The following is a 142,777-nucleotide window of genomic DNA, read 5'->3' on the forward strand; positions in this document are numbered from 1 at the left end:
GCGCGAGCGAGAAACTAGAGGACAACCTGCGCAAACATTACTCCAACACCGTGTCCACTTCCCGGACTCCGCCGAGAAGAGGCCATCACGGTAACCCACTCAGTTGATTCATTTTAATTTAATTAAGGTTCAAGTTATCTACAACCGGACATTAACAAATTCCCATCTGCCCATAACCGCGGGCACAGCTTTCGAAAGTTCAATCCCTGCAGGGGAGTCCCAACTTAGCCCATGACAAGCTCTCACGGTCAACGAAGGAATATACCTCCTCCCAAGACGTTCCGATCAGACTCGGTATCTCGGTAACTCAAGACACTTCGACAGGTTAAAACAAGACCAGCAACACCGCCCGAATGTGCCGACAAATCCCGATAGGAGCTACACATATCTCTTTCTCAGGGCACACTCAGATGAGCGCTCCATACAACTAAAATCAAACCTCGAGTTTCCCCGAGGGGGCGCTGCACAGGACTCTAGTTTGGACCAACACTCAGAGGAGCACTGGCCCGGGGGGGTTAAAATAAGATGACCCGCAGGCTTCGGAAACCCGAGGGAAAAAAGAGGCTAGGTGGCAAATGGTAAGACCAAGGTTGGGCATTGCTGGAAAAGCTTTAATCAAGGCGAACTATCAAGGGGTTCCCATTATAACCCAACCACGTAAGGAACACAAAATCCGGGAACATAACACCGATATGAGGGAAACTAGGGCGGCAAGAGTGGAACAAAACACTAGGCGAGAGGCCGAGCCTTCCACCCTTTACCCAGTATATAGATGCATTAAGACATAAAGATAATATAATGATATCCCAACAAGAAAATAAATGTTCCAATGAGGAACGGCCTCCAAACTTCACCTGCAACTAGCAACGCTATAAGAGAGGCTAAGCAAAGCGATAACATAGCCAATCAACGGTTTGCTAGGACAATGGTAGGTTAGAGGTTTGACATGGCAATTTGGGAGGCTTGCAAGCAAGTGGTAGGCATCGTAGCAATGGCATAGCAAAAGAGCGAGCAAACTAGCATAGCAAAGATAGTAGTGATTTCGAGGGTATGATCATCTTGCCTGCACAACTGGATCCTCAAAAGCAAACTCAACGGGCTCCTCGTTAGCGAACTCGTCTCCCGGCTCTACCCAAACAAGACAAACAAGTAACAAGGATACAATCAACCACGTGCAAACTCAACCAACACGATGCAAAGATGATATGCTATGCGGGATGCGATGCGGGATGCAAAAAAGCAAGATATGACAGGAAATGCATGAACCTGGCCTCAACATGGCATTCCAAGTGTGCCACTGGAAAGATGAGATGAAATCTCTTGAAAACGATATAAATAACGCCGGAATCGGAGTTACGGTTTGGAAATGGCAAGCGATTCAAAAATGACGCCGGTCTGCGATTTACAGCAAGTAGGCATCTAAATGCAATGGAATGAACATGCTACAGCACCCAAACATGACAACAAAATACATGGCAGGGATGCACATAAGATGCTTAACAAAAGTCTAGCACTGAGCTACGGCCAATTCATCCATTAACAGGTTCAAACAAGCATGGCAAAAACGCAAATGCAAAACAGATTTCAGACTTAGTGAAATTAACACTTGTCTGAAATTTCAGATCATATAGCCCTCTTCGGAGCAACAAAACAACATACTACAGGGCCTAAAAATGACAAATAAAGACATGGCATGGAGCTACTCAACAAGCTTAACAAAAGTCCCTAAGTGACCTGGGGTCAAAAGGGATCACAAAATATACTAATAAGCACACGAACATAGCAAAAACATAATCAGTTTTCAGACTTAGTGAAAACTGAGACATGCTGAAATAAAACTCACGAAGGCATGTAAACGAGCTCGATGCACTCACCACGGTGCAATTCATGGCAAGGCAAGCATACATACATTAAGAAGGCACAAAATACAAGCTAGACATGGCAAGAACAATGGCATAGCATACACGGATCAACTACAATAACATCGGCAAAATCGCAAACAAGTTGACGATCTGCCCAGATTCACAACGAAGCAAAAGTAGAGCTCGATTGACTCAAGCTAGGGTGCTCCATAATTGCAAACAAAGGCACGGATGGATAGAGAACTACAAGGTTAACAAAACTCCCTTACTGATCATCCTCAAAAGAGGCACGGATCACTAGGAAACAACACGAACATATGGCATCATGAACTAAATAATCCCAGACTTAGTGAAAACTACTAAGTCCCTGAAAACAGATTTACCGGGTGCCTCACTTTGCAAGCTTGCACAAGTCACCACACACATACTAAAAATGCATGGGTTGCACCTCTGGAAATATAACAAAATCCTTAACAAAACATATGAATGACTCATAGGCATAGCATGCACACAATAATCATGGCAAAAATGACAAAAGTCTAAGATGAACTAGCAGATCTGACAATTAACTCATGAAGCCTTCTTCTAACAGAATTTCGGGCATCAAGATGAGCTCAAATGAAAATGATGAAATGGAATGAAATGATGTACTGTCTGAGATGAACATTTTGATATACTATATGTCCAAATCAGAGCTACGGATGCAAAGTTACGGGGCCTCGAACAGAAGCATATGGAGTAAAAAATCTAGGGACTTGGCAAAAAAACTACCCAGATCTGGATCTAGGGTTTCGGATCACTGTAGCAACCGGGTCGGGGCGCGCCTCCCGAGGCGACTCCGGCGACGACGAGGACGGCGGCCGGCGGGGGCGACGTCCGGTGGCCGGGGCGGCGGCGCCGGGGGCCGCGGTGGCCGGAGCCGGGGCCGGCTGCGGGCCGGGCGACGCCGGCGAGCTCTGCGGCGGCTCGGGGCGGCGACGGCGGCTGCGGCGGCCCGGCGACGAGGTGGCGACGGCGGCCGGCGGGGCGGGCCGCGGCGGCGCGGCGCCGGAGTGGAGGGCGACGGCGGCGGGCGAAGGGCGCGGGCGGCGAGGCAGCTTCGGGCCGGGGAGGGCCCGCGGCGGGCTTGCGGGCCTCGGGCGGCGGCGGTTCGCCGGGGTGCCACGTGGCACGTGCTGAGAGGGCGGCGGGGCGGCGGACGTTGTCCGGCCTGGCGCGGACACGTCCAACGGCGGCGGGATCTGTTTTTTTTTCTAGGGTTTCGGAGAGGGAGAGAGATCCGAAAACGGGGGGGGCTATTTATAGGCATAAGTGGAGCTAGGAGAGTCCAAATGAGGTGCGGTTTTCGGCCACGCGATCGTGATCGAACGCTCTAGGACATGGAGCAGAGTTTGGTGGGTTTTGGGCCAAATTGGAGGGGTGTTGGGCTGCAACACACACGAGGCCTTTTCGGTCCCTTGGTTAACCATTGGAGTACCAAACGAAGTCCAAATGGTACGGAACTTGACAGGCGGTCTACCGGTAGTAAACCAAGGCCGCTTGGCAAGTCTCGGTCCAATCCGGAAATGTTTAATCCCCACACATGAAAGAAAGCTAGAAATGACCACCGGAGGAGAACGAAGCGCCGGAATGCAAAACGGACAACGGAGAAAATGCTCGAATGCATGAGACGAACACGTATGCAAATGCAATGCATATGATAACATGATGTGAGATGCATGACAACGACAACAACACATGGAGACAAAGAACCGAACCCGAGAAAATAAATATAACTTAACGCCAGAAACGGCAAGAGTTGGAGTACAAATTGGGAAAGTTACATCCGGGGTGTTACAATCAGGTACTAAGTTTATGATAAATTTAAGTTCAATTAATCATATTAATTAAGAACTTCCACTTAGATAGACATCCCTCTAATCATCTAAGTGATCACGTGATCCAAATTAACTAAACCATGTCTGATCATCACGTGAGATGGAGTAGTTTTCAATGGTGAACATCTCTATGTTGATCATATCTACTATATGATTCATGCTTGACCTTTCGGTCTTAGTGTTCCGAGGCCATATCTGCATATGTTAGGCTCGTCAAGTTTAACCCGAGTATTCTGCGTGTGCAAAACAGGCTTACACCCGTTGTATTTGAACGTAGAGCTTATCACACCCGATCATCACGTGGTGTCTCGGCACGACGAACTTTCGCAACGATGCATACTCAGGGAGAACACTTATACCTTGAAATTTAGTGAGGGATCATCTTATAGTGCCATCGTCAATCAAAGCAGAATAAGATGCATAAAGGATAAACATCACATGCAATCAATATAAGTGATATGATATGGCCATCATCATCTTGTGCCTTTGATCTCCATCTCCAGAGCACCGTCATGATCACCATGGTCACTAGCGCGACACCTTGATCTCCATCGTAGCATCGTTGTCGTCTCGCCAACTATTGCTTATACGACTATCGCTACCGCTTAGTGATAAAGTAAAGCAATTACAGGGCGATTGCATTGCATACAATAAAGCGACAACCATATGGCTCCTGCCAGTTGCCGATAACTCCGTTACAAAACATGATCATCTCATACAAAAATATATCATCATGTCTTGACCATATCACATCACAACATGCCCTGCAAAAACAAGTTAGACGTCCTCTACTTTGTTGTTGCAAGTTTTACGTGGCTGCTACGGGCTGAGCAAGAACCGTTCTTACCTACGCATCAAAACCACAACGATAGTTCGTCAAGTTAGTGTTGTTTTAACCTTCTCAAGGATTGGGCGTAGCCACACTCGGTTCAACTAAAGTTGGAGAAACTGACACCCGCCAGCCACCTATGTGTGAAGCACGTCGATAGAACCAGTCTCGTGTAAGCGTACGCGTAATGTCGGTCCGGGCCGCTTCATCCAACAATACCGCCGAACCAAAGTATGACATGTTGGTAAGCAGTATGACTTGTATCGCCCATAACTCACTTGTGTTCTACTCATGCATATAACATCTACGCATAAACCTGGCTCGTATGCCACTGTTGGGGAATGTAGTAATTTCAAAAAAATTCCTACGCACACGCAAGATCAAGGTGATGCATAGCAATGAGAGGGGAGAGTCGTCCACGTACCCTCGTAGACCGTTAAGCGGAAGCCGTATGACAACGCGGTTGATGTAGTCGTACGTATTCACGATCGACCGATCCTCAGTAGCCAACATACGGCACCTCTGCGTTCAGCACACGTTCAGCTTGGTGACGTCCCGCGAACTCACGATCCAGTAGAGCTTGAGGGAGAGTTTCGTCAGCACAACGGCATGGTGACGATGTTGATGAAGCTACCATCGCAGGGCTTCACCTAAGCACCGCTACAGTATGACCGAGGTGGATTATGATGGAGGGGGGCACCGCACACGGCTGGGAGAGATCAATGATCAACTTGTGTATCTAGAGGTGCCCCCTGTCCCCGTATATAAAGGAGCAAGGGGGGGAGAGGCGGCCGGCCAAGGAGGGCGCGCCAAGGGGGGAGTCCTACTCCCACTAGGAGTAGGACTCCTCCTTTCCTAGTAGGAGTAGGAGAGGGGGAAGGAAAGGGAGAGGAGGAGAAGGAAAGAGGGGGCCGGCCCCCTTGCCCTAAACCAATTCGGTTTGGGCCTTGGGGGGCGCACCCCACACTCTCCTTGTTGCCCTCTATTTCCACTAAGGCCCATGTAGGCCCATTAAGCCCCCCGGGGGGTTCCGGTAACCCCCAGTACTCCGGCATTTATTCGGTAACCCCCGGAACCCTTCCGGTGTCCGAATATAACCTTCCAATATATCAATCTTTATGTCTCGACCATTTTGAGACTCCTCGTCATGTCCGTGATCACATCCGGGACTCCGAACTACCTTCGGTACATCAAAACATATAAACTCATATTACCGATCGTCACAGAACTTTAAGCATGCGGACCCTATGGGTTCGAGAACTATGTAGACATGACCGAGACACGTCTCCGGTCAATAACCAATAGCAGAACCTGGATGTTCATATTGGCTCCTACATATTCTACGAAGATCTTTATCGGTCAAACCGCATAACAACATACGTTGTTCCCTTTGTCATCGGTATGTTACTTGCCCGAGATTCGATCATCGGTATCTCAATACCTAGCTCAATCTCGTTACCGGCAAGTCTCTTTACTCGTTCCATAATGCATCATCCCGCAACTAGCTCATTAGTCACATTGCTTGCAAGGCTTATAGTGATGTGCATTACCGAGAGGGCCCAAAGACACCTCTCCGACAATCGGAGTGACAAATTCTAATCTCGATATATGCCAACTCAACAAGTACCATCGGAGACACCTGTAGAGCACCTTTATAATTACCCAGTTACGTTGTGACATTTGGTAGCACACAAAGTGTTCCTCCGGTAATCAAGAGTTGCATAATCTCATAGTCATAGGAACATGTATAAGTCATGAAGAAAGCAATAGCAGTAAACTTAAACGATCAAGTGCTAAGCTAACAGAATGGGTCAAGTCAATCACATCATTCTCCTAATGATGTGATCCCGTTGATCAAATGACAACTCATGTCTATGGCTAGGAAACTCAACCATCTTTGATCAACGAGCTAGTCAAAGTAGAGGCATACTAGTGACACAATGTTTGTCTATGTATTCACACATGTACTATGTTTCCGGTTAATACAATTCTAGCATGAATAATAAACATTTATCATGATATGAGAAAATAAATAATAACTTTATTATTGCATCTAGGGCATATTTCCTCCAAAAACCACTACAACCACACATCACCACAATCCTCCTATCGTTCGTCATTCCGTATGGGAAGACAACGACCACTAAGGAGATAGATTGAGGTGGGTGCCATCCACTTGGCCCTCGAGTCTTGAGTTTGAACTCTAAGTAAACCAACATCAAAAACGAAAACCTCTTAAGTAAATCAATGAACTACACTTAGAAAGGATCTCAAGAAAAAAATTCCAAAATGAATATCAACAAATGTTGGCTCCTCTCGACACATGTGTGAAAACAAAATTAGCCCATTGCCGAATTAGAATAACACTTTAACGAATGTCACACGATGTGCCAATGCGCAAGACCTATCGGCTGGTTTCAACAGAGGAGAAGAGGTAGATGTACGATAATACACACACCAATTTACTAACTACTACCTCCCTTTTAATTTACAAGGCACACATATATTCATACGTCATCAATTTGGTCAATAAGATATATACTATTAAATTTACATTCAAAAGAAGTTCTAATTATATACTTCATATGGCAAGTACTCCCTCTGTAAAGAAATATAAGAGTCCCCAAAGTAGTGATAAACACTCCTATATTTCTTTACAGAAGAAGTAATACATCGTTTCTCCAATTTATGATAAAGAAATAACCCGCGTGCCTAACAAACTAAAAGAGATGAGTGTGTGGCCAATATCTTGCAAACACCTGAGGATAATGCTAAGTACTCCGTACTACACACATTACCACAAAAATGAATGAGTTGATAGGAGTAAACCAACAATATGTCTTGATGATCATGTACTAATTATGTAGTTCTAAAAAACAATAATGTACTGATAGTCAAGTACTAACCAGATGTGTTGTGCCCCAAAACTCCTTTTCTCTCTTGCGGAAAAAGGGACAAGCCATTAGCTACCATTCCTTGTCGTCCAGGCCCCTCCTCCCCCGCCTGCTACCCTGGTGGTGGGCGCGCGCCGGGGGGGGGGGGGGGGGGGAGGGGGGTAGATCTATGTTATGGTGATGTAATTACGCTTTTAAGGTTAGGATCCTCTTCTCGATGGCGGTGTTGTAGTAGTGATGACTCGTGGTGTTTCTCCTACTCTTGGTCTACTTCGATTGCCGCGAAGGGAAGGGTGGGGTCGTTTGGTCACTACTCGTCTGAAGCGGCGGATCTGGATTTGTCTTTATTTTCGCAGGTAACTTTCAAAGCCAACTTTTGAGTGGAAAACACTTCGTGTCTTAATCCTCCAGTTATTTCTCTCACCCGCGACTCAGGTGCGAAGTTCGGCTAGCTTTGGCTTCATTGGGAAGCTAATGAGGTTAGGCCTCCTCCGATCTGTCTGGCCGGACCCGGGGTGGTCGTCCGGCCCTCTTCGCCACATTCTTATCTTGGCGGCATTGTTGTCACCGGCGTCTCGTGGCTCTGCTCAACACAGGTCGAGATGCGGGATCGAGTTTAGGAAGTGGATGGCGTCATTTTTCTCAAGGACCTATGTTCAATTTTTTCTATTTATGTAAGGATGATGTTGTACGGAGTGGTTTTGCTATTTGGCCTTTTTTTCAGAAAGGGAAAACAAGATTCAGTTTCACGGTGGTGAGGTCAAATTAGGTGGCAACGGCAGATAACAAAGGCGGCGGCCGGCCGGCGGGCGGAGGCGACGCACACGGCACAAACGCTGGGGTGGCGTGCCGGGAGCGGGCAGCGTGCCACGGCCCCCAATTACTCAATTCCTTCTCGCCGCGCCGCAGCCAACGACCAAACCACCGCGCAACAGCACGCCACCCTCCGTCAGTCGGGTCGGGGGGACAGCGACCGGCGCGTGAGCCAGCGAGGAGGCTGGATATAGATGGAGGCGGGCAGTGCCGTGGGGGCGCGATCCACTTGGGCACCAGCCGTCCGGGACCGAGACCGAGACCGCGCCCTGCCCCGCCGTGTCCGCTGCCGCGCCGCCGCCATGCCGCCGTCCGTCCGCACGGTCTCCATCCCCTTCGCCGACCTCAAGGTGCGCGTCCCCCCCTTCCCCTCGCCTCGCCTCGCGCGGCGGCGGCTGGTTTCGTCCTTCCTCTGGTTCTGACAGACTGACTGACGCCGTCGATTCGGGCGGCGGCGGGGGCTGCAGGAGCGGGGCAGGGACCTGAGCGGCAAGATCGAGGAGGGGCTCGGCCCCGACGGGCTCGGCATCATCTCCATTTCCGGCGTGAGTATCCGTCCCTTGAGATTGCGTACGGCGATTCGGGCAGAGCCAAGCCATGGGGTTCATTCCTTCAGCCAAACTGAATTTTAAGCGTGCCTTTTTGCTTTTTGCGCGTTCAGGTGCCGGATTTCCCAGCTCTAAGGAGAACGCTCCTGCACTTGGCGCCGAAGTATGTATACGTGTCTCTCGCCCCTCGTTTCAGTGCTGGGTTCAGTTCAGTGCCCAAATGCGAAATGTATCTGACATCTGTCTCTTATTTGCTGTCTGTCAGAGTTGCAAACCTTCCTGAAGATGTGAAGAAAGGACTTGAGGACCCGGACAGCAGGTAGTAACCAGTAACCAGTTATGTGGTTTTTCCATCAAGAATTCGGTTATGACTGCTGCACTTCAGACTTAAGAGATCCTAGTTTTGGTTGATATACAATATGTGCTTCCGTTCATGTCAAGTTCGATACTTCTCAGTGAGCAGTGAGCACACTGTGAGTATTGATAAATCATGCTTGTGCATAGATCACTAGCTTAAAATGATTTATGTGCTATTGTGGCTACTGCACAGGTATAATTTCGGCTGGAGCCATGGGAAAGAGAAACTTGAATCTGGGAAACTCGGTAAACATTCCCCCTTGTAATAATTAAGTAATTATGCATTCTCCTGTCAGTTTCTGAATGATAATTGGAATGTGAATCAAGACCTTGGGTATTGTTGAACTTCATTCCCAACTTCACTCTGCACCTCCAAGATTGTGAAGTTTGCACTTTGCATTCTTAGTGTAATGTCAGCAAAATGAACTTAGCTATTGCATTAATGAAATTAAATCGATTGCAACACTATTATAGTGAACGCAAAAGAGTTTTTTTTTTTTGAAGAACTTGTATATCTTGGCATAATTTTAACGCATAGGTAATTTCTCATCATCCATGCAGACACATTCAAAGGCTCCTACTATGCCAACCCAATTTTGGATGTCCCTACTGCTGATGATGTCCTTGTAAGTAGGTATGATATTTCTAACATAAAAACATATCATCTCAGTTCTGATAATATTTAGTCTATGAGATTGTCCCAAGTCGATGTCTTTGTAACTAGGTATAATACTTCTAACATAAAAATATATCATCTTGGTTTACTGATAATATTTAGTTCTATGAGATTGCCCCAAGTCTAATATATTTGATGAGATCTCTGTCCATATTAAATCTGAATGCCGGTTATTGTCTTCTATCACTCAATATTGTGTGATGTGTTAGCTACTTATTCTGAATAATTCCTCAAGGAAAAGAAAAGTAAATCCCTTCTATATTTTTTATATTAATATTGCTAAATGCTTCTTGAGCTGCAATATTATGCCTTATGTTTACCTTTTCATGATATCTAATGTTTCTTTAATCTACAGGTATCCATCGTACTGCCGACCAAATATCTGGCCAGCTGATCATCTGCCTGAGCTTGAAATAGGTATGACTTGACTGACTGTCCTGGTGTTGAAAAGCTTCCTGCAATAGTTCATGACTATTTATTCACAGTGCATTAAAAGTTGCCCTTGCATTCTTTCATTTACAGCATTTAAAGCTCTTGGAAAGCTAATGTTGGAAGTTGGCTTGATGTTGGCTCGTCATTGTGATCTCTACGGTATGTACTGTGTAAATAGTACTGTAACTCAGTATGGTTCTCTGGAGATTTGCCACACAGTAAATTTGTTTCTCGCGATGCATATATTGGTTCTAGAATATTCTATGAACAGTGTACAATTGTGGAGGAAATGGCCAGCTGAATACCCAACTTTTTAGAATGTATTATGAATTTGAATAGCAGTTGCAAACTCTGTTATGAATTGCCAGTAATGAAATTTTTTCAACGCAATAATGTGTCTACATAACTCTAGAGGGATACTTGTAACTTTCTTAAGCTTTTAATGGACAAACAACATCCATTTGTCTTTGTAAGATCTCCACTAGTTTTATTGGCTAAACTGTTATTTTTTCCGAGATAACTTGATTGTTCTACTATTTCAACACCGGAGCAATAATTTGAGCATCTAATGAACTACCACATTGTACTATAATATACAGAAGGAAATATATTGGTATAGGAAATATGAATCATGGATATGGTACCCGTAAGTGTCTTTTGGAAATAGTGACCTCCATATTAATTCTCGGCCTTCTAATTGTGCTTTCTTTTGAAGTTTGGTTTACCAGTTAGTCAAATGGATCAACATCTGTCTGTTTTGCAGTAATGCAGCACGGAGTGGGACCATATGATGGTGAAAGTCTTGAGCAGACAATTTCCCGTTCAAGGTGTCACAAGGGGCGTCTCCTGTATTATTTCCCCAGACAATTCAGGTACATCCAGCATATGACATGACTCATGAAAGATACATATATAAAGAATTAATTTGCTCTAGATAGTGAATACCCTTGTAACCTTCAGTTATGTTGGAGTTTTTAGAGTATTTAGAATGGTTTATTGTGGTTTGGTGGTTCTGCACTTCCTCTAAACAGTCCATCAAGAATAATAGCGTTAGCAAACTATACTATCACTTGTGCAAAGGCATATTACACTTGGATCAAATCTTAAATTCTTTCTTGATCATTCAACCAACCTTTCCAGTTTTTAGTTGTAACAAATTGATATTAACTTACTCCATATGACAGCACACAAAAAGAAGATGGTGATTCTGTTTCATCGTGGTGTGGATGGCATACTGACCATGGGTCTTTAACTGGTAATGCGCATCTTATCTGGATTTCTTTTCATGTACATGTTGCTGTAACATTTGCTATGGTTTTGTCTTGAAGAAGTTTTTTTTGTAGCTAATAGTTCGTCTGTTCATGCAGGTCTTACATGTGGCCTGTTTATGAAAAATTCAGTGGAGGTCCCCTGTCCTGATAGTGCAGCTGGGCTGTACATCCGGACTCGTGATGACCGAGTTGTTAAGGTAAGTTCCTGCAAATTCCAGTAGCTTTCTCGTCAAATATAGATAATAAGCTATGTAATGTAAATTATGCAGAGTCATCTTTACATTATTACATCTATAGAAAAAAGGTATACCTGTGCTTCCTGCACAGGGAAATAGACACTAGGACCGGCTGTGTTCCTCGCTGGTTAGATTTTTGCATAGAATCTGTGTTGACACCTGTTGGTTAAATAACTACGTTAAAATTGTCCTCACAGCTCTGCGTTTATTTGCCTTTTGGTTGGATATATTGTAGGTTACATTTGGGGAGGATGAATTAGCTTACCAAATTGGGGAAACTACTGAAATACTATCAAGAGGTCGTCTATGTGCAACTCCACACTGTGTACAGGTATTATGTCAAAGAGCTTAACAGTTGACCTAGTTTTGTAGTGTACAAGGTAATTAGTGTCCCAAATTTCCCACGGTTGTAACTTCTCATACTGATGCTGCTACTTTCAGGCACCCAGCGGTGTGAATGCTTCAAATGTTGAGCGCTCTACTTTTGCAATGTTCATGCAACCAGATTGGTACGTGCAAACTTTCTACTCAAAATTGTGAGGACAGTGTAGTTTTGCTTCCATTTGATCGACTATGTTATCTGTGTTTGTTCCTCTGCGTTAAAAGTAATAGTCAGTACGCTGTGCTGCGCAAACACTAGAATCTACACTCCATAGTGAATGCACTTCTGTTTTCAAGTTGGACCAGTTAAGCTAAACCCAGCAGAATCAGATTTTGTACGGTATTAATTGATCCGGAAGAACTGGGTGATTATTATGGGTTTGTTAAACATCTGCTTACATGTACTAAAAGAATAATCATTTTTTTATAATTATTTTTGCAGGAATGAGACGCTTAACTTTCCAAGTGAAATTCCTTACCACCAAGAGGTTTGTCATTTATCCATCAAAATCTTGCCTCACTTCGTCTCTTCTTTTTTGCAATGAACATAAACCTGCATTTGGTGCTGGTCCGCTCCTTTTTGGTTCTACTAATGTCAGCTTTCTGTAAACTTGTCAGTTGATTCCACCAAACGGAGCGCTTACGTTTGGAGAGTACTCAGAGAGACTGGTGAACAAGTATTACCAAGGAAAGACGTGATTCACGTGGATTGTCACGATGAGGTGCAGAGTAGAAGAGGCGTCGGTGAAGACGCTGTGCTACCAGGAAACTAAAATCTTCAACTAGTCGTGCCTGCAAATACACTTCCAAGTCCCTAGAAAGCATAGACAGATTTATAGATATACATTACATCATTTCCATACCATGTTCGCTTGTAAAAAAGATGCAAAAACGTGACCTCCTGAAAACTGTATAAAATAAGATGAAATTGTGTACATGTAGTTTGTTATATAGTCCTAATTTGTGCATGGAATGCTCTCTTTTTACACACTTGTGGAGTCCAAAAGTGTGCTCTTGCACGAGGGATATCAACGCCAATTTTCGCCCACGTCGCTAACCATGCCATGTGTTGCCATCCTCTTCTCTACCGCCCTAGTTTTGCCTGAATCTCTTGATATTCACCGCAGACCATCTCTGTCGCCACATTACCAACTCTGTATGATATTAGACACTGAAGTTCACATATAAAAAAAGAAGGCCATTCTATCAGTGCAACAAAATACCAACAATGATGTGTAGTGACTGTTCTCATACAGATAAAAGGTAGGAGTAGATATTTCTAAGTGGAAATTCCTTCTATCGGTATTCAGTAACAATAATCCTATGGGGTGAATATAGTGCAAGGAGTTAGCGCCGGTGGGAACTTTGTCCTACATCTACGCTAGGTACATGCTCTGAAGTTTTCTCGAAAACAATGGTAAGTCTTAGAATTACCTCATTTAGTTAAAAAAAATATAGCTCTTGCGGTGTCATGCTTTAGCAACAACGCTGCCGCTGGCACATCGATCCTGCTTCCACCACTCCACCGGTGCAAACACACCCGCATACTACATCTCATGCTCGTCGCTGTCGACACCATTCTCGTTCTTTCTTTTTTTTGAAACCGCACACCGTAGAACAATTGTTCACCGGTATGTTACAAAAAGGGGAGGTGAAAAGAGAATAAAACTAACAAAAGAGACATAGAGAGAACAGTTCTAGGGCTTGGCCAAGTCCAGTTTTGGGGAACATGTTCATCATGGCATTAATTTTTTTAGTAAACCACTGCTGAAATTCTTCTGAATATTTATCCTTCAACTTGATCGTGAGTCGCTTTAGATCTTCCTTCCTTTAGAGTGAATCTCTAATTTGGACAATTGGTTGAATGTTTCTAAATACTTGACCATTCCTCTGAATCCAAATACTCCAGCATCCCAACATGGTTATCTCCATGCAATAATGAGGCGGCAGCTCAGCCTTGGAAAACAAGGTGTCTTCAAAAAAAGAGGTGCCTCTCTTTTTTACAGGGATCAAAGTGGCCCAATATTTCTTGAGATCTCATATTTCTTTGCAAAGTTGCAATCCCAGAGTAGGTGCATGAGTGTTTCTTCAGCCTCTTGGTTACAATTTGGACAGAAGGGATCATCCAACTGCATCCCTCTTCGAATCAAGGATCTTGTGCTAACTCTGTCATGGGCTACTAACCAGAAAAAATAATTATGCTTTAGTCTGCAGAAGTACTCCAAATATGATTGAATAAAGTGTGCCCCTCTTGGTTCCCCAACAAATGCTTGTACATTTTCATTGAAGAGTAATTCTGAGGTTGTCCAAGGCACTGCCACTTGTCTTTCTCTGAAGGTGTCAAAACAGGAATAATGTCATGGAGTTGTAGAAATTGCTCATGTGCTTGGTTTGAAAGAGCCAGATGGAAGTGCTCAACCCAGTCCGAGTGTTCAGCAAAGTCCTTAATTGAAATGACCTCATCTTTAGAAAAGGAGTGAAGTTCAGGGAGCTTTTGTTGCAGTGGCTCATCAGTCCAAGTATCAGTCCAGAACTGGATGGTACTACCAGAATCGACCACACATTTGCAGGCTTGTTTGAAGGTTTGGAGCAAGCTGAGACGTGTTTTCCACCAAAATGATCCAACCTTTTTGTCCAGTGGGACAGAGGAGTAGTGCACTTCCTAGATAAGCTTCACCCAGGGAAGATCCTCTCCATTGTAGAATTTCTGCAGATTTTTCATGAGCAATGCTTTGTTGTTCAACAATGTGTAAAATGCCCAATCCTCCATGCAATTTTGGTTTACTGACCTTGTCCCAGGTCACCAGAGCAACTCCACTTTCCTCCCTACCAAAATTTCCCCATAAAACTGCCTTAGGTATTATTTTTAGCTGGTTGATGACACCAACTGGCGGGGCAAGAGTGCACATGAAGAAGAAAGGCAAGGCTGAGAAGACAGATATAATCAAAAGCAGCCTGCCATAATAAGAAAGTAGGGTAGAGCATCCTGAAAGCCTTCTTTTCACTCTTTTTGCATGATGGACAAAAGTCCTCAAGCTTCAACTGTGTAGTGCTCATTGGAAGCCCCAAATAGGTGAAAGGAAACTTGCCCTGCTGACATCCCAAAATTGCAAGTAAACCAGGTATAGAGTCATTAGGTATGTTGATGGGCACCAGAACAGATTTGTTGTAGTTGACTTTGAGTCCAATATAATCAGCATAATGCAGGATGAGATTCTTGACCTGCAAAAGTTGGGAGGAGACAGCTGGAAGGACTAAAATGCTACCACCAGCATATCGACGGGCAGCGACGGGGAGGGGAGGCGTGGCGCAGGCCCGTTGTGTCATGCCCGTCGATGGCCAATGATGGTGAGGGGAGGAGGGGTGCCGGCTAGACTTGTCTCGCACAAAGGAGGCAAGTGGGGCGTGGAGGAATGTATAGAGAGAGTAAACATTTTTTTTGCGGGGTTAAAGGGAATTTCATTGCTCAGCTTGGAGGAAGATCCTCCATATATAGTTCCGGTACATTAGCAGGTCCAGATTTTAACCATATGACAGTCCTAGCTTCTACTCAGCCAAATTCAGCTAGTCTATGCCCAACGCAGTTTTGTCTCCTACTAATATGAGCAACTGAACTTTCCCTTTCACCAAGAAGTCTCTTAGCTTCAGTAATCATCATCGCATGTTGCGATTTATCTTTCTTCATTGACCGGATAGCCTGCACAGCAATCAGGCTGTCCATCTCCACGTCCACAAGCAAAGGAGACCATTGCATGGCAAAATTGAGGCCTTCGAGACAAGCCGCCAACTCCGCTTGCAAGGGATCTGCACATAAGAGAAGGTTTCTGCACGCCGAGAAAATAATCGCTCCATTGTTGTCCCTCAAGATCATGCCTGCACCCGCAGCACCAGAGGCGGGGCAGTACGAACCGTCGACGTTCAGTTTAACACATCCAGGGGCGGGGGCCTGCCACATGCTATCCGGCACTGGCGCGTACTCCGGATGCCTTGCCGGTGCCCTCCTCGCAGCGGGCGCCAGCACCATCTTTCCCTTCATGTGATCATTGTCCGGGTCTCGCTGGATAGCAGCCAAAGATGCTTCATAGCTGAGCAGAAACCGGCATGAAGCCCCCACTAGGGGTGGCCTCTTCTCATAGACGATTTCATTCCGAATATGCCATGCCCGCCACAACACCATAAGGACCCTCATGCGATCATCAACCTGCATGGGGTACAGCACGTTGAACAGCCACTCGATACCCGTCGGCCTAACAGAATTGAGGTCCGGCAGGCTCCAATGTTTCGCCATGGCTCGCCACAGTTCCACAGCACGGGGGCACCTGCAGAAAACATGGAACGTGTCCTCTCGTTCCATAGCACACAGTGGACATGTATCAGTAACCTCCAATGTTCTCGCTTTTTTGTTTGCCCAAGTGGCTAGACAATTGGATACAAGTTTCGAGGCGAATATGCACACCTTTGGTGGAGCATGGCACCTCCATGTAAGTGCCCAGACGGCACGTCGCCCATCCAGTGCCTTGCTCGCAGCGACTGAAGATGGCAGCATGCGCTCATCAAGAGCGAGACGGTACACACTTCGCACCGAAAAGACTCCCGAGCGCTCAGACGCCCAAGCAATAAATTCGCCCGTGCGGCGAGGTGAAGCTTTAAGCTTCATAATCTCCATGACATCCACGGGGATAAAATGTTGCTGTATAGCAAGTTCACCTTCCAGTTCCCATGCTCGTCGAGCAGCTGGCTTACACGCCGGAGTCGGCAGCGCCCCTGGGGAGAGATAGGCCCTCTCGCTAGCGGGTGGGGGATCCACTGATCCCGCCATATGCGCACCGAGGCTCCATCACCAATGCACCAAATTATGCCCTTCTTGAGTAGTTCGAGGCCATGGACGATGGCCTGCCAAGTAGACGAGGCGTTTCCACAAAAGACTGTGTCCTCCAGACGGCCGTCGGGGTAGTAGCGAGCTTTTAGAACCTGCGCGCACAGACTATCAGGGTTAGATAAGAGTCGCCACGCTTGCCGGGCGAGTAGGGCTTGGTTGAAAAGGCGAAAATCCCGGAAGCCAAGCCCGCCCTTCTCCTTCGACTTTATCAAAGTGTCCCATGCGCGCCGATGTGTCTTCCTCTTCCCTTCCCTCGCTCCCCACCAGAAGTTTCTAACCATGCGTGTGAGATCGTCACAAACACTTCGCGGTAACTGGAAGACCCCCATGATGTAAGTTGGTAGGGATTGGGCCACAGCCTTGATCAGAATCTCTTTTCCACCTTGGGATGCATCTTCTCCCCATGCTAGAATCCTTTTGGTTAGTTGCTCTTGTAGACTTTGGAAGCGCCTTTTTGACATGCAACCCGTTGGCGTGGGCAGTCCCAAGTACCTCTCCTTGAAATGCAGGTTCTGCACTTGGAGCTCTAAGGTGACAGCAGTTTGGTTGTCCAGCCGACACTTGGTACCGAACAAGATGGAGCATTGAGGGGTTGATCACGTTCCCCGTACACCTTGCATATTTGCTCAACGCATCCTTGATCTCCGTGGCCTCTGCTACATTTGCCCGAAAAAACAGCAGTGTGTCGTCCGCGAACAGGAGGTGAGATATACCAGGTGCCCTAGGGCACACTCGCACCGGATTGATTAGGCCTTGCTGCACCTGCTGTCTCAAGATTGCGCCAGGCCGTTTGCAACAAACAGGAAGAGAAATGGTGATAAGGGATCTCCTTGCCATAGCCTGCGGGGCGGTGCGAACGAATTCGAGCTAGCTCCATTAACTCTGATGCTATATGTCATCAAGGTCACGCACGTCATGATCCAGTGCACCCACCGGTGATCGAAGCCTAGCCTTTGCATCATTCGCCGTAGGAAATCCCAGTCCACTCTATCATAAGCCTTAGAGAGGTCGAGCTTGTACGCACAGGCGGTTCTGTTCGGGTCCTTCTCTTGTTTGATGACATGAATACACTCAAAAGCTATGAAAGCATTATCGGTGATTAGTCTGCCTGACACAAAAGCACTTTGTTCTGGGGCAATTATCTCATCCAGGAGTGGCCGCGGCCGGTTCACAAGGCACTTACAGATCACTTTGTAAATTACATTACATAAACTGATGGGTCGAAACTCTGTGAGACTAGTTGGATCATTTACCTTGGGTATCAGGACAATGGACGTGGCATTAACACCATCAGGCATGATACCCGACTCAAAGAACTGTCGCACAACTGGGATGATCTCTTCCTTCAAAGTGCCCCAGTGCCGCTGGAAAAATCTAGCAGGGGAGCCATCGGGTCCGGGTGCTTTTAAGGGCCCTATTTGGAAGAGGGCATCGCTGATTTCCTTGTCCGAGAAAGGGGCACACAATTTAGTGTTCATGTCTGCAGTAATCTTAGGCTCAAAAAGCTGAATAACCTCCTCCGGATCAATGTGTGGGTCGACTGCAAACATGCCTTCAAAGTATTCTTGTGCCATTTTCAACATAGTGTTCTGATCCTGCTGCCATACACCATTGGAGTCTTTCAGACCTTTAATTCTGTTTTTCCTAGCTCGCCACACAACTTTGCGGTGAAAAAACTTTGTATTCCGGTCTCCTTCTTTCAAACATGCAATGCGTGAACGTTGCAGCCATAGCATCTCTTCGCGGTACATCAATTCATTCATAGCATCCATTTCCTTCCGGATCTCCCTCTGTCCATTATCTGACCCAGGAAGAAAAAAAATGTTTCACTCCATTGCGTGAACGGTTGCGACTAGGATCACGAGGCTGGCATTGCGCAAATATTTGTGCACTTCATCCAACGGGCCAACGAGGCGTTCACACGCATGATGTTCGTGGGAAACGTTGGGTGTATAGCTTTTCCGACGACACAATGCTTTTGCGTTTTCAGGATTGCTAAATCTCAGTCGACTGAGAGTTTGAGACTTAAAGGAAGTTTCAGTCGATATTATATTTATAAGATCTTGGGTGAAGATTCATGCAAAAAAAATCTTCTAATTTTTCTTCTTCTTTGTTATATGTTGTGTCACTTGACCGAGACTTGGTTAAATCTCAGTTAGCTGAGATCTAGCCACACCCTTGCGTTTTCTCAAGCGAGGATAGAGAGATAGAGCGTATAATTTGAACGAATCCCCTGCTAACGTGATCGAAGACAAACGGGGAGAGTGTTTACGATATCAACCGTTGATGTCAAATCGGACGCCAGCAAGGGGACGGACGGATGCCGAGAGACTACAGGTATCGGACGCCCCGACAGGCCTCCCCCAGGTAATCAGTCCGTCGCCACTCTGACCAGTTTGTATCCAATTCCAACCTAAATAATCTCCGTCTCTCCCGGCAGAAAAATCGAGTCTTCCTTCCGCCGAGCCGCCGTAATAACCCCAGCTTCGCCTATTCGTCGCCGGCGCCCTCTAGTGGACTCGCTTGGTAAGGAACCCCCTACCTCACTCCGATCTGTTCGATGCATTAATTCATCTTCTTGTCACACGGATCTCTGTCTGCTCTCGTCTTCTGTTAGAATTTTGCTAGTAGGCCTTTGGCCCAAAGCCCAACTAAAATTCTGAAATTCTCTTGGCCCATTCATGCACACATGTGAGTGGAATGAGTGAGGCTAAAGTTTAGTCCCATCCCCGAAGTTGAGAGAGAGTTGCACCTCTTTATAAGGTGAGCTCTTCTACCACTTGTATGAGCATGAGAAGAGGAGACCTACACGCGCGCTCCTCCTCGCTCGCCACGCCACGCCTCGCCTCGCCTCGTCATGACGCGACGCGGGTTGCGGGATTGAGCCGAGCCGAGGACAGAGCTATGCACGTTGTCTATATTTTTGCTGCATGGGAAAATTAATGATTAACGGACGCGTTAATTACTGAACCGTTTCCGATTCTTTTGGATCGTGACAACTCGGACGTGGGGTTTACTCCCACGACCTACCCGGCCCGCACTATATAGTCAGGCAGACGTCTACCTTAGCCGCCGCCGCTTCGTATGGTTTTTCACCACCGTTCCAGATCATTGCGCCGCCAAGTAAGTCTTCTCCATCCCTCCTTCCGGCGTGCACCGCGAGAAGGGACAGCAGGCCTCCGGAACCCCGCCTCTCGTGATCCTGTACGGGAGAGGGGCGATCAGGTTTTTGTGAAGCGCACTCGCGCGACTGCTGGCAGCGACGACTTCGCGAACGACGACTTCTTCCCCGACCTCGGCAGCGACCAAAAACCGTGGATTGTGTTCTTCTGGGCTATGCTTTTCATAGCATCGGCTATAGATTTTTGATAATAAAATCTGAGGTATCCGACATGCATGTTGGTACGATTATGAAATCAAATGATGCAACTTTCTTTGAGGACATATTTCCTATGAAGGATATGTCGAGTTCATCAAATCAGGAGATACCTACTCCATCTAGTGAGGAATTCACTGTAATTCCTGAACCCACCATTGCGATGGAACACGTTGAGAATCCTGTTGAGGGTAACAATGGAACTCCTGTGAGGAGTAAGAGACAAAGGACTGCAAAGTCTTTTGGTGATGATTTCATTGTGTACCTCGTGGATGACACACCCAGGACTATTTCAAAAGCCTATGCATCTCCTGATGCTGACTACTGGAAGGAAGCTGTACGTAGCGAGATGGATTCCATCTTAGCTAACGGTACCTGGGAGATCACTGACCGTCCTTATGGGTGCAAACCTGTAGGATGTAAGTGGGTGTTCAAGAAGAAGCTTAGACCTGATGGTACGATTGAAAAGTACAAGGCACGGCTTGTGGCCAAGGGTTATACCCAGAAAGAAGGTGAAGACTTCTTTGATACTTACTCACGCGTGGCTAGACTGACCAGAATTCGGGTGCTACTATCACTGGCTGCCTCACATGGTCTTCTCGTTCATCAAATGGACGTTAAGACGGCTTTCCTCAATGGAGAGTTGAAGGAGGAAATTTACATGGATCAGCCAGATGGTTTTGTAGTACCTGGTCAAGAAGGAAAGGTGTGCAAGTTATTAAAGTCTTTATATGGCCTTAAACAAGCTCCTAAGGAGTGGCATGAGAAGTTCAAAAGAACATTAACTGCTGCCGGCTTTGTAGTAAACGATGGTGACAAGTGCGTGTACTATCGCTATGGTGGGGGCGAAGGAGTTATTCTTTGTCTGTATGTCGACGACATATTGATCTTTGGAACCAAACTTGATTTAATCAAGGAGGTTAAGGATTTCTTATCTCGCTGTTTTGAGATGAAGGATCTAGGAGTAGCTGATGTTATCTTAAACATCAAGCTGTTGAGAGATGAGAATGGTGGGATCACACTGCTTCAGTCTCATTATGTGGAAAAGGTCTTGAGTCGTTTTGGGTATAGCGACTGCACGCCTTCTCCAACTCCATATGATGCTAGTGTGTTGCTTCGAAAGAATCGACGGATTGCTAGAGATCAACTGAGGTATTCTCAGATTATTGGCTCGCTTATGTATTTGGCGAGTGCCACGAGGCCTGACATCTCTTTTGCTGTGAGCAAGCTGAGTCGGTTTGTGTCAAAACCGGGAGATGATCATTGGCATGCGCTTGAGAGAGTTATGCGCTATTTGAAAGGCACCGCGAGCTATGGGATTCACTACACCGGGTATCCAAGGGTACTGGAGGGTTATAGTGACTCAAACTGGATATCTGATGCTGATGAGATTAAGGCCACAAGTGGTTATGTTTTTTCACTTGGTGGTGACGCTGTTTCCTGGAAGTCTTGCAAGCAGACCATCTTAACGAGGTCAACTATGGAAGCAGAACTCACAGCACTATACACTGCCACTGTTGAAGCAGAGTGGCTTCGTGAACTCTTGATGGACTTACCTATGGTTGAAAAACCAATACCCCCAATCCTGATGAACTGTGATAATCAAACTGTGATAGTCAAGATAAACAGTTCTAAGGACAATATGAAGTCCTCAAGGCATGTGAAGAGGAGACTAAAATCTGTCAGAAAATTGAGGAACTCCGGAGTTATTACGTTGGATTATATCCAAACGTCGAAAAACTTGGCAGATCCCTTCACAAAGGGTCTATCACGTAATGTGATAGATAATGCATCGACGGAGATGGGTTTGAGACCCACCACATGAGTTGTCCATAGTGGTAAACCACTCTATGTGATCGGAGATCCCGTGAAGTAGAAGTGGGAGACAAGCTGTTGGTCAGCTGGGAGGAGAGTATCCCTATATTAATTATCCCACTCCGCGAAGATGCAATACTCTCCTGATCTGCATGGCAGGTTGATACTTATCTTAATGTGTTCCAAGTGGCTTATTCGGGTAAGCAGAGATATTGTCCTGCAGAACATCTTCTGAGGAACACACCTATATGAATTTGACTGTTAACGTCGCAGTCTGTGAGAATTGGGTGTTCTCTAATAAATTCATGAAAGGCCCTGGAGTATGATGTATACGCTCCACCCGCGAGGAAGCCTTGCGGCAGCCCAGTATCGGTCAAGAATTTTTGTGAAACTAGTTTCACAGAAAACTTGTAGTTCAAGGCATAGTCCACTATTCAAGTTGTGATCTAGTGTAGCATAAATTTCTAAGTGGAAGTTCAACTTCAAAGTCTCCACTAAGCACCGATATATAAAACAATGTTTTGGAACTAAATGATGAGATGTGCCAATGAGACTTTGTGGGGATTGTTGGAATTTTGCTAGTAGGCCTTTGGCCCAAAGCCCAACTAAAATTCTGAAATTCTCTTGGCCCATTCATGCACACATGTGAGTGGAGTGAGTGAGGCTAAAGTTTAGTCCCACCCCGGAAGTTGAGAGAGAGTTGCACCTCTTTATAAGGTGAGCTCTTCTACCACTTGTATGAGCATGAGAAGAGGAGACCTACACGCGCGCTCCTCCTCCTCGCTCGCCTTGCCACGCCACGCCACGCCTCGTCGTGACGCGCCGCGGGTTGCGGGATTGAGCCGAGCCGAGGACAGAGTTATGCACGTTGTCTATATTTTTGCTGCACGGGAAAATTAATGAGTCATTAATTAATAATTAACAGGCGCTTTAATTACTGAACCGTTTCCGATTCTTTTGGATCGTGACGACTTGGACGTGGGATTTACTCCCACGACCTACCCGGCCCGCACTATATAGTCAGGCAGACGTCTACCCTAGCCGCCGCCGCTTCGTATGGTTTCTCACCACCGTTCCAGATCATTGCACCGTCAAGCAAGTCTTCTCCATCCCTCCTTCCGGCGTGCACCGCGAGAAGGGACAGCAGGCCTCCGGAACCCCGCCTCTCGTGATCCTGTACGGGAGAGGGGCGATCAGATTTTTAGGGAGCGCACTCGCGCGACTGCTGGCAGCGACGACTTCGCGAACGATGACTTCTTCCCCGACCTCGACAACCTCGTCCTCGACGACATGGGCGACAATGTCAACGCCGGTGGTGTTGCACCCGCTGCACCGTATGTGATTCTATCCTTCATGTTCGAGATCGTGGTAGAATTCAAGCTTCTAGTATGTGCCCTAGATGTGATATGTTCATCTGCTATGCTAGTTCGCATGATTAGTTTAATCTCTGCTGTTGTGGTCATGATTTATCTTCTGTTTATTCGGATTAAATCTCGTAGTAATTTGCTCATTTTCCAACAATCCAAAAACCTGATTATAGGCAATTTACTCCGAGTGGTTTTGCTGCGCATCTGAAGCCGCCTGCCTTTAAGGGGGCGCAATATATGAGGTGGCGCACGAGAGCAGTCTACTGGTTTCAAACCATGGGCTGCTATGATGCCACCAAGGGCAAGCCTAAGGGCGATCTTAATCCAGCACAACTGGAAGCTTTTGAGAAGATCAATACCCTCTTTAAAGGCGCTCTTCTGAGTGTTCTTGATGACTCCATTGTGGATTCGTATATGTCGTTTGACAACGACAAGGACATGTGGGCTGCGCTCGAGGCCAAGTTTGGTGCCTCGGACGCCAACAGCGAGTTGTACGTCATGGAGCAATTCTATGACTACAAGATGACTGATGAGCGCCCTGTTGTACAGCAGGCTCATGAGATACAGTCGCTCGCAAAAGAACTTGAGTACTTCAAGTGTGTGTTGCCGGACAAATTTGTTGCCGGAGGCATCATTGCCAAGCTTCCACCTTCGTGGAACAATTTTGCTACTTCCCTGAAACACAAGAGACAAGAATTTTCCGTTGCAGATCTCATTGGTACTCTTGATGTTGAAGAGAAGGCGAGAGCAAAGGACACACGTGCTCGAGTTGCTGAGGGAGGTTCTAGTGCCCACATGGTACAGAAGAAGAACTCCCAGCCTAACAAGTTCAAAAACAATAAGAACAAAACTCAGGGCAAAGGCAAGTTTGATACAAAGAACAAGCCATCACATTCTACCAACTTCAAGAAGAATTCTCATAAGAAGGGGAAGGGACTTTGCCATGTGTGCGGTGATCCTAATCACTGGGCTCCGAAGTGTCCTAACCGCTTTGAGGAGCGCGAACATGAGAAGAGCGGCAAGTCTGCTAATGTTGTCATCGGTGATACTGATATGAAGGAATCAGGATACGGTATTTTTCCTACCATCCTTTCAGTATTTCAATCCCCTGATTGGTTAATTGACACCGGTGCCAATGTACATGTTTGTGCTGACGCCTCCATGTTTTCTTCTTACCAGGCAACAGGGACTTCACCCGTGCTGATGAGGAATGGGTCACATGCCATCGTTCGAGGTGTTGGTACGGTCGATCTGAAGTTTACTTCGGGGAAGACTGTGCGTCTGAAGAACGTTCATCATGTGCCGTCCATCAATAAAAATCTCGTTAGCGGTTCCCGTTTATGTCGAGATAGTTTTAAGTTGGTTTTCGAATCCAATAAAGTTGTAATCTCTAAGTCTGGACAATTTGTTGGAAAAGGCTATGAGTGCGGAGGCTTGTTCCGCCTATCTTTGTCAGATATTTGTACTAAAGTTATTAATAATGTTTGCCACAATAATGAGTCTGATATTTGGCATTCACGACTCTGTCATATTAACTTTGGTTGCATGACGCGGTTAGCCAATATGAATTTAATTCCGAAAATCTCTACTGTCAAAGGCTCCAAGTGCCAAGTATGTGTGCAAGCTAAGCAACCTTGCAAGTCCCATAAGACTGCAGAGGCAAGAGACTTGGCGCCACTTGAGCTTATACATTCTGATCTTTGTGAGATGAATGGCGTGTTGACAAAAGGTGGAAAGAGATACTTCATGACGTTGATTGATGACTCCACTAGATATTGTTATGTGTATCTTCCGAAATCAAAAGATGAGGCTTTGACTTTCTTTAAAAACTATAAAGCTGAGGCAGAGAATCAACTTGATCGAAAAATTAAACGGCTTAGGTCCGATCGTGGTGGAGAGTATTTTTCCAATGAATTTGATCTATTTTGTGTGGAACATTGTATAATCCATGAGAGGACGCCTCCCCACTCACCCCAGTCAAATGGGGTAGCCGAAAGAAAGAACCGAACTCTAACTGATATGGTTAACACCATGTTAGACACTTCGGGTCTATCCAAGGAATGGTGGGGGGAGGCGCTAATGACTGCGTGTCATGTCCTAAACCGAGTTCCCACAAAGCATAAGACCATGACTCCATTTGAGGAATGGGAAAGGAAAAGGTTGAAACTCTCTTACCTACGTACTTGGGGTTGTTTGGCGAAAGTCAATATACCAATTCCCAAGAAGCGCAAGCTTGGACCAAAAACCGTGGATTGTGTTCTTCTGGGCTATGCTTTTCATAGCATCGGCTATAGATTTTTGATAATAATATCTGAGGTATCCGACATGCATGTTGGTACGATTATGGAATCAAATGATGCAACTTTCTTTGAGGACATATTTCCTATGAAGGATATGTCGAGTTCATCAAATCAGGAGATACCTACTCCATCTAGTGAGGAATTCACTGTAATTCCTGAACCCACCATTGCGATGGAACACGTTGAGAATCCTGTTGAGGGTAACAATGGAACTCCTGTGAGGAGTAAGATACAGAGGACTGCAAAGTCTTTTGGTGATGATTTCATTGTGTACCTCGTGGATCACACACCCAGGACTATTTCAGAAGCCTATGCATCTCCTGATGCTGACTACTGGAAGGAAGCTGTACGTAGCGAGATGGATTTCATCTTAGCTAACGGTACCTGGGAGATCACTGACCGTCCTTATGGGTGCAAACCTGTAGGATGTAAGTGGGTGTTCAAGAAGAAGCTTAGACCTGATGGTACGATTGAAAAGTACAAGGCACGGCTTGTGGCCAAGGGTTATACCCAGAAAGAAGGTGAAGACTTCTTTGATACTTACTCACGCGTGGCTAGACTGACCAGAATTCGGGTGCTACTATCACTGGCTGCCTCACATGGTCTTCTCGTTCATCAAATGGACGTTAAGACGGCTTTCCTCAATGGAGAGTTGAAGGAGGAAATTTACATGGATCAGCCAGATGGTTTTGTAGTACCTGGTCAAGAAGGAAAGGTGTGCAAGTTATTAAAGTCTTTATATGGCCTTAAACAAGCTCCTAAGGAGTGGCATGAGAAGTTCAAAAGAACATTAACTGCTGCCGGCTTTGTAGTAAACGATGGTGACAAGTGCGTGTACTATCGCTATGGTGGGGGCGAAGGAGTTATTCTTTGTCTGTATGTCGACGACATATTGATCTTTGGAACCAAACTTGATTTAATCAAGGAGGTTAAGGATTTCTTATCTCGCTGTTTTGAGATGAAGGATCTAGGAGTAGCTGATGTTATCTTAAACATCAAGCTGTTGAGAGATGAGAATGGTGGGATCACACTGCTTCAGTCTCATTATGTGGAAAAGGTCTTGAGTCGTTTTGGGTATAGCGACTGCACGCCTTCTCCAACTCCATATGATGCTAGTGTGTTGCTTCGAAAGAATCGACGGATTGCTAGAGATCAACTGAGGTATTCTCAGATTATTGGCTCGCTTATGTATTTGGCGAGTGCCACGAGGCCTGACATCTCTTTTGCTGTGAGCAAGCTGAGTCGGTTTGTGTCAAAACCGGGAGATGATCATTGGCATGCGCTTGAGAGAGTTATGCGCTATTTGAAAGGCACCGCGAGCTATGGGATTCACTACACCGGGTATCCAAGGGTACTGGAGGGTTATAGTGACTCAAACTGGATATCTGATGCTGATGAGATTAAGGCCATAAGTGGTTATGTTTTTTCACTTGGTGGTGGCGCTGTTTCCTGGAAGTCTTGCAAGCAGACCATCTTAACGAGGTCAACTATGGAAGCAGAACTCACAGCACTAGACATTGCCACTGTTGAAGCAGAGTGGCTTCGTGAACTCTTGATGGACTTACCTATGGTTGAAAAACCAATACCCCCTATCCTGATGAACTGTGATAATCAAACTGTGATCGTCAAGATAAACAGTTCTAAGGACAATATGAAGTCCTCAAGGCATGTGAAGAGGAGACTAAAATCTGTTAGAAAATTGAGGAACTCCGGAGTTATTACGTTGGATTATATCCAAACGTCAAAAAACTTGGCAGATCCCTTCACAAAGGGTCTATCACGTAATGTGATAGATAATGCATCGATGGAGATGGGTTTGAGACCCACCTCATGAGTTGTCCATAGTGGTAAACCACTCTATGTGATCGGAGATCCCGTGAAGTAGAAGTGGGAGACAAGCTGTTGGTCAGCTGGGAGGAGAGTATCCCTATATTAATTATCCCACTCCGTGAAGATGCAATACTCTCCTGATCTGCATGGCAGGTTGATACTTATCTTAATGTGTTCCAAGTGGCTTATTCGGGTAAGCAAAGATGTTGTCCTGCAGAACATCTTCTGAGGAACACACCTATATGAATTTGACTGTTAACATCGCAGTCTGTGAGAATTGGGTGTTCTCTAATAAATTCATGAAAGGCCCTGGAGTATGACGTATACGCTCCACCCGCGGGGAAGCCTTGCGGCAGCCCAGTATCGGTCAAGAATTTGTGTGAAACTAGTTTCACAGAAAACTTGTAGTTCAAGGCATAGTCCACTATTCAAGTTGTGATCTAGTGTAGCATAAATTTCTAAGTGGAAGTTCAACTTCACAGTCTCCACTAAGCACCGATATATAAAACAATGTTTTGGAACTAAATGATGAGATGTGCCAATGAGACTTTGTGGGGGATTGTTGGAATTTTGCTAGTAGGCCTTTGGCCCAAAGCCCAACTAAAATTCTGAAATTCTCTTGGCCCATTCATGCACACATGTGAGTGGAGTGAGTGAGGCTAAAGTTTAGTCCCACCCCGGAAGTTGAGAGAGAGTTGCACCTCTTTATAAGGTGAGCTCTTCTACCACTTGTATGAGCATGAGAAGAGGAGACCTACACGCGCGCTCCTCCTCCTCGCTCGCCTCGCCACGCCACGCCACACCTTGTCATGACGCGCCACGGGTTGCGGGATTGAGCCGAGCCGAGGACAGAGCTATGCACGTTGTCTATATTTTTGCTGCATGGGAAAATTAATGAGTCATTAATTAATAATTAACGGACGCGTTAATTACTGAACCGTTTCTGATTCTTTTGGATCGTGACGACTCGGACGTGGGGTTTACTCCCACGACCTACCCGGCCCGCACTATATAGTCAGGCAGACGTCTACCCTAGCCGCCGCCGCTTCGTATGGTTTCTCACCACCGTTCCAGATCATTGCGCCGCCAAGCAAGTCTTCTCCATCCCTCCTTCCGGCGTGCACCGCGAGAAGGGGCAGCAGGCCTCCGGAACCCCGCCTCTCGTGATCCTATACGGGAGAGGGGCGATCAGGTTTTTGGGGAGCGCACTCGCGTGACTGCTTGCAGCGACGACTTCGCGAACGATGACTTCTTCCCCGACCTCGGCAACCTCGTCCTCGACGACATGGGCGACAACGTCAACGCCGGCGGTGCTGCACCCGCTGCACCGTATGTGATTCTATCCTTCCTGTTCGAGATCGTGGTAGAATTCATGCTTCTAGTATGTGCCCTAGATGTGATATGTTCATCTGCTATGCTAGTTCGCATGATTAGTTTAATCTCTACTGCTGTGGTCGTGATTTATCTTCTGTTTATTCGGATTAAATCTCGTAGTAATTTGCTCATATTTCCAACAATCCAAAAACCTGATTATAGGCAATTTACTCCGAGTGGTTTTGCTGCGCATCTGAAGCCGCCTGCCTTTAAGGGGGCGCAATATAAGAGGTGGCGCACAAGAGCAGTCTACTGGTTTCAGACCATGGGCTGCTATGATGCCACCAAGGGCAAGCCTAAGGGCGATCTTAATCCAGCACAGCTGGAAGCTTTTGAGAAGATCAATACCCTCTTTAAAGGCGCTCTTCTGAGTGTTCTTGATGACTCCATTGTGGATTCGTATATGTCGTTTGACAACGGCAAGGACATGTGGGCTGCGCTCGAGGCCAAGTTTGGTGCCTCGGACGCCGACAGCGAGTTGTACGTCATGGAGCAATTCTATGACTACAAGATGACTGATGAGCGCCATGTTGTACAGCAGGCTCATGAGATACAGTCGCTCGCAAAAGAACTTGAGTACTTCAAGTGTGTGTTGCCGGACAAATTTGTTGCCGGAGGCATCATTGCCAAGCTTCCACCTTCGTGGAACAATTTTGCTACTTCCCTGAAACACAAGAGATAGGAGTTTTCCGTTGCAGATCTCATTGGTACTCTTGATGTTGAAGAGAATGCGAGAGCAAAGGACACACATGCTCGAGTTGCTGAGGGAGGTTCTAGTGCCCACATGGTACAGAAGAAGAACTCCCAGCCCAACAAGTTCAAAAACAATAAGAACAAAACTCAGGGCAAAGGCAAGTTTGATACAAAGAACAAGCCATCACATTCTACCAACTTCAAGAAGAATTCTCATAAGAAGGGGAAGGGACTTTGCCATGTCTGCGGTGATCCTAATCAATGGGCTCCGAATTGTCCTAACCGCTTTGAGGAGCGCGAACATGAGAAGAGCGGCAAGTCTGCTAATGTTGTCATCGGTGATACTGATATGAAGGAATCAGGATACGGTATTTTTCCTACCATCCTTTCAGTATTTCAATCCCCTGATTGGTTAATTGACACCGGTGCAAATGTACATGTTTGTGCTGACGCCTCCATGTTTTCTTCTTACCAGGCAACAGGGACTTCACCCGTGCTGATGGGGAACGGGTCACATGCCATCGTTCGAGGTGTTGGTACGGTCGATCTGAAGTTTACTTCGGGAAAGACTGTGCGTCTGAAGAACGTTCATCATGTGCCGTCCATCAATAAAAATCTCGTTAGCGGTTCCCGTTTATGTCGAGATGGTTTTAAGTTGGTTTTCGAATTCAATAAAGTTGTAATCTCTAAGTGTGGACAATTTGTTGGAAAAGGCTATGAGTGCGGAGGCTTGTTCCGCCTATCTTTGTCAGATATTTGTACTAAAGTTATTAATAATGTTTGCCACAATAATGAGTCTGGTATTTGGCATTCACGACTCTCTCATATTAACTTTGGTTGCATGACACGGTTAGCCAATATGAATTTATTTCCGAAAATCTCTACTGTCAAAGGCTCCAACTGCCAAGTATGTGTGCAAGCTAAGCAACCTCGCAAGTCCCATAAGACTGCAGAGGCAAGAGACTTGGCGCCACTTGAGCTTATACATTCTGATCTTTGTGAGATGAATGGCATGTTGACAAAAGGTGGAAAGAGATACTTCATGACGTTGATTGATGACTCCACTAGATATTGTTATGTGTATCTTCTGAAATCAAAAGATGAGGCTTTGACTTTCTTTAAAAACTATAAAGCTGAGGCAGAGAACCAACTTGATCGAAAAATTAAATGGCTTAGGTCCGATCGTGGTGGAGAGTATTTTTCCAATGAATTTGATCTGTTTTGTGTGGAACATGGTATAAGCCATGAGAGGACGCCTCCCTACTCACCCCAGTCAAATGGGGTAGCCGAAAAAAAGAACCGAACTCTAACTGATATGGTTAACACCATGTTAGACACTTCGGGTCTATCCAAGGAATGGTGGGGGGAGGCGCTAATGACTGCGTGTCATGTCCTAAATCGAGTTCCCACAAAGTATAAGACCATGACTCCATTTGAGGAATGGGAAAGGAAAAGGTTGAAACTCTCTTACCTACGTACTTGGGGTTGTTTGGCGAAAGTCAATATACCAATTCCCAAGAAGCGCAAGCTTGGACCAAAAACCGTGGATTGTGTTCTTCTGGGCTATGCTTTTCATAGCATCGGCTATAGATTTTTGATAATAATATCTGAGGTATCCGACATGCATGTTGGTACGATTATGGAATCAAATGATGCAACTTTCTTTGAGGACATATTTCCTATGAAGGATTTGTCGAGTTCATCAAATCAGGAGGTACCTACTCCATCTAGTGAGGAATTCACTGTAATTCCTGAACCCACCATTGCGATGGAACACGTTGAGAATCCTGTTGAGGGTAACAATGGAACTCCTGTGAGGTGTAAGAGACAGAGGACTGCAAAGTCTTTTGGTGATGATTTCATTGTGTACCTCGTGGATCACACACCCAGGACTATTTCAGAAGCCTATGCATCTCCTGATGCTGACTACTGGAAGGAAGCTGTACGTAGCGAGATGGATTCCATCTTAGCTAATGGTACCTGGGAGATCACTGACCGTCCTTATGGGTGCAAACCTGTAGGATGTAAGTGGGTGTTCAAGAAGAAGCTTAGACCTGATGGTACGATTGAAAAGTACAAGGCACGGCTTGTGGCCAAGGGTTATACCCAGAAAGAAGGTGAAGACTTCTTTGATACTTACTCACCCATGGCTAGACTGACCAGAATTCGGGTGCTACTATCACTGGCTGCCTCACATGGTCTTCTCGTTCATCAAATGGACGTTAAGACGGCTTTCCTCAATGGAGAGTTGAAGGAGGAAATTTACATGGATCAGCCAGATGGTTTTGTAGTACCTGGTCAAGAAGGAAAGGTGTGCAAGTTATTAAAGTCTTTATATGGCCTTAAACAAGCTCCTAAGGAGTGGCATGAGAAGTTCGAAAGAACATTAACTGCTGCCGGCTTTGTAGTAAACGATGGTGACAAGTGCGTGTACTATCGCTATGGTGGGGGCAAAGGAGTTATTCTTTGTCTGTATGTCGACGACATATTGATCTTTGGAACCAAACTTGATTTAATCAAGGAGGTTAAGGATTTCTTATCTCGCTGTTTTGAGATGAAGGATCTAGGAGTAGCTGATGTTATCTTAAACATCAAGCTGTTGAGAGATGAGAATGGTGGGATCACACTGCTTCAGTCTCATTATGTGGAAAAGGTCTTGAGTCGTTTTGGGTATAGCGACTGCACGCCTTCTCCAACTCCATATGATGCTAGTGTGTTGCTTCGAAAGAATCGACGGATTGCTAGAGATCAACTGAGGTATTCTCAGATTATTGGCTCGCTTATGTATTTGGCGAGTGCCACGAGGCCTGACATCTCTTTTGCTGTGAGCAAGCTGAGTCGGTTTGTGTCAAAACCGGGAGATGATCATTGGCATGCGCTTGAGAGAGTTATGCGCTATTTGAAAGGCACCGCGAGCTATGGGATTCACTACACCGGGTATCCAAGGGTACTGGAGGGTTATAAAGACTCAAACTGGATATCTGATGCTGATGAGATTAAGGCCACAAGTGGTTATGTTTTTTCACTTGGTGGTGGCGCTGTTTCCTGGAAGTCTTGCAAGCAGACCATCTTAACGAGGTCAACTATGGAAGCAGAACTCACAGCACTAGACACTGCCACTGTTGAAGCAGAGTGGCTTCGTGAACTCTTGATGGACTTACCTATGGTTGAAAAACCAATACCCCCTATCCTGATGAACTGTGATAATCAAACTGTGATCGTCAAGATAAACAGTTCTAAGGACAATATGAAGTCCTCAAGGCATGTGAAGAGGAGACTAAAATCTGTCAGAAAATTGAGGAACTCCCGAGTTATTACGTTGGATTATATCCAAACGTCGAAAAACTTGGCAGATCCCTTCACAAAGGGTCTATCACGTAATGTGATAGATAATGCATCGATGGAGATGGGTTTGAGACCCACCGCATGAGTTGTCCATAGTGGTAAACCACTCTATGTGATCGGAGATCCCGTGAAGTAGAAGTGGGAGACAAGCTGTTGGTCAGCTGGGAGGAGAGTATCCCTATATTAATTATCCCACTCCGTGAAGATGCAATACTCTCCTGATCTGCATGGCAGGTTGATACTTATCTTAATGTGTTCCAAGTGGCTTATTCGGGTAAGCAGAGATGTTGTCCTGCAGAACATCTTTTGAGGAACACACCTATATGAATTTGACTGTTAACGTCGCAGTCTGTGAGAATTGGGTGTTCTCTAATAAATTCATGAAAGGCCCTGGAGTATGACGTATACACTCCACCCGCGGGGAAGCCTTGCGGCAGCCCAGTATCGGTCAAGAATTTGTGTGAAACTAGTTTCACAGAAAACTTGTAGTTCAAGGCATAGTCCACTATTCAAGTTGTGATCTAGTGTAGCATAAATTTCTAAGTGGAAGTTCAACTTCACAGTCTCCACTAAGCACCGATATATAAAACAATGTTTTGGAACTAAATGATGAGATGTGCCAATGAGACTTTGTGGGGATTGTTGGAATTTTGCTAGTAGGCCTTTGGCCCAAAGCCCAACTAAAATTCTGAAATTCTCTTGGCCCATTCATGCACACATGTGAGTGGAGTGAGTGAGGCTAAAGTTTAGTCCCACCCCGGAAGTTGAGAGAGAGTTGCACCTCTTTATAAGGTGAGCTCTTCTACCACTTGTATGAGCATGAGAAGAGGAGACCTACACGCGCGCTCCTCCTCCTCGCTCGCCTCGCCACGCCACGCCTCGTCACGACGCGCCGCGGGTTGCGGGATTGAGCTGAGTCGAGGACAGAGCTATATAGTCAGGCAGACGTCTACCCTAGCCGCCGCCGCTTCGTATGGTTTCTCACCACCGTTCCAGATCATTGCGCCGTCAAGCAAGTCTTCTCCATCCCTCCTTCCGGCGTGCACCGCGAGAAGGGACAGCAGGCCTCCGGAACCCCGCCTCTCGTGATCCTGTACGGGAGAGACGACTTCTTCCCCGACCTCGGCAACCTCATCCTCGACGACATGGGCGACAACGTCAACGCTGGCGGTGCTGCACCCGCTGCACCGTATGTGATTCTATCCTTCCTGTTCGAGATCGTGGTAGAATTCATGTTTCTAGTATGTGCCCTAGATGTGATATGTTCATCTGCTATGCTAGTTCGCATGATTAGTTTAATCTCTGCTGCTGTGGTCATGATTTATTTTTTGTTTATTCGGATTAAATCTCGTAGTAATTTGCTCATATTTCCAACATCTTCCCTGTGTTGTAATGATGATGAAATCGGCTAGTAGATCCGCCTCAGCTCAAGGTCGATTTGATCCCTTCAATTTTTCTACTATTGTACATGGTGCGGGTGGCATCTTCAGATGTATTTCGATATCCATTACCCTCAAACTTCTGCTGTTACTGTCCAAGGTGCAGGCTAGTCCTGCAGTGTGTTCAGGTGTCTATTGCCCTCTCAGCTAATATGCTACTCCCTCCGATCACAACTATAAGATGTTCTAACCTTTTTCTGAATCAGATGTATATAGACATGGTTTAGTGTGTTTATTCACTTATTCAAGACCGTTTGTAGTCCATATTGAAATATCCAAAACATCTTATATTTATGAACCCGGGGAGGAAGTACTAACAGCAGTCAATTTATTATTTAAACATAAATTTGGGGTTAAGTTCTGTCTACTTTTCCAAAAAAATATAAAAATGCATTGAGATTCACTATACTACCACTCAAATTATGCCCATGTGTGTATTTCACTGCAGGACATCTTGCTGAATTAGTAATATTGATTGGAGCAGCAGACATTGGTGGTGAGATGATGGGTAGCAGCAAGAGAGAGAGCGGCATGCCATCCTGTGGCGAGTCCGTGAAGATTACGGCAGAGGCGTTCCCAAGCAACAAGAGGAAGAAGGCCGTTGTACCTCTTTGTGCACGGTTGCTTCCTGATGACATGATGTTGGAGGTGCTGCTTCGGCTCCCTGTCAAATCCATTCTCCGCTTCCAGGCCGTCTGCCGCTCTTGGGCTGCACTCTTCTCCTCCAAGGATTTCTGCAGCCTCCATATGGCAACATCCAAGGTGCCACCACAAGCACCAAAGCTACTAGTTGTCTCCCCCACAGCAGAATTGGACTCCACCTCAGTATGCTCATACTCAACCTCAAGCTCAAGCTCAAGCTCGAGAGATGCTTTGCTCTTCACCGTTGACTCTGCCCGCCGCAACTCCATGGAAGTAGTGATGCCCTCACCTTGCTGTGGGCTCACCCTTCTGTTTGACGCTGTTGCGCCGGCTTACTATGTTTGCAATGCATCCAGAAGGGAAGTCACACGTTTGCCACCTCACAGTCTTCCGAAATATGATTCCAGTGCTGGACTGGGATTTGATGCCCGGACAAGGGAGTACAAGGTCGTCAGGTTGATCAATGGGTTTTCTGATGAGAAGGAGATGATCAGGTGTGATGTGTACACGCCTAGAGCTGATCGCTGGAGGCCTGCGGCTGGAGGAGTACCCTTCAAGTTGTCCCTGTTTGCAAATTCTGCAGTCGCTCATGCAATGGTGAACAAAATACCACCTGCGTTTGCCAATGGATTTCTGCACTGGTTGATCAATCCTTCTTTTTTCTTCAGAAGGCCAAGAGCTGCTATCATATCCTTTTCTGTTGCAGAGGAAACCTTCGGATGTGTCCGTTCACCGCCGTTCTGGGGACCAACAGAGCACCTGCGCTCCTGGGCTCACTCAGAACGAGAGCACCTGGTTGTGATGGATGACCAGTTGTGCATTGTCCGGGACCTTCGCAACGGAAACCCTGATGGTAGCACCTTGGAGATTTGGGGACTACTGGATTGTGGCTCTGGTGATTGGTCCCTGAAACATCGAATTGATTTGTTTGGGCAAGTCGGAAGAGAATTAGGTGAGCCAAAGGTTGTGAGGGTTATTGGTTCTGTCGGCAATGGCACTTTGGGGAAGAAGATTGTCATTGCTACTAGCGAGTGTTGGGTTGAGTTTCAGAAGAAGGTTTACACCTATGATCCTAGGTGTCAAATTCTGGAGGCCATTCTTTCGGTGACCGAGACACACACCCGACTTACGCGTTTGATCCCTGGCTCAAGATTTAGCCTGTTTGAAGAGAGCCTTGCTCCAGTGCATAAAAGGGATGATGAGCTAGCCATGCCATATACCCTGGCTAAACTGATGATGAGCTAGCTATGAAACTACTACTACAAGCTAAATCAGCCATACCGACGATATTTAGCAGTGGCTTGGATTGATTGAGAGTGAAAACTTCAGCTAAAAGACCAAATGGCACTGTTGTGGTGATCTTCTATCACCTAAGGACTTGAAGAAATCATTTGATATGATCTTACCTGGTTAATATGCAAATCTGTTGTGGTATTCTCTGAAGCTGCCACCTACATTTTCTAGTACCAACAATAGCCACTTGATGTCCAGCTTAGATTTACAAAGAGAACTCCATTGGCGATACATATTTTATTTCTTGTTTCTTATTTCATATGTCTTTATAGACATATCATGTGGTTGTTGCAGGTACCCTTATTGATTATGTGAAAGGAAGCTGAAAGTTAGACTGTAAAATATTTATAACCATAACATAATATTGACACTATCAGTCTTTGTATGACTAAACGGTTTCACTTATTTGAATTATTGAGTGAGAGAACTTCGCTGTAGGCTCTATGTTCTTTCATCAGGCGTACTCTGTATTACACCGTTGCTGAATGCTCACTATAATTTTCCCTAATTATCATTTATGACCATGAGTTGTATGAGGGGGCTGACTGCCTCTTTTGTATGCAGTACTTGGTCCTTATATACACTTGAATACACATCAAATCTACTCTGTGTGATAGTAGGTGGACGAAAAGGTCATATTGCTATGATGGATATGTCGAATATATGGATGTCATCAAGGATTTTCAGGTTAGCTTTCAGTATTTAAGCAGTCTGTTAGCATGTTGGTTTACTTTTTTTTGGTCACTAAGACGTTCACCATTTTCAGTGCTTTCCTAATAAATTAGGCTGGCAAGAATGGTCTTAGTCTGCTGTTCAAACTTACTCAAAATGTAGTTGTATTAAAAGTGTGTGCCTTTTGTGAGACCTCCTTAAAAGCAAGAACTAAAAGAATGTTTATGTTTAAGTCTACTAGTTTGACAAATATACACACGTGAAGGCTAAATACCTAAGATACGCCACTTCTTTCCCAAGATACTATTGAGAAATAAGGATAATGGTATGCTAAAAAGGTAAAAAAGAAATTTGTTTCATGTATTCGTAACTGACGGTGATACACATTTTTATTGATGGAAGGTGTGGATGTTGAAGTCAAGGAACTACTTACAGTTCATGTTTCTTCAAGGTATTGAAATTTTGAAACTAGAGTAACTGGTAACCAACACGTTGCTCACCTTGCAGGGATTAAAAGGGTTAATTTCCCTTGTACTTGGGTTTAATCAGCTTTATACTTCGGTTTTTCCGATAACCTGTGAGTGCACCTAGTATTCATATGCTTTAAGTGATAGCAGCTCAACTTCGGATCTAATATGCTGACTTGCTGAGGTTAGTGTAGGTAGTTTGTCTTGTTTGCCTAGGAAACAGGAAAGTATTCAGAGACGTTACTGCTGTCTCATTGGTTTTCCATGGTTCGCGAAAGTGCTAGGTGCTAGGCAGGCAGTGTATGGATGTCTAGTGCCTGGACGTCACCTGGAACATGGTGACAAGCAGCCAACTGAGAACCTTGGGCCTAGGCAATGCATCCAAGAGCAAAAATTAGAGAGTGCGGGTAAGGGAGAACGATGTGGGGTGGATGTAGAGGGTGTCCAGGCATCTGGAGGAGATGTTCTGTGGCCGTGCCGATAGGAGAGTGTCGCTCGTGGTGTCTAGGAAGATGATGTCCCATGTTGCCATGTTTTGAATAGGGGCATATCTGGCCCATGTGCAACCCTAGCTTTATCAGCCCTTCTAGCTGGCCATCTAAACCATCCATATATCCATACCCTCTGCATATGATCTGCTTTACGAGGGAGCCTCCACTTCACAAATCTTCTCATGCTGCCGCTGCTGCCGGTCCTCCTCTTCTTGCCATCGCAGCTCCTCATCAGGTTGTCTCCTCACGCCACCGCTAGAGAAGTCAGTAACTCACTTGAGTACTTTGCTTTGCTAGATACCTATGGTGAAGTGTCGCAGCACGCCATCACAGAGCATCTAATAGCACATTTTTAACCTTGATGATTTCTTGTGTGAAGATTTTTTGGTAGTTCACTTTGATGGTGATGAAAGAAAGCTGTGACCTGACCTTACATCCCCGGTCCAAATTCTGTTCTTATTTCCCAAACCATGTGTTGCTACGAACCCATGTGTCAGTGTGACGTCCAGTCCAGATCCATTATCGATAACTGACAGCTTTGTGGTGGCAAAATACACTGCATGCAAATAGATGTACTTGTTTCCCCTTTGTTAATGAATATGATACTTTGTTTTTTGCGACAGGCCTTCCAGAATGAACTTATTGGTACTAAACAGTTGAGTATTGCAATTCTTTTGTTGGATAGAACTAGTTTGGACAGCCTTTTGTTTCCTAAGCACCATAACAATGCTACCACACACATTTCGTTGCTGTCTGTCATCCAATTTGTACCCACAAAAGATTTGCTATCTCGGAATGCTTCTTTTGGAGTCTTATCAGTGCTCTTCTATTTCACAGGAACAATGGCAAATCGTTGGAACTTCAGTTTCTGGATAAACACTAACTCTTGGTATCAATAAACAGCTTCCGGCAGCTCTGCTATCAAGATATGAGTACCAGTGAGACGATCAAACGAGAAGGCCTGTGAAACCTCATTAGCAGGTGACACTGTCGCAGTGCGGGCGGGGAGCACACGCATCCACAAGGGGTGGAGATGCGGGCAGCCGAAGAAGAGATGGCATATTTTTTGGTACACACCAGGGCAGAAGGGGCAATCGGAGACACCCAATGCGATGAAGGCACGGGTACGGGTATTCTGGTGACGCATGATCGAGACTAAGATCTTGACCTTCATGGAGCAAAATCACCGCTGCTGACCAGTTCGCAACTGGTGTCCCCTGCCTGCCTGCATGCTTCCATGGTGTCCCCTGCCTGTGCCTGACTGCATGCTTCCATCTCCTGTCCATGAACCTCGTGCTATCTCTGACCCTCTGATGGTTATGATTTTATTTCATCTTTGTCGATTGGGGCAAAGCTCACAGTAGATTCTCACATTTCAGTAAATACCATGGCTGTTCTCAGGATGGACTTGTGGTCGTGGAAGGAGGTCCTCGTATGGTTTGTTTCTTAAAAGTAACTTTAGCAATGATTGGTTTGTAAGTTGCCAATTCGGAGCCATTTGTCTCATGGCTTTGATCAGGCAGATGCTTGGTCTTAGAGGGCTATCATGTTTTCTACCAAGTGCACTGTTAGGTATAGGAAGAAAATGGTCTAAAATCTTTTTTTTTTTGCGAATACGCAAATGTTGTGTATCTTTTCATTAATAGAAGAAGAGTGATAGCATGTGATTACACGAGTGGGTGTTGTTGGGTGTTGTACCATTCCACCGTGTAACTTGGCTGTTGTTGCTTTACATATAAAGCGGGACGAAAGCCTATTTCAAGAAAGATTACATACACTCACTTAGTCATGTGTGCTAGAGGCATGGTAGTTAGTTTTGGAGCAAACAGAAAAGAGAGGGGTTGCATCGGACGAGGCGTTTTGGCTCCCGGAGTGAACAGAAAAATTCAAAAAAATCCCAAAAACAATTGTGGTCAAAGATGCGTGAGTTCGTGATGTCCGTGCAAAAATTCAGCACATTTGAACATCCGACAAGGTCTGTGAAAAAGTTTACTGTTTTGCACTGTTGGAGCTGATTTTGTTTTATTCTGAATGCTACTTAGATGTCCGAATGAGTTAAAACTTGGCACGGATCACGCACTCAAGCATTTTTCACTGCAATCTTTATGAATTTTCTAGTATTTTATTTGAATGTACTGTTCACATGGTGTAGATGAGCTCGGGAACCGAATTGGACATTCGGATTGCATCCCCTAAAACATCAAAGTTAACTCTCAGGAATGATGTTCTTTATCCCGGTGGCGCCAGCCTTGGCCCATAGGCTCGCCTCCTTGATGGTGGTGATGGGTTGAGAGACCGATGTCCAATCGTCGTCGAAGATGCATCCATTGCGGTGTTTCCACAACCACCACGCGGTGAGGATGATGATGGATGCAAGTCCCTTGCAAGCAGAACCTGGCGCTTGGTTGAACGTTGTGGCCCACCATGTCTGAAAGGGTGTGTCACCATGAGGTAGGTCAGTTGGTGCTCTCACCCAACTAAGAACTTCGTGCCATATCTGCCTAGAGAAGGAGAAGCCCGCAAGAAGATGTTGCATCGTCTTTGGCTCTTGGTCGCATAGGGCACAAACGTTGTCGTGAGGGAGGCCATGACGTGCCAAACGGTCTGCCGTCCAGCAACTTTTGCATCGCAAGCCACATGAAGAACTTGATGCGGAGCGGCGCCCAGGGTTTCTAGGTAAGTTTCCAGTGTGGGTCTTCACAAGCATCGAGGAAGAGAGCTCAGGTAAGTTTTCAGTGTGAGTCTTCACAAGCATCAAGGAAAAGAGCTTGGTAGCAAGAGTTGACGGAATAGGAAGCCGAGGCCGTCCATTTCCAGTTGAGGCTGTCTGGGAGCCTGATAGCTCCAATGTGGCGCACGCGCCGCCAACGTACTGGACCAAGGCGATCGGCCCAGGGCACCCTGGATATCATGCACCCATGATCGATGGTGAAGAGCCTCGCAGACCATGAGCTTGATCGTTCCTAGACGCCAACGAGCATGGTCTAAAATCTTGACAATGCATAACAAAATCACGCTGCTTGGATGTTCCTTCACGAATTCCATTGATCAGGTTCCGGCCTCAGTGTTCTGCTATTTAATTTTCTCAACGTGGACGAGGAAAACACAAAACTTCGTGGTTGGTAGGTCGAACCGTGGATCATTTGGTTGTGGAAATGATGGTGCTCTTCATTTTCGCGGAGGCAACAGCTTTGCCCCCATTTCAATAAAATAAAATAAAATAAATCATCCGGGCATTCCCCTTCATATTAATTGGATAACGGAAATACAAAGCACCTACACTCTACAGCCGGGCGTCTCGACCCTCCTCGAACACCCGGGCTGACGGCCCGGTCACTGAACGCTAAAAAAACAAGACCCAAACAGGCGCCTCAAACATTCGGGCTGACCGATACCCTTCATATCCAGAGGAGGCCCGGGCGTGACCGGGCGCATGCGACACGTCGGGACCGGCCAAAGCTAGCCCATCCGATCTGATATATATTCGTCCCTATCTGTTTGCCGTACCAAACCCTAGCCAAGCCATTCCACTTCGCTCCGCTCCTCAAGCTCATGTCCAGTGATCTCCGGCCTTCTTCGGCAATGGCGGGCAGCGGATCTGACTCCGCGCGTCATCCCATGCGGGTTGGAGGAGGCTATGGCCCTCCGTATTGCACTCTGCCGTTGCTGGGAGGACTACGCCCGACCGACGGCGGCATATGTTCAGCGTGAATTCATTGCATCAACGCAACAGGCGCTCGGATATGCCGGGGCTGGATCATCGTGGTCCGTTAGCCTTCCCATCTCCGGTCCGTTGGAGTATGAGTGCTATCGGGACTGGTGTACCCGTCGTGGGAAGGAGAGGACGGATATGAGGGTGGCCGAGGCCCGCCTCGCTGCCGTGACGGCGGCGGAGGTGGTGGATGTGGCGGCGCGCGCTCCACAGAGGAGGAAGTCATCCGTACTCGCATCCAAAAGAAGCGGCAACATAGGAACATGCACACCCTTGCCCAAATAGGGCGGTCCGCGTCATGGCCGGACTCCCCCCCCCCCCCCCCCCTCCAAAGAGAAGGATGACAACGGCGACGGAGAGCAGATCCGGCTTGATCCATTTTGCATTTTTGAGCGCTACTTCCGCGAGAAACACAGCAGGGACGCCGGGAAGGGCAAGGCCCGCCGTGGATGATCTTCTTTGTAGCTGGTATGTAGGTAAAAAATGCCAAAATAATTTAGTCTGATGACAATGTTCTAATGTAGTAGCTGGACGATTTATGTTGTATCGTGGTGTAAACTAATAAACACCCTTACACTAGCAATCACGGAACATGACAGCCTCCAGAGCACGCCCAGTGGACCTGGCTCACAAAAAAAAACCACGCACACACGGTACCAATAAGAGAAAAACCGTTGAGATTACACACAGGTGTCATGTGTGATACCAAGCAATCTCAACGGTTGCTGCGAATCAACCTGTGGTTGAGTTGGTTAGGTGGACAGTGGTATCCCCAACCCACCAGGGTTTCGAGTTGGCTATGATGACTATCAAATTGCCTAGCATCACATGTAAGTTGTCTACCATGACTACCTATCAACTTTGTTGCTATGTGAAGCACTTGTTGCGTTACCGACTCAATGCTCTTATAAAATTGGCTATCATGATTGTAAAGTTGCCTAGTTGCCTAGTATCACTTTCAAATGCAAAAGGAAATTTCCTAGCTTTATAATCGCCAAAATAATGTTGCCTAGTTGCCTAGTAACACCACGATACAACATAAAGCTAGGAAATTTCCCCATATGAAAATGCAAAAGGAAATTCACAGTCCCATGATGAAATGTCGTGCTGACTAGCATTGGCGATTATAAAGCTTGGGAAATAAATAGAACATGGGAGTAGGTCGCGCCACATACCGTGAGGTGAATAAATTTATGTAAAAACATCACCATAATCATACTTTGTCGACCTTTTTCTACACAACCCCTCCAACATTGTGTCGCAACTTGCAACCACTAGCCATTGACGCCCTACTCCTGTGTAATCTTGACTATGATATCATGTATATATGTGTTTTTCTTCTTGGATAAAGGAAGACTTTATTGACTAAAATTTTCACATAAGACATTACGAGAAATTGTCACATGATGACAATTTCAAAGAGCTTCCAACATCCAAACACGGTATGTACTCCCTCTGTCCCATAACGTAAGACATTTTTGACACTACACTAGTGTCCACTAATGGGACGGAGGGAGTACATCGGATTGCAAAGAGTTTCCAACATCCAAACACGATAAGTACATCGGATTGCAAAGAGTTTTGAACACCAAACACGCCGCATAGTTAGAATGTATATGTAAATGGCTCAAACAATGAAAAACATGAAAACAAATAATGCAGCCCCTTTGGCACTCCAGAAACAACGTACACGGACAAAGGGCAGAGAGGTCTTTCCTGATCATCGGCTAGTGTCTGCAACCAAATTATGGCTACAGTTTTGGTGCGCCAAATAACATAGCACAGTATGCAAGCCTTTCGAAAAGAGAACAGCATGCAGGCAGGCACACACATGACATGAAAATAACCGGAGAAAACAAGAGTGCCCACTGTAATCCAGATTTCAGAATTTCCTTGTCTGATCAACCACATAACAATTGTCTATTCTGAATATAAGCTGCAGAATCTCACAGTACTACGACAGTACGACGATCCCTAGACATTGATGAACAGAAATTGTGGCACCGGAAAGAAGGCGGCTCTGCTCACCATTCGAATCTCCCTCGTCGTTCTTGTGACCCAGGCGCCATGCATATCGAAACGGAAGCTGTCGACGGGAACCAGCGGCATTGGACCAAAGACGTCCTGCAATCTGCAGAACTGGTAGGTGATCTGGGAACCAGCACGGTAGGCGCCGACGAAGATGGTCGGCGGCTGCGGGAAGACGAATGGCTGCAGGAGCTGCAGGTCGGGCGCGGATATGTTGGGCATTGGAAGGATCCGCAGAACTTCGCCAAAGCACTGGCACACATGGTCCTGGCAGAAGATCGTGCCGCATGTGTAGCAGAAGAGCACCGCGTCGACGTTGCAGCCGTCACCTTGACATCCGGCGTACGGCAGTCGACGGGGGAATGGTGCCATTCCTCGATGTGGTGGGCCATTCCCCCCGCCGCCGCCTGGCCCTCCCCCTCCCCCTCCGTCACCGCCTCCAGGTCCAGGGGCTCCACCCCCACCGCCGCCTGGCCCTCCCCCTCCGCCACCGCCACCGCCTCCAGGTCCAGGGGCTCCGCCAGCACCGCCGCGACATGGTTCAGCTCCTCCTGCGCCTCCCACCGTCGTCCCACGCCATCCCCAGTTGCTCCCCTGTCCAAGTCGAAGGATCTTGTTAGAAACACACGGGTTGACAGCGGCAGCAATATACTCCTGATTACTACTGTAGAACTTACACGAACGGCGGTGCGACGTCGCCGCTGCCCTTCTCCGCCAGCATCAAGATGGACGGCGGGTTCGGAGCCTCCTCCTCTTGCTTCAAGACAGTGTGCGCAACGCTTGGGCCGGTCTTCCTCTCGGGCTTCAGCGCCGCGTCCCGGCTCATCTTGTTCTCCTGCTTGAGGGACGCGGCGGCCCTGCTGATCTTCCCCTGAATCGGGGCTGTCACGAACCCGCCGCTATTCCCCAGGATCGCTGGCGCCTCGTCGTCTCTGACAAATAAACATGCTCATCGTCGTCTTCGTGTACAACTGTCCATCTCCGATGCAAGATGGGAGCAATATCGATCAGGAGTTTAGGAGCGAAGGTGAATGAATCCGCACCTTGCGACGCGAGGCGCTCGGATGTGCGGGACGGCGCGGCCGGACTCGCCGGTCTCGGGCGCGAGTACCGCAAACGGATTGGAGCTCGCGAACCTGCATTTGTTGGGGAGTGGTGCTCGCTGGCCAGCAAGAGCCCGCAGCCGTCCCGACGCCCTGCGCCAGTCGTCGCGGCGGCTGAACGAGGCGGCGGCCCGACGCGGCGGCGTGGAGCGGTGGCGAGGCGACGAGACGGCGGCCCGACGCGGTGGCGTGGAGCGGTGGCGAGGCGACGAGGCGGTGGCCCGAAGCGGCGGCGTGGAGCGGTGGCGAGCCGAAGAGGAGTCGCCGCGCGGTGGGGAGACGACGCTCGAGGTGGCGCCGAGGTAGTAGGCGGCGCGGGCGGTTGCCATGGGTGGTTCTGCAAGTAGGGTTTTCCGATTTGGTATTCCGGTGGAGGCGACTTGTTTTTTTTTTTTTAGGGAAATGCCATTATGGCGGTTTATATTTTATGTGCAAACATCGATACATCGTTTGTCAATACATCTACTAGAAAATCCGGAGGCTCCGATTTCCAGACAATGGTTCTAGAGACCTCCGAATTTCTAGCCAACAAATCTGCCACCATATTGGCCTCCCTAGGACAATGAGAAAATTCTATTGAAATAAAATTACGAGCTAAAAATGAGCATTCTTCATAAATTACCGCTGCCGGACCAAGTGAGTTTCCTCCGTTTTGCATGATCTCAATAACTTCCATGCAATCACCTTCTACGCAAATTTTGTTACATCCCATTTCATTGGCAAGGAGGAGTCCATCTCGTAATCCCCGTGCTTCTACCGTTGCCGCATCTTGTACGAATGGGATATTGCTACATGATGCTGCCACAAAGAAGCCCGTATGGTCCTGTAGAATCGCACCTGTCGCCCCGGTTCCTGTCGCCCCGGTGCCGCTGTCACTATCAAAACCAGCATCAAAATTCAGTTTAACCTCCAATGGCTTCTCCCAGCCATGTCTCTTTATTCTGCCCTTCTTTGAATTTGCTCTTGAGAAATTTTTCGCAAGTGCTGAAATTGCTTGCGCCGATCTAGTGGATTCATATAGTTGCTCACCATGGGTATAGCTACGTCGCTCCCACCATAAATACCACACCGCTGTGGCAACAAGGTCATTGCGCTGGACATCACAGACCACGCCTTCGTTGGGTTCTTGGACATAAGCAGATCAGCCATAACTGAGCCGCCCTCCCTTTCCATCATGCAAACCTCGTTAACCACTGATGCCAAACCAAGTAGGCGCCAAACTTGTTGAACACGCGGGCATAGGAAGAGAGCATGTCGAATGCTCTCACAATCTGAGTTACACAAAGGGCATTGAGAACTAGTTATTATGTGTCTATTTGCAAGAACTCCTTGACATGGGATCGCTCCGAGTAAAGTTTTCCACACGTGGATTTTTACTTTTGATGGCACATTCAATTTCCAAACGGTCCTCCAATCTGGACTAGTACTTGAGGCTTGTATTGAGTTAGTCATCCTCAACTTTCGTCCATGTTGGTGCTCCCATTCTTCATGATAGGCCGAGTTCACCGTAAATGATCCACTCCTATGTAAATGCCAAGAAACAAAGTCCTCCATCATCCCTACAGCCAATGGGATATTCAGAATACGTTGTGCATCAATTGGCCAAAACAACTCATGAATCAACTGTGCATCCCACACTCTGTTATCCGCATCAATTAATTCAGACACCTTGGTGATCACAATGTTAGCTCTAGGTGTCATAACCTTTCGAGTGGGGCTGCTTGGTATCCATGTGTCCTCCCATATATTTATCTGTGACCCATCTCCTACTCGCCATATATTCCCTCTCTTGAAAGTTTGAATGCCATACCAAAGACTTTGCCAAGTGTAAGAGTTACCCTTCTTAAGACTGCAATTAAGTAGATCACCCTCAGGAAAATATTTTGCTCTCAAGACTGTAGCACATAAAGAGTCTGGTTCACATAGAAGCCTCCAACACTGTTTAGCAAGGAGAGCCAAATTAAAGCAGTGTAAATCTCTGAATCCCATACCACCTCTCTCCTTCGGTACACACATCTTCCACCAGGCAAACCAATGCATATGCTTTTTCAAGTCATCATCACCCCACCAGTATTTAGACATGGCAGAAGTTATAGCACTGCATATCTGTTTAGGTAATTTAAACACTGACATAGCGTAAGATGGGATTGCCTGGATGATTGACTTTAATAAAACCTCTCTTCCTCCATAAGATAGTAACTTCTCTTTCCACCCTCTAATTCTGCTAAGTACTCTATCAATGAGATGTTGGAAGCAATCAGAGCGGTCCACACCCACAATTGGGGGTAGCCCCAAGTATTTGTCTGTAATCGCCTCTGCCATTATGTTTAGGGTGGTACAAACCTCCACCCTAGTCTCAACGGGTGTACATGGACTGAAAAAGATGGTAGACTTGGCCTCACTCACCATCTGACCTGAAGCTGTACAATAATCATCTAGAGCTCTTCGAAGACTAGTTGCATTTGTAGCGTCTGCTCGCATCAAGATTAATGAATCATCAGCAAAAAGAAGATGTGACACCGAGGGGGCGTCTTTGCACACCTTAACTCCCAATAAATTCCCAGACTCCTCCTCATGCGATAAAAGACTTGAAAGGCCTTCCGCACAGAGCAAAAACAAGTAAGGGGAGAGGGGGTCCCCTTGTCTGAGCCCCCTGGAAGGAATAAAATAATCAGTAAGCACGTTATTCACCCGTACCTGGTATGTCACCGACCTGACACACTTCATGATCAGGTCCACCCAATTTGCCGTGAAGCCCAAACTTAGAAGAATCATTTGCAAGAAACTCCATTCCACCCTATCATATGCCTTATGCATGTCAAGCTTCACTGCACATGTGCCATATTTGCCCGTAGTTTTCTTCTTTATCGCATGGTAAGATTCAAAGGCCACCAGGAAATTATCCGTAATGAGGCGTCCCGGAACAAATGCACTTTGGTTTGGTGAGATGATCTCAGACAAAATATATTTCAGCTGGTTAGCCAGAAGTTTGGAAATCACCTTGTATACAACGTTACATAAACTTATAGGCCGAAATTGGGTTATAACCGTAGGATTTTCAACCTTTGGGATAAGAACAATAGTGGTGTTATTCCATCCTTCAGGGATCTTCTTCGAGTTAACAGCAATGAGCACTTCATCAATCAAATCCTCACCAATGATATGCCAAAACCTCTTATAAAAGACCGCATGGAGACCGTCCGGACCTGGGGCCTTTAGGTCGCCTATGTTGAACAAGGCCTTCTTCACCTCCTCTCGGGTGTATGCTTTGTTTAGTTCGTCATTCATTGCATCTGTTACTCTTGGTTTGACTTTGTCAATTACATTCATGTCCGGGGCTTGCTGACCTGTAATAAATAAAGAGGAGAAGTAATCTGCAGCATGAGTATGAATATCATCCTGGTCCTCTATCCAGTCACCATTTTCTCATTGGAGACGCTTGATAAAATTTCTTTTCCGCCGTCCATTAGCCGCCCTATGGAAGAACTCTGAATTCCTGTCTCCCCTAGTAAGCCAGTCCGCCCGGCCCCGTTGGAGCCAGTAGATTTCTTCTTGTTCTAGAAGTTTTTCAATCTGCAAGTGTAGGTCATGTTGCTTAACCACTGCTTCATCTGATAGTGGTCCCGAGAGTACTACGTTCAATTCTTTCTGCAACTCCCGGAGTTTGTTACGAGGTCCCTTAAGAACCTCTCTATCCCAGCGATGAAGAGCCACATGAACATCTGCAGTGTTGATCGCTAGTGGCACAGAGCCCAACTCCTTGCGCTTGTCCCACGCAGTTTGAACGATTGTTTCAATATCTTCCTCCGCTAGCCACCGCACCTCGAATTTGCGGGTTCTTGACGGCCCCCTAGGCTGCACCCCCAGGTTAAAATCGGTATCAATAAGAACCGGCCGGTGATCAGATTTATCAAACTCCTCATTTGAAACAGCGAAACTAGGGAACAAGTCTGCCCATTTCATATTCCCCACTGCTCGATCCAAACGCTCACGTAGGTGGCCTCGACGCCATGAGAACAGGTCGCCTGTATAACCAAGGTCATCTAGTCCACAATCAGACAAAGCATCACTGAACATTTGCATACTTCTTTGTGGTCTTGCGACTCCACCGTCCTTCTCGTGTGCATGTAGTATTTCGTTGAAATCACCTGCCACTAGCCACGACAAATTTATCATTGCATGTAACTCCCGCAAGTAATCCCAGGACAAGTGCTTCCTTTCTCCACTCGGCTCTCCGTAGAAACCTGTGAAGCGCCACCCATTAACACTTGCTTCATTAATTCGGATGTCAATGTAATTAGCCTGAACTTCAAAAGATGTGACTCCCAATCCTGTGTACCAGAACATCACTAGACCACCGCTTCTTCCATCACTTTCCGCTACCGCCAAGCTATCAAAACCGAGTCTCCTCCTCAACCTTTCTGCCTTAGCTTTACACAGATGAGCTTCAGACAAAAAAAGCACATCCGGCCTCACCCGCCCTTGGACCCCCAAGAGTGCACGAACTGCCGCGGGCTTCCTCATCCCACGGCAGTTCCAACATAATATTTTCATTGCAACCGGTCGAGCCCCAGCACGGAGCTCCGTCCTCGGTAATTGAAACAATCACGCCCAGTGGCCAGGTACCAAAACACCACCACTAGAAACGCAACCAATCTGAATAGATTGGAGCACAACTTTCTTCACGAGACCTTCAAAATCTCATGCTTGAGATGTTCATCCGATCCAGTCGATTGAACAGACGGATTGATCTATCACGGATTCCAGCAGCAAGGCGGCAGAACTCGTAGTAGAGAGATAAAACCAGCGATGGCACCTCACGGCAGCATCCTGGGACAAGAAACCGGCCACGACACCTTCCGGTGCCGCCCTGGGATAGAGAACACCGGCCCCCGCGCCGCCGCCAGGGAGGCGGCCGGCGGCGGACCAGCGGAACCCTAAGTCGCCCTGGGAGTCGCCCCTCGGGAGAGAAAACGCTTTTGTGCTTACGCTTTTTATATTGTGGAGGCGACTTGTTTCGAAGGTGAGTAAGGCGAGAGGAAGGAAAGGAGAGGACGGCTGTTAACTAGTGAAACGGGCCTATTTGTGAACCCAGTACACCAATTGACTTTGGGCTGTTGGATAGCAAATCAAGGGATAAATTTGGCTAATTTCAGAAGAAAAAAAAGAGAGGCTAAATTCGGCTGGGCGCACGAGTTGATGACGCATTTCAAAAAAAAAGGCTAAGCATTTCTTCACAATACTATAAACCAACAGTTCATCGCACCGGTCTAGAACATTCGCATCTACAACCGAATTTGACAAATCCGGCCCACTATACACTCGGGAATGCGCTCGTGCCCGTCCATGGACATAACCAGACAGCCCCTTTTACTAAAAAAAATGTGGGACAACCCCTCATATGTTGTGTCTGGCGGCTACACACCTTAAATTTGAAATCTCAAATTCATGCAATGCATGCACGTTGATCATAGTGCACAAACTCATCACAATTCAACAGTTTACGAAATGCGGCAAAGCAAAATAAAGTATAGTTCAAGAGTTCGGACATGCCAAAATGAAATTATTGTTCGAGCATGACGGATCACTCGTTGGCCGATCACCCGCCGAACGCCATCCATACGTCCTGCTCCATGGCCAGCCATGCCTCCTCTTCCGCGATCATCCTTTCCTCCTCCTCCGTGGCTATCCTTGCCACTTGCTCCGTGGCCGATCACCCTATGATTGATCTCCTTCTTCATTCCCAAAAGCCATTTCTTTCCATGCTCATTCAAGGTGCTTTCGTCCACCAACATTATCTTGGCATCCTCTGCGTCTCAAGCAAGTTGCAACCTCTTATTCCCAAGCTCAATTCCTCCAATTGTTCGGGCCTTCTCTAGCTCCCATTTCATCGATGCTTCCCTCTTCTCCAACTCGATATTCTCCCTCTCAATTTACAACTTCTTGCTTGCCCTCTCCTGGTCTCAATCCATCCTCTCCTTTTATGCGCCCAACATGAGCTTGTACCTCTTCTCTTTCTTGTTCTCCCTTACGAAAAAATGCCCGTTCAAGTGGGGGACATTTTTGTAGCCGCGGTCGTGAGAGGCCCTCGCCTTCTCCCACTTGTTTCCCATCACTTGCCGGTTATCCTTTGGCACTGTGACTTTTCCATTCTCCCCTACAACTTCTTCCTCCTCCTCGCCTAATCCAATTGATTGGTGGGAGCTTGAGACATCATTCTTCCTTTTGTCGGCCTTGAGATCAGCCACTAGTTGTGTCCATTTTGGTTTGTCATTCAGTAGCACCCAGCCATGGCTAAAATCGAATGGCTTCTTTCCCTTTCTTGATACATAGTGGTCGCCACCACCGTCTAGCAAACAATGTATATATAACGATGAGAATGCAACAAAAAAATAATTCAAATGAACTAATTATGCTTACTTGAGTGGACACTCACATCCCACTTTGAGGGCGGCCAAGCACTTGGCATAGTAGTCGACATACTTGTTCACTTCCCCTTGTGACAATTTTGGTTTGTCACAGTCTTATACTTCAATTAATATTCTTTTCTAACCATTCGTACAATTATTGTACTGACTTTATTGTTAATGATTAATTACTGCCTATATAGTGTATCCCATGCAACATAAGGGTTGACTTCAACAAATTATGCGGTAATGCTATGTACTTTGAGGATGATATGGGCCGCACATTCTTAATGGATGTGCATAAACGAATGGATAGAACCATGATATATGGCGATGAATGGAAGCAGCACATTGCACAGAATAATCTCATCGGAGGAGAGTGCATATCCTTTTCCTTGAAAGGAGATGTCAATAGGTTAAGGACAATGTATTCCTGCAACGATGACGATGATGATGACGACCAGGATCATGACGATAGGCAGGATCAACAGGATGATGGAGACAACCAAGATGACGAGGATAGCGGTGAAGATGAGGACAGCCAGGATGACGAGGATGAGGAAGATGATGAGGAGGAGGAAGATGATGACGATGGTCCATTAAGTTCTGCAATTTTCTCTGAAAGAATAAGGAGGCTTACTCGAGATGAGACCATGAATATTACCGCGATGTTACCATCGAGTGTAGCCTTCGTGGGGAAGCCATTTGTGCACCGCTTAAGTAAAACCAACGTCATGAAAAAAAATCATGGTGAGATGATTTGTCTTCTTTTATCTTTTTTTCATAACCAAGTATGGTGAGATGTCTAACATTGCATGCTCTCTGTTTGCTTTTAATGATGGGGAGTGCAGAAGTTACCGATCAAGATGTTATCCGGAGTGGACATTCCCGCTGTCGGCACCGCTGGAGTACGCCATGGACCAACTGGGCATGTCACCAGCGTTCAGTACCAGACGAAAACAGACAGACGCATATCCTTTTGTAGGTCTGGCTGGCGGGAGTTCATGACAGGAAATAGAGAAATAAGGGTGGACACTCTTGTGATAATCAACATAAGGAAACGCAACCGCAATGACTTTCAGATGATGGTTGTCGTCGGACATGTTTAGAAATATATTCTTAAGTCATGAATTTATCAGCCGATGAACTGTTAGTTAATTGGTATTTTATGATGGACGTGGTCGATACATTGATGTTTGTTTCTTCAGTCAAACAAATCTGAAGTGTTACTTAATTATTCCGCCGTTTGTTTCCAAACTGAATTCGGTCTGCTTCGATTATATTGAGAATCGTATGACTAGCCTTTTGTAGTATTGTGTTTCAACTTGCAATGCCAAGAATTGTGTAGTCTATCATATCCCTTGAGTGGCGGGCGCTACGGCAAGACTGCCACTGCTACATGGTATTTGTGGCAGGCAGAAATAGCGAGTTGTGGCGGGTGGGAACAAACGCCCGCCACTGCAAGCACCGTACGAGTGGCAGGCGGGCGCCCGCCACTGATGAGGTTATAGCAGTGGCAGAAGGTCAGTGACGGACGGCCCTGGGAGCCTGGCCCGCTACTACTAGACATTCCTGCAGTAGTGACATGCTCGCAAGAAGCATGTCATGATAAAATGGCGCACTCAGAGAGTAAGTGAGGCATCTCAAATGTGTGTCATCAAAACAACTCCAAATGTTCGGACCAGACGGATCAGACAATTTTTGCCCTCCAACGCAGATCACCAAATCTTGTCTGAAATCCATCAGCATGGCTCCAAATCATGTGGGGAGGGGGGTAGGGGCTCTGCGGGAGTTCGGTCATCCGCTTCGTTCAACTTTTAGACACCTCGGACACACCCCAAAAACCGTGGTTCGGGCCCTCCATAGGTCCAAGACCACGAAGGAAGATGGAGGGCCGCCCCCTCCCGCCGACTGAACGAGCAACTCCTCCAGTCGGACTAAAGAGTCCCAATGCGAGTTCCGCCTCCAAGCAGACAAGAGGCGGAGGCGGCGGCCAAGCGCGTGCACTGCAAGCGTGACGCGGCAGTCAGGAAGGAATGTCGCCACGCCTGGTGCGGCTTCCTCCACTAGCGCGACGACGACGACTTGGACGGTGGTGACTACGACGATGGCAGTGCCGGTGCCCTCAGAGGCCATGTGTACAAGGTCATGATCCAATACTTAGCATAGGCTTTAGTTTAGTCTAGGTAAATTTCGAGTGACTTGGCTTGAACTTGTTAAATTTTATCATACATACATGCATATAATATATCATACTCGCTAAATTTCGGTTGACATTCCTGTTTGATCCGTTTGAAATGAAAGGACATTTGAGGAACACGATTGGACGACATCCGGCGCAACCTTATGTTCGTGGACACGTCGGGACGTGTCGATGGGCATTTGACGAGGTCATGATCCGCGTTGGAGATGCGCTGATGGTAAAGCTCGTCGGGCACACGAGATGGCGAAGTAGAATTGTCAGTCATGAGCGTCTGCCACGAAGATAAAGACACCATAAAAGAACGGAGTGGCGATCAAGGAGACAGAGTGCAAGGGGGCAGTTTGGTGTCCGAAGGCTGGAGCTCTCGTGCGGACCAGCCGAGCCAGACCCAATTAACGAACATTATTGTGACACCGTGGCACTTAATTATAACTGCAAAGCTAAGGTAAAAATGTACAGTAGCTCTCAAAATCATTTTTCTTTTTGAGATTTTAGTGGTCAAATGGGCTGGGATAATGATTGGGAGGTCAAGAGGTTTGGACTTATTACCCGGAGGGTAACTTTTGGTCTATGGGAACATATAAACCCTATATGAAAAAAATAGTAATTTAACAAAAAGTCAAAAAAATTTGAAAATATTTTTGAAATAAACTTGATCTTACATTGTACTTGTGAGAAAAATTTCACAAAAATAAAATCCCCCTTTGACTTCTTTTCAAAAAAGACAAATTTTTGGCCAAAATAGTGTGAATAGTGACCTATAATAGCAAATAAATTTTGCCTTTTTCACTGTGAAGTCAACATTGGTTTTTTTCTGGAAATTTATATATACTAGTGCAAAAGTAAGTTAAGTTTATTCTAAAAAAAACTTCTGAACTATTTTGACTTTTTGTTTAATTATTAAAAAAAATTCTCATGTAGAGTGTATATACAACTAGGAACCAAAGTGTATTTCCCTTATTACCCCCTCCTTCTTTGGAAGTCTTTTCTTTCCATTTTGGTTGGCCGGTGTCACGTGCTAGCTAGGAGCCGGACAAGAACAGGAGCATATGCTTGAACCTTGAATGGTCAAATGGCCCTGACCTGGGTTTGCTAACATGGGTTTGGAAAGATTGGCAAAGATCAAAGACTGACGGGTGAGGATGAATTTGAAGTGAGCAGCAACAGGGCTAGATGTTGTTTACAACTCTCTCCGTCTCATAATATAATAATGTTTTTTACACTGAGGACGGAGGTAGTAGATGAAAAGAACAAGAATAAGAAGAGTGATGTTTTTTTACCAAACGAAACTAGGGTGGGGCGGCGTTTTGCACTCTGGCAGATGAAGACGAGCTAGTGCTGGATATATGTGGTTTATGGGGGGAAAAAACAAGAGACCGCTGAACTGATGAACAGAGTATATGTACTGTGCTAGCAATGCAGAGAGTTCGAATCAAGATGCCGCAATTAATGCTTTACCAAAAAAAAATGCAGCAGTAAAAAAAGGATGTAAAAGTACTCCTTCTGCGGGCTGTAACCAAGTCAAGAAAAGTGGTTGAAGATTCAAGATTGTGCAGCAGTCCCATTTCTCGCCGGCAGGCTGCAACCAAGATTGGAGCTTCTTCTTCAGAACTGGCTTCTACAATGAACAAGAGACAGAGGAGCACAACTAGAGAAATTCTTGAGGCAAACCCTACCCGGGTGATAAAACCAAGAAGGGAGCGCCCCCAACATACACGTGATTAGGGTTCGGTAATGCACGATGAATTGCGAAAGCATCGACAAACTGAAACTGTCAACACTGAATCTATCTGCTGTCTGTCTTCTTCAACTGTGATGACGCACGTCAATTTCAAATTACTTGAAGAACATGCATATGTATTTATAGAGTATTTTTTTGACATTTTTTCAAATGTTTAGCCCATCTTTTACAACGCCGCACTTGATGCAACCTATCCTATATTTTCATCCATGTTTCGCAGGAGCCAACCCCCTGAACTTTCACCTCGCCTTTTCCTCCTGCATGCCCCCTTAGGTCTGGCCGACCCCGGCCCACGACCATCGCACCACCATCACCGCCTCCTCCGCCAGCCGATCGTACCACCGCCGGCTGCAGACGCCTCCGCTGCTCGTACGTTTAAAGAAGGAAATATGAGGCGTGTTACAGACGTCGATTTTTTTACAAACCCTCCGTCAGGAACGTTTACAACTAGTAGAAGTTTAGGTAGGTGTGTGGTCTCATTCTTCCTGCCAATTGAAAAGACGAAAACAAGAATGTTCTACATTCTTGCAGGGAGTATTACTCTCTGAAGAACAAATTACTCAGACAATATTCAAACTGGCCTATTAGCTCAGCTGGTTAGAGCGTCGTGCTAATAACGCGAAGGTCGCAGGTTCGAGACCTGCATGGGCCATTACTAATTTTTTTCTTCTTCTCTTTTTTTTCACTGTTCAAATTGCAAAATAATGAAGGAAAAAAAATAGAGTTTGGCTTCGCCCGGGTTCGAACCGGAGACCTTCAGTGTGTTAGACTGACGTGATAACCAACTACACCACGAAACCTTTGTGGTGGAATTATCCACAAGTACTTATAATTATTTCTTACTGTGGCGCCCACTGGGTTGGGTAGACAAACCAGTGTCATGTCAGATTGAGATCCTACAACAAGAAAACGAACAAGTGTGATATTGCATTAAAAAAACTTGAGAATTTCATCTACATTAAGCAATGGCTACTGTAATGGATTTTTGATGCTTCAGACTTCCACTCTATGGTGCTAACAGTTGCAGCAGTATGACATACTTGGGAGGACAGGAACAATGTAAGAAGCGGAGAGAACATTCCTTGTCTTGTTCAAATGGTGGGGAAAATTAAAGCATACATTGACTTCATATTGGCGAATAATTTTAGATTGGCTGTCCCAACAGGTGTGAGAACCTGGCATCAATCCCAAAATGGTCTCCACCACCGGAAGGGCAGTTCTGATCAATGTAGATGTTGCTATCTTCTCTGAATCAAAACGCATGGGTATTTGTGTTTTAATTCAGAATCACATGGGTCTGGTACTAGCTGCTTGCGGACGATATGTGGACCGAGTTGAAAATCCATAACTGGGGAAGCTATTGCAATGCGTCATGTGCTGTTATTGAAGCTGGGTTCCAAAAGATTGTGGTGGCATCTGATTATTTGACCTTGGTTACCAAAGTAAACAGCAACATGGTTGATAGATCTCATATATGTGTCGTTGTGTTTGATATAAAAAAATAGGGTCTCAAACTTCTCATATTGTAAGTTTACTCATGTACATCGAATCTGTAATGTGGCAGCACATGTTCTAGCGAAATCAGCAGAACATGATGTTGGGTCCTGTTGGTATAGCGAGTCTCCTGAAATTATCAGGACCATTGTGTGCACTGGATAATTAGGAATATGAATGAATGATGCTGCCCATTTCCTCAAAAAACAAAGGGCAAGTGTGTAGTCTTCCGCAGTGGCTTACATTATATAAAGTTATTTTGTGTAGTTGTGTGTCCAATAAATGAAGTCCAACACTTAATATTGAGGATATATCATGCCCTTGTGCCAAGGTGCTTTCCCATATTTTTCTGCTGGTCTCAACCATGCCGCTTTCTGTTTTGTTCGAGATATCATGGTGCTCATGTCAACAATTGTTTCATCATTTTCCCTTCACACTTAGCTTTCTTAGATGACCCTACTAAAAGTAGGACATATTTTTGGTCAGTGATTTTCTTAAAGCATACTCAATAGGATGATCATGATATATTTGTGCAACTCATGTAAACTAGGTGATCAAGACCTCGTATGCCTCAATGTGTTTGCTTTCAATGTCAATGGTAGATGAGTTAGGACACTTCAATATTTTTCTTAGCTCGTCTCTCTATTTGCTTAGACTACTAAGAGAGGTAGAGTAGATATTTTCAACAACTTTTGAGAAATATTTCTCAAATAGGCTCCAAAGAGCATACCGGCCTTCATGATTAGGTTGTCAAGACGTTGTATGCCTCTGCTTTATCAGGCAACAGAGGAGGGCGGGCAATTGGAGCGGTCAACACTTTTGACACATTCTCTATTTGGTCATAGCCTCATAGAGATGGTTCAAAATTGGTGAGCCAAATTTTAACAATACTTCTCCAGTATGCTGGATAGTGTCTGAAGATATCCCTAGAAAAACCATGTTTTTGTTGAGGTAATTGACATGTTTTTGTTGATGGAGTCATTTTCATGGAAAATGTCACTTTGTTAAATGTTAATGTTTCCTTACAAGTGAAGTTAAAAGGTATGTGTTTGTTAATTAATCATGGTCCATACCAATCTCATTCATTCAACCACATCCCATTCTCATTCGTCCAACCAAACACAATATTGGTACCCATTAAGTTGAAGTTGTAATCTTCGATCTAACGGTACAAGGTAGGAAGATGCAGTTCATCATAGTTGGTAGCATTCCTTTGTGACTAAGTTAGAAAATTTAAATGTGTAATGTAGGCGCATATAGAAAAGATCTCCTACCCTCCAAGCTCCAATGGCCAGCCCATGGGTTCGGCTCCCCTCTTCATGCCGCTCCGGTGGCTTGTTCCTCGACTCCGGCTAGTAGTTTAGGTTAGGATTTTTAAGTCCTTGCATGGGCGGTGCCCAGGCACGGCGACGACTACAGCTCTAGTGCGTTGCTGGTCTTTAGAGGCACATGCACACAAAGACTTCCCGGATTGTCATCAACAAGGTCATGCCGGCTCAAGTATGGGATCGATGGCACTATGATAGTAGAGCAGGTGCAACAGGATGTGGCCGCCCATGCTATGGTGGTTTTCACAGCGGGAGGCAGTAAGCTGGGGGGAGAGGGAGTAGACCATGGGACAGAACCAAATCCAAAGAAGAAGAAACCCACTCCCACAAACTCTCAGAGCTCGGATAGTTCGGCGGCGGCTGCGAATCAGCCCCGCCTGGATCAATGAGTTGCTTGAGTTGGAACTGCCGGGGGCTTGGGAACCCCGGGGCAGTTCGCGAGCTTCGCAATATTGTGAAGCAAGAAGGGCCCGACCTCCTGTTTGTTATCACTAGTAGAAAACGGGCCATTAGCACCGGTTTGTAAGGGCCTTTAGTGCCGGTTATGGAACCGGCACTAACGTTTCGGCACTAAAGCCCCCCCCCTTTAGTACCGGTTCAGCACGAACCGGTGCTAAAGGGGAACCACGTGTCACGAGCCAGCTCCGGGGGCCGGGAGCCCTTTAGTACCGGTTGGTAACACCAACCGGTACTAAATGGTTGTGGGTTTTTGTTTTATTTTGTATTTTTCAATTAAATTTGTGTTATCAATTTAATTTAGGATTGTTTTACGTTATAATGAGTTGTAGTCGTCATCATCATCATCATCATCATCGCATATTAATAAATAAATAAACTCTAGCTAGCTAAAAATCATCGTAGTCGTCTAATTACCACTATTTAATCATCATAGTCATTACCGCGCTAGCTATCTAATCATCATCAACGCTGGCTAGCTTAAAGAGGAAACATTCACTTTGTAACAGAAGCAAAGATATCATCAAGTTTAACATAATCGTCACCAAGATCGAAGTTCAGGACACGGACATGAGACAAGTACTAATTAAGAGCATGAACTAGTAGCTACTGATCCTGCTGCTCCCTCTCAGGTAGAATAGCATAGAACATGTATAGCTCTCCTGATTCATCATACTGGAGCATGCAGATGAATCTGTCTCCTAATCTTGCATGGCAGGGGATGCGCTATAGTAGAATAGTGAAAATTTAAAATTATAAGTTTTGAAGCAAATGAAGCATAAGTTTTGCATTCAAATAATAATTGACAAAGTGACTTACTGTATCAACTTCAAATGTCTCATCCAGCTTGATGCTGAAGCGCCTACCATCAACAAGGAAATTTTGGTCGCACAGGCCGCGCTGGTCTTCACAGTGTTCGCACAAAATAAAATCTTTTTCGTCGTCAGATGACATTTCCTATGTTCATATAGGTGAAACATTAAACACCTATATCTAGCCAAATATATATTCATCTAACATTTGACATTAATATATCTAACTATATATTCAATTGACATTACTATATATTTAACTTTTCTATCTAATTCATCTAACATTCGATATTAATCTAATATTTATATAAACTCAAAATATATAAAAAATTAAATAAACAGAAAAACTCATTAACAAATAATATTTTAATTAGATCATCAAATCTCAGATACCTAAATTTTTCTTACTAAAAATAAACTAGTTATATTAATTATTGAACTAGTTCAAATCTCAGATACCTAAATTTTTCTTACTAAAAATAAACTAGTTATACTAATTATTGAACTAGTTCAAATCTCATATACCTAAATTTTTCTTACTAAAAATAAACTAGTTATATTAATTATTGAACTAGTTCAAATCTCATATACCTAAATTTTTTTTACTAAAAATAAACTAGTTATATTAATTATTGAACTAGTTCAAATCTCATATACCTAAATTTTCTTACTAAAAATAAACTAGTTACATTAATTATTGAACTAGTTCAAATCTCATATACCTAAATTTTCTTACTAAAAATAAACTAGTTATATTAATTATTCAACTAGTTCAAATATCATATACCTAAATTTTCTTACTAAAAATAAACTAGTTATATTAATTATTGAACTAGTTCAAATCTCATATACCTAAATTTTCTTACTAAAAATAAACTAGTTATATTAATTATTCAACTAGTTCAAATATCATATACCTAAATTTTCTTACTAAAAATAAACTAGTTATATTAATTATTCAACTAGTTCAAATATCATATACCTAAATTTTCTTACTAAAAATAAACTAGTTATATTAATTATTCAACTAGTTCTAATCTCTAGTTCGACAATTTTTCTATCTAGCTAATTCATCTAACATTCAACATTAATCTAATATTCGATCATCTAATTAACTTTTCTAAAAAACAGAAAATAAGAAAAAAAATGTGTGTGTATGTGTGTGTATACGTATATGTGTGTACGTATCTGTGTATGTGTGTGTATGCGTGTGTGGTATATGCATGTGTGTGTGCATGCGCGCCGCCCCGTACGTACGAGCGGGGGCGCCGGCGTACGGGGTGGGGGCGGGGGCGCCGGCGTTCGGGGCGGCGGCGAGGACGGACGGCGGCGCGCGGCGGCCGGGTACGCGCGAGGAGAGAGCGAGATACGTACGGACGGCGGCGCGGGACGACGACGGGACCGCGTCGCGGGACGACGACGGACGGCGACGCGCGGCGTTCGGGGCGGCGGCGGGGACGACGACGACGACGGGCGACGGGCGGCGACGACGGGAGCGGCGCGCGAGAGGTTGACGAAAGAAGTGGGGAGATGTAACTGAAATTTCGTAAGTGCTGTATATATAGGGTGAGCCTTTAGTATCGGTTTGAGCCACCAACCAGTACTAAAGGCCTACTTTGGCCAGGCAAAGAGGCGGGAAGAGCAGGCCTTTAGTACCGGTTGGTGGTTCCAACCGGTACTAAAGGGGGGCCTTTAGTACCGGTTGGAGCCACCAACCGGTACTAAAGGCCTTGCGCTGCCACCCGAAAGTTTAGTCCCACCTCGCCCGGCGAAGGGCAGCCGCACTGGTTTATAAACCCAACCGCGGCTACCTCTTCGAACTCCTCTATATAGCAGGCTTCTGGGCCTAATTAATTAGGGCCCGCTGCCCTGTGGGTCTGCTGGCCCTCTTGGGCCTACATTTGCACACCCTAGGTCTGGTAGACCCACAGGGCAGTGTGCCAACAAATTTGCTATATAGTTTTTTCTTTTTTGCATTACTTATTTTCTTTTATTTATTTTTGAGTAGTTTTTATATAGTACTTATTTTCTTTTATTTATTTTTGAGTAGTTTTTATATAGTTTTTTCTTTTCTGCATTATTTATTTTCTTCTATTTATTTTTGAGTAATTTTTTTGTATGGTTTTTTTATTTTCTGCATTATTTATTTTTGTATAGTCCGAAACCCTGATATTCGGAAAGAGTTTGTCCAATTTGTACATGAAGTGCGTCCAGTTTTTGCCGTGACCCTCTCTACTCTTTCGTGCATGCTATGCGGGTGATATGATGATACCATGCCAAGTTTCAACATTTTTAGGATTCATTTTGTAGTGATTTTCAATTTCACGGTCATTTAGCTCTCTAAACAATTAGGTAAATGACCGAAAAACAACAAATGATGTCAGAACATGTTCGAAATTGATGACGCCGCTTTAAATGCTGCATACTGAACACAAAAAAAGTCCGGAGTTTAAATAAGTTATTAAAAATAAAAAAGAGGTGCAATGCTGGTTAATTTGCTTCAAGCCATTCGTAATAGTGTAGACTGCACTGCACATAGCTTAGTGCAATCTATGCTATTACGCAAGGCTTGAAGCTAATCAACATGTAGGTGAGCATTGCAACTCTTCGTCATTGTCTGTGCACTCACGGCTTATAAACCGCTCATACTGCCTCTCTCTTGGCGAAGATCACAAGATAGTTTGGTTAAATTGCATTACTTGTAAGTCCAGTTAATATGGATGCTTATGATGCAAGAGCAACAGCAAAAGTGAAAATTTGGCATAAATAGGTAGTTGTGTAACTAAAATAGGTAGGAGGAGAGATAGCTCTTATGTCACAAAAAAGAAGTTGTATCAAACCTTTTATGTCGGATCTAGAACAAACCAATCGGTATCGCCATCATACAGCCCAACCGTGGCTCGTGATGCATATATATGCATATCAAATGCACGGTTGGACATACGATGGCGAATCCGAATGATTTGTATTTAGTCGATGAACTGGTAGATGTATGCAGTCGATGAACTGGTAAATGTATGTAGTCGATGAACTGAAAGACTTATGCAGGGAAGGCGAGAGGTGGGCTAGCTATATATATGGTCGTCTGGCTCACAAAGTGATTGTGGTAGTTTCGATCCAACGACTCACATGAGCTAGGAAGAAACACACCCTTGATCCAACGACTCGCAAGAGCTAGAAAGAAACACACGATCCGTGTGATTCTTCCTGATTGGTGGGATGCACATTAGTACCCACTCCGGACTCCGAAACCCTGATACTCGGAAAGAGTTTGTCCAGTTTGTACACGAAGTGCGTCCAGTTTTTGCCGTGACCCTCTCTACTCTTCCGCGCATGCTATGCGAGTGATATGATGATACCATGCCAAGTTTCAACATTTTCAGGATTCATTTTGTAGTGATTTTCAATTTCATGGTTATTTAGCTCTCTAAACAATTAGGTAAATGACCGAAAAACAACAAATGATGTCAGAACATGTTGGAAATTGATAACGTCGCTTTAAATGCTGCATACTGAATGCAAAAGAAGTCCGGAGTTTAAATAAGTTATTAAAAATAAAAAAAAAGGTGCAATGCTGGTTAATTTGCTTCAAGCCATTCGGAATAGTGTAGACTGCACTGCACATAGCTCAGTGCAATCTATGCTATTCCGCAAGGCTTGAAGCTAATCAACATGTAGGTGAGCATTGCAACTCTTCATCATTGTCTGTGCACTCACGGCTTATAAACCGCTCATACTGCCTCTCTCTTGGCGAGGTGGGACTAAAAACAGCTTGCCATAAACTCATTAGTACCGGTTCGTGGTAAGAACCGGCACTAAATGGTGATGGTGGGGCCATAGCCTGACCGCAGGCTGATGCAGCCTCTTTAGTACCGGTTCGTGGCATGAACCGGTACTAAAGGTTCGCCACGAACCGGTATTATTGATCGCCGCCACGAACCGGCACTAATGTACACATTAGTGCCGGCTCTAATTCAAACCGGCACTAATGTGCTTCACGTTTGACCCTTTTTCTACTAGTGTATGGAGACGAGGATTTCAGCGACACGAGTTGAAAGCCTACAGAACTTGCTTGGTTTCTCGGGCTGCTTCGCGGTAAGCAGTAGGGGACTGAGCGGTGGTATTGGTATGTTCTGGACCTCAAGTCTGGACGTGGAACTGAAAAACTATAGTGCCGGCCATATTGATATAATGGTGCGGAAAAAGTACGATGCCACTAAGCAGTGGCGGGTGACTGGTTTCTACGGAGCTCCGAAAGTGGAGGATCGATGCCACAGCTGGAGATTTCTGAGAATGCTTTTTGCAATCCAACATGAAGCTTGGATGTGCATTGGAGATTTTAACGAGACCCTTGTCGGCTCAGAACACTTTTCCAGAACCCCCCGACCAGAACGGCAAATGCGGGCGTTTAGGGAAACGATGGATGAGTGTGCGCTCTCTGACCTAGGATGGTCAGGAACGGAATATACATGGGACAATATGCAGCCGGGCCGGTCAAATGTGAGAGCCCGGCTTGATAGAGCTTTTGAAAATGTTGCATTCATGCAGATGTTCTCAAATGTAAGGATTAGACACATTGTCACAAAAGAATCCGATCATTGTTTTGTTCTTGCGGACTTGCGAGAGAACCTCACGTCGACTACACCTAGAGGCCATAAACCCTTCAGATATGAAGACATGTGGCAAACGCATGTAGACTATGACAAGCTGGTCCTGGATTCATGGCAGAAAGGTGCAGGTCAAGCAGGTTTGCAGGGTATAGCTCAGGCCCTAAGCTCGTTGCAAGGTACACTTGTTGCATGGGGGGCGAGAGAGTTTGGGTGTTTGTCACGCAAGATCAAAAAGCTACGCGAGAAGCTAACTAGACTGCGTGGTCAAGCTTCAAGAAGGGGGGCAACAGATGAGGAGAAAGCAGTTGCGAAGAAGCTGAAACTTGCACTGCATCAAGAAGAAATTTGGCTACGACAGAGATCGAGAGTCCCATGGTTACGGGAAGGAGATCAGAACACGGGTTATTTCCATGCTCAGGCAGCTCAGCGTAAACGGGTGAACAAGATAGAGAAGCTCGTCCGCGCTGATGGAACAATTTGTGATACTCTGGAAGAAGATCGCGATGAGGTTCAGAGCTTCTACGAGCAGCCCTACACTTCGTGAAGCTTCAATCAGATGCAAGAGCTTTTGGATGTTATAACTCCCCGGGTGACACCTTTGATGAATACTGATCTTGAAAAACCATACACAGAAGAGGATGTTCATAGAGCTCTCTTTCAGATGGCCCCATCAAAGGCCCCAGGGGTGGACGGATTCACAACGGGTTTTTATCAGCGCCACTGGAAACTGCTCAAGGATGATACTGTTCCAGCAGTGCTTGATTTCCTAAATGGGGGAGAAGTGCCAACGGGCTTGAATGACACGTCTATAACTCTTATCCCGAAGGTACGTTTCCCATAGAGAATTACCCAATATCGCCCTATATCACTCTGCCCGGTTTTGTATAAGATTGCTGCCAAAGCAATCGCTAACCGAGTTCGTGAGTGTTTGGATGAGATTGTGGGTGCAGAACAGAGTGCCTTCGTCCCCGGCCGGCTGATAACCGATAATATCCTCATTGCACATGAGAGCGTGCATGCAATGAGAAGAAGGAAAAAAGGGGGCAATCCAGTTTGTGCAATCAAGCTAGACATGATGAAAGCCTACGACTGGGTTGAATGGCACTATCTACAGGCCGTCATGCTCAAACTTGGTTTTGGAGTGGAGTTTGTTCGCCTTGTCATGAAGTGCGTCTCCTCTGTCAGATTTTCCATCCGTGTCAATGGCGAGCTCCTTCTGTTCTTTACCCCGTCGAGGGGTTTACGACAGGGGTGTCCCATGTCTCCGTACCTTTTTCTTGCTTTGTGCGGAAGGACTAACATCATTATTGAACCGTTTCGGTGGACAGGAGGTGGATAAAGGTATAAGAGTAAGCTACCGCTCACCATGGATCAACCATGTCTTGTTTGTGGACGACAGTTTGATCTTTATGCAAGCAAAGGAGCAGAGTGCTCACAGACTAAATGAGATTTTGAGAATATATGAGGAAGGTTCGGGCCAAGCGGTTAACAAGGAAAAAAGCTCTATTTATTTTAGTCCAAACACTCCGGCTCCGACTAAGTTGCTGCTAAAGCAAACACTGAATATTTCAGTGGAAGCTTTTAGCGAGCGCTATCTGGGTCTACCCACCGCTGTGGGTAGGATCACAAATGGGACGTTCGATCATATTGGGGAGAGGATTCGAAACAAACTCCAAGGCGGATCAGAACGTCTGATTTTCTGTGCTGGACGGGAAGTACGGATTAAGGCGATTGCCCATGCCATTCCCATGTTCAGTATGAGTTGCTTTAAGCTAACCAAGAAGGTATGTAAGAGTCTTGTCTCTTACTCGGCTAAATATTGGTGGAGTAGTTCCCTTGATCGCAGATCATTACACCGGAAAGCATGGGACGCTTTAACCAAGCCAAAGGCGAAAGGAGGGATGGGATTCCGGGACCTCGAGCTGTTTAACACGGCTCTACTCGGGAAACACGGATGGCGATTGATGACAAATCCTGATTCCCTGTGTGCTCGAGTTATCAAAGGAAGATATTACCCTACATGTGATTTTATGCAAGCCACAGCTCCTCGGTTCTCCTCTTCAACTTGGCGCGCTATCATCGCTGGGAGGGACGCATTGCAGATTGGTCTCCTTAAGCGTATAGGAGACGGCACTACAATTTCTATATGGAACGACAAGTGGATTCCGGGCACTATATCTATGTCAACGGTCTGCAGAATTGGTACTGCTCAGGTGAATTTTGTGGCGGACCTCATTGACCCCAGCAATGGGTCGTGGCTGGTGGATGTGGTGCGCGAGAACTTCATACCCCCAGATGCCGATGCTATTCTCAACATTCCATTGAGGCAGGGAGGGGGTGATGATTCGTTGGCATGGGCTTTTGAACGATCGGGTTGCTACACTGTAAAATCAGCGTATCGTGCTCTAATGACTCGCAACGAGCATATTGCTCTAGAGGAAGGGACGACTACCGAATCTTCAATGACAGATAAACAGATGTGGTCTAGTTTGTGGAAGCTCAAAGTCATTCCCAGAGTGAGAGTCTTCTGGTGGCGGGTGTTGCAAGGCATTCTCCCCGTCGAAGCCACTCTGAAATACCGCCATATTGCGACGGTAAGCACATGCAAATTGTGTCTTCAGTCTGACGAAGATATGATGCATGCACTACTGGAGTGCCCTCGCGCGAGGCAGTTTTGGGATGCAACACCAGAGTGGCTAAATGTTAAAAGGCCGATCCTGCACCCGCTAACCTGGTCAAGGGATATCCTATGTGACGATATATTTTCAGTCTGAAAGAGCGACTCTAGTGACTGTTATGTGGACGATTTGGACCTCTCGGAACAATATCACCCACGACAAAGCTGCGTTCAATCCTAGCCAATCCATGAGAAAGGTGCGGGAAACCCTAGCAGTTCTGTAGCTGCCTCGTGAGCATGCCCGTACTTTGCCGGGCCATGGTTGGCGCCCACCAGAGTTGGGCTGGATCAAAATAAATACTGATGGAAGTATTGCAATGGATGCAAGAAGGGGAGGGACAGGGGGAGTTGCTCGATCTCGGTCTTCCTTTCTTGCGGCATGGTGCAAACCCTACCCTGGGATCACGGATCAGCTGATAGCTGAAGCTCTTGCCATTCGTGACGGAGTCATCTTCGCTCGTCTGAGAGGCTATGCAGAAGTGGTTCTTGAGTCTGACAATTTGGAGATTGTGAATCTCTGGAATTCGCGCCAAACATCCCGTGCGGTGGTGGCGCCTATCTTTTTAGAAATTGGGGAGCATGTTCCTTCTTTTAAGTCCTTTGTAGTTCAACATGTTGGTAGGGCAGGCAACGTCTCCGCTCATCTCTGTGCAAAGCAAGCGAGCACATTAGATGTTACGGAGTGTTGGCTTCAATCTACTCCTAGTTTTCTTGTAACCAGCCTCCTAGCAGATTCTGCTAGTGCTGTCGATGTTGAATAAAGAGCTCCCGATTTACTCGCAAAAAAAAGTGATTGAAATGTGTCGTACTTCCAGTGAACTTCTGTAATAGAATATGAGTTTTTTTTTAAGAAACTTCAATGCGTAGTGTCACATTAAAATTTACCGAACCCGAAAATAGAAAAATTATCGTTCAGTTAGAATTTGTAAACTCTCGAGTTCAGTAAAAAAAAGTTGTAGTTGATCAAATTTCGATTTGTTAAACTAGAAGGGAAATGGAAAATTAGAATGTGGCCAAGGAATAGAAAGCGGTGCTTCGAATTTAAGTCGTTAAGGGGTGGTGGCGCAGTTGGCTAGCGCGTAGGTCTCATAGCTAAACTGAGTGATCCTGAGGTCGAGAGTTCGAGCCTCTCTCACCCCAACATTTTTCTTTTTCTTTTTTTCCGTCAGCATTCAGCCATTCCTGAATTATTATTCCACCGACTAGTGTTTTTTCTCCGTTCTGCTGATGCCTGAGACTGGTAAGGTTCGGCAATATACATGTATCTGCTGAGCTTCCTGCACCGTCTCGTCATCCTACCTACACTTGGATCTGCCCCTCCCTTCCCTTGTGCAGTAGCCCTGCTGTTCTGGAAGCGCTCAGTCGCTGGCCGCGCCGGGATGCTCCGGGCTCGTCACCCATGTTCCACCGGCAATCCTGGTGTACATCGGTTCTCCTGTTCTGCTAGAGATTACGTTGAGGTTGAGCCTTTCTTTCCTTGGCGTTTGTTTGCTGTGGCTGTTCCCCCTGTAGCTGAACTCTGTTTTACATTCTGTCTGTAAACACAGACGACTGACAGCGAGTCCGACAACGTCATACCAATAAAACTAGCAAACCGCTCGCCGTTAAAATACAATCATTGCCCGTATCTGATAAGGAAAGCAAAAAATACTTCCTTGAAGACAGTGGAAACCATGTCTACAAAAGAGAGGCCTTACTCTTGGACCGCGGTCTGTGACTGGTGTCGATCTGCTCCATGTATTATCTGCCTGACTGATGAATCATCTGTGGGCTATTCATGCCATTTTTCGAATGGCGTCACATGCAAAGCCTGCGCACCATCTCACTAGAAGCACGAGCAGCGCGAAGGCGGGTCACCTACCGGAGATGTGGGACTGGCATGGCACTGTCAGGCTCCTCACGGTTGCGAGTGGCGTGGTCGCCGGCATGCACGATCACTGGTGTGCCGACGTCATTCCCTTTGTTGGATGCATCGATGTTTCAGTGCTTCCTCCCCTTTCTCAACATGCTATGGGAAAAACCCTAGATTCGGTATCATGGATCAGACGATGGCGGCACCATTGGATTTGCTCGATATCGTGTTTCCTCTTGGGGTTACCGTTTTGGAGTTGGACTCGATCAGAGGGACTTGGGGCTCGTGGAGGTAGTCGGCGGCAACAAGAATGACATCTTCGTCAGGGCAGCAGGAGCACCTTCTACATAGAAGAAGCGTCAAGCAAGTAATGCCAATCGACCTTGTGGGATTGGAGTGGCATAGGTTTACTCTACCTATATATGTCTATGTGCGGTGGTGGAGCTAGCGATCTTTGAAAGCCGGGGCACGCTGCAAGCTAAATTAGCAAAGTATTTCACTATGGTCCGGAAGTACCCTTCTACTTCCAAACTCATTTGAGCTTGGGATGAACAGTAAATTCTGAAAAATAAAACAAAATAAAAAAGTCTGAAATGTTTCTGGTGCAAAATTTGACAATGTTCTCGGTGCTTGCAAATTTTCATCCCGAAATAACAGTTGTGGAAGTCATGAAAAAGAAACAACCCTCCAAAATGCTTTAGTAAATAGCATTTTTGGAGTATTGATTTTGTCGTGGTGGGTTTTGTCTCCTGAGTTCTGGGGAAGCGATGACGAGCATGACACGCTCGCGACGGCGCAAGGTGTGCGGCATTGGTGCAGGTGCAGGTGTGGCACATGGTTGCTCAACTATGTGTATGATGGCGGTGGTCATGAGGTTTTTGCTTGGACTTCTTCAGAGTAAAAACCCAAGATCGTGTTATACCTGGAGACGCTGACCGTTGCACGACATTCTTTTATTGGAAGTGTCGTTATTGAAGCAATTTTTTCATAGTCCGGGTGTTGTCACCGGTGCTGGTTGAGGAAGGCGATTTGTGGCACACAGGTGCGAGGGAGCCAACCCCATTTTTTTGCTTTTTAATTTGAACCTTTTATATCTTTTGAACAAAAAGCCCAAGTTATGTTTTATTTCATGTTCCTTGTGACGATGGCTTTGAAATAATACCATTTTTAAATACGTTTTGACAAGTTTACAAAACTTCATCAAGTTTCGAATGCTGAAACTTGACACGAATGAACAAGATCACTATCTTTCAGAAGCTAAAACTTAAAACTTGATATGCCCTTTTACGGAATTCAATGACTTTACGGACCGCGAAGCAATTGTGTGGCGGAGAATGATCGGGAAGGTGCGTGCTCCCCAAACTTTTGTGGTGGTTGATGTTAATGGTTATTTATACCTGCTAGAGTTTACTTCAACAGGACATTCACACGTCGCATTTTTGTTTTTCTGTGTGTGCGCGTGCATTAAGTGTTAGTTAGGTGCTTTCTAATTATAAAGAGGTTGGATCGATGGTGCTTATATTCTCTTGAGGTGACATTATGAATCAATAAAACCTATCCTTTATCGAAAAAATACTATAACAAGGAGCCTATCCTCTAGTGACAGTTTAAAAGAAAAAAACTCATCTGAAGAAAAAGAAAGATAAACACAAGATATTAGGGTGTTGTACTTTGTTTTTACAAATCTTCTGTCTATTATAGAAATTCATTAAAAATACAAAACAAGTCAAATATAATAAAAAAAATTACATCGAGGTCTTTAGACCACCGAACAACCACTACCACTGTCAGAATGAGCAGTTGACGCAACTCACTATGCACACATTTACATTTTTATATAAAGTGATAGAGATCAGATTGAAAAAATATAGTGTAAAAATAAGATATTTTTAAAATGAAACGCGCTCTGAAGTTTTCTTAAAAGACAAATAAGAACTCATAATCCTATTTATATTTTAGCTGAAAAGGAAAAGTTTTTTTTTTTGAGGAAAAATTGGAGCTCCCGCGGTGCCGCCCTAGCGACAGCGTTTCCCACCGCCGGCGCCCCAATCCCAATCCCAATCCCACTCCCACTCCCACCTCCACTCCCACCTCTCACGTGCGGCGCCGCCGCCGCCGCCATTCCGGTTCTTCCTCGCCGGCGCGTCGCGTTCCCGCCGTCTCCACTCCGTCCCGGTCTTCGGCCATCGGGCTTCGAGGCACCCGGCGCACCATCTAGATCCGCCCCCAAATCGCCATGGCGGGGCAGTCCGACCCGCATCTCTCCCTCTTCTCGCCGTCCGAGGTAATCGACCCCTGCGCCCACCCGCATCTGTATGCATCCTTGTCGACCCTAGGAGGGCTTGTTCCCCCGCTGCTGGCTCCCTTTGTGATGGCGGCTGGTTGGTTGGTTTGGTGCAGGTGGAGTTCGTGGCCGAGGATGAGATCGTCGAGATCATCCCCAACATCCGGATGGAGGCCCTGAACATGATCTGCGTGCGTGCTCTCAACGAATTTCGAATTTTACTTATCAGTGTTCTCCTAGTCCACTAGTCATGTTCACTGCACCTCCATTTCTTCAGATTTTCTCCGGCCATTTGTAGTACTTGTCTAGGTACTTTATGCATCATTTGCTGTCTAGTGACCGGTACATTCGATGTTTTGCTGACTGTTGGTTGCTGTATAGTATCATTATGTGGGAATTCCTGAGGGTTGGGCCAATTTTAGAGGTCAGTCATGTCTAGGGTATCTTTGGTTTCTGCCGATGGCTGCCCTGCCAAACATTGGTTAAGGAATCCTCCACTCTGCGTTGGCTAAAATTTTGGGAACAATTTTTGAATGGAGATTTAAAGGATCTGTAGGCAACCATTTTTTTTTTGCAACAGACCAAGCAATAGACAAAGTGTCAAGTGGTGCTACACATCTGGCCAGTCTTGTCTAACATTGTACTCACCTTCACCATGTAGGGGGATTTCGGACCCTTCTTCCCCCAAATTCCAAGCAAGGTCCCTCTGTGGCTCGCTGTGGCGCTCAAGAGGCGTGGCAAGTGCACCATACGTGCACCCGAGTGGATGACTGTTGGTGAGTGCTCGCTCGCTTGCTTGTTTTAGTAGCTTCATCTCCTGTCAAACCTGTATCGTAGCTTATAGGATTATATTTGCTACATGCCGGTGCATATATGACAAGTCATACAGGGGAGCTCTGTACCTCTAACTTACTGAGTGATGCATGCGACCAGCGTGCACTTTTTCTGAATTTTTGTGTGCTTGTCCATTTGTCCTTCAGTTGCACCATCTGGTGAAACTGACACTGCCTATATTTGATACATACTTAACTGCCTATTTCGCCCCTTAAGTGTTTGTTATCTTTGTTGCTAGAGCGCTTAACACAGGTGTTGGATGCAGAAAGGGAGTCACCTAGAGAATTTCAGCCATTACCATTCCACTATATCGAAATATCTAAGCTTCTGTTTGATCAGTAAGCAGACCTTGCAACTCTCTGACTGCTTTTATTCTGTAGTAAGAACCTATATAATTCCGTTAAAGAAACAGCATATGTAGCCTAAGTCTCTTCTTTTTTTGTACAGTGCTCGTGATGACATCACAGATGCTTACTTGGTGAGTTATAAAGAATTCTGAAGGAAAATTTGTACTGTCTAGTTTGCTATGATTTTCTTAAAAGATTCTTACTTGTAGTTTTGATACAGGTGAGATCTTTGATCGAGGATATCAGAGATGTCAGGTTCCATAAGGTCGAGACTGGATTAGAGACAATATCTGGCCGTACTCATGCTGTGAAGGTATCTTTTTGAACTCCACGTCCAGCCACTGGCTCCTAAAATTCTGCTGTTAAAGTTACCATGGAGATGTGTAATATGTCGCCTTTTTTCTCCATTACATTAACAGTTCTGGTGTTTTTCTTGAAGTGATCTTATATGCGTATCTATAGGTTAACCTTCTCGTTTCTCATGGAACTCACAAATTTTTTCATCTGGGGGTTATGAATATTCAAATGTTGATAATATGATTATGGGTTACAAAATTATGAGGGTTTTTTTTTAAACTGGAACATTTCATTCCATACTTAAACCCGCACAGCAAGATCGCTGGTGACCAAAGACGATACAAAGTCTGGGGCCTGCTTATGCCACATAGAAGTGGCTACCGCTACCCTAAAGCCATATGCGGTTACCGCACTTTTTCATGGGCATCTTTATTACATTCACGCTTAAAAAAAGGGCAGCCCGGTGCATGTAGCTCCTGCTTGCGCAGGGTCCAGGGAAGGGTCCGACCACTTTGGGTCTATTGTACGCAGCCTTTCCCTACATTTCTGTAAGAGGCTGTTTCCAGGACTTGAACCCGTGACCTCATGGTCACAAGGCAGCAGCTTTTACCACTGCGCCAAGGCTCCCCTTCTTTATTACATTCACGCTTACAGAAATGAAATTCGAAGCTGTCAAAACGAGCTCAACATAAACTGTGAGTCCCTCAGTAGGACTCTGATTGACACGGAATCATTTTCTCTTGACTTTAGAGCATTCAGTAGATTGAGGGAGTCGGACTCAGAGATAGCTCTGTGCAGCCCCAGCTCTTCCCCAGCCTCAACCGATTTAATGCACGCCGCTGCGTCTGCATTTAACGGGCTAGACAGGTAATCAAGCTTCCCAGCAGCCGCTGCGAGGAACTCCCTCTGATCTGTTCTGAAGATACATCCCCACGCTACAGCTCCTAAATCAGCATGAAATGCAGCGTCAAAGTTCACCTTGATGAAGTTCTCCTTCGGCCTGCACCACACAGCTTTCTCCTTCTGGACAGCTTCGGCCTGCTGCATTGGGGCTGGTTTCGCAAAGTCCATAGTGTGCTTCCTGACTGCAGCGCATACATACTCAGTTGATCTCACCTTGTCTCCGGCATTTGCTTTATTTCTGGCGGACCACCACTCCCACAGCAGAACAAGAGCATCTTACGCCGCTTGCTGTTCAAACTGCATAGCTGATCAAACATCTCCATTCGGGCCTGGCATTTCACCAATTCTAGGTGGACATCCTCCCAAGTCCAGCTGCTTCCAAACCTGTTTCACGTTTTTGCATTTTACAAATAGATGACCCCCGACCTCAACCAGCTAGGGCTGCAAGAAAAGCTCGAGACTCGTGAGCCGCTCGAGATTGACTGGTTTTTTTTGGCTCGATTCGAGATCAATTTGAAAGGAAACGAGCCGAGTTTGAACACTTTATGTAGCTCGACCGAGAAACGAGCCGATCTTGAGTCAATATTGGCTCGCTCGATTTTAGCTCGATAGCTCGACATAATATCATTATGTTAAATGATGATGCCACTTATTAAATGGCAATAAGATAATTTGTTACCATATATGATGTCCATGATTTTTCTTCATTTTATTTACCAACAAACATGGAAGCTTAATTAAGTGCAGAGCTAATTTTGGTATGTGGTCGACTATGTGTTAAATATCCTGTTGTTTTTAGCAAAAGATCCCAGCATATGCACCTTCGTTTTCTTGTTTTTGGTCCACGAAGCCCACCATTTATTGCAGTTGGCTCAAGAGACCAAGATGATCCCTCCCGAGAACGACGAGATGGTTGTACAAAGTTGTGTCCTTATCTATTTGGAATACTTGCCATAAATTTATAATTTTTACTGTCTCATTTAGCTCGAAACTAGCTCAAGATCAACTCGAGATCGTTACAAGCTGAGCACGAGTCATGTTCTACAGCTCGATCATGAGCTTCACTCAGTTTAAGCTCGCTCGAATTTTAATATGAGTTGAGCTGAGCCAACTCCAACTCGCTCGAACTCGACTCGTTTGCAGCCCTACATCCAGCCTCCCGCACATTTGACAGATTGTGTCGAGATCAACCTTCTTCCTATTTATGTAAATTCTCAGCGGTAAGCTATTCTGAGCGAGCCTCCGAGTGAAAATCCGTACCTTATCCGGCATGGATAGGTTCCAATAACAACTCCAAATGTCAGCACGACGACCTGCAACCAATGAGGATTCAGTGTCATGGCTTAGCCGCACATCCCTGAGTCGCACGCCGAGGTGATAAGCTGATTTTACAGAGAACCTCCCCTTGGGGTCAAAGTGCCAAGCAATATGATCTTCCATGCCCTCACGGATTGGAATAGCTATAATATCTTTTGCATCTTCTTCAGAAAAGAGGTCGACAACCAACTGATCATCCCATGCTTCCGTTACTAGATCCACCAAGTCGCTTACCTTAGTAATGACAGCGTTGCCTCGGACAGACCTTGGTTTTCTGTGTCACCCCGTGGTGTCCATGGGTCCTCCCACACCTTAATGTTATCCCCTGGACCCACTCGCCAAATTACTCCTTCCTTGAAGAGTGCAATGCCTTTGAGAATACTTCTGCATGTGTAAGAAATACCATCCTTCGCCTCTGCCTCCAGGATTGAGCAGTTTGTGTAGTACCGAGCTTTGAGGACTCGAGCACAAAGAGTATCCGGGGCGTCCAGCAGCCGCCACCTCTGATGGGACAACATTGCGAGGTTGAAAATGTGTAGATCCCGGAAACCCAGGCCTCCCTCCTTCTTTGATGAGCCTGGCATACTGCTTTACTTGTGGCGTACGTACATGTTTGTTACAGTATTACTGCACATTTTTTATTACTTGTGGTACAGCAATCTGAGCCTAGTTTTGGGCTGACTATGTTTTATAAGTTAACAAGCTGATCTTTTGCTTACTGCCTTGTGTTTCCTTTTTTCTGCATTTTGACAGCTCAAAAATCTCTCTGCAATGGAGGTGAATATCGTGCGTCCATTTATGGTGAGAACTTTGCAGGCGTTCTACAAGCATGATAGCCCACAGATGATTCAGCAGGCAGACAACACAGGGAGCAGATCAACACCAGTCACAGATCGCGGTCCAAGAGTAAGTCCTCTCTTCCGCAGTCATGATTTCTACTGTCCTCTAGGAAGTAGCTTTCTTTAGCAGATTCTCTCCAAGGTGCATGTTGCTCACGGAACAATTGCCTACCACAAATCTAGTTAACATGGATAACAAGTTTAGATGTTTCAACTAGACACAAGAACATGTACTCCGTATTTTCATGCTTCTGATAACATGCCTAATAAAATCTTTGCTTAAATCCGTGAACTCCTAACAGTATGGTTTGTCATCAAAAGTTGCACCTAACAAATTCCCCCTTCCCTTTTGCTTGTGCAGAGAGACCTAAGGCGCAGGTAACGAGCATACTCGTGCCGGAACAGCTGAGGCGCAGGTAGTGAGCGGGACATCCATGTGCGCATCACTTGTATTTGCGGATAGTTTTCTGCATAGGAGTGGAATTGTAGTGAACAAAGGTACCCGCTGCGCTGTTGTCATGTGCTGTATGTTATTAGCTGAAAAGCCATTTTAGTTCCCTCTGCGTGTCGATTTTATCCCACTGTATCGGATCGTGATGGATGTGTGTTTATCTTTTAACCACAAGGTTTTAGAATTGGCCGTTGTAGTTTCCCGCAGTGTGTGGTCTGCCGCTTGCTTAGCTGTGATGTCCTACTGGTCTGTTTGTTGCTTTACCAGTGAGTACATTGATACTCCCTCCGTCCCATAATATAAGAGCGTATTTGACAGTTAAAGGGACAGAGGGAGTATGTCATAACGACCAGTGCTGGCACTCTGTTGGACTCGCTTCGAGCGGTCTGTGTTGACAGGCTGAAGTGGTTCCTGAATGTGATGGCCCCGGAAGTAGATGGTGCTGTACTGACATGGCAGCAGTGACATTACATGTCAGGTTTTTTGAAGGCATATAATGCACATAGGGCACAAAAAAGCGCGCTCGACAAGGGGGGAATCAATCATGCGAGATGTGAAATTAACAGTTGGTGTGACCGTTGCCGCTCCAGTGTTCATTGGCAGCTGAAACAAATCGCTGGTCAGTGGAATAATAATTCAGGAACGGCTGAGAAAAAGAAAAAGAAAAATGTTGGGGTGAGAGAGGCTCGAACTCTCGACCTCAGGATCACTCAGTTTAGCTATGAGACCTACGCGCTAGCCAACTGCGCCACCACCCCGTTGTGTTTCGATTGGAAACTAGGTCTATATGGAACAACTCAGTTTTAATGGGCCCTGGGCCAGAACGCTCGCATAGCATCCAGCGTCCAGTAGGTTTCAGCTTTTTTCTACTTCATTTTTAATGGTGCTTTTATTTTAGTTTTAACTACTTCATTTTAGTACTTACTAGTAGTATTATTACACAAAAACATAAACTTGATACTTTGGTTACTTCTCAAGATGAAGCATCCAGCTTGATATGTTTCAGCTTTTTTCTACTAAACTTGGAGCTTCCAACACAATGAATTACAAACTTTCTATTTTCAAATCGATAAAAATAAATTTGTACTACACATTGAGGATTCTAACTTGGTGGGCTGTGTGACTTTCTACTACCCAAATGGATGCTATCAACTCGATGAATTGCAACTTTCTCTTGTCAGGTCGAAGCTTACAACTTGATGAATTGCAATTTTCAGTTACCATCCAACCTTGTATGCCTAGATGTGTTTGCATGAGTTGCTCAGAAAAGATACATGAAGACATCATCATCATCATCATTATCATCATACTATTGGGTATATTTAAGAATCATTTTTCACTGACCATAGGTTTGTCTTATGTCATCCACTCTCCGTCTCTCACCCCTCTATTCAAACACACTCGACACATGGGAGATCTTGTGATCACAGCTGTAGTGGTGTATCCTAGGAAAGGTAAGTATGAAGGGAAAATGATGAACTAATTGTTGATGCCGCTTCCAAGACAATGAGCACCATGATACCTCAGACAAAAAGAGAGAAAAGCATCATTGAGACCAGCAGAAATATATGAGAAAGCACTTGGCACAACATGAGTGTTAGTTTTCATTGACCGGAAACATAAGTTAGTCTTCATTGACCGGAAACACAACTACACAAATTGACTTTATATGACGTGAACAATGATCAAAGATTACACACTTTTTGCTGTTTTTTGTTGGAAATCTGAATCTGACATGACATTTATCTGTCTACCACGTCAGTGAGCGCAACAGGAAAGCAATAAAGATTTTGCTTAACTGTGTTATAATTTCTGTGAAAAATTGTATCACAAAGGTTTCGTGGTGTAGTTGGTTATCACGTCAGTCTAACACACTGAAGGTCTCCGGTTCGAACCCGGGCGAAGCCAAATTATTTTTCTTCCTTTTTTTTGGAATTTTAACAGTGAAAAAAAAAGAAAAAAAATGGTCCATGCAGGTCTCGAACCTATCACATCGGTTTCGTGGTGTAGTTGGTTATCACGTCAGTCTAACACACTGAAGGTCTCCGGTTCGAATCCGGGCGAAGCCAAATTATTTTTCTTCCTTTTTTTTGGAATTTTAACAGTGAAAAAAAAAGAAAAAAAATGGTCCATGCAGGTCTCGAACCTATCACATCGGTTTCGTGGTGTAGTTGGTTATCACGTCAGTCTAACACACTGAAGGTCTCCGGTTCGAACCCGGGCGAAGCCAAACTCTAATTTTTTTCCTTCATTATTTTGCAATTTTAACAGTGAAAAAAAGAGAAGAAGAAAAAAATTAGTAATGGCCCATGCAGGTCTCGAACCTGCGACCTTCGCGTTATTAGCACGACGCTCTAACCAGCTGAGCTAATAGGCCTTTCTGGTAACGCTTTTCCAATTAGTTTACTTATGGAGACGCTCGGCTTACCAACAAGCTGAATAGCAAAAATACTCGTTCACCACTATCCAAATTTTATGATTTGATGGATCAAGTCCCGAAAAACTTGAAGGTAAAGAAATCCCTCGCGCAGTCGACGAACCCTGTTTTTATTATTTTATATGCTGGAATCAACTAGTTTGGGAGGGAGAGTTGGAATTTAAACGGCGCCGCTCGTTGGGCGTCGTTTCCTTTGTAGAGGCCATGTCAAGGAGCTCGACACCTCTCCACTCTTACAATATTGTCTCTAGGTGAAAACATAGTGTCCTGGCTCTAGCCACTTCAGCATATGAGAACTTCTGGCGAAAGTGTTGTTCTGCTCCCGGGTGAACACTAAATTTTGAAGAAAATAGAAAAATATGATTATTTTGTGCGATAAACATTGTTTAATGTTTTACTAACATGCAAAGTTTCATGATGGGAAAACATCCACGGGTGGACAAAAAAAAAGAATGTTCCAAAATGCTTTAAAAATTGGCCCTTTCCGCAACATTTTTTTTTCTGGACACATTGTTGAGTACTCCCTCTGTCCCAAAATATAAGAACGTTTTTTACACTATACTAGTGTCAAAAAACGTTCTTATATTTTGGGACAGAGGGAGTACTTGTGAATTTGTGATACAGCAGTCTTGAGACTAATCTTGTGCTCACTATGTTTATAAGATAATAAGGTTTATCACTTGCTCAATACCTTACGCTTCTTTGTTTTTAAAGGCGTCGCCGCTGCCCTTCTCGGACAGTTCTTCGCGACAGCTCATTCGGCGCGGACGGCGGGCGGGGAGCAGATGGATGCCCGCACGCTGTTCGGTGTTATGCCTAAAGCGTGGGAGAAGGCGCATGGCAACGTGGAGAGGAGATGTTCAACATCAACCACGATGGAGGCGATGGAGGAGGTGGCTATGAGGACGGACAGGTGGAAGACTCGGATCCCACCTAGTTCGGCAACTACACTCACATGCAACAGGGATACACCCAGGCGGGCACGCAACAGTCGTACACCCAGACCAGTACGAGCACACAACAACATGATTGAGCCAACGAACAACAGGAGGAGGAGGAGAAGGTGGAGGACGGTGAGGACGATGATCCGGATGATTTTTCCGGCAATCTGAAGAAGGGTAGAGGACAAAACTTCAACATGCGGGAGGACCAGCTGTTTGTGTGATGCATGGTTGACCATTAGCCTCGATCCGATCCATGACATAGAGCAAAAAGACACAACATTTTGGTCCAACATTCATAGATGGTTCCATGAACACAAGCATTTCACGCCCTACTCCAACGCGGTCTTCCACAACCGTGAATTAAAGTCCCTCAACCATTGGTGGTACACCATCCAAGGGGGCCGTGTCCAAGTATTGCGGCCACTTGGCGCATCTCATCGCACGATGTCCTAATGGCGCACAAATCACCGAGCAAGTAAGTTCATTTGGCCGGATATGCATAGTTTTGTTGATCAGTAGCCGGATATACATAGTTTTGTAGCCGAATATGCATAGTTTTGTTGAATCGGTAGCTAGATATGCATAATTTTGTTGATCAGTAGCCAGATATGTATATTTTTGTAGCCGAATATGCATAGTTTTGTCGATCAGTAGCCGAATATGCATAATTTTGTAACCGGATATGCATAGTTTTGTTGATCACTTGCCGGATATGCATAGTTTTGTAGCCGGATATGCATCATTTTGTTGATCACTTGCCAGATATGCATTCTTGACAATGTTTTAATTTGTAGCCTTCTCGTGCGTTGACGGTGTTCAAGAAGTTGGAGAAGAAAAACTTCACCGTCATGCATTGTTTGTTGAAGTTGAATGGACAATCGAAGTGGAACACATTCATAGCCATGACCGCCGCCCAAGCCACCGAGGAAGAAACCAGTGACCCAACCGACCCAACGATAGAACCGCCCAAGAAGGTTAGAAAAGTGTTTCAGGCAAAGAAATGAGAGTAGGAGAGGACGAAGCGAGAAGGTGCGGCGGTCAAGATGACAGACAGGTTTGAGGACATCTTGACCAAGAAGGAGGAGTCAAACGTCAAGCGCTCGGATAACGAGGAGGAATAAAGGGCGGAGAGGTTCAAAGTGTTGATGGAGGCGATCGAGAAGAAGTTCAAGCTTGAAGAGAAGAGGGCCATGATCGAAGAGAAGAAGGCCATACTCGAGGAGAAGAAGGTGATGCTCTTGAATTTGGAGGGCCAATGTGGAGGAGCCAAGATGTTGTCCTTGAATTTGGACTCTTTGGATGCGGACGCAAGAATGATCGTGCAAGTCGTCCGCTATAAAATGTTGCAACGACATAAATTTAAGTTGAAAGCGGCGGACAAGGAGGAGGAGGAGGAGGCGGAGGCGGAGGCTGCCTACGCGCCGGCGACGACACCTTGAGCGTGGATGCTTGGATTACCGGTCTGGTAGGGCAAAAAATCTTAATTTTTGGCACGGACTGTTGGACTCGTATTCTTTTGTGATCGAGCATGTGGAAATTTAAGCATACTTGTCTCTCTTTGGTTGTTATCGGACATGTGATCCGGCACTGGTGTGATCTGGCGCGTGCTATGCATCGGACTTTATTAAAATTTTAAATTGCCATTTACTGACGGACATATACAGAATAGCATCGGATGACCGATTTATGTATTCGTGTTGGAGTAAATTTATAAGTCGGTGTTGAAGATGCGCTATGGCCTCTCTTTTGTAGACATGATTTCCACTGTCCTCGAGGAAGTACTTTTCGCTTCCCTTGCCAGATTCACTCCATGGTGCTAGTTGCTCTAGAGATGATCACCTACCACAAATCTAGTCAACATGACCATTCATCACCTTGAGTGGGCCAATACGATGCATAACAAGTTTGAATCAGTACTCGTATCTGCTTTCATGCTCCTGATAAAATCATTGTTTTTTTTTTTTTGCAAATGTGATAAAATCCTTGCTTAGATCCGTGAACTCCCTAATTGTAAGTTTTGTCGGGAAAAGTCACACATAACAAATTTGCCCTTCACATTTGCTTGTGCAGAGAGACCTAAGGCAGGCGACGAGCAAGATATGCATGTACCTGCCACTTGTACTCGCAGATAATTGTCTGCGTAAAGTGTGGATAGTTTTTTTTTTCGAAACAGATAAAGTGTGGATTGCAGTGCTCATTCTCCTAGTTGAAAGCCAGTTTAGTTCCCTTTTCTCCTATTGTATCGGGTATTAATTGATGTGTGCTTAGCTATTAAGCATAAGGTTTTAGGATTGTACTCGACATGATTGTGTCTTAACAGCGAGCGCTTTGTGTTCACAGACTACAAGGGAAGGGAGGGGCAGATCCAAGTGTAGGTAGGATGACGAGACGGTGCAGGAAGCTCAGCAGATACATGTATATTGCCGAACCTTACCAGTCTCAGGCATCAGCAGAACGGAGAAAAAACACTAGTCGGTGGAATAATAATTCAGGAATGGCTGAATGCTGACGGAAAAAAAAGAAAAAGAAAAATGTTGGGGTGAGAGAGGCTCGAACTCTCGACCTCAGGATCACTCAGTTTAGCTATGAGACCTACGCGCTAGCCAACTGCGCCACCACCCCTTAACGACTTTGTTTGAAACGGTCGTTATACTATGTACTATAGGATAGCTTCATCAGTACTAAGCAACGATCGTTTCATGGGGAAAGGTAAAGGAAACACCATCTGCTGGATTTTTTTTGCGTTCAAATACTTTATTTGGCAGTAGTAGTCTTTAGTGATTAAGTACGAAGTTTCAGTTTTTAGTGTAAATTTTTTAGTTAATCACTTTCTTAAGTTTGAGCTTCCAACTTGATCGGTTGCAACCTTCTTCTGCTGGGTTTGAAGCTTCCAACTCAACGAATTACAAGCTTCCTATTTGTATTTCGATGAATCCTTATATCACACATTGATGTTCATAACTTGGTGGACTTCCTACTGCCACCAAACCGAAGCTTCCGACTTGATGAATTGCAACTTGCTACTTCCAAGTCGACGAGCTGCAACTTGCTGTCATGTTGTACTACCGAACATACAAAATGAAGCTTTAAACTAACCGACTTGAAATATCTCTACTACCAAATATAAGGCTTCGCTACCCATGAAATATATGGCTTCCAATTAACTTGCATCGTCTACAGCATAGATTCTGATTTAGTTAACTTCTAACAAAACACTTTCTAGAGAAAAAAATATATGTACCAATTGTATTTCTTCTATGGTAGTAACATAAACAAGGAAAATGATACATTTTACTGTCCAGCGGTCCGGCCCCTGACGCCAAATAAGAAGGGAATACATCAGAATTTGCAAAGAAAATAATGGGACCAAAGCATAGCCTCAAACTGGCATGACAATAGAAGTATATATAAGAAGGTACATATTTTTCATAGTGGGACCAAAGCCATGGAAGCCTTTTAGGGCATGGCCAATGCATAGCCTCAAGCTGATGCCGCACGGGTCATGTAGGCTCGGATGTCAGAAAAATTTGGTTCCGATGATACTATGGGATCTTCAGCAGGAGGCAGGTGCTTGAGAGGAAAAGAGAGTGGTCATAATGTAAAAGGTGAAAAAAGTAGAGTAGATGCATGTGTACCCTAATTCTTTTTCATTTGCTTGATGAGGCCCACAAGCTTATGCTTCCATTGTAGAGGGAAAACAAATGAAGCTGCCTGACTCTACTTTTTCTCATGGGCAATTACATGGTGATGCTTCCATTGTACATACCCTTATGCACAACGCTAGTGCAAACTAGTACTGGGCCACTAGAAGAAATGACAGCACACACGTGGCCACAAATGGAGCACTGCCGCACGCGTGTGTCAAATGTGATCCTCTCGTTAGTGTTGATATACTTAGGTTAGTTAATTAGCAGTTGATGATTATGGAAAATAGCTACAAAACCAAAAAAAATTGAATAGCCAAAAGGTAAAATAGACAAAAGCTTGACAGGGATTGTCATGATCAATCTGCAACTTGAAACAAAACTTTATCCACTTAGTATGCATTTGGAAGGAGAGAGGGTGGATACATTGAGATTAGCTATTTGTTGGGCTTAGTGTGATGCACCAGTTTATGTTTGGTTGGACGAATGAGAATGGGATATGCTTGAATGATTGAGAAGGGATGGACCATGGTTAATTTATTTTGTGGGGAGATCATGATTAATTAAATAAACTATATCTCCCGACTCCACTAGTAATTAAATTTTAACATTTAACAAAGGTCATTTCCAGTAAAATGACTACTTAACAATAAATATGTTAATTATCACAAGACCATTGCTAATGATCACAAATAGTGACAGAGCTTCACCATAATTCTAGATGGGGAAATAACTTAAATGAAAGTAGATTAGTAAGGAAATATGGGCGAATCTCTAGTTTGAACACAAGTTAGGTCTAAAACACAACATGTTCTTGAAAGTCCTACAAATATTTGGTGGGTGTAGGTGGGGGGGGGGATATCCCTTATTGGTCTACACATTAATCACAATTACGTAAGGGCAGTGGGTCGTCTAACAAAAATATGAAACATAATTTGTGTAGTATTTTTCTAAATTGTGCTGTGTAATCCAAACTTGTTATGAGGCTGACCAAAATAGAGAATGCATCAAAAGAGGTGATCGCTCCAACTCACGAACCCTTTCTTCTACCGAGCATAGGCATTGGGACTTGAGAGCTTAGGTACGAAGCTGGCATACTATTTGGATTATATTTGAGGGAAAAATCAATATTGATTGCAAACGCTCTATCCAGATAGAGAGATGAGCTAAGGATTGAGTTGTCCTAATGCATCTAGCCTTGTCATTGAAACCAAAAGACACCGAGGCTGATCAAAATAGAGAATGCACGAAAAGAGGTGATTGCTCGAACTCACGAACCCTCTCTTCTACCTAGCAGAGCATAGGCATTGGGTCTCGAGAGCCTAGGTATGAAGGCTGGCATACTATTCCGAGTATATTTGAGGGAAAAATTCAATATTGATTGCAAACGCTCTAACTAGATAGAGAGACGAGCTAAGAAAAAGATTGAATTGTCCTAACTCATCTAGCCTTGTCATTGAAACCAAAGACACGAAGGCATACGAGGTCTTGGCAACATAGTTTGCATGAGTTGCATAGAAAAATACATGAAGACATGATCATTCTGTTCATCTGTTGAGCATACTTCAGAAATATTTCTCACTCGCTATTAGTATGTCCTAGCCCTTCCACCATCATCTCTCACATCCAAACACGCTTGAGGCATTGGAGATGTTGTGGGCAGACCTTGTCTATGCATGCCCGATATTTCAAGAGATACTTTTCATCGATTAGAAACACAAATGAAATTTATTTAATGTGAGTCCTTGTTGAATATTGCACACTTTGTTCTGTGTTTTGCTATAGAATCTTAATCTGCCACGCGCTTGCCTCCTTAGTGAACGCAAAAAAAGATATGATATAAATTAGGTGGATCAAAAGGACATGAAGGTTTCCTGGTGTAGTTAGGTCGCTTTGGTTTCTTAGATTTTGACTCGAGGTAATGTTGCATCGGTTTCGTGGTGTAGTTGGTTATCACGTCAGTCTAACACACTGAAGGTCTCCGGTTCGAACCCGGGCGAAGCCAAACTCTATTTTTGTCCTTCATTTTTTTGCAATTTTAACAGTGAAAAAAAGAGAAGAAATAAAATTAGTAATGGCCCATGCAGGTTTCGAACCTGCGACCTTCGCGTTATTAGCACGACGCTCTAACCAGCTGAGCTAATAGGCCAGTTGTGCTTGTAAATAATTTGGGACATTTTGTATAGTTTATTTGATTTGGTTTGCAGTTTTTTATTTTCTAGGGGAAGGTTTGAAGTTTTTTGTTTGAACAGCGAAGAGCAGGTTGGTTTTGGATTGGCAGGAGCGTACACCAGGTGCAACAGCCATCAATTCAATGCATCAAATTCCAGCACCTTCTCGTCTCCATCCGCTTGAGAGCAAAACACCACCACCCTTCCCCAGTTCAGTTTGGGATCACCGCACCGGTACAGTTGTCTCCCTGCAGCAAGTTTTACGGATAATCTTTTCTTCTTCTTCTTCTTCTTCTTCTTCCTGCAACAAGGTCATGCTGCTGCTCACTTCAGATCCAGCCTGACTAGTCTGTATGAGGATAGAGGAATCTAAGATTAACCGAGTACAAAAGCTGTAGGTTATATAACGACTGCGACTTCCCAAGTTTGCAGTTTCCCCCCAGATTTTCAGTTGTGAAATGTGTAGCTGGGTAAAACTCTGCTATCTCCCGGTGGGCATGCCCTTATTTACCAAACAGAAAAAGTGTAAGGGCATCTCCAACGCTGACTGGCAAATTTGCTTCGGCATCTGCTTGCGGATACTGATGCCGGAGCCCGCCATCCAATGCTACACGCATACATTTTAACAACTTTTTCAACTAATTGGATGAAATTCGTGCAAACACGGCGGATTTCATATAAACCGGACGACATTCAGGAAAACACAGCGGATTTTCATTACATTTAGAAAAAAAAACGTTCCGACTCTAAACCTGTCCTACGCCGGCTGCCGAAGTCTAAGCCCTTGTTGTGCCCTTCCTGGGACCGCGTTTTGCATCCATCGTCTCCATGAGTACGGGCGATAAGTCCGATGAAATGAAGCTGCGATTTCCAGTGAGGAAGAGTAGAACACTGGAGACAGACCGACCCACATGGGACACAAGGCTCTGTCGCCCCAATGCCCTACTCATCCTCTGAGGAATCCTCGCTTTGTATGTCGCCGCTAGACGTGAGGTCCATGATAGAAATGATGGCGCCGACGCTCTAGTCGTCCCACCGTGCCGCCCGAAAGTTCGTTGGCGGCGCGTAGGAGGCGCAACTCACGTTGTTCTCGTCCGCGAACGCCTGCAACCACGCCTTCGCGGCAGCCGCTTCCTGGCGAGCAGCGGCTTGAGTGCGGGCGGCCTCGTAGATCGCTCGCTGCTCTGCGACGAAGTTGAGATTCGCCACGGCATGGTCGTAACGCCTCTCGCCGTCGATTTGGCTCTCCGCCAGCCAGTTCTGCTCTAGGAGGAACATGCTATACCATTGTTCTTCCCGCGCCTGCTGGAACGCCGACATAGGCGCCGACGCAGGCCACTCCTCCACCATGGCGACGTTGTACTGTGCCTGCGCCAACTCCATGGTGAAGCCGTCAAGCACATGTGCGGGCTCCAGTGTGGTGTCGTCAAAGCCCATATCCATCGTGGGGTCATCCTTGTCGTCGAAGACGTCGGGCGAGCTGGCCGGCATGCACATTCGCGGGCTCCAGTGCGGTGTCGTCAGAGCCCGCCTCCATCGTGGGGTCGTCCTCGTCGTCGAAGACGTCGGCGAGCTGGCCGGCATGCCGACCTTGATCTGCCTGGCACGGCGGCTCTACCAGCCGGCCGCAAGGGCGGCCACCTCGTGCTTCATCTCCGTCGAAAGGCTCTCCCATAGAGTGTTGCCGCCTGCAGTCATGACGGATGTGATGCAAGGGATGAGGATGTGGAGTTGCTTGTGTTGTGGAGTGGAGTTAGCCAGGTGTTGCCGCCTTTAGATAGCAGATTCAGGTGAGGCCAAATGTCCGGGTGCGTCAATGCGCGGTGACGAACGGGCACTGAATGGGCGTAATAGATATCCGTTCCATCCCGTCTAGTAATGCGTCTCTAGCATTGAACAAGCACGGAGACCGGGGATGCGTCGCAGTTAGCGCACATGGCTGACATGCCGCTTTAATGTCGGAGCCAGTGAGATGTCACGTCCGCTCTGGGCCGGCTTCAATATGGACCGAACGCTCTACAACGACATGAACGCGGCCCGTTGGCGTGCGGGTGGGAACGCGCGTGAGCGAGGGAAGAGGTTTTTGGGTAAGCTAGGGTGGTCAGAAGCGGTTGTGACTGCTGTCCGAATGCCCGCCAAGCTGCCCCTCCCTAGTTTGTCTTTTGTTTGCGGGATAAAGTGTGTCCAGATCGTCCCGCGAACCGATGCAGGACCTCGTTAGATGACACAACACGTTCGGGCCGCATGGTCCTGACGGTTGCCGGCGGTTTGGGGGTTAGCGTTGGAGATGCTCTAAGACGACGGGTGAGGTACATGTGCTCAAAAAGACATGCCATCAAATGTTTTCATGTTATTACTGCTTAATATTTTTTTGTAACGGTTCAAATACTACAGTTATTGCAGTTTTCCTTTCAACTCTTATTGTGATCCATTCAAAGAAAAAACAAAAAATTATTGGCTCTGTTCTGGATCTTGCAGACTCACGTTTTACATACAATTTAATTATATCGTGCTCTATTGTTTGGGGTAGGATTGTCTGACTCAAGTTCGAAGTGACAGGAGACTGTGCGGGTGTCGTTTAGTGCTGTTTCGCCCTGTGTGTGATGCAAGTGGTCAAGTACGACTATAACCATTTAGTTTCTTCATAATAAATTTATTATGATGTCATGGCCATGATTTGAATTGTTTTTTATACTTACGTCCCTCTTGAAAAGATTAGCTATGATAGGATTAAAGCTCTTGCAATATATTGGATTCACATACCAACCGAGAGATGACCTAAACCTAATAACTCCTTTTTTTTTGTGAAATTAACCTTTTTTTGCAAATAGCGAAATTAAACCTTAATTACTCTCTTTATGCAATTTCGGCAAACGAATAATAGTGCTTTTCAATAGTCACATTCGATAGGTGAACTTCTTAATTTCTTAATATTTGTAGTGTGTACATATTCTTATTTACGCAATAGATGCTCTTTGATCATTGCGTGTTTCGAAATGACTAGCCCGCGCAGATGCAGGGACTGATGACTGGTTCTCCCTCGTGGCTCTTCCCGGTCGTGCGTAACGGCAGAAAAAGAGAGAGTGGAAATTTGACGTGGAAGGGAACAAGTCATTAGTCTACAACATGTGATTCCCGCGATCGGACTTCCAAACACACAGTCCCGATCGGCACTGACCAGTGATTCACATGTTTTGCGTTCAACCATGCACGTTTGTTTCCATAAACACGGAGGAAATAATCCTCTTGCTCCAGTCCAATACCCTCGCTCCCGCGGAAACTGGCTTGTATCCGACGGAGCTGTACTCGAGAAAACAACATATTGTCTCTATTTAATCAGCAGCTCCTACCCTGTGTCACCTCATCTTCTCCTCCCTCCCTCCCGTCGCCTCTGCCGCCTGAGCTTTCACCTGTACCCGAAACACTTCACTGCGAGCTGCAACGAGTAGCTGCGCCGCGCGCGTGCACGTCCACCTACGGCGTCTCTCTTCTCCAATGGCGCTCCGAGCATCGTTGCCTTCCGCGTTCCACACGGCCCCGGCCGTTACTCACGCTTCTTGTCGGCGGCAGGTGCGCACGGGCGATTGATCGCCGGGAAAATGGCTTCGAGCTCTTGCCTGTTAACGACTTTGGCATGCGGCCGTTTGCCTTCGGGTTACGTCTCCCGTGCCGGCTCGGCTCGCCGGAGTGTCTGTTTGATCGATGTGTTGCTGACGGGGTGATTATATTTGATGTCGTACGCTTGCAGTTCCAACTCCGTGCGAGCGCTGCGGCCGCGGCTAGCAGCCCCGGCGCCGGCGACGGGAAGGTGGTGATGGGGAAGCAGCCGGCGACGGGCGCGTGGAAGATCGACTACTCCGGCGAGAAGCCGGCGACGCCGCTGCTCGACACCATCAACTACCCCGTCCACATGAAAAACCTCTCCACCACGGTATATATTTTGTCCTCCGGCTATCTCGGGCTGCCTACGTGATCGTCTGATTGATAACAGCAGTCAGCTATCTCATATGGCTTTACATTTGCCATGTAGTCGTTTTTTATGTTTTTTGTCGGACTGTTCGTTTGATAGCAGTGTGCATCTTATCTAAGCAGAGAATGTGTGTTGCTTGTTATGCTTAGCATTCACTTGATACTAGTACATTTTAAGTTAATAAAAATGTTCTTTATGGAAAAAAAGCTAAACAAATAAGATATGTGTTGGCATGGCAGGACTTGGAGCAGCTGTCCGCGGAGCTCCGTGCGGAGATCGTGAACACGGTGTCCAAGACCGGCGGCCATCTCAGCTCAAGCCTTGGGGTGGTGGAGCTGTCGGTGGCGCTGCACCACGTGTTCGACACGCCGGAGGACAAGATCATCTGGGACGTCGGCCACCAGTCCTACCCGCACAAGATCCTCACGGGCCGCCGGTCGCGGATGCACACCATGCGGAAGACCTCTGGCCTCGCCGGGTTCCCCAAGCGCGACGAGAGCGCGCACGACGCATTCGGCGCCGGACACAGCTCCACCAGCATCTCCGCGGCGCTCGGGATGGCCGTCGCGCGTGACCTCCAGGGCAAGCAGAACCACGTCATCTCCGTCATCGGAGACGGCGCCATGACCGCCGGGCAGGCTTACGAGGCCATGAACAACTCCGGCTACCTCGACTCCAACATGATAGTGGTTTTGAACGATAACAAGCAGGTCTCCCTCCCGACGGCCACCCTCGACGGTCCCTCCAAGCCGGTGGGCGCACTCAGCAAGGCTCTCACGAGGCTCCAGTCCAGCACCAAGTTCCGGCGGCTCCGGGAAGCCGCCAAGACCGTCACCAAGCAGATCGGTGACTCGACCCATGAGGTGGCAGCCAAAGTGGATGAGTACGCGCGCGGCATGATGAGCGCCCCGGGCTCATCGCTCTTCGAGGAGCTCGGGCTCTACTATATCGGCCCCGTCGACGGCCACAACCTCGAGGACCTCGTCACCATCTTCGAGAAGGTCAAGTCCATGCCGGCGTCTGGGCCCGTGCTCATCCACATCGTCACGGAGAAGGGGAAGGGGTACCCGCCGGCGGAGGCCGCCGCGGACAAGATGCACGGCGTCGTCAAGTTTGACCCAATGACGGGGAAGCAGTTCAAGACGAAGAGCCCGACGCTGTCGTACACTCAGTACTTCGCCGAGTCGCTAATCCGGGAGGCGGAGGTGGACGATAAGGTGGTGGCGATCCACGCGGCCATGGGCGGCGGCACGGGGCTCAACTACTTCCAGAAGCGGTTCCCGGAGCGGTGCTTCGACGTGGGCATCGCAGAGCAGCACGCCGTGACCTTCGCGGCGGGGCTCGCCGCCGAGGGGATGAAGCCGTTCTGCGCCATCTACTCCTCGTTCCTGCAGCGCGGCTACGACCAGGTGGTGCACGACGTGGACCTGCAGCGGCTGCCGGTGCGCTTCGCCCTCGACAGGGCAGGCCTCGTCGGCGCGGACGGACCCACGCACTGTGGCGCGTTCGACGTCACGTACATGGCCTGCCTGCCGAACATGGTGGTCATGGCGCCCGCCGACGAGGCCGAGCTCATGCACATGGTCGCCACCGCCAGCGCCATCGACGACCGCCCAAGCTGTTTCCGCTTCCCCCGCGGCAACGGCGTGGGCGCCGTGCTGCCTCTCTACAACAGAGGCATCCCCATGCAGGTAGGCAAGGGGAGGGTGCTCGTCGGAGGCAACAGGGTGGCGCTGCTTGGATATGGCACGATGGTGCAGGCCTGCCTCAAGGCGGCGGAGCTGCTGAAGGAGCACGGCGTGTTCATCACCGTCGCCGACGCCCGCTTCTGCAAGCCGCTGGACACGGAGCTCATCCGTGACCTCGCCGCCGAGCACGAGATCCTCGTCACCGCCGAGGAGGGCTCCATCGGAGGCTTCGGTTCCCACGTGGCACACTACCTCAGCCTCAGCGGCCTCCTCGACGGCCCGCTCAAGGTAAGAATAGTACTCCCTCTGTTTTTTTTTTGCATATAAGATTTGATCAAAGCCAAACTTTGTTAACTTTGACTAAGTTTATAAAAAAATATCAAGATTTATAATATGAAATCAATATTGTTAGATGCATCATGAAATTAATTTTCATACCATATAATTTTAGTATTGTAGATGTCGATATTTTCTTCCATAAAGTTGGTTAAATTTTACAAAGTTTGACTTTAACTAGATCTTATATGCAGACTAAAAAAACGAAGGTGTAGACAGTAGTACTGATGGTTTGAGAAGAAGACGGAAACATTCCTGCTTGGAACTTTTGAGGGTCGGTCACTGATGGTTAGATTTGTTTGTTGCAGCTGAGATCGATGTTCCTGCCGGACCGGTACATTGACCACGGCGCCGCGGAAGACCAGATGGAGGAGGCCGGCCTGACGCCAAGGCATATCGCAGCCACGGTGCTGTCCCTGTTGGGTCGGCCACTGGAGGCGCTCCACATCAAGTGATTCAATCAACCAACCAACATGTGTTAGTGTTACACACCTACATCCACAATATGCATCAGCAGAGAAAATAACGGCATTGCTGCTGCTGCTCCCTACTCCCTAACAGTTACATGGATCTTGGAAGGGTGTTCGACAATGCTACAATACTAGGTAGTTGGAGTTGCCATGACAATGTCTGTCAGTGTGTAATTCTTGGCATGTTCTGATGCTTCCAAGTGCGAAGCAGATGAGTTGGAGCGTTTCTTTGAGCCAGAGGATAAGTACTCCCTCTAAGTTTTTATAAGATGTTTAAGGTCACTAAAGTGCTGACATAGAACATCTTATAAAATTTTACAGAGAGGTAGTAGTACATATGCATGCATCCATCCCTTGGGTTTTGTACAGATGGTTATTACAAGTATATTAATTATTCAGACCATGTAATGTAATAGCCTGTCTTTAGTTTATGGATGTGACAATTACAACAAGTTCTTTGATCTCCTAGTAAAAGAGTCACCGCATTGCGGCTTATAGATCGCCTCCTGGTTTTTATCCTAGTGTAGTGCTTGTTTGGATGGAATCATGGGAATGGATGGGTTAGCATTTGGATTGTCGAAGTGGCGCATACTAATTCCTCCTTTCCGTGACTCTAGTGATTTATCTCTGGCGTCGCATGTTGATTGATGCCTAGAGCCGTGTTGAGCTTGTTGTAGTAGAGTCCCCTGTGTGTTTGTGTTTTCTTTCTAAATTTGAAGGTTATTCTAGATTTGTTTCATCTCGTTCATATATATACAACTCTTTTTGCAGTTCAGCAATTTCAGATTTTGAAGACTAATGTGCGGTCATCGGTGGTTTTGTTGAGCCATCAATGCAGAATACTACATCAACTGCCACAATAGGACTTTGATTCCAAATATGCAAATAGATTTACCACAACATTTGGTTCAACATTCCATCTCACCAAATGCAGTTATGAACTGGTAAATTGTAAATACTACAACAAATCATTCATCATAAGATAGTCATCAATGATCATTCAATATAGCCTAGTCAGAAAAATGCTACAACAAACATTAATCCTTCAAGTTCAATATTCATCATTCAATAGTCATCGTTCAACATTCAATATAGTCTACAAATCATTAACATTCACTAGTCATCAATAGTTTCTAGAGGTCTAAGCTGCCCTAGCTGACAAAACAACATCTATGGTGAGTAGAACTACGGTTCTGGGAACATGTTTACCCTCCTCAGTAGACATGGCGCCTCATGAACAATCTTGACCATCCATAGTCCTTACATATCAAAATATTGTGATTCCCCAGGAATACTGCCTCCATGACCAAAAACATCCTCAACTCGAGTGAGTAATGACTGACACGACCAGGGCCGGCCCCTAGGTCGGGCAAAGAGACGGCAACCGCCCGGGGCCCCAAGAGGAGGAGAGCCCCAAATATTATTAAATATAATACTAACCACTATACTATTAAGTCCAAAAGATTATTGCATATGTGTATGATACGTCCATTTTGCATCATGCTTTTATATCGATATTTATTGCATTATGGGCTGTTCCTTCACGTTATGTCACAATACTTATGGCTATTCTCTCTTATTTTACAAGGTTTACATAAGGAGGGAGAATGCCGGCAGCTGGAATTCTGGGCTGAAAAAGGAGCAAATATTAGAGGCCTATTCTGCGCAACTCCAAAAGTCCTGAAACTCCACGGAATATCTTAAAAAAAATAAAGAAAAATCCTCACCAAAGATGAAGTCCAGGGGCCCACACCCTGCTCACGAGGGTTGGGGGGGGGCGCCCCCCTCCTAGGGCGCGCCCCCTACCTCGTGGGCCCCCTGGTGGGTCTCCGATGCCCATCTTCTGCTATATGAAGTCTTTCGATGAGAAAAAAATCAGAAGGAACCTTTCGGGACGAAACTCCGCCGCCACGAGGCGGAACCTTGGCGGAACCAATCTAGAGCTCCGGCAGAGCTGTTCTGCCGGGGATACTTCCCTCCGAGAGGGGGAAATCATCACCATCGTCATCACCAATGCTCCTCTCATCGGGAGAGGGAAATCTCCGTCAACATCTTCACCAGCACCATCTCATCTCCAAACCCTAGTTCATCTCTTGTATCCAATTCTTGTCTCAAAGTCCAGGATTTGTGCTAGTAGGTTGCTAGTAGTGTTGATAGATGCAAAGGTGTCCCGATGTTTCGATGAGATGGTGGCTATCGTTTTCTGTGGGAGTCGATCTTGACGATCCGACTACGATCGTGCGAGACGTCGCGCCTTAGCAATCGCTAAACCAACTTCCGAGGGGTTATTGACCACGCCGGAGCACGATCAACCTGACCACGAGGGCCTGTTTCCTGCGAGCAAACGAAGAACAAGCAAGAAACTGAGATTGCAATCTGGATATTGCGAATATAAGATGAAAGCTTTATTGATCAAGGTGGGGTTCTGTGACGTCTTGGTCTGGTCGTTGGACACAAACGAAGTACGTGAAGTTGCAGCTATGGCGAACTTTTAATCTAAACAAAACCCCAAGGAAAAAGCTACTAGATGGATCTACTTATATAGGAGCAAGGGGTGGCGGCCAAGGAGGTGGGAAGATGTCCCAAGGCAGCCTAAAACTAACCCTAGGTCGTACAAGGCTCATGGGCCCAAGTGGAGGTGATGCAACACCTTTGGGCTTGTAGTTTGACTCGGATTCTGCTGCAACATCAGATTGTTTCGTCCGTAACTCAACGCTCCGGATGAATTTGAAGGTGAATCCAATTGGGTTGGAAAGATCACGAAATCTAGTTTCCAACAAAAAAAGAATCACCCAATTCGGAGTCCGTATGAAAAAGTTGTTGGCGTTTTGAGTCAGGTATGTCTGTGCAGTCCGAATCTGAATCCAGAACGTGAGAGACTTGGACTCTATCTTCTCTTGGCCCAAAAGTGACGTGAGAGGACTTTTTGAACACAACCTAAACTTATCCTTTTCCCTTGTCTTCATATGTGGATTGTACAAATGTCCCATACACCTGCAATTAGACAAAACAGAAAAGTGTGTGAAGTATTTTTGTTCTGGATAACATAAATAGATTATTGAATAGTTTGCATTAGAAATCACCTGACAAATATGCATGTATGCAATATTTTTGGTCGTATCCAAGGTAGTCATGTCCTCATCATCCTCCCCTTTTTGAAAACAAAGCCGTCCTCGGCATTGCTTAATCTGAAATGTGGCTAACAAAAGAGACAAGGTGTACATATTGTATATGTATATGTCATCCATTTTAACTTCCCTTGATTTTTGCACATATGTCACATGTATACATGAGTAACTTTCATTGTTCATAAAATCTAAAGCCAAAAAATTATCACAAGAAGTAGAAGGCATGAAAATATTGGAACTCAGTTTGCACATATAAGTGAAGCTCTTATTCACTTCAAAAGATTGGCAATGTTCATCATTAAACCATCCTAACTTCGATGAATAAACCTTACTTGCATCAAATTTACATGCTACAACATGCTTAAATAAGCAAACATGCAATAAGTCATTGGACACAGAATCATCATCAAGATTAGAGGTCATATCAAAATGATTAAACATTGGTTCTTTTGCATCAACAGTTAATTCAATGGGTGCACTCAAAATTGTTGATATTTCAGTTGTTTGATCACATGACGCATTCATGACAGTAACAAGAGTCTCTAAAATAGGTGGTGTGCTCAAATCAACAGGTAACTCAACACATGATGCATTCAAGTTAACTAGGCATGCTTCATTCTCATGTGAAGTTATATCATCAATACCTTTACTGTTACCTCGCAGAGATGTAGCTGATGTAGGTACAGACGTTGACAATGTACCATACTCTTGAGATGATATTGCACTCACAATCCGAGGTGGGGCTGCTCTAGTAGGTGCAATAGTGGAGTAACCAACCGGCGATGGTGAGCATGAACTGGAATAGTAGTTGTTGTAGTCACCCAATGCATCCTCCTGTATCTGTCTCTCAAAGGTACAAGCACGGACATACATACCAGTAATGCAACGAGGAATATACCGAAATCTTGCCTGAATATCATGGTTCAAACCACCAAAAAATCTATTCATTGTATCATCCTCAGATTCTTCTATGTCACAATGATGCATATAAGATTTGAACTCTTGGTAGTAAGCATGAACAGTGTTACTGCCTTGTTTTAATTGCTCCAATTTGCAACGCAATTCACGACGATAGTAAGGAGGAAAAAATTGTTATCTCATTACAGCTTTCAAAACTTTCCAAGTTGTGGGTTGGTTATCAATGTTTTTCTTACAATGTACACTCCACCAAACAGAAGCAAAACCAGTAAATGCTCTAATGGTAGCTCGTACTCTCTCAAGTTCAGAAAAATCATGGTGACTAAAAACTTGTTCTACTTCAAGCTCCCAAGCTAGATAAATAGAAGGATTAAATCTACCCTCAAATGATGGTAAAGAGATAACCTGACCATATGCTTGTGTGTGTTGTCCCAACTCTCGTGATGGTGAAGATGTGTCCGTCGTCCAAGAACTTCTATCTCTGGAACCTGTCATGATTAGTAGAAACAAGAACCAAAATTCGAGAATAATGTTCCTATGAACTACTAGGATGTGGTTGTAAAGTGCTCACAGTAAAGCAAATATCAATATCTTACAAGTTCTTACCATGCGGCAGGTGGTGACAGGCAACCAGCGGTGTCAAATAACTCCGAAGATTGTGTAAAGCGATTGCCAGGGGAACGTGCGTATACACGGTGTAGAAATATGTGGAGCTGGGTTGGCTATATATGGTAGCAAAAGATTAGCAATAATCAATTCAGAGATGCAATGTTGAATAAACGCTCAACGACGGTACTGTGCTGGTCCTAGGCTAGACCGAACTAGAGACGCAAGCCTAGAACACTAATGAGGTCACGTCGTAGCACAACCAGCATCAATGAAGGATACTAAGTAGCTCTGGACAGCAAGATATAAGTGAAGATCACAACGGCAGTAAAGATAATGATGTGAAACAACAGCCAAGTTGTTTTACTGAACAGTGCACAAAACAGATTTCAATCCGAATTCAACTACGAGATTGAGTCTAAAAAGATCCGAATTTTGTTTTTTTTTCTCTTTTTTTTTTCTCGCACTTTTTTTTCTTTCTCTCCTTTTTTTCTCTGACTTTTTTTTCTCTCGTTTTTTTTCTCTCTTTTTTTCTCCCTCTTTCCAAAACAAACTAGATAAGATGCAGATTGGATCAAGTGAAGATGTGAACGATCTCAACTATTATTATGACAATGAATGGTGGGTAGCACGTGGTGGAAATTGATGGATGGGTGGTGGACAGCGGAAGAGATAATGATGCAGCGGTGGCGTGACTAATGTGAACAGAACTCGAAACTCTAAACGAACTAGACACTAAGACCAGCAACTCGACACGACGATGCAACCGATAATTCAACTATGCAAGCAATGAAAAGAAAATTGCAAAGGCTCAGACTGGCTTGGACCAAGGATGAATAGATCTAACTCTTTTTTGTGGCTTTTTCTTGGACAATAGGTATGAAAATAAATCTAATCTAGGAAAACTGGAAATTCGCACCGAGCAACCTGAAAACTGATACCACTTGATAGAGGCGAGGGTGTCCCGATCTTTCGATGAGATGATAACTATCGATTTGGTGGAGACGACTTTGACGATCCGACTACAAACGTGCACGACGTTGCGCCTTAGCAATCGCTAAACCAATCTCCTGAGGTTACTGACGATGCCGAAAGCACGGTCAGCCTGACCACGAAGGTCTATTCCTGCAAGCAATCGAAGAACGAGCAAGAATATGATAAAGCAATCTGAATATTGCAAATATATATGAGGTATTGATAATGGTGGGGATCCGTAAGCGGTCTTGGTCTGGTCGTTGGACACAAACGAAGTACACGAAGTTGCAATGGCTAACTTTTAACTAAACAAATCCCAAGGAAAAAGCTACTAGATGGATCTACTTATATAGGAGCAAGGGGTGGCGGCCAAGGAGGTGGGAAGATGTCCCAAGGCAGCCTAAAACTAACCCTAGGTCGTACAAGGCTCATGGGCCCAAGTGGAGGTGATGCAACACCTTTGGGCTTGTAGTTTGACTCGGATTCTGCTGCAACATCAGATTGTTTCGTCCGTAACTCAACGCTCCGGATGAATTTGAAGGTGAATCCAATTGGGTTGGAAAGATCACGAAATCTAGTTTCCAACAAAAAAAGAATCACCCAATTCGGAGTCCGTATGAAAAAGTTGTTGGCGTTTTGAGTCAGGTATGTCTGTGCAGTCCGAATCTGAATCCAGAACGTGAGAGACTTGGACTCTATCTTCTCTTGGCCCAAAAGTGACGTGAGAGGACTTTTTGAACACAACCTAAACTTATCCTTTTCCCTTGTCTTCATATGTGGATTGTACAAATGTCCCATACACCTGCAATTAGACAAAACAGAAAAGTGTGTGAAGTATTTTTGTTCTGGATAACATAAATAGATTATTGAATAGTTTGCATTAGAAATCACCTGACAAATATGCATGTATGCAATATTTTTGGTCGTATCCAAGGTAGTCATGTCCTCATCAGTCTCCGATGCCCATCTTCTGCTATATGAAGTCTTTCGATGAGAAAAAAATCAGAAGGAACCTTTCGGGACGAAACTCCGCCGCCACGAGGCGGAACCTTGGCGGAACCAATCTAGAGCTCCGGCAGAGCTGTTCTGCCGGGGATACTTCCCTCCGAGAGGGGGAAATCATCACCATCGTCATCACCAACGCTCCTCTCATCGGGAGAGGGAAATCTCCGTCAACATCTTCACCAGCACCATCTCATCTCCAAACCCTAGTTCATCTCTTGTATCCAATTCTTGTCTCAAAGTCCAGGATTTGTGCTAGTAGGTTGCTAGTAGTGTTGATTACTCCTTGTAGTTGATACTAGTTGGTTTATTTGGTGGAAGATCATATGTTCAGATCCTTTATGCATATTATTATCCCTCTGATTATGAACATGAATATGCTTTGTGAGTAGTTACGTTTGTTCCCGAGGACAAGGGAGAAGTCTTGCTATTAGTAGTCATGTGAATTTGGTATTCGTTTGATATTTTGATAAGATGTATGTTGTCTAGCCTCTAGTGGTGTTATGTGAACGTCGACTACATAACACTTCACCATTATTTGGGCCTAGAGGAAGGCATTGGGAAGTAATAAGTAGATGATGGGTTGCTAGAGTGACAGAAGCTTAAATCCTAGTTTATGCGTTGCTTCGTAAGGGGCTGATTTGGATCCACATGTTTCATGCTATGGTTAGGTTTACCTTAATACTTTTGTTGTAGTTGCGGATGCTTGCAACAGGGGTTAATCATAAGTGGGATGCTTGTTCAAGTAAGAACAGCACCCAAGCACCGGTCCACCCACATATCAAATTATCAAAGTACCGAACGCGAATCATATGAACGTGATGAAAACTAGCTTGACGATATTCCCATGTGTCCTCGGGAGCGCTTTTCATATTATAAGAGTTTGTTCCGGCTTGTCCTTTGCTACAAAAAGGATTGGGCCACCTTGCTGCACTTTATTTACTTTTGTCACTTGTTGCTCGTTACAATTTATCTTATCACAAAACTATCTGTTACCACTTATTTCAGTACTTGCAGAGAATACCTTACTGAAAACCGCTTATCATTTCCTTCTGCTCCTCGTTGGGTTCGACACTCTTACTTATCGAAAGGACTACGATAGATCCCCTATACTTGTGGGTCATCAAGACTCTTTTCTGGCGCCGTTGCCGGGGAGTGTAGCGCCTTTGGTAAGGAAAAATTTATATAGTGTGCTGAAATTTACTGTCACTTGTTACTATGGAAAGTAATTCTCTGAGGGGCTTGTTCAGGGTATCTTCACCCCATCCAGCAGAGCAAAGAGTTGCTCCTCAACCTACTGAACCTATTGAAAATGAAACTCCTTTTGAATTTCCTTCGGGTATGATGGAAAAACTGCTAGCTAATCCTTTTACAGGAGATGGAACAAAGCATCCTGATGAGCACTTAATATATGTGGATGAAGTTTGTGGGTTATTTAAGCTTGCAGGTATACCCGATGATGTTGCTAAGAAGAAGGTCTTCCCTTTATCTTTGAAGGGAGACGCATTGATATGGTATAGGCTATGTGATGATACGAGATCATGGAACTATAAAAGATTGAAATTGGAATTTCATCAAAAGTATTACCCTATGCATCTTGTTCATCGTGATCGCAATTATATATATAATTTTTGGCCTCGCAAAGGAGAAAGCATCGCTCAAGCTTTGGGGAGGCTTAAATCAATGTTATATTCATGCCCCAATCATGGGTTTTCAAGGGAAACAATTATTCAAAATTTGTATGCTCGGCTTTCTGAAAACAATCACACCATGCTCGATACTTCTTGTGCTGGCTCTTTTATGATGAAGACTATTGAATTCAAATGGGACTTATTGGATAGAATTAAACGCAACTCTGAAGATTGGGACCTCGACGAAGGTAAGGAGTCAGGTATGACACCTAAGTTTGATTGTGTTAAATCTTTTATGGATACCGATATTTTCCGTAAGTTTAGCACTAAATATGGACTTGACTCTGAGATAGTAGCTTCTTTCTGTGAATCTTTTGCTACTTATGTTGATCTCCCCAAGGAGAAGTGGTTTAAATATCATCCTCCCACAGAAGTAAAAGTAGCTGCACCTATTAAAGTTGAAGAAAAGACTGTCACTTATAATGATCCTATTGTTCCTACTTCGTATGTTGAGAAACCACCTTTCCCTGTTAGAATAAAGGATCATGCTAAAGCTTCAACTGTTGTTCGTAAAAGCAATATGAGAACTTATTTACCTCCTGAGCAAGTTAAAGTAGAACCTAATATTGCTATTGTTAAAGATCTCTTGTCTGATAATATTGATGGGCATGTTATTCAGTTCAATGGTGAAACTGCTAGAATTGCTAAACCTTGTGCTAAAGATAAACATAGACCTGTGGTAGGCGTGCCTGTTATTTCTGTTAAAATAGGAGATCATTGTTATCATGGCTTATGTGATATGGGTGCTAGTGCTAGTGTTATACCACATACTTTATACGAAGAAATTAAGCATGAAATTGCACCTGCTGAGTTAGAAGGTATTGATGTCACAATTAAACTTGCCAATAGAGATACTATTTCACCAATTAGGATTGTTAGATATGTTGAAGTCTTGTGTGGGAAAACTAAATATTCTGCTGACTTTCTTGTTCTCACTTCTCCACAAGATTTTGTCCCATTATATTTGGTAGACCCTTCTTGAACACTGTTAATGCTAGGATAGACTGCGAAAAGAATGTTGTTACTATTGGCTTGGATGATATGGTTCATGAGTTTAATTTCTCTAAATTCAGTAAACAACATCGTGAGGAAGAATTACCTAGTAAGTGAAATTATTGGTCTTGCTTCTATTGCCGTACCTCCTAGTGATCCTTTAGAACATTATTTGCTAGACCATGAAAATGATATGTTCATGAATGAAAGAAGGGAAATAGATGAAGTATTCTTTAAACAGGAACCTATTCTGCAACACAATTTGCCTGTTGAAATTTTAGGGGATCCTCCTCCACCCAAGGGTGATCCCGTGTTTGAGCTTAAACCGTTGCCTGATAATCTTAAATATGCTTATCTTGATGAAAAGAAGATATATCCTGTTATTATTAGTGCTAACCTTTCAGAGCATGAAGAAGAAAGATTATTGAAAACTCTGAAGAAGCACCGTGCTGCTATTGGATATACTCTTGATGATCTTAAGGGCATTAGTCCCACTCTATGTCAACATAAAATAAATTTGGAAGCAGATGCCAAACCAGTTCATGACCCTTAACGACGTTTGAATCCTAAAATGAAAGAAGTGGTAAGAAAAGAAATACTCAAGCTTCTGGAGGCAGGTATAATTTATCCCGTTGCTGATAGCCAGTGGGTAAGTCCTGTCCATTGTGTCCCTAAAAAGGGAGGTATTACTGTTGTTCCTAATGATAAATATGAATTGATCCCGCAAAGAATTATTATAGGTTATAGGATGGTAATTGATTTTCGCAAATTGAATAAGGCTACTAAGAAAGATCATTACCCCTTACCTTTTATTGATCAAATGCTAGAAAGATTATGCAAACATACACATTACTGCTTTCTAGATGGTTATTCTGGTTTCTCTCAAATACCTGTGTCGGCTAGAGATCAATCAAAGACTACTTTTACATGCCCTTTTGGTACTTTTGCTTATAGACGTATGCCTTTTGGTCTATGTAATGCACCTGCTACCTTTTAAAGATGCATGATGGCTATATTCTCTGACTTTTGTGAAAAGATTTGTGAGGTTTTCATGGACGAATTTTCCGTCTATGGTTCCTCTTTTGATGATTGCTTGAGAAATCTTGATCGAGTTTCGCAGAGATGTGAAGAAACTAATCTTGTCTTGAATTGGGAAAAGTGCCACTTTATGGTTAATGAAGGTATTGTCTTGGGGCATAAAGTTTCTGAAAGAGGTATTGAAGTTGATAGAGCCAAGGTTGATGCTATTGAAAAGATGCCATGTCCCAAGGACATCAAAGGTATAAGAAGTTTCCTTGGTCACGCCGGATTTTATAGGAGGTTCATTAAGGACTTCTAAAAAAATTCTCGGCCTCTGACTAATTTATTGCAGAAAGATATACCATTTGTCTTTGATGATGATTGTGTAGAAGCATTTGAAATACTTAAGAAAGCATTAGTCTCTGCACCTGTTGTTCAGCCACTTGACTGGAATTTACCCTTTGAAATTATGTGTGATGCTAGTGATTATGCTGTAGGTGCTGTTCTAGGGCAAAGAGTTGATAAGAAATTAAATGTTATCCATTATACTAGTAAGACTCTAGACACCGCTCAAAGAAATTATGCTACTACTGAAAAGGAACTTTTAGCAGTTGTATTTGCTTGTGATAAGTTCAGACCTTATATTGTTGATTCTAAAGTAACTATTCACACTGATCATGCTGCTATTAAATATCTTATGGAAAAGAAAGATGCTAAACCTAGACTTATTAGATGGGTTCTCCTGCTGCAAGAATTTGATTTGCATATTGTTGATAGAAAAGGAGCTGAGAACCCCGTTGCAGACAACTTATCTAGGTTAGAGAATGTTCTTGATGACCCACTACCTATTGATGATAGCTTTCCTGATGAACAATTAAATGTTATAAGTACTTCTCTTAGTACTCCATGGTATGCTGATTATGCTAATTATATTGTTGCTAAATTCATACCACCTAGTTTCACATACCAACAAAAGAAAAAGTTTTTCTATGATTTGAGACATTACTTTTGGGATGACCCACATCTTTATAAAGAAGGAGTAGATGGTGTTATTAGACGTTGTGTACCTGAGCATGAACAGGAACAAATCCTACGCAAGTGCCACGCCGAAGCTTATGGAGGACACCACGCTGGAGATAGAACTGCACATAAGGTATTGCAATCCGGTTTTTATTGGCCTACTCTCTTCAAGGATGCCCGTAAGTTTGTTTTGTCTTGTGATGAATGCCAAAGAATTGGTAATATTAGTAGACGTCAAGAAATGCCTATGAATTATTCACTTGTTATTGAACCATTTGATGTTTGGGGCTTTGATTATATGGGACCTTTTCCTGCCTCTAATGGATATACACATATTCTAGTTGCTGTTGATTACGTTACTAAGTGGGTAGAAGCTATTCGAACTAGTAGTGCTGATCATAACACTTCTATTAAAATGCTTAAAGAAGTTATTTTTCCGAGATTTGGAGTCCCTAGATATTTAATGACTGATGGTGGTTCACACTTTATTCATGGTGCTTTCCATAAAATGCTTGCTAAGTATGACGTTAATCATAGAATTGCATCGCCTTATCACCCTCAGTCTAGTGGTCAAGTAGAATTGAGTAACAGAGAGCTCAAATTAATTTTGCAAAAGACTGTTAATAGGTCTAGAAAGAATTGGTCCAAGAAACTTGATGATGCATTATGGGCATATAGAACTGCATATAAAAATCCTATGGGTATGTCTCCGTATAAAATGGTTTATGGAAAAGCATGTCACTTACCTCTCGAACTAGAACATAAGGCATATTGGGCTATTAAAGAGCTCAACTATGATTTCAAACTTGCTGGTGAGAAGAGGTTATTTGATATTAGCTCACTTGATGAATGGAGAACCCAAGCTTATGAAAATGCCAAGTTGTTTAAAGAAAAAGTTAAAAGATGGCATGACAAAAGGATACAAAAGCGTGAGTTTAATGTAGGTGATTATGTATTGCTATACAACTCTCGTTTAAGATTTTTTGCAGGAAAACTTCTCTCTAAATGGGAAGGCCCCTACATCATCGAGTTGGTCTATCGTTCCGGTGCCATAAAAATCCACAACTTCGAAGGCACAAATCCGAAGGTGGTAAACGGTCAAAGAATTAAACACTGTATCTCAGGTAATCCCATAAATGTTGAAACCAATATTATTGAAACCATAACCCCGGAGGAATACATAAGGGACACCTTCCAGACTGTTTCAGACTCCGAAAAGGAATAGGTATGTGGTACGGTAAGTAAACCGACTCCAAAACAAATTTTAAGGCAATATTTCTCCATTTTGGAATATTTAGAAAAATAGAAAAATAAGTAGCAGTCCGGGAAGGACACGAGGGCCCCACGAGGGTGATGGGCGCCCCCTACCCCTCTGGGCGCGCCCCTACCTCGTGAGCACCTCGTGTGCCTTCCGGACTCTGTTTTCTTGCACATTACGTATTTTGGTCGGTAAAAAATCATTATATATACTCCCGAAGGTTTTGACTCCCGTATCACGCAATTATCCTCTGTTTTCGTTTTGAGCTGTTGCTGCTGCAGATTAGAGCAAGATGTCTTCTCAAGAGTCAGTCGGGGAGAGTCGGGTATCTAATCCGGCATCGGAACCAAGGGCAAACAGCGATGCTGACCACTTCGGGCTAGCAACGGAGGAAGAGATGGAGGCTGACTTGATGAGGGTAGATGCCATGGAGGATCAAGAAGTCACCTCTCACTTCCGAGCTGGATTCACGATGGGGGAACTACAGAGCTCAGCTATTCCAAACTCGGTTATCCCTTCCAATGTTAGATTTCTTTCGTATGAAAATATGAAGAGGAGTGTCACTTGTTCTCCCGCAGCTATGCAACACCCTTGGGTGCAAGGAGCTTTAGCCGTCACAGGAAAGCTTCGTAAGGAAATAATGGACCTCAAGCAGCAAGTCAATAAGCTCGAGGAGGAGAACCGCATCCTGAGTGGAATCATCGCCAAGAATATTACACCAACAACAAAGAAAGAGATATAATCACACGGGTATGGGCACTCCCCTTGGCAACTGCCAAGCTTGGGGGAGGTGCCCCGGTATCGTATCACAATCACATCTCCTATCTTTACCGTTTTTCTTAGTTCGATCCTATCAGTAGTATCTTGATCTAGTAGAATAAAATTTATGGCATGATCTAGTTTTGAGTTTTGCTTTATGATCTCTCTATGTAATCGAGTCTGTGAGCTATATATAATAAAGATTAGTGTTGAGTCAAGGGCTTGATTATTTTGCCATGATCTTGGGTGAATAAAATAAAAGAAAAGGAGAAAAAGAATAAAAAGAAGCAACTAGTTCATATTGATCTTATTGAGAGTAATGACTTCACATAGAAAGAGTATGATGATTTAAAGTTGTTGGGAGTTGGCAGACATAGCTTGGGTCATCGTTGCAATTAATAGGAAGTAATAAGGAAAGATAGGTTTCACATATAGATATATTATCATTGACATCTTTTATATTGGAAGCACTCATTAAAATATGACATGCTAAAGAGTTGATGTTGGACAAGGAAGACAACGTAATGAGTTATGTTTTCTTATATCTGAGATAAAGTATTTTGTCATGGATCCTCTAACATGTTGAGCTTGCCTTTCCCCCTCATGCTAGCCAAATTCTCAGCACCAAGTAGAGATACTACTTGTGCTTCCAAATACCCTTAAACCAGTTTTGCCATGAGAGTCCACCATATCTACCTATGGATTGAGTAAGATCCTTCAAGTAAGTTGTCATCGGTGCAAAGCAATAAAAATTGCTCTAAATATGTATGATTGATTGGTGTGGGAGAAATAAGCTTTATACGATCTTGTGATGTGAAAGTAATAAAAGCGACAGACTGCATAATAAAGGTTCATATCACAAGGGGCAATATAAAGTGACGTTCTTTCGCATTGAGATTTTGTGCGTCCAACCATAAAAGCGCATGGCAACCTCTGCTTCCCTCTGCGAAGGGCCTATCTCTTATTATTATCTTCTACCTTATGCAAGAGTCATGGTGATCTTCACCTTTCTTTTTATTTTATCCTTTGGCAAGCCCAGCATGTTGGAAAGAACATGATATATATATCTAATTGGATGTAGGGGAGCATGAATTATTATTGTTGACATTACCCTTGAGGTAAAAGGTTGTGGGGCAAAACTATAAGCCCCTATCTTTCTCTGTGTCCGATTAAAACTTCATAACCACAAGTATTGCGTGAGTGTTAGCAATTATGAAGGACTAAATGATAGTTGAGTATGTGGACTTGCTTTTTAGCTTTGACATAGACTCTTTCCGATGTTATGATAAATTGCAATTGCTTCAATGACTGAGCTTATAGTTTGTTGGTGCTCAATAAGGTTTCTGATTCATACTTTTGCATTGTGAATTGATCATCACTTGAATATAAGTAATCATATGACAAAATCTATATATGTTGCTATTATGAGAATAATCATGATGCCTTCATGTCTGTATTTTATTTTTTTATCGACGCCTCTACCTCTAAACATGAGGACATATTTATTGTTATCGGCTTTTCGCTTGAGGACAAGCGAGGTCTAAGCTTGGGGGAGTTGATACGTCCATTTTGCATCATGCTTTTATATCGATATTTATTGCATTATGGGCTGTTACTTCACGTTATGTCACAATACTTATGGCTATTCTCTCTTATTTTACAAGGTTTACATAAGGAGGGAGAATGCCGACAGCTGGAATTCTGGGCTGGAAAAGGAGCAAATATTAGAGACCTATTCTGCGCAACTCCAAAAGTCCTGAAACTCCACGGAATATCTTAAAAGAAATAAATAAAAATCCTCGCCAAAGATGAAGTCCAGGGGGCCCACACCCTGCTCACGAGGGTGGGGGGCGCGCCCCTACCTCGTGGGCCCCCTGGTGGGTCTCCGACGCCCATCTTCTGCTATATGAAGTCTTTCAATGAGAAAAAAAATCAGAAGGAACCTTTCGGGACGAAACTCCGCCGCCACGAGGCGGAACCTTGGCGGAACCAATCTAGAGCTCCAGCAGAGCTGTTCTGCCGGGGATACTTCCCTCCGGAAGGGGGAAATCATCACCATCGTCATCACCAACGCTCTTCTCATCTGGAGAGGGAAATCTCCGTCAACATCTTCACCAGCACCATCTCATCTCCAAACCCTAGTTCATCTCTTGTATCCAATTCTTGTCTCAAAGTCCGGGATTTGTGCTAGTAGGTTGCTAGTAGTGTTGATTACTCCTTGTAGTTGATGCTAGTTGGTTTATTTGGTGGAAGATCATATGTTCAGATCCTTTATGCATATTATTACCCCTCTGATTATGAACATGAATATCCTTTGTGAGTAGTTACGTTTGTTCCTGAGGACAAGGGAGAAGTCTTGCTATTAGTAGTCATGTGAATTTGGTATTCGTTTGATATTTTGATAAGATGTATGTTGTCTAGCCTCTAATGGTGTTATGTGAACGTCGACTACATAACGCTTCACCATTATTTGGGCCTAGAGGAAGGCATTGGGAAGTAATAAGTAGATGATGGGTTGCTAGAGTGACAGAAGCTTAAACCCTAGTTTATGCGTTGCTTCGTAAGGGGCTGATTTGGATCCACATGTTTCATGCTATGGTTAGGTTTACCTTAATACTTTTGTTGTAGTTGCGGATGCTTGCAATAGGGGTTAATCATAAGTGGGATGCTTGTTCAAGTAAGAACAACACCCAAGCACCGGTCCACCCACATATCAAATTATCAAAGTACCGAACGCGAATCATATGAACGTGATGAAAACTAGCTTGACGATATTCCCATGTGTCCTCGGGAGCGCTTTTCCTATTATAAGAGTTTGTTCCGGCTTGTCCTTTGCTACAAAAAGGATTGGGCCACCTTGCTGCACTTTATTTACTTTTGTCACTTGTTGCTTGTTACAATTTATCTTATCACAAAACTATCTGTTACCACCTATTTCAGTACTTGCAGAGAATACCTTGCTGAAAACCGCTTATCATTTCCTTCTGCTCCTCGTTGGGTTCGACACTCTTACTTATCGAAAGGACTACTATAGATTCCCCATACTTGTGGGTCATCAGTGTAGAATAAAATTTTAATTTTGTAGGACCAAATCTGCATCACATCAAAGTAAAACCTAATATAATAGGTGATTTGTGAATCTGATAGACAATGAGCTTAGTTAGCCTGCTATTCTCCATCTCCGATGGACGTCCTGCCGGTTGTACTGAAATCTATGCAAAATACAGTTCTATGTGTAATCCGTACATAACCTTTTAGTTTAGAAACTGGCATGAGATCTTATATACACCATAGGAAATTAAACGTCTAGATGAGTATATTAAATAAACAAACTAAATGTAATCATAACTGAATTAGTGATATGTTTACGTACGTCAATTGTTGGTGCTTTTTCAATATCATGCATGTAATAAATTTATTACTCAATCTAACTTGCAATAAATTTGCAAAATGTACAACTTATACTCTACAAGGTTCTATAAATATGCACACCGAATAATACACTACAAATCACTAATAACATATTAGTTGCATCTTCTTATTTGGAAACCTCTATCATTATATTTACTGAAGCTAAATTATATATCAGCATGTGCACATGCATTCAAATATGTACATGTGCACTATATAGTTTTTGAAATTGACACAAATTAATTAACAGATAACTTTTACTATATCAATTAATTTAAATTAAATATAAGCAAATTGGTTAGTGATATACATTACAATAAGAACAAAGAATATTGGTTAACTATAAAAAATAAATTATGTGGTTAAATATACCAACTAAAAAAATATATAATAATATTATACTATGATAAAAACAAACAAGTATAAAAATTTGATATAAAACTTTATTTCCGTCCTGGTCTCATATTTGTTTCGACCGACCCGAACATGATTCCCCACATGGGATGTGGCTACGAAAAGATGATGACTATGCAAATATTGAAATGGCTGAAATATTTGCACTCGTTGATTACAATGTCACTAATAAAACTAGAGGATGCCCCGCGTGTTGCGGCGGGAAATTCTACAACAATTTAGAGAGATATGAAAAGAATTGGAAATTAGTAATGCGATAGTTATTAGATTGACACATTTCAGCCAAGAAAAGTTCACATTGATATGTCTTCTCAATTCAAAACTCACCAAACTACATAAATTGCATTGGACAACTATATCTCATTCAGAGGGTTTCAAGAATATTCGGTTATGGCTTAAATAAGAGAATAAGGAAGGGATCGTCACAATATTTAACTCAGGAGGATGAAGGAAAACTAATGGATAATTACCCTACACCAAACTCTCACCTAACGAATGAGCTACAAATCCAAAAGGCATTATAGTGGATTCGTTTAAAAAAAGAACAGTCTTGATAAAGAAAAGAGCAATCTAAATCACACAAAGTAAAAACTGAATGCTTTTTAAAATTACGGTATATGAAATATACCACTAACGGTATAAAGGCCATAGTAAAAATTTAAATATACAACACATGTGGCCAGCACTTCGAAAGAATAACTGCTCGAAAGAGAAGATAAAAGTGGGAGATGGTTCGCAACAGCCCAAAGCATGCACAGTTTGTCACCCTAGCTGCAAATAAAAGTGTGTCTTTGGAAAACACAATCAAACATTAGCAGCCTATGTGACAACTTTCACACACAATATTAATCATTTCAGTGCTTCCCTCCATGCTCGGTCGTCGCCTGCAGGATAAGCGCAAGTAACAGTAGAAGGCTGAACTAAAAATAACTGCTAAAAAATCAAAACAGGAAAACCACTAAACCACAAAATAATTACTACGGTATCCTAATTAAGTAAGACACACCTAGATCGAGTTGTTGAATTGCTACTGCCAAGAGATATGCTAGTGCTCACTTTTTTGTAAGGTAAAGAGAGATCTGGTATGCTAGTTGAGCCGCGTGGTGAGAAGATATGTGTTTCAGGAGATTTGCTAGTGCTCACCTTTGTAAGGAAAAGGGAATTAAACTGCTGCCAGGATCGGGTTGTTCAATTAGGATATGGGCCATCAATCGCAATAATTTGGGGAAAACTTACGAATGGGATTCACGGAGGAGATAAAAGCATGGACACTTGCGATTTACAGCCCATGTCCTATAGAGGATGTCGACGACGATGTTGTAGCCGGTCGTGAGAACTCCATACTATATAGGAAAGGGAAGGAGGTGGAGGACTTGGGATCAGAAGTCGGCGGTGCACTCGTGCTCGACGTCACCCACCCACGCTTAGGTGTACCTGGCCCGACGTCCGCGCCATGGATGCCGCAGCACGAGCTGCAGAAGCCCTCGACGACTACGTCCTGTCCGCGAGCACCACCACGAGGGTGCCTCTCCTAGGGAGCGCGCCGGTTGCGGACTGCATGATCTCAACCGGTGTCAGCGAATTGTCAAGGGAGTTGTGCTCGTTGGAGATCTGACCAGCCTGAAGGATGCGGGTCATTGCATTGGAGGTGGCGACGCTGCTCACCGTGGCTTTCGACTAATCACCTGAACAAATAACTGGCACAAACAATCAGGTATATGGCAGCAGTTTGTGGGTCTCCGATGGCAAAGACCGGTGAAGTCTTGGCTGGCGGCGGCGCAATGCAGAGAGAGAGAGAGAGGGAGAGTTAGAGATAGAGATATAGGAAGATGATAAGAATCGGTGGGGATTTTGTTACAGGACCGGTGGAGAGATTTATTCCTTCAGGGAGACGAAGGACCGCAGTCACCCATGTACTCCGTCATAATCAAAGCAGTTTCCTTCAGGGAGATGAGAAGAATGAGTGGAGTATTAATTTCCATCTTAATCAAAGCAGTTTCCTTTTACAGATGATAATATGTGCGATCCTATATTGATGGCTACCACTACATGCACGTATAAATTGCCGTTTATTGGCACCCCTTGCGATGATGGACGTTTGCATGCAGCAGTCTTGCAATAGACTTTTTTTTGCTAATTATCTATTGCATGCAGGAGGCATTGAGGGATGGAGAATTCCACTACGGTAAAAGCTTATGTGGCAAAGTGATGATGTGGACATTGTGCATGCTAAGAGAATAAGTAGAAGTGGGGAGCAACTTCTTAAGAATGTTAGATATCAGTCATACTTTACTATTTAAAAACCTCTAACATAATATTTAGTGAAACAAAGCTATACAACATGTGCACAAAAATACAAATATGTACATGTGCACTATATGATTTGTGAAATTGCCACAAATCAATTGAAAGATAACTTTTTATTACATCACTTAATTTAAATTTAGTATAAACAAATTGATTAGTGATATACATTACAACCGAGAATAAAGAAAATTGGTTAATTGATTTACATAATCAATTTTAGCACTAAAATCATGATGCAAAATTTCATGGTTATCATTATTCTTTATATCATACATGTCATCACCATAATCATCATAGATAGCCACTTTGTTGTAACAATCAATTAAAACCTCTTCCAAAATAGTGGTATCATCATTAAATAAAGTCATGAACTCTCCAAATCCAGTTTTATAATTATTACAATAATATTCAACACCCTCCAAAATAGTGAGATCATTAGTACCTAGAGTTGACACTCTTCCAAACCCACTTTCAATAATATAATCATCAGAAATAGGAGGCATGCTATCATCATAATAAATATTCTCATCAAAACTTGGGGGAGTAAAAATATCATCATCATCAAACATAACATCCCCAAGCTTATGGCTTTGCCTATTATTAGCATCATGGATATTCAAAGAATTCATACCAACAACATTACAATCATGCTCATCATTTTTAATGCCAAATATTCTATTGAATTCTTCTTCTAACCACTAAGCACAATTTTCCTTTCCATCATTTTCAAAAATGACATGATAAAGATGAATAATGTCCATTTTTAGTTTTTTTATAAACCAAACTAGTGATAAACAAGAAACTAAAAGATTCAACTGCAAGATCTAACGCTGTGTTTGGATGTAGGAAAAATTGCTTGGAATTGAATTGGACTAGAAATTCCAAATCCAAGATGGAAAGGAAATGGGCTCGAATTTGAATTCTATTGTTTGGATGTGCATGGAATTTATTGTTGGAATCAGAGGGTAGAACTCAATTCCAATTGCTGTTTGGATGTACAAACCATGGAATTGGATGTTTTTTGAGTTTGGATAATAGAAACTTCTGTACATGTATGAAAAAAAGTATTATGTGTGTATATATATATATATTATTTTACACACATAATAACATTAAAATGTTCTGAATAAGTTCAAAACAATAACACAAGTAGAAATAAATATGGAAAAAGGAAGGATGCCAGAAAATAGTTTTAAAGTACCAAGAAAACAATATGGATAATAATTTTGGTAGTTTATGTCTCTTACACATAGCACAAGTAGATAGTTTTATGTCTCTTACACATAGCACAAGTGGATAGTTCGCAAACAAGAGTCCATACATCAACTAAACAGGATAGTAACAATTAATCAAAGGTCAACAGCCATGGCTTCCTTAACTCCTCGGGTAGCGCCATGAGTGCTTCAAACAAACGCTCATTGACAATCAATTTCCATAAGCTCTCAGCATATCACTATCTTCCAAATCTGGTACCTTCTTTAGTGCAGCAAGGATTTCTGTTGGAGGAGTCACCTTAGGCATAGGAAGTGGCTCAGTTGTCTTCAAAGCATCATCAAAAGAAATCTTCATCTTTCCCATCATGCACAAGATAGCATCCCCAATGTGTTGCCTCTTCTGAGGCACCTCAGGAGCTTCTTCAACAACAGGTGTGTCTTGTGGTTCTTGAACACATTCAGCTCTTGTCCTAGCACCGACACCGGGCGCATGATCTTTTGAATATATGATATTGATAGACTCCCAATTGTGCACTACCTTGTTCCTATAGGCACGTGCTTCCTTGTTAGCCTACACAAAACACACAAATGAGATGATATTAAAGTTGCAAAAATAACCACAAAATAACTTTGGTGTTAAGTACCTCCACATATCGAGACCACACTTCTTCACTATCAACTGACACCATGTTCTTTACCCAATCCCATCCAAAGCCACTCTGTGCAAGCATCTTGGTAATGATCTCATAGTGCTTGTCAAATGTTTTGATTCTTCCTGTTATGTTTTCCTTTGTAATGTCAACATCACATGTATCCTTGACATGCTTAATGCAAGCATTATACACATGTGGCTTCCAACCATTTTGAGCACGGTCACCATTGCTGTGATGCTCAACAAGGACGACCAACAATGTCATGTCCATCTCAAGAGTCCATGTAAGGTAAACTCTACTTTTTTCCTTTTGTTTCGACCATGCTTCTATAGTAAAATAAATGAATGTGCATAAAAGTAAGAACAAAAGAGCAAGCACGAGTAAGGTAAACATATATATTAGTACGAACAAAAGATGAAGCATGTACAACCCATAACACACAAGGCACCATCACAGCCAGCATGCTCCCACACATAAAAGGGCACCATCAGCAAGCTAGCACAAAAAAGGCACCATCAGCTAGCTATCTACTCCATCGGCACTTATCTACTCGATCTCTAGTTCTCCATGCGCCACAAGGTACTCAGCATACATCTCATCCGCAAATTGCTGCCTAAAATTGGACCATGCATTTGTTTGTTGGACACTTCTAATGAAAGTAGCATCATCTGCAGGTTCAGGAGTCATAGTCGCTAGCTCAGCGTCGACTTCCGGAAGCAACAAATTATCTCTCATATGCTGCCTATCCCTTGCATAGTTGTGTAACACACAACACGCATTAATAAGACGAATCTGCAAATATTTAATTTATCGTCAAAGAAGGACACATGATGCCTCAATCAAATGGACATGTGTTACCTGGTCCTCTATGTCAAAGAAAGAACAAGAACGCAAGATGGCCCATTTTTTCTTCAACAAGCCAAAGGTTCTCTCCACAACATTTCTAGCACGAGCATGGCGCAAGTTATACAACTCTCTTTCGTTTTGGGGTTGTTGTTGACTTGCCACCCACTCTTTCAAGTGGTACCGAGTGGATCTGAATGGAGATAGAAATCCAGGTCCATTGGTATAGCCAGCATCAACAAGATAGTACTTTCCTTGACAAGTACGTAAGTTAGCTAACAAGTACATATGAGAAATGAAACGCAAAGAGAAAGAGCCATACCGTGTGGTACAACAAATGCATCTTCGCGATCGATTCTCATAGCATCTTTTAGCACTCTCGAGTCCGATGATGAACCCTCCCAACCAGGTAGAACATAGAGAAATTTCATGTTCCAGTCAACCACAACTAGCATGTTAGTGCTGATATCTTGGTGCCTATTCCTATACCTTCCTTTGTCAGCAGCATTAACAAACACCGGAATATGACACCCATCTAGTGCTCCAAGTGCATTAGGAAACCACTTCCACTTGTAATCATCGGGAGGGGTGATAGAAGGATCGGGAAGCTTGATAAACTCCCCGGTTAGAGACAGGATGGCTGATAACACAGTAGAGAAATGCCTACTGATAGTCTCTAAAGAACGCTGGTACGTGCCACCCAACATTCTCATTTTAAGTCCATGTCCAACAACTTGTAAGAACATAGCAACATTTTCTTCTACTGTCACAAACGTGCTATCTTTGAGACCACACTTCTCACGCAACATAGCACAAAGATCATGGAAGTTTCTTTTAGTTAAGCGTAGCTTATCATAGCAAGTTGTCTCGGACCCCTCATAAGTTTGTTTCAATATATACTTCCAATATGCAACCTTTTCCTTGTCATCATCGAAGCATCCGAGATTCCTCGGTGCCCTCTGAGAACTAAGATACGCAAATGCTAGACATGACATTTCGAAATACTGCTTTGTCAACAATATCCTCTTCCTTTTTCTTCTTTTGTTCTCTTCGGTAATGTAGGCAACCAAAGACATGATGAAAAAAGCTACAATGCACACACCATTTGTCCATGAATTATTCAGAGCATTGGTACATAATAAACCATGCAGCAACATGTGTATAAATGACAAAACAAAATAACAGTACATACATGAAGTACGAGTAGATAATATACCTTGGCACCACGGTAATTTGACCTCCTAAATCCCCTGGAAACCTGCATAGTTCAAACAAATCATACTTTAGCAACACACAAAATCGAGCTCTTAAATTCAAGGAACTGGACTGCATCTAAGGAGCTACAGTGAACACCACAAAAATTCTAGTTCTCCCATGGACACCACAAATATTAGAGCTTCACACAGAGGGGATGGCGCCACTCTCGCCATCGTTCCACTACTACCGTCATTCCCCTGCGAACGACCTATTCCTGCCGCAAATCCCCGACTGAATCTAGGGTTTGAGGGCGAGGTCGTTCCATGGCCGAAGAACAGATGAAAAGGATGAGGGGCGGATGGGAGGGAGAGGAGGGAAGGGATGGATGGGGGAGGGAGAGGAGGGCCGGAGAACAAACCGCCACCATCGCCGTCGGTTGCTTCAGGGGAGTCAGGAGTGAGATGGAGTCGCAGTGAGAGGAGCTCGCCAGGAACGAGCGAACAGGTACGCGGGGTGGGGGCTGCAGGGCGTTTCCGAGCCTTTCCGAGCTCGTCCGCTCGGAAGCCTCGCATGAGGGGTGGAGGTGCGCTGGTGGCTCGCTTGGAATTGGGCCAAGTTTTCCAAGCCCAAATCTTGTACCACCCCAAACAATAGAATTTGGCCTGGCAGTTCCAGATTACCAATTCCAAGCTGTTTTTCCTACATCCAAACAGGGTGTAAAGATATACCTTCAAGCACCCACCTCCCCGGCAACAGCGCCATAAAAGAGCTTGATGTCTACTACGCAACCTTTCTTCTTGTAGACTCATGTTGGGCCTCCAAGCGCAGAGTTTTGTAGGATAGTAGCAAATTTACCTCAAGTGAATGACCTAAGATTTATGAATTCGTGGGAGGCATAGGATGAAGACGGTCTCTCTCAAACAACCCTGCAACCAGATAACAAAGAGTCTCTTGTGTCCCCAACACACCCAATACAATGGTATATTGTATAGATGCACTAGTTCGGTGAAGAGATAGTGATACAAGTGTAATATGGATGGTCAACATAGGTTTTTGTAATCTGAAAATATAAAAACAGCAAGGTAACTAGTAATAAAAGCGAGCGAAAACGGTATTGCAATGCTTGAAAACAAGGCCTAGGGTTCATACTTTCACTAGTGCAAGATCTCTCAATAATGATTTTTTTGGATCATATAATAATCCCTCAACGTGCAACAAAGAATCACTGCAAAGTTCCTATAGCGAAGAACATAAGATGAAATTGTTTGTATGGTACGAAACCACCTCAAAGTTATTCTTTCCGACCAATCCATTAAGCTATTCCTATAAGTGTCACAAACAGCTCTAGAGTTCGTACTAAAATAACACCATATGACACGCATCAATCAACACTAATATCACCTAGATACTCCAATGTCACCACAAGTATCGCGGGTTAATTATACGACGTGCATCACACAATTCCAGGTTCATAATATTCAATCCAACACAAAGAACTTCAAAGAGTACCCCAAGATTTCTATCGTAGAAAGGAATATGAAAACGTGTATCAACCCCTATGCATAGATTACCCCAATGTCACCACGGGAATCCGCAAATTGATAACTGAAACATACATCAAGTGAATCAATAGAACATCCCATTTTCACCAAGGATATCCCATCGCAAGACATACATCAAGTGCTCTCACATCCAAAAGATTCAATACGACATAACAAAACCACAAAGGAATCAAGAAGGAGCATCAAGTGTTCATGGTTAACAAGACCACTAGTTTCAAGAAAAGGGGCAAGGGAAAGAAAGGGAACTTCAAGAAAAATGGCAACACTACAAAAAAATACACTTCCGTGATGATACGTGTTTGTCACAGTAGATCGCTTTTTTTGTCATGCATGTACATCCATGAAAAATTTATGACAGAATCAAGAGAGTCATACATGTGCTGTCGTAGAAGTGTTCCATGACATTACCAAAATTATCATCACGGAAGTGTCCACTTCCATGACAATAAATCGCGCGTCACAGAAGTGCTTTCGTCAGGGTGACCGACACGTGGCATCCACCGTAACGGAATGCCGTTAAGCTATCGGGTCAGGTTTTGGATCCGATAACCCGTTAACAGCCCCGACCAATGGGGATTTTCCATGTGTAAAATCATCATTGGCTGGAGGAGACACGTGTCAACTCATCCAATGGGCGAGACGCGCCAATGATATGTTGACATGTGGACCGGCCCATCAAGTTTAAATGGGCCGGCCCAACTGAAGGCCCACAAGATTTTGCGGACCATAATGGGCCGGCCCAACTGAAGGCCCACAAGATTTTGTGGACCATAATGGGCCGGCCCAGCTAAAGGCCCACGAGATTTTGCGGACCATAATGGGCTGGCCCAGCCAAAGGCCCACAAGATTTTGCGGGCCATAATGGGCCGGCCCAGGTAAAGGCCCACAAGATTTTTTTGTGCCATAATGGACCGGCCCAGGTAAAGCCCACAAGATTCTTGCGGGTCATAATGGGCCGGCCCAGCTAAAGGCCCATGAGATTTCGCCGACATTAATGGGCCGGCCCAGCTGTAGGCCCACAAGACTTTGTGGACCCTAGTAGGCCGGCCCATTAACTGCCTGCCATGTTTTGGGCCAAATGCCGGCCCATATTTGATCTGGTCCATTAATGGCCTGCCACGCTCCGGGCCTAATAGTGGTGTCGGTGTACTAGAGTAGGGGTACCCTAGTATCCCGAACTTGTGCACGGGCAGCCGCAGCACCCCGCGGCAAGGCTTGCCGGGTGACCGCCAAGGTCCTCCGTGGTTCCTTTGGAGCCATTCAAGAACAAAGTATCCAAGTCAAGACCCCGGCAAGAGGAGCTTGCCGGGAAGGCCAACCAAGGCACCTTAAGACCCCGGCAAGAGGAGCTTGCCGGGAAGGCCGCCCAAGGCGTCTCAAGGAACTTGCCGCGACGCGCCACGCGTCCCGGCAAGGCCCGGTGAGCGACAAGCTCCCGGACGCGACAAGACAACGACCGCGGCAAGGCGCTTGCCACGGCAAGCTACCACTCCGTGCCCGCGCTCCAGCACATCCACCAACGTGTCGCTCTGGGACCCTTCCAGGCGTACGTGGCGGGAGGCTGTGCAGCCAGGGGTGCGCGGTGGCAAGCGGCGCTGACAAGATCGCCATCATGGCGAGCGGTGGCGTCCCTGACGGTCCCTTTTACACTGTTTAGGCGACGCAGACGGGCATTTAAGGCCCTTGTCCCCTGCCGTCAGGGTTAGGTATGATACACTGTAGCAGGTAGCTGTACCTACTGCAGCACCTTTCCATTTCTACCCTTTACCTCCGTTGCCACCTGTTGGTGACCCCTTGAGCATATAAAAGGAGGCCCGTGTGCAACGTAGAGGGGGGTTCGAACACTCACGCTCGGTCTCATTAGCTGCTGAAGTGTACTGTAGCACTTCGCGCTCCCGAGCAAGAAATCAATACAAACCACAAAGCAGGAGTAGGGTTTTACGCATCCGTGCGGCCCGAACCTGGGTAAATCGCTCGCGTGTATCGCCTCGATTTGCTCTTTGCGCGATCTCCGCCCCCGCCGAACCGAAAGGGACTCGATCCGCCGGTCCCATAGGTGTTCGTGGATCAGTACCCCGACATCTTTGGCGCGCCAGGTAGGGGGCGTCGAGGTTGTGTGAACCAGATCCAGCGTACACGCGAGCTAGATTTTCATCATCTTCATCAACATGCCGCCGAAGAAGAAGGCTTCGGAGGCGGCCGCTCCGTCCGCGCCGAACCCGCCACCGCCGGAGCAAACGGCTGGTGGGGTAGACGCCGGCGGAAGAACGGGCGTCGGCGGCGCAGTCGGCTCCCACAACGACCGGGCGCACTCCAAGACCTCAGCGTCCGTACATGCACCGCGCCCATCCCAGGAGGAGCAGGACCGGCAGCGTCATCATATTCACGGTACCATGCGTTTGCTGGACCAAGATCGAGCTGGTGGATCACGGGGCGCTCAAGACCAGCATGCACGCCAACATGCTGGCACGAGCGGGGCACGGTCGCCTGGACGGGATGTTGCTCCTTCTAACATAGTTAGAAGTCCGAGCATATCCCGCTCCTCGCACCGTTCGACACCACCACCCGCCACTGCAGCAGAAGCTTTGGCGCGAGCTCAACTGCTCCTAGATTACCCTCCAACGGCGGACAAGATCGACGATTGGAGGGCCACCATCCAGAGTCTCATCGGCTTCGCCAACGGCGACGCTCAGCGGCAGCCAAGCACGTCGCAGCCGCGGCAAGTCAGTCAGGCACGAGCCGGTGGCGACAAGACCGGTGGGGGTGCAACCACTGAGCACTCTTCGCCCCGAAGGCCAAGATCGCCGACTCGCCGGATCCACCTCGACAGCGACTCCACCGCATCATCAGATCCGCGAGCTCGTCGCGATCAGCGCCAAGTTCTTCAAGAACGGCAGCAAGAGGACGCTCGTACTCGCATCGAGCGCCGAAGAGAAGCGCGGCGTCAATCAGACCAGCGCGCTGGGCCCTCTGTCGACATGCATGCGCCAGGGGAACCAGGCGACTTGCCGTACGCGGTAGGTTGTCCTGCGTTCACTCGCGAGCTGCGGCAAGTCCAGTGGCCTAGCATGAAGAATTTCAAGCCAGATGTACCAGAGAAGTACGACGGCAAGTCGCATCCGTCGGAGTTCCTCAGCATCTACACCATCGCGGTGCATGCTGCCGGGGGACGGGACGACAAGATCCTTGCCAACTAATTCCCGCTGGTGCTCAAACCCAACGTCAGGTCCTGGCTCATGCACTTGCCGGACAACTCCATATCCTCCTGGGCAGACCTGTGCCATCAGTTTGTCGGCGCCTTTACAGGCGGCCACAAACCTCATGGCCAAGAGAGTGACCTTCACCTGCTCGCCCAGAAGGAAGGAGAGCCCCTGCGCAAATACATTCAGAGATTCAGCCGTGTACAGCGCACCATCCCAGATGTCCACCCTGCCGCGGTCATCAGCGCGTTCCATCAGAACGTGCGTAACCGCAGGATGCGGGAGGAGATGGCGATGTGCAAGATCAGAGACGTCAGTGAGCTATATGCCCTGGCCGACAAGTGTGCACGTGCTGAGGAAGGGAGGAGACTCCCCGGAGAGAACACAGGAGCAGGAGGATCTGACAGCGAGGATGCTGCCTCGGCAAAGAAAAACCGGCGGCGGAACCGGAAGAAGGAAGGCAAAGATGTGCTAGTCGTTGAGCAGTCCGGCAACGAAGGTGGCGCCAAGAAAGCCAAAGTTGGTAGCTCCGGCAAGGAGATTGCCGCATGCACCAACTGCCAGGCCGTGGCGGTCGCCGACAAGCATGACGGCACCGACAAGCAATACTGCAAGATTCACCGCACCAAGGGCCATGACCTCCAGAGCTGCAAGAAGGTCGAGCAACTTGTCCAGCAACAAAAGGCTGAGTACGAGCGACACGACAAGGAGAGGGCCCAAGGAGGCGCTGGAGAATCTGGCAAGAAGCGCGTCGGCCAGGGAGGACGCCGCGGCAAGGCCAAGCAGCGGCAAGGAGACAGACCTCCCCGCGGCCGCGACAAGGATGAAGACGACGACACCGACGAAGACATGGATGATGTTGAGACCAGTGAGCAGGAGTTCCAGAAAGCCACAGAGGTCTTGTGCGTTGACGGCGGTGCTTCTCTACATACTTCGCACCGCCAACTCTAACAGTGGGCACGGGAAGTCAATGCGGCAGAACCACCCGTCGAATCACGCAAGCTTCTGAAATGGTCCAGCACGCCTATCATCTTTGATATTGAGGACCACCCTGATCGCACAACTGCGGTCGGGTGCTTGCCGATGTTGGTTTCACCAACTATCCGCAACCTCAAGGTCACTAAGATGTTAGTTGACGGCGGGGCCGGCTTGAACCTGATCTCCTCCGCTGTACTCCAGAAACTCCAGATCCCTGACAGCGAGCTCGAAGAGACCGGCACATTCCAAGGAATCAACCCGGGAAGGAGCAAGCCGAAGGGAAAGGTCACACTGCCGGTAACATTTGGCAGCGAGCTGAACTTCAGGACTGAGAGGATCACTTTTGACGTTGCCGATATTCCATTGCCTTACAATGGGATACTTGGCCGTCCAGCACTCGCCAAGTTCATGGCAGCCTCTCACTACGCATACAACATGCTGAAGATGCCAGGCCCAATAAGCGTCATCTCTGTCCCCGGCGACAAGAAGGATGCTCTTATCTGCACCGACAATATCTACCGGGAAGCAGCAGCCGCAGCAGATCGCAAGTCACTTGCCGCTGAAGCTCCCGGGGGGAAGAAGACCAAGTCCGGCAAGAGTTCTGATGCCCACTCCGGCAAGCGCACCTCTTCGGAGTGCTGCGCTGCCGTCGAGGACGCGCCATCGAGCTCCACCGGCAAGTGTAAGAAGGCAATGACAGCTCCACCAGAGACGAAGAAGGTGTCCGCCAAGGAGGACGGCACTGGTGGTACCTTCACCATCAGTGCCGCTCTCGACCCTAAATAGGAAAGCGCGCTCATTGCTTTCCTGCGGGCGAACGTCGACGTGTTTGCGTGGCAACCGTCTGACATCCCCGGTGTTCCCAGGAAAGTAATTGAGCACCACCTCGCCGTTTGTCCTCATGCGCGGCCCGTCAAGCAGAAAATCAGGAAGCAGGCAGTGGAGCGCCAAGAGTTCATTGCAGAAGAGATCAAGAAGTTGGAAGCAGCAGGCCTTGTTAGAGGAGTGCTCCATCCTACGTGGTTGGCCAATCCTGTAGTCGTGCGCAAGGCAAACGGGAAATGGAGACTTTGTATCGATTTTACCGATGTTAACAAAGCTTGTCCCAAAGACCCATTCCCTTTGCCGCGCATTGACCAGATTGTTGGCTCCACAGCAGGATGTGATATGCTTTCATTTCTTGACGCATACTCAGGATACCATCAGATCTTCATGGCAGAAGAGGATGAGGAGAAGACCGCATTCATTACTCCATGTGGCACATACTGTTTCATACGGATGCCTTTCGGATTAAAGAATGCTGGTTCAACATTTGCAAGAGTAGTCCATGTCGCTCTTGAGCCACAAATACACAGAAATGTGGAAGCCTACATGGATGACATAGTGGTCAAGAGCAAGAACAAAGCAACCCTGATCCAAGATTTAGACGAGACCTTTGCAAATCTGCGCAAGATCAGCCTCAAACTTAACCCCAAGAAGTGTGTGTTTGGAGTCCCCTCCGGCAAGCTTCTCGGGTTCTTCGTATCTCAGCGGGGAATTGAAGCCAATCCTGACAAGATCAAGGCCATTGAGCAGATTGAAGCACCAAAGCGCGTCAAGGATGTACAAAGACTTGCCGGTTGTGTGGCTGCTCTCAGCAGGTTTATCTCTAGGTCTACTGAGCGCGCCCTGCCGTTTTCCAAATTATTGAAAAAGGCAGGTCCAATGAAATGGACTCCGGAAGCGGAGGCTGCGCTGCAAGACTTGAAGAGATACCTGTCCTCCCCTCCAATACTTGTCGCACCTAAGCCACAAGAGAAGTTGCTGCTGTATATTGCGGCAACCAATCAAGTGGTTAGTGCTGCGTTAGTTGCGGAAAGGGAGGCAGATGATGAGCCGGCAACCACGGCAAGCACATCCAGCGACAAGCAAGGTACTTCCCCGGCAAGCTCTGGTCCCGACAAAGATGGATCTGCGCACATGCACGAGGAGACACAGAAGAAAATGGTGCAGTGCCCAGTTTACTTTGTCAGTTCCCTTCTGCAGGGGGCTAGGTCAAGGTACTCTGGCGTGCAGAAATTGCTTTTCGGCCTTCTCATGGCCTCGAGAAAGCTGCGCCATTACTTCCAAGCACATGAGATCACAGTTGTCACTCGCTTTCCGCTGAAGAGGATACTGCAGAATCCAGAAGCAACAGGCAGGATTGTTGAGTGGGCACTGGAACTGTCAAGCTTTGGCCTCAAGTTTGAGAGTACTTCAACTATCCAACGCAGAGCATTGGCAGAATTCATAGCAGAGTGGACGCCAACACCAGATGAAGAAATTCCAGAAACGAGCATCCCCGACAAGGAAGCAAGCAAAGAGTGGCTGATGTACTTCGATGGTGCCTTTTCGCTGCAAGGCGTCGGCGCTGGCGTGCTGCTTGTCGCACCCATCGAAGAGCATCTCAAGTACGTAGTCCAGATGCACTTTCCCAAGGAGCAAGCAACGAACAATACTGCAGAGTATTAAGGCTTGCTTGCCGGTCTCAGGATCGCGGCAGACCTTGGGATCAAGAAGCTCATTGTCAGGGGTGACTCGCAGCTTGTCGTCCGCCAAATGAACAAGAGCTATCAGAGTCCGTTGATGGAAGCCTACGTCGACGAAGTGAGAAACCTAGAAGAGCACTTTGACGGCCTACAGATGGAGCATGTTCCAAGAGCTCAGAACGCTATTGCTGATGGCCTGTCAAAGTGCGCCGCACTTAAGTTACCTGTGGAACCAGGAATCTTTGTGCTCAAGCTGACTCAACCGTCCGTAATACCATCAACTGGACAGAGCAAGAAGAGGAAGTTGATTTCTGGTGACTATTTTCCGGCAGAGCTTCCCGAAGCCGCCGCGAAGAAGGTCCCCAAGATCAACACCAAGAGTGCTGAGGAGCAGTCTGCTCCGGCAAGCCCTAGGGTTTGTTCCGTTGAAGCAGAAGCTCCCGATAAGTTTTGCTCCGGCAAGCTTGTCGGGGAACGTCAAGCTCCGGCAGAGACGCAGCTTCTCGCCGTAGGAGCAGATGTTCCCGCAGCAGCTGAGACCAACACCAAGAGCGCTGAGGAGCAGCGTGCTCCGGCAAGCCCTAGGGTTTGTTTCGTTGAAGCACAAACTCCCGACAAGTTTTGCTCCGGCAAGCTTGTCGGGGAATGTCAAGCTCCGGCAGACCCGCAGGTTCTTGCCGTAGAAGCGGATGTTCCCGCAGCAGAAAATATGCCTTTAGTCCTTGTTGTCGAGCCACAAGCTCCAGCATGGGCACAGCAGATTGACCGTTTCCTTCAGACAGAAGAACTTCCCGAAGAGCAAGAAGAAGCGGAAAGAGTAGCCCGACAGTCAAGTATGTACCAGTTTGTCGACAAGACACTGTACAGAAGAAGACTCAACGGTGTGAAATTGAAGTGTATTCCCCGGGAAGATGGACAAAAGCTGTTGGCAGAGATACATGGAGGCATATGTGGTCACCACATTGGCGCGACAGCACTTGTCGGCAAAGCGTTCCGGCAAGGATTCTTTTGGCCGACAGCCCTCCAGGATGCAACTGCACAAGTAACCAAGTGTGAAGCGTGCCAGTTCCATTCCAAGCAGATACACCAGCCAGCTCAAGCTCTCCAGACAATCCCTTTATCCTGGCCATTTTCGGTCTGGGGGCTCGACATCCTCGGCCCCTTTCCCCGAGCAGTCGGGGGCTTTGAGCACTTGTACGTTGCAATCGACAAGTTCACAAAGTGGCCGGAAGTGGAACCAGTGAGGAAGGTGACAGCACAGTCAGCAGTCAAGTTCTTCAGGTCGATTGTTTGCCGCTTCGGGATCCCTAACAGGATCATCACCGACAATGGCACACAATTCACGAGCCGCACCTTCATGCAGTACGTCCAAGATCTTGGCGCCAAGGTCTGCTTCGCTTCTGTTGCTCACCCGAGAAGCAACGGTCAAGCGGAGAGGGCAAATGCTGAAGTGCTGCGAGCGCTCAAGACCAGGACTTTCGACAGGCTGCAAAAGTGCAGAAGAAACTGGATTGAGGAGCTGCCGGTGGCTCTTTGGTCGATCAGGACGACGCCAAATCGAGCCACTGGACAGACACCTTTCGCTCTAGTCTATGGAGCAGAGGCAGTTATCCCCACGGAACTCGTATACGGGTCACCTCGAGTGCTCACTTATGATGAGCTCGAGCAAGAGTAGCTGCGACAAGATGACGTGCTGCTCCTTGAGGAAGATCATCTTCAGGCCGCTGTGCGAGCTGCTCGCTACCAGCAAGCTTTGCGCCGCTACCATAGCCGCAAAGTTAACGCCAGAAGTCTCGAGGAAGGCGACCTTGTTCTTCGGCGTGTTCAGTCCGCCAAGAATTCCAACAAGTTCACGCTGAAGTGGGAAGGCCCTTACCGGGTGAAACGAGTCACTAGGCCTGGCGCTGTCCGCCTTGAGACCGAAGATGGCATTCCGGTGAGCAACTCCTGGAACATTGAGCATCTTCGTAAGTTTTACCCGTAAGGCGCGGTTGCCGGAACCTGTTCCGGCAACCACCTTTTGTACAAGTCTTGCCGCTGCTGCATGTAATCCTTTGTACAAAGCCGAGCGCAGACCCCGTGCATAAGTAAAGCTCATGTGCTCCGCACATCTTGTCAATTTCATGCTTTCTATTTTTTTTGCATGTGTTATCTGACACTTTGTGCAGCACCTACCCCCGGTAAGCAACAACGAGCCATAAGGCTCCATATCTTTATTTTCTCTTCTTATCAAGGAAAGGAAGATTCCCTCGCGCACAAGTTTGCCGGGGGGGGAGGAGAAGATAATAGTATGGACCAGGCGTCGTTCAAGAAAGTTTCGCCTTGCCGGGAAGCAAACAACAGAAAAGCTAAGTTGCCAAAGTTTGAGCAATCAAATTTTTTAAATTTTTAAGTTATCTCCCTTGAACGACCGTGCTTTGTATGGAAAACCTGTGCGCGGAGGAACCAACTCATAGCTAGTTGCGCCCTTACTTTGTTTCGAGTCCGCTCAACAAATTAAGTGAGCTGCGACGCACCCTTACTTTGTTTCGAGTCCGCTCAAAAATTAAGTGAGCTGCGACGCGCCCTTACTTTGTTTCGAGTCTGCTCAACAACTTAAGTGAGCTGCGACTAGTTGCGACAAGGTTTCTTGTCGGCAGCGGCACCGCCAGCAGGCTGCTGATGTCCCGCACTCAGCGCTCGCAGCAAAGGTGCCCGCGCCGACAAGTTCCCTAAAAGCGTTGGGCAAAAACATACAAAGCAAAGCATCAAGTAAAGGAGATAACATTGCAATTAGTAACCAGAATAAAGTTATATTACAAAGATAGCTTGCCGCAGCTCTAACAGATTGTTTTCATAACATAATAAACAGCGACAAGGAAAGAAGAAATGAGCGGCCTAATCTACGCGATCGCCTTCGACCCTCTTGATCCCGCTCACCTTGTCCACAATGGGTGCGACAAGGGCCTTGAGTTCCTCCAGATCAGCTTCCGGCGGCAAGGTCCTGAGGACGTTGGTGAGGCGGAGGCCCGGATTGCGGAAGGCCACCTTCATCAACACTTTCTGAAGAGCTCCCGCGCAGATCTTGCGTGACTCGTCGGCCAGCTGCTTGGGGATCCTTTCCCGGAGCCGCTGAAGGGCCATCACCACGCCCTTGAAGAACAGGACGAGCTTGGCGCTGGGTTGGAGGTTGTCGTCAGAGGGATACCCGAGATCCTCCATCCCCAGCTGCGCCAGCTCCTTGTCGATGTCTGTGGCGGTATTCACAAGACTCTCTGTCCAGTGCGTCACAGTCTCCCTGAAAGCGTTCTGGGCGGCGGCAGCGCTCTCCAGCAGCGCCTTGTCGGCCTTGATTTCCTCCTTCAAGGCCGCTTCCCGCTCCTTGGCGCTGTCCAGAGTCTTGGTCAAAGTGGTTAGCTTCAACTCAAGATCCACGTTGAAGACCTCGGCGGCGCTGAGCTCTTTGCCCTTCTCGGCAAGATCGGCCTCCAGCCGCGCCACCGTCGTCTTCAACTCCTCCTTGGCAGCCTCGGCAGCGGCAGCGGCGTCCTCCGCTTGTTTGAGGGCTCCACCGAGTTTTTCCTCGCGCGCGGCAAGCTCTTCCCCATGGGCGTCGAGGTTGACCTTCCGCTGCGCCAGCTCGCCCTCCTGCGCGGATAGCTTCACAGCGGCAAGCCGCTGTTGCTCTTCGACTTCGGCCTTCTCGAGGAGGAAGGCCTTCTGCGCTTCAGCGAGCTGCTCCCGCTCCTCCGCCAGGGATCGGAGGGCTTCCCGATGGAAACCCCCGAGCTCTTCCGCACGCTTCTCAATGTCTGCTCCCGCCTTCGCGACTAGCGCCTCGCGGGACTCCAGCTTGGCTTGCCGCGCGCGGTAGAGCGACAGCAACTTCCGCAGCAGCCGCTCCTCTTCAGACTCGTTGCTGCTGCTGCTTGGCGCGTCAACCACCGTCAACCCCGCGGAGGCAAGTACTTCTCCGTCAAAGATCTCCCCCTCGACCGGCACCCTGGAGCTTGACGCCCAGGGGAGGTTGATGAAGACGCCTTCGCCAGCCTTCAAGTAGACGCCCGGCTGGGGCCCCTCGGAGCTTGGCGCTGCAGCTTCGGCGGACGGTCGGTGGTCGGTGTAGCGCCTGGCGCTCCTGCGGCCTCAGGGCCGTCAGTGCGATCACCAGACCCTTCGCCAGTTGCTGCGGCGGCAGCCTCGGTCTCCATCCGCTCCGCAGCAGATGGGTCTGACAGTCGGCAAGGGGAGAAGAGTCAAGCGAAATCCAGCAAAAACCCAAGAAGATCAAAAGAAGAAGAACCCAAGGGAAGTTTTGAAGCAAGAGGAGTACCTGCACCAGGTTCTGCAGTCATGGTCTCCGCTGTCGGGGGCCGCTGGTGCTGTCCCTCGCCGAAGAACCCTCCCTTGCCGGAGACTTCTCCCTTACCGGGAAGCCCTCCTTTGTCGGAGAATTCTCCCTTGTCGGGGGATTCTCCCTTGGCTCCTGGTGGGGCTGCTCGGCTCCTACACGAGTCAATAAGCAGATATCAGCAAAGACAAGTACCCATGCGCGCCTCACAGCGGATAGTAAATCATACACTTACGCTGGGGGCTGCCCTGGAGAAAAGTCGCCGGGTCCGGCAAGGTTGTCTCGGGCGCGCCACCTGCTGTCGCAGTAGGCTCGTCCTCGATGTCGATCACCGGGACCTTAGCTCTCTTTGCCGCCCTCTGGGCCAGAGTCCTGAAGAGGAACAAGTTCAGAGAAAAGCAAGTGAGAAACAAGACAAACAGCAAGAACTGAAGGACTACAAGTACAGCAAGAGAAGCTTACTCTTCTTCTTCTTCCTCGTCGGAGCTGAACGCGGAGAAGTCGAAGTCCGGTGCGCGCCTGGCGCGAGGAGGCGGAGGGGTAGCTTCCCTTGGCCGCTTGCCGGGAGCAGTGGCAGTGGTCTGAGACGACCCCGCTCCGGCTGTCGGCGCGGCGTGAGCAGCGGCAGGAACTGAAGCGGTGGTCCGGCTAGACTCCGCTCCAGTTGCCATCGCAGCATGAGGCGCTCCCGTGGCAACGGTGTTTGCCGCGGTGGAGCGCGTCACGCGGCGCGGCGACTGTTGACCCGCTTGCCGCTCCGCTGCATCACCGGCCTTGCGGAGACGCCTTCTTGGTGGGGATGGAGGCTCTGCTTGCGGTGGGCTGTCTGAAGACGAGGTGGAAGAGGAGTTGATTCCCAACGAGCCGCTCGTGTCCTTGGCGGGCTCGCTCGGCTCGGCGCCATGCCCGGCAAGCTCCTTCTTGCCGGTGGGCTCCCCTCGCTCGGCACGGCTTGCCGCTTCTGCTGCATCTGCCTCCTCCACAGTAAACCCAAATTCGCCCGCGGCTGCGGCTGCCGCTGCCTCTTCCAGCCTAGTGGCAATGAGTGCCATCTCCGCATCTGTGGTGTCGCGGGTAAGGCCATCCTTCTCGTCGGAGCGGATTGGCACTTCCACCAAGTCATCAAAAAACTGCTGCACGACGTCGTCTGCAGGCTCCTGCCAAGTTGGCACAATTCCATGCGAGTCGCACTCCGGCATCATTGCACGGATGCGGTCGAGCGAGGAATTGTTGCAAAGCGGAACGACGCCCCCCGGCAACCTGAAAACCTCGGGATGTTGGGGGTCATACTTGAAGAGCTCCTGAAGCATCGCGTTGAGCTCCAGGACCGTGAAGTTGTAATTGAGGCCCGGCCGCAGCCTCATGATGTCTGCCGTGTTCTTGAACTCCCAAGTGGGCCTCCCCCGCTCCTGCAGGGGGGCGATGCGGCGGCGAAGGAAGTCTGCGCCAACGGCGCCAACAGTAAGCCCGGCAAGCCTGAGACGCAGGATCCTGGTGATGGCAATCTTCAGCCTGTCGTCTTCCGGGGCCACGTCACTCCAATCGCTGCCGCGTGCTATTGGGGTTTGGCGTCGGGTGGTGAATGGCTGCGGGTTCTCCTCGTCAATCCAGCACCAATCTGCCCTCCACTCCTCCCACTTGCCGCGGAATTCTCCCTCCGGATACCTTTCCTTCTTGCCGGCCCTCGAGATCCAGGCGATTCCGCCGGATAAAGATTCTCCTCTTTCTGCTCGGGGTATGAAGAAGTGGCGGAAGAGGGCTACGTTGGGAAGGACTCCGACAAAGTTTTCGCAGAGATGTGCGAAAACTGCCATGGTCAGAACAGCATTGGGGGTGAAGTCAAGGAGGTGGAATCCGTAGGTATTCATGATGTCGCAGAAGAATTCAGAGAAGGGCGGGCAGAGCCCGCAATAGAAGAACAGAGCAAAGAAGGGGTATCCATTCGGAGCCTTCTTCCAAGCGGCGGCGGGGAGTACCTTTGTGCGCGGATGCGCGCGCGTCTCCGCCGACCAGAAGAGGTAGTAGTTCTCCCTCAGCTCCTTCACGCCAAGCCTGGGGGGGAAGACCGCCCGCTCCTTTCGCAGCGCCGCCACCCGCTGCGCCTCGGTCGTCTTCACAGCCTTCCCCTTGTCGGCTTTTGGAGCCATGGCGGAAGCAGTGGAGGAGGTCGACGGCGTTGGTGGTGCTGGTGGCGATGTGGGGGCGGAGCGCTGCTCTCTCTCTCAGCTTTGGGAAGGCGAGGGAGCGGCGGAGATTTCTGAGATTGGAATGGCAACGGGCAAGTGGGCGAACTACCCCTGTTTCCCCTGCTTATAAAGAGGGAGGGGGCGGACGTTCCGCATTTCTGAATAAAGAAACCACCCACGATCTCTCCCACGATGCCGCATTCGACGCGTGCCGTTCGGGGAGGGTGCGGTGGATGCGGAGAGAGATACGGCGTAACCTAGGCCGCGCGTGCCCTGTTTTGGGCCTGGCCCAACAGCACTCGGCACCGTGTATGGCGCAGGCCCGGGGGCTCCTGTCGGTGTACTAGAGTAGGGGTACCCTAGTATCCCGAACTTGTGCACGGGCAGTCGCAGCACCCCGCGGCAAGGCTTGCCGGGTGACCGCCAAGGTCCTCCGTGGTTCCTTTGGAGCCATTCAAGAACAAAGTATCCAAGTCAAGACCCCGGCAAGAGGAGCTTGCCGGGAAGGCCAACCAAGGCACCTTAAGACCCTGGCAAGAGGAGCTTGCCGGGAAGGCCGCCCAAGGCGTCTCAAGGAACTTGCCGCGACGCGCCACGCGTCCCGGCAAGGCCCGGTGAGCGACAAGCTCCCGGACGCGACAAGACAACGACCGCGGCAAGGCGCTTGCCGCGGCAAGCTACCACTCCGTGCCCGCGCTCCAGCACATCCACCAACGTGTCGCTCTGGGACCCTTCCAGGCGTACGTGGCGGGAGGCTGTGCAGCCAGGGGTGCGCGGTGGCAAGCGGCGCTGACAAGATCGCCATCGTGGCGAGCGGTGGCGTCCCTGACGGTCCCTTTTACACTGTTTAGGCGACGCAGACGGGCATTTAAGGCCCTTGTCCCCTGCCGTCAGGGTTAGGTATGATACACTGTAGCAGGTAGCTGTACCTACTGCAGCACCTTTCCATTTCTACCCTTTACCTCCGTTGCCACCTGTTGGTGACCCCTTGAGCATATAAAAGGAGGCCCGTGTGCAACGTAGAGGGGGGTTCAAACACTCACGCTCGGTCTCGTTAGCTGCTGAAGTGTACTGTAGCACTTCGCGCTCCCGAGCAAGAAATCAATACAAACCACAAAGCAGGAGTAGGGTTTTACGCATCCGTGCGGCCCGAACCTGGGTAAATCGCTCGCGTGTATCGCCTCGATTTGCTCTTTGCGCGATCTCCGCCCCCGCCGAACCGAAAGGGACTCGATCCGCCGGTCCCATGGGTGTTCGTGGATCAGTACCCCGACAAGTGGCCCATATGAGATCCGGCCCGTTAAAGGCCTACCACGTTCTGGGCCAAATTACGACCCAGATCAGGTCCGGCCCTTTAAGAGGCTTTGGGCTCAATTATGGCCCATATCAGATTCGGCCCGTCAATTGGACACTATGCTTTTGGGCCGACTTGCTAAAGGCCCACTTAGTAATTCGGCATGATATTAGTTTTGCCCTATTAAGGGCCTGTTTAACATTTCGGCCCTATATTAATTTCAGCCTGTTAAAAGCCCGTCATACAGTTGGGCCTAACTACGGCCCGGTTTGCATCCGGCCTGCTCGCAGCCAATATCTGATTGGGCCAAACAAGGACCGAGACAATTTTTCGGCCTGTTAAAAGCCCGTGATTTGATTCGCACAATCATGGGCCGGGGTTCATTTCGGGCTGCTGCCGGCCCGTGAGCTGATCTGCACGTTTTCAGGCCCAACCTACATCGTGATTGCACGACGGCCCGATTATGTACCATAATTTTACGGTTTGGCCGGTTTACTGCAAAGACAGGATATATTTATAGTAAAATAACTGCAGCATCGTGAATAAGAAAAAAACCTAGACTATACAATAAAGAAATTATGGCATATTACATCCACTGGGCATCAAAGTTCGCCACTATGATAATAAAGCACAAGCAGACAGTAGATTACATACACTGGGCATCAAAGATCGCCACCAGTGCAAATAAACACGCTGACAAAATAATATACAAAACCGACAACACTTCAATAGAGTTCAAGAAAGGTTAGCCCTGCTGGGGAGCTGCAGCGCAAGCAGCTGAGCAAGATGATGAGACTGTGCTTGTTCAACACTTATATCTTCCTCACTCTAAAAGATAAACAAGCAGACAGATGACATGTTTTGCACATAAAAGTATCAGTGCTGACAATTCATCACATTTCTTACTGACAAATAAAGTGACACAGTTTAAATTTGCATTAACACAATATGGTATTGTTCAGGTCAAGACATGGCAGGAAATGACATTGTGAAGGTGTTTGCAGCTTCACGACACCACTGGATTACAGATCAAGAACTCATAAGTATCAATGGTTAGTGTGCTGTCAATTTATACCATTTCAGATTGGAAAATAAAGAGACGTTTAAATAATAGTAGAATGATATGACATTGTTCATAGTTAAGACATTGCAGAATATGACATTGTGCTGTAGTGGGTAGGTTCACCACACCACTGGATTACAGATGAAGAATAGAAGCATACATGCAGTGCAAAAGAAGATCACTTGCTCTGTATAGTTTAATTTACATGGTATGAAGAAGGAACTTGGTTGTACAACTGAAAACTTAAATTGAGAAAGGATGAACTTTTGTTTATGAACTACATATAATAAACTTTAAACAAGCAATTTGATGCAAACACCAAAAATAAACAGCTGTTGCAGTCATGCCTAACCAAATATATACAACAAAGTTTGAAGGCTTGAGATGGACAAACTTATATTATTGGTGAAGAGAGGCTCTATAAAGGCCTTGTCCATGCTGATGGGGGGGGGGGCAATTCAAGAAGTTTACCACAGAATCTTCTTCAAAAGCATTGCCTTTATTCTACATTTTGTTAAGAGTAAATATAGATGTGATAATATACGAAAAAATGGAGAATATTTAAGATAAGATGAAGAGTGATGCTACATAACCAAGTAGCTATAAATGTAAGTGCAGCGATACAGGCAAAAGGTACAGCCAAGAGCAATGCACAGCTAAACTTCTTCAGTACCAACCTTATGGTAAGAGTAAATATAGATCTGATGTGTAGAAAATGGAGGGCAAAGGAAAATAAGCTGCAGAGTGATGGTACATGAACACCTACCTGTCATTATAAGTACACTGATAAAGGACAACATGTACTTACAAGAACAATGCAGAGCTAAAAAAACATTGGCATTGGATATATTCTACACTAATGTAACCATTCATACAGATCAGATAATTTGGAGCGAACAATTGATAAGCAAGCTATCATGCATACTGCTGTCACATAATGAACCAGGTATGTATGCAAGTACAGTGATACAGGACAACAGGTACTAACAAGAGCAAAGCAGCGGGCAGCATATTTGTGATATCCTGTCGTTCTTGTCAAACCGGAATTCTTCTTCGAGTAGATTTCCTACAAAAAAGAACCGTAAGGCACATGCGGAAAAGTAGAAGTTCAAATTGTCATGTGATTTCATAGACAATACCTCATCCTGTGAACGAGACCAGTGCATAACAAGGTTTTTCCATTCAATGTCTTCTAAATTTAGCACAGGAGACTTCACCGGAAATTCGTTTATAGACTTACCATCAAAGTGTGATTTCCTCAGGTAACACCGATACTGCTGCAATGCTTCCTTGAAAAGCACAAGCAAGCTTTGCTCGTCATGACTATCCAGATTGACCCTCGCCTAGTTACAACAATGTAATGTAAATCATTGATGTGTTCAATCAGCAGAAAACAGGAAAATAATAACCATGAATAATAGCACTTACACGTAAGTTGGACAGGAAGATGTGAAAATGGTGTTTGTCTTCACAATAATCTTCCCATGATGGGAATATATGCACGTAGTCCCTAACAACATTGAAAGCATTGTCTTTTAAACTGGGAATAAATGGAATGGGGTTCCAATCTGCAGGAATTGGCCGTCTGTGCAGTTGGCATAGGTCTTCAGCCGGTGGACTTGCTGTACTTTTTGCTGGAGTGGGATTTTTCTGCGGTACAGCTGGTGCTATGGCAAATGAAATCGGTATACCTTTTGCTGGAGTGCAGGTCCTATGTGGTGGGGCTAGTGGTGTGGCCAGTGAAGTATGGGTACAGTCTGCTGGAGTCGGTCCTACATTTTGTGTCACTGGTTGTACAACCAATATAAGTGGGGTGCTGTCTGATTTCTCCGGCACCACCATGTTTTTCAAGGACTTTGCTGGTGCTCCTTCAGGTTCGGCAATCACCCTCTTCCTTTTTGATGTCTGATGCACCAGAACAGCATTTGAGTGGAAAAACATGGTACGATGACAGATGGAATATGTATTGATAATGGATGGGCATGGCATCTCGACATATATGATGAGTAAACTAAGCAGATGGCAGTGCAACAAAGTAGTGCAAGACAACATATGCAAGATACGCGCAATCAATAAAACCTTGCCAAATTAGAACAGGCACCTTGATGGGTGAACAGGACATGCCATCTGCCTTTGACTCCTCGAGGTTAGAATAGTCATTAGGATGATATTCTGAACAAGAATCAACAGGTGGGGAGCCTACGAGTTTCATTGCTTCCAGAATGGCACTCAATGCCTTGGTGCCAATTTTGTAAGTCATTGCAGTGTTCCACAATATTCTTCTGACGCACGGATTCTGATATTCACTGTAATTGCGTATGATATCTAAGAACCATGAAAACATAAATAGTTGTGAGATTATCTTTGTAATGCAGATGATATTCTAATATAGGGGCGCCCCTGTAAACACTTGTGTGCTATCACTGGATTCTGATGAGAGAGCTCATGTGTGTTTTAATATGGTGCGTGCATTTATATAATCTAGCACAAGTACACAAAAAATAGGCTCCAGAAGTAAGGATAGCTGGCAGATGATAGGCTCATAATATACTGTATAGAGAGCTTATTGCCAAACCATGATAACAAGAGCACACAGCAACTAGGCAGATCATAGTGTACATAACGGGGGTACACCATAACTAGGATATATAAATCGGGAAAGTGGAACTGGCTGGAAATTACGGTGTTGTATTGTCGCTAGTAATTGAAAGCCTATCGATCACGTACATGCCAGCTCTATCAGCTGTTAGACTGGAGATGTCCCCGCTCCCCTTCCTGACAAGGAACATACTGTGCTTCCCATACAGAACATCGCACGGGCCGCCGGCCGAACCACCGGCCCCACCGCCTATGTTCCTCCGCCACCCCCACCCCGCCCCCACCCGCGTTGAGTTTTCTTCGTTCGACGAGGCCCCACCACCGCCCCCACAACCACCGTCCCCACCCGAGCACCTTCGATCGCGCCGGCGAACTCCGGCGAGCTCTGAAAAATCGACTGACCCAATTTTGAAATTTAGTCTACTGTGATTTAACTAGTGTGGAATATAAAAGGGGAAAACCATGAGCATTGCGAGTATGGTGTTGAGCGTGCCATGGCAGATCTGAAGGTGCAAACCGGACAAAGGCAACTTCACAACCAAGACAAGAAGTCAGAGTAAAGCAGTGGCGATCTATTTTCTTGCTGCGATAAATAAGTTGAGCAGATACGAAAGAGTACCGCCTCTGGTGCGGCGCCGTGTACGCATCTGCTGAGAATTTGATGGTGTTGCGGTAGCGATGGCTGTCAGCGGCGTGGAAGCAGATCTAGGAGGGTAGACGGTGGTGGCGGGGCGCGGTGGACGAGATGGTCGTAGGAGCGGCGCAGGCAAGGTGGATGATGGCGGGGATGAAGCGAGAGGACGGGATGCAAGGATCCTGGTCCGAAGCCGTGGATGAGAAAGGTCGATCTCTTGTAATGGACGGCGGCGTCGGGGTATCAGCTCCGGCATGGTGGAGGAGGACGGCGGTGGATGGGGTGGCGGACGGCGGCGGCGGACGGAGGAGGGTGGGGTGGAGAGGGTGTTTTGGCGCCCACGGAGTACGAATGGGGAAAATGGAGGTAGAGAGGAAGGGGGAAACCATGTATTCAGGGCGCGCTTGTGTCAAATGCGAGGAAATTTACAAACTTAGCCCCCGTTTCAAATTTCTACTACATCACAGCAACACTAGTCGGTTGGGGATAGGACGGTAATCTCGCATACACCGAATATTTGCCGCCGAGAGTTTGTTTTTGGCGCCCACCGTGTATGAATATGAATCAGGGAGGGAGTCGATTTCGGCCGAGCACACACTGTGTTTTGGCGCCCACCGTGTATGAATCCGGGTGAGAGGCGGTTACGTCACGTTTGGGTGAAATTACAAACCTACCCTATCGAAACCTATAGAAATCCAGCATATAGGCTTTGCGTGGCAGGGATAGGCAGTAGTGATTTCCATCTCGTAGATTTTGGTTTCGAGCGGTTACTGCGACTTTCCCCGCTTCGTTCAAATTTTGCAGAGTGCACGTTTACCGTGCCAACTCAATTCGAATCCCGTTTGTATTCTATTTTTTTCGGGCGGGATCCATTTTCAATTGGAATTACATTCTATATATATCATTTTTTATATATACTTTCAAAAGCACAACACCATTTCTACATAAATATGGTTTACAAATGGCATGATCTCAGATTCATAAGGTTGTATCCATCAATTTGGATTTTCAAATATTTGAAACCACTTTATGTTGAAATCCAATGTATGCATTCCTTGCTAACTGTCTCCAATTAATGTGTGTTTCATGCGGTTTTTTTACTTCTCAAACATGTATAATGTGTTTCACACACGCAACATATAGTGTAATCCTGTTTAGACATTAATTGCATATAAACCATTTTGTAATTGGAGAATCTATGGATCACCAATATTGATAAACTATATAACATTACACGTGTGCCCAAATTCAAATGAATATGCATGTTTGATACACCAATTTGCGTTATGATATTATCGATGTCGTGATCTCCAGTTTAAATATTTGAATCCCCTTTAATCCAGATATTTGTCTCATATAGCTATCACTCATGCTTATATAGGACTATCTCTCTGGACCTATACGCGTTCATCGTCTCTCAGGTATCTCTCGTGCTACCTGTATGTCGACAATGATCTTTTATCTTCGTAACACACTGAGGGTACTCTCTCCCTCGACCTTCATCACTCTATCTCTCTCTAAGTATATCTCGCTCCCTGCTATGTGTCTCTAACTATGATTCTCCATGTGGAATCTCTTTCTCTCACACAAACACAAAACTTTGTCTCCCGGGGTCTCATTTCTCTCTACTATTCCCATGTGTGCCACTCGCACACCCCTCATACAGAGATGTCTTTCGCTCCTTAGATATGAGAACCTACGACTCTTCCTCTTCAATATCTCTTTCTCACACACAAACACAAACTCTGTCTCCTAGGGTCTCATATTTCTCCATTGTTCTCTTGTATGTCACTCACACACACCCTCTCTCCCTAGAGATATCTTGCGTTCCCTCATATGTCTCTCTATCTATCACTCTCATTGTGAAATATCTTTCTCTCTCGCAGACACAAAACTCCGTCTCTCTGGATCTCATTTCTCTCTGATATCTGTTTGTATGTGACTCACACACACCCTCTCTCTATCTCTCTCACACCCACACACATAACCTAGCCTTTTGATCCACTATACTCCTATCTCTAACGCACACTAGCTAGCATCTTTATCTTTCTATTTATCTGTTTCTCCATCAACCTTCTTTCTCGCCCTCACTCTTGGTTCCTATCACGCACACTACATATGTTTCTCTCTACATGCAGTCAAGTGCCCTCTCACACACATATATAACTTCACCCTTTGAACCACCCGACGGTCATCTCCAACACCCAAACTAGTGGATGTCCCTCTAGCTAGCATCTCCATCTCTGTATCTATCTGTAGTTTCTCCGTCAACATTTCTTTCTCGCACTGAGTCTTGCTTCCTATCACCCACACTATATATGTCTCTCCATACATATGCATTTATAGGTTGGTCTCTTTTGCACAATCGTTGCGCCTCACTCCCTCTGCTCGCCGTAGATGCATGCTCCAGCCCACGCCACTATCTCTTAAAGACAAAAACACATGCTCAATTGTCGGGACTTCTTCCATGCATTCTCACATGCATGCATATTGTCATACCGATCCGTCTCTCCCATGTCGTTGATCTTATGACTTATGTCTTCTTTCTTTTATCTCGATCATGCGCGCGTGCACACACACACATCCCACGTATACATGTATACCTCTCACACATGCATGTTCAAGGTCTCTATGTCTCCATACGTAGTTAATTACCCTCAATCCTAACGCCACATCGAATCGTTCTCCTCTTTTGTGCACATAACTTCCGCCTGGATGGGTAAAACACACACTCACACTTAACAATCTCCTTCTAGCTACCCCCCCCCCCCCGCCTCTCACTCTTCCCCTATATCCCTGAAACCAATAAGACCATCCCTTAGTTTAATTCCCGCCTACATGCACCATCGATATATAGTAGTCTTCCTCGGTGTCTCTCGAACAAACACGTTCTCTCGAAGTCGACTCCTCTCACGCGCACACACCTTCTCTTCCCTCTCTACCGGCATTTTCTCTCTCGCACCCCATCGTTGGTGGCCTCTGCCATACACATCACCTCTCTATGATGAAATCCATGGACACTTAAATCACATCCGCCACAGAGGACCCCGCGACACACACACACACACGCACGCACCCCCCCAACACACACACACACTAAGACTCCATCTCTCTCTCTCTCACACACACACACACAAACACACACACACACACACGCAAGCACGCCCGCACCCCCCCCACACACACACTAAGACTCCATCTCTCTCCCTCTCTCTCACACACACACAAACTAAGACTCCATCTCTCTCTCTCTCTCACACACACACACACTAAGACTCCATCTCACACACACATGCTCTAGGCGGAGCATTTGTTCCTACAACCCTTCATCCAACCTTACCCGTATGATGAACAATCACCTTTATTTACTTGCATAACATGGACAAATTCCACTTTACTTTAGTAGTCAGCAAACTTATCATCTGTACCCTAATAAAAGAACGAGTTGGTGGTGAAGGTGTGCCTGCCATCTTGTAATACAAACCGTATGATCTATATCTGAGGATAGAAAGCAAACTATGATAATTTTACAAAAGATACCCGCACCTCTCTCCACATCATTATCTCCCGCAACCTCATTGCTTAGCAATTAAAAAAGGAATAAGTCTCTGGAAAAATCTAGCATGCATGGTGGCCGCTGCCGCCTGCCGGCGCCGTCCATCCCCATGCCTCCGCCCATTCCAACTACCAGTCACCACCACGCTCCACTCCTCCTCGCCTTATCTCTCATCTTTCATTTTTTTCGATGACATTCTCGAGATACCAGTTTTCCGATAAAATTCTCGAGATATCATTAGTTTTTACACATGGGATTACTCCTGCATGGGTCAATCACAACAGGTGTTCTGTAAAAAATGCATATTGATGTTGCGTGCAATGCATGAGAATCTTGCTTGTAATTATATAACGCAAATCACGAGCAGGAAGTGACATTTTTTTGACACAACCACGTTAACATGGCCACATAAATCACTAGCTAAAGTAAATACCATTATACTTATATCCCGATGCAAAAGGTTGAGTACATGTCCGAAGAGTAGAGTCGCACACACGCACTCTGTCTCTCAGAATCTCTCTCACACACACACACCAGTTACGTGACGCCCACTTAAGCAGACACGTATGTTACAATTTGTGCACCCGCGGGTACACGTGATGCTGCGCATTTATTTAAGCCGGAAGGCGAACCCAAATAGTAGCTGCATTCATTCCCCTCCCGCTGCCTCTTCTCTGGTCGCCGTCGCCCGGTAGCCATGGGCCGGCCGTGTTGGAAATATGCCCTAGAGGCAATAATAAATTGGTTATTATTATATTTCCCTGTTCATGATAATCGTTTATTATCCATGCTATAATTGTATTGATAGGAAACTCAGATACATGTGTGGATACATAGACAACACCATGTCCCTAGTAAGCCTCTAGTTGACTGGCTCGTTGATCAATAGATGGTTACGGTTTCCTGACCATGGACATTGGATGTCATTGATAAGGGGATCACATCATTAGGAGAATGATGTGATGGACAAGACCCAATCCTAAGCCTAGCACAAAGATCGTGTAGTTCGTATGCTAAAGCTTTTCTAATGTCAAGTATCATTTCCTTAGACCATGAAATTGTGCAACTCCCGGATACCGTAGGAGTGCTTTGGGTGTACCAAACGTCACAACGTAACTGGGTGGCTATAAAGGTACACTACAGGTATCTCCGAAAGTGTCTGTTGGGTTGGCACGAATCGAGACTGGGATTTGTCACTCCGTGTAAGCGGAGAGGTATCTCTGGGCCCACTCGGTAGGACATCATCATAATGTGCACAATGTGATCAAGGAGTTGATCACAGGATGATGTGTTACGGAACGAGTAAAGAGACTTGCCGGTAACGAGATTGAACAAGGTATCGGGATACCGACGATCAAATCTCGGGCAAGTATCGTACCGATAGACAAAGGGAATTGTATACGGGATTGATTAAGTCCTTGACATCATGGTTCATCCGATGAGATCATCATGGAACATGTGGGAGCCAACATGGGTATCCAGATCCCGCTGTTGGTTATTGACCGGAGAACGTCTCGGTCATGTCTGCATGTCTCCCGAACCCGTAGGGTCTACACACTTAAGGTTCGATGACGCTAGGGTTATAAAGGAAGTTTGTATGTGGTTACCGAATGTTGTTCGGAGTCCCGGATGAGATCCCGGACGTCACGAGGAGTTCCGGAATGGTCCGTAGGTAAAGATTTATATATAGGAAGTCCTATTTCGGCCATCGGGACAAGTTTCGGGGTCATCGGTATTGTACCGGGACCACCGGAAGGATCCCGGGGGCCCACCGGGTGGGGCCACCTATCCCGGAGGGTCCCATGGGCTGAAGTGGGAAGGGATCCAGCCCAAAGTGGGCTGGGGCGCCAGTTTCCCCTAGGGCCCATGCGCCTAGTGTGGGGAAACCCTAAAGGAAGAGTCCCAGAAGGGGAAGGCACCTCCTAGGTGCCTCGGGGAGGAGGGATTCCTCCCTTGGCCGCCGCCCCCCTAGGAGATTGGATCTCCTAGGGCCGGCGCCCCCCCCTTGGCCCCCCTATATATAGTGGGGGAGATGGAGGACTTCTTACCTTTTGCCTTTGGTGCAGCCCTTCCCTTCTCCCAAGTCCTTCTCCTCTCCCGTGGTGCTTGGCGAAGCCCTGCAGGATTGCCACGCTCCTCCACCACCACCACGCCGTTGTGCTGCTACTGGATGGAGTCTTCCTCAACCTCTCCCTCTCTCCTTGCTGGATCAAGGCATGGGAGACATCACCGGGCTGTACGTGTGTTGAACGCGGAGGTGCCGTCCGTTCGGCACTAGGATCTCCGGTGATTTGGATCACGACGAGTACGACTCCATCAACCCCGTTCTCTTGAACGCTTCCGCTTAGCGATCTACAAGGGTATGTAGATGCACTCTCCTTCCCCTCGTTGCTGGTTTCTCCATAGATAGATCTTGGGGACACGTAGGAAAATTTTGAATTTCTGCTACGTTCCCCAACAGTGGCATCATGAGCTAGGTCTATTGCGTAGATTCTATGTACGAGTAGAACACAAAGTAGTTGTGGGCATTGATTTTGTTCAATATGCTTACCGTTACTAGTCCAATCTTGATTCGGCGGTATTGTGGGATGAAGCGGCCCGGACCAACCTTACACGTATGCTTACGTGAGACCGCTTCCACCGACAAACATGCACTAGTTGCATAAGGTGGCTGGCGGGTGTATGTCTCTCCCACTTTAGTCGGATCGGATTCGATGAAAAGGGTCCTTATGAAGGGTAAATAGCAATTGGCATATCACGTTGTGGTTTTGCGTAGGTAAGAAACGTTCTTGCTAGAAACCCATAGCAGCCACGTAAAACATGCAAACAACAATTAGAGGACGTCTAACTTGTTTTTGCAGGGTATGCTATGTGATGTGATATGGCCAAAGGATGTGATGAATGATATATGTGATGTATGAGATTGATCATGTTCTTGTAATAGGAATCACGACTTGCATGTCGATGAGTATGACAACCGGCAGGAGCCATAGGAGTTGTCTTAATTTATTTATGACCTGCGTGTCAACATAAACGTCATGTAATTACTTTACTTTATTGCTAACCGTTAGCTGTAGTAGTAGAAGTAATAGATGACGTGACAACTTCAAAAAGACACGATGATGGAGATCATGATGATGGATATCATGGTGTCATGCCGGTGACGATGATGATCATGGAGCCCCGAAGATGGAGATCAAAAGGAGCAATATGATATTGGCCATATCATGTCACTATTTGATTGCATGTGATGTTTATCATGTTTATACATCTTGTTTACTTAGAACGACGGTAGTAAATAAGATGATCCCTCATAAATATTTCAAGAATGTGTTCTCCCCTAACTGTGCACCGTTGCTAAAGTTCGTCGTTTCGAAGCACCACGTGATGATCGGGTGTGATAGATCCTTACGTTCACATACAACGGGTGTAAGACAGTTTTACACATGCAAAACACTTAGGGTTAACTTGACGAGCCTAGCATGTACAGACATGGCCTCGGAACACAAGAGACCGAAAGGTCGAGCATGAGTCGTATGGTAGATACGATCAACATGAAGATGTTCACCGATGATGACTAGTCCGTCTCACGTGATGATCGGACACGGCCTAGTTGACTCGGATCATGTAATCACTTAGATGACTAGAGGGATGTCTATCTGAGTGGGAGTTCATAAGATGAACTTAATTATCCTGAACATAGTCAAAAGGTCTTCGCAAATTATGTCGTAGCTCGCGCTTTAGTTCTACTGTTTAGATATGTTCCTAGAGAAAAATTAGTTGAAAGTTGATAGTAGCAATTATGCGGACTAGGTCCGTATACTGAGGATTGTCCTCATTACTTCATAGAAGGCTTATGTCCTTAATGCACCGCTCAGTGTGCTGAACCTCGAACGTCATCTGTGGATGTTGCGAACATCTGACATACACATTTTGATAACTACAT

General features: G+C 45.8%; 8 protein-coding genes, 11 non-coding genes and 1 pseudogene across 20 annotated transcripts; 12 read left to right on the forward strand and 8 right to left on the reverse strand.

The window, feature by feature from the left end:
- Positions 1-8,214: 8,214 nt before the first annotated feature.
- Positions 8,215-13,144, forward strand: LOC147992532 (2-oxoglutarate (2OG) and Fe(II)-dependent oxygenase superfamily protein). The gene is made up of 15 exons (XM_087530780.1): positions 8,215-8,625; positions 8,743-8,820; positions 8,937-8,986; positions 9,089-9,142; positions 9,374-9,426; positions 9,742-9,814; positions 10,212-10,273; positions 10,379-10,447; positions 11,052-11,160; positions 11,473-11,543; positions 11,656-11,756; positions 12,031-12,126; positions 12,237-12,304; positions 12,619-12,664; positions 12,795-13,144. The coding sequence occupies exons 1-15, from the start codon at positions 8,470-8,472 to the stop codon at positions 12,873-12,875; spliced, it is 1,167 nt and encodes a 388-aa protein (XP_087386906.1). The 5' UTR covers positions 8,215-8,469; the 3' UTR covers positions 12,876-13,144.
- A 21,924-nt stretch (positions 13,145-35,068) lies between these two features.
- On the forward strand, positions 35,069-36,481 carry LOC147992533 (putative F-box protein At2g02030). Its single transcript, XM_087539055.1, has one exon. The coding sequence runs from the start codon at positions 35,096-35,098 to the stop codon at positions 36,479-36,481; it is 1,386 nt and encodes a 461-aa protein (XP_087395181.1). The 5' UTR covers positions 35,069-35,095.
- An 11,947-nt stretch (positions 36,482-48,428) lies between these two features.
- On the reverse strand, positions 48,429-49,349 carry LOC147992534 (uncharacterized). The gene has a single exon (XM_087539056.1). The coding sequence runs from the start codon at positions 49,347-49,349 to the stop codon at positions 48,429-48,431; it is 921 nt and encodes a 306-aa protein (XP_087395182.1).
- Positions 49,350-49,811: 462 nt separating this feature from the next.
- Positions 49,812-52,940, forward strand: LOC147992535 (uncharacterized). Its single transcript, XM_087539058.1, has 3 exons — positions 49,812-49,916; positions 51,613-52,159; positions 52,825-52,940. Exons 1-3 carry the CDS (start codon positions 49,812-49,814, stop codon positions 52,938-52,940), a joined length of 768 nt encoding a protein of 255 aa, XP_087395184.1.
- Positions 52,941-55,931: 2,991 nt separating this feature from the next.
- TRNAI-AAU (transfer RNA isoleucine (anticodon AAU)) lies at positions 55,932-56,005 on the forward strand. The gene has a single exon. It is a non-coding gene; the product is annotated as a tRNA-Ile (tRNA).
- Positions 56,006-56,079: 74 nt separating this feature from the next.
- On the reverse strand, positions 56,080-56,153 carry TRNAV-AAC (transfer RNA valine (anticodon AAC)). Its single transcript has one exon. It is a non-coding gene; the product is annotated as a tRNA-Val (tRNA).
- A 7,709-nt stretch (positions 56,154-63,862) lies between these two features.
- LOC147992536 (uncharacterized) lies at positions 63,863-64,597 on the forward strand. Its single transcript, XM_087539059.1, has one exon. The coding sequence runs from the start codon at positions 63,863-63,865 to the stop codon at positions 64,595-64,597; it is 735 nt and encodes a 244-aa protein (XP_087395185.1).
- A 3,186-nt stretch (positions 64,598-67,783) lies between these two features.
- TRNAM-CAU (transfer RNA methionine (anticodon CAU)) lies at positions 67,784-67,870 on the forward strand. The gene is given in 2 exon segments: positions 67,784-67,821; positions 67,835-67,870. It is a non-coding gene; the product is annotated as a tRNA-Met (tRNA).
- Positions 67,871-70,550: 2,680 nt separating this feature from the next.
- Positions 70,551-76,038, forward strand: PSF2. 2 transcript variants are annotated; one of them, XM_048692853.2, is made up of 8 exons: positions 70,551-70,866; positions 70,983-71,057; positions 71,528-71,642; positions 71,939-72,038; positions 72,148-72,178; positions 72,268-72,360; positions 75,318-75,470; positions 75,765-76,038. In XM_048692853.2, exons 1-8 carry the CDS (start codon positions 70,819-70,821, stop codon positions 75,783-75,785), a joined length of 636 nt encoding a protein of 211 aa, XP_048548810.2. In that variant the 5' UTR covers positions 70,551-70,818; the 3' UTR covers positions 75,786-76,038. The 2 variants fall into 2 exon arrangements, with proteins under 2 accessions (XP_048548810.2, XP_048548818.2); XM_048692861.2 differs by having other exon boundaries at positions 71,966-72,038.
- Positions 76,039-76,525: 487 nt separating this feature from the next.
- Positions 76,526-76,612, reverse strand: TRNAM-CAU (transfer RNA methionine (anticodon CAU)). Its single transcript is given in 2 exon segments — positions 76,526-76,561; positions 76,575-76,612. It is a non-coding gene; the product is annotated as a tRNA-Met (tRNA).
- Positions 76,613-77,688: 1,076 nt separating this feature from the next.
- TRNAV-AAC (transfer RNA valine (anticodon AAC)) lies at positions 77,689-77,762 on the forward strand. The gene has a single exon. It is a non-coding gene; the product is annotated as a tRNA-Val (tRNA).
- An 87-nt stretch (positions 77,763-77,849) lies between these two features.
- Positions 77,850-77,923, forward strand: TRNAV-AAC (transfer RNA valine (anticodon AAC)). The gene has a single exon. It is a non-coding gene; the product is annotated as a tRNA-Val (tRNA).
- An 87-nt stretch (positions 77,924-78,010) lies between these two features.
- Positions 78,011-78,084, forward strand: TRNAV-AAC (transfer RNA valine (anticodon AAC)). Its single transcript has one exon. It is a non-coding gene; the product is annotated as a tRNA-Val (tRNA).
- A 73-nt stretch (positions 78,085-78,157) lies between these two features.
- Positions 78,158-78,231, reverse strand: TRNAI-AAU (transfer RNA isoleucine (anticodon AAU)). The gene has a single exon. It is a non-coding gene; the product is annotated as a tRNA-Ile (tRNA).
- A 3,539-nt stretch (positions 78,232-81,770) lies between these two features.
- Positions 81,771-81,857, reverse strand: TRNAM-CAU (transfer RNA methionine (anticodon CAU)). Its single transcript is given in 2 exon segments — positions 81,771-81,806; positions 81,820-81,857. It is a non-coding gene; the product is annotated as a tRNA-Met (tRNA).
- A 2,953-nt stretch (positions 81,858-84,810) lies between these two features.
- Positions 84,811-84,884, forward strand: TRNAV-AAC (transfer RNA valine (anticodon AAC)). Its single transcript has one exon. It is a non-coding gene; the product is annotated as a tRNA-Val (tRNA).
- Positions 84,885-84,954: 70 nt separating this feature from the next.
- On the reverse strand, positions 84,955-85,028 carry TRNAI-AAU (transfer RNA isoleucine (anticodon AAU)). The gene has a single exon. It is a non-coding gene; the product is annotated as a tRNA-Ile (tRNA).
- Positions 85,029-88,366: 3,338 nt separating this feature from the next.
- Positions 88,367-92,009, forward strand: LOC125528366 (putative 1-deoxy-D-xylulose-5-phosphate synthase 2, chloroplastic). Its single transcript, XM_048692844.2, has 4 exons — positions 88,367-88,620; positions 88,799-88,981; positions 89,260-90,996; positions 91,353-92,009. Exons 1-4 carry the CDS (start codon positions 88,546-88,548, stop codon positions 91,497-91,499), a joined length of 2,142 nt encoding a protein of 713 aa, XP_048548801.2. The 5' UTR covers positions 88,367-88,545; the 3' UTR covers positions 91,500-92,009.
- Positions 92,010-112,361: 20,352 nt separating this feature from the next.
- LOC125538525 (uncharacterized) lies at positions 112,362-113,207 on the reverse strand (annotated as a pseudogene).
- Positions 113,208-113,429: 222 nt separating this feature from the next.
- LOC147992539 (uncharacterized) lies at positions 113,430-114,802 on the reverse strand. Its single transcript, XM_087539060.1, has 4 exons — positions 114,217-114,802; positions 114,049-114,129; positions 113,742-113,980; positions 113,430-113,675 (listed from the first exon to the last, which is right to left on the reverse strand). Exons 1-4 carry the CDS (start codon positions 114,800-114,802, stop codon positions 113,430-113,432), a joined length of 1,152 nt encoding a protein of 383 aa, XP_087395186.1.
- Positions 114,803-142,777: the final 27,975 nt, after the last annotated feature.

Source organism: Triticum urartu, chromosome 1A (assembly GCF_056163025.1).
Source record: "Triticum urartu cultivar PI428250 chromosome 1A, HENAU_Tu73, whole genome shotgun sequence".
In the NCBI taxonomy this organism is placed as follows: domain Eukaryota; kingdom Viridiplantae; phylum Streptophyta; class Magnoliopsida; order Poales; family Poaceae; genus Triticum; species Triticum urartu.

Coding starts and splice junctions, on each gene's coding strand:
- LOC147992532 (XM_087530780.1), top strand. CDS start 8,470: ATGGAGGCGGGCAGTGCCGTGGGGGCGCGATCCACTTGGGCACCAGCC. Junction 9,427..9,741: donor ACTTGAATCTGGGAAACTCG/GTAAACATTCCC, acceptor TCATCCATGCAG/ACACATTCAAAGGCTCCTAC. Junction 10,448..11,051: donor TCGTCATTGTGATCTCTACG/GTATGTACTGTG, acceptor TCTGTTTTGCAG/TAATGCAGCACGGAGTGGGA.
- LOC147992533 (XM_087539055.1), top strand. CDS start 35,096: ATGATGGGTAGCAGCAAGAGAGAGAGCGGCATGCCATCCTGTGGCGAG.
- LOC147992534 (XM_087539056.1), bottom strand. CDS start 49,349: ATGTTCTGGTACACAGGATTGGGAGTCACATCTTTTGAAGTTCAGGCT.
- LOC147992535 (XM_087539058.1), top strand. CDS start 49,812: ATGGCACCTCACGGCAGCATCCTGGGACAAGAAACCGGCCACGACACC. Junction 49,917..51,612: donor GCGCCGCCGCCAGGGAGGCG/GCCGGCGGCGGA, acceptor CTGCCTATATAG/TGTATCCCATGCAACATAAG. Junction 52,160..52,824: donor CGTCATGAAAAAAAATCATG/GTGAGATGATTT, acceptor TATTTGTGGCAG/GCAGAAATAGCGAGTTGTGG.
- LOC147992536 (XM_087539059.1), top strand. CDS start 63,863: ATGGATGAGTGTGCGCTCTCTGACCTAGGATGGTCAGGAACGGAATAT.
- PSF2 (XM_048692853.2), top strand. CDS start 70,819: ATGGCGGGGCAGTCCGACCCGCATCTCTCCCTCTTCTCGCCGTCCGAG. Junction 70,867..70,982: donor CCCTCTTCTCGCCGTCCGAG/GTAATCGACCCC, acceptor GGTTTGGTGCAG/GTGGAGTTCGTGGCCGAGGA. Junction 72,039..72,147: donor TCTAAGCTTCTGTTTGATCA/GTAAGCAGACCT, acceptor TTTTTTGTACAG/TGCTCGTGATGACATCACAG.
- LOC125528366 (XM_048692844.2), top strand. CDS start 88,546: ATGGCGCTCCGAGCATCGTTGCCTTCCGCGTTCCACACGGCCCCGGCC. Junction 88,621..88,798: donor ACGCTTCTTGTCGGCGGCAG/GTGCGCACGGGC, acceptor GTACGCTTGCAG/TTCCAACTCCGTGCGAGCGC. Junction 90,997..91,352: donor TCCTCGACGGCCCGCTCAAG/GTAAGAATAGTA, acceptor TGTTTGTTGCAG/CTGAGATCGATGTTCCTGCC.
- LOC147992539 (XM_087539060.1), bottom strand. CDS start 114,802: ATGTCTTTGGTTGCCTACATTACCGAAGAGAACAAAAGAAGAAAAAGG. Junction 114,130..114,216: donor TAATGCTGCTGACAAAGGAA/GGTATAGGAATA, acceptor TTCTACCTGGTT/GGGAGGGTTCATCATCGGAC. Junction 113,981..114,048: donor TGCATTTGTTGTACCACACG/GTATGGCTCTTT, acceptor GTACTTGTCAAG/GAAAGTACTATCTTGTTGAT.